The sequence below is a fragment of the Salvia miltiorrhiza genome, chromosome 7, assembly GCF_028751815.1.
Source record: "Salvia miltiorrhiza cultivar Shanhuang (shh) chromosome 7, IMPLAD_Smil_shh, whole genome shotgun sequence".
Lineage (NCBI taxonomy): Eukaryota > Viridiplantae > Streptophyta > Magnoliopsida > Lamiales > Lamiaceae > Salvia > Salvia miltiorrhiza.
In genome coordinates, this window is record NC_080393.1 from 44,359,323 (window position 1) to 44,487,437 (window position 128,115).

General features: G+C 39.8%; 7 protein-coding genes, 2 long non-coding RNA genes and 2 other non-coding genes across 12 annotated transcripts; 7 read left to right on the forward strand and 4 right to left on the reverse strand.

Moving 5' to 3' along the window:
- Positions 1-3,593: 3,593 nt before the first annotated feature.
- Positions 3,594-9,978, reverse strand: LOC130994262 (uncharacterized). The gene is made up of 5 exons (XM_057919303.1): positions 9,618-9,978; positions 9,020-9,480; positions 8,131-8,473; positions 3,967-4,315; positions 3,594-3,726 (listed from the first exon to the last, which is right to left on the reverse strand). The coding sequence occupies exons 1-5, from the start codon at positions 9,976-9,978 to the stop codon at positions 3,594-3,596; spliced, it is 1,647 nt and encodes a 548-aa protein (XP_057775286.1).
- Positions 9,979-10,492: 514 nt separating this feature from the next.
- On the forward strand, positions 10,493-10,598 carry LOC130996346 (small nucleolar RNA R71). Its single transcript, XR_009092529.1, has one exon. It is a non-coding gene; the product is annotated as a small nucleolar RNA R71 (small nucleolar RNA).
- Positions 10,599-19,284: 8,686 nt separating this feature from the next.
- Positions 19,285-19,749, forward strand: LOC130994263 (uncharacterized). Its single transcript, XM_057919304.1, has one exon. It carries the CDS (start codon positions 19,285-19,287, stop codon positions 19,747-19,749), a length of 465 nt encoding a protein of 154 aa, XP_057775287.1.
- A 22,850-nt stretch (positions 19,750-42,599) lies between these two features.
- LOC130996271 (protein TORNADO 2-like) lies at positions 42,600-50,829 on the forward strand. Its single transcript, XM_057921782.1, has 2 exons — positions 42,600-43,296; positions 50,256-50,829. Exons 1-2 carry the CDS (start codon positions 42,799-42,801, stop codon positions 50,571-50,573), a joined length of 816 nt encoding a protein of 271 aa, XP_057777765.1. The 5' UTR covers positions 42,600-42,798; the 3' UTR covers positions 50,574-50,829.
- Positions 50,830-61,356: 10,527 nt separating this feature from the next.
- Positions 61,357-62,565, reverse strand: LOC130994264 (uncharacterized). The gene has a single exon (XM_057919307.1). It carries the CDS (start codon positions 62,563-62,565, stop codon positions 61,357-61,359), a length of 1,209 nt encoding a protein of 402 aa, XP_057775290.1.
- Positions 62,566-70,495: 7,930 nt separating this feature from the next.
- On the forward strand, positions 70,496-70,601 carry LOC130996347 (small nucleolar RNA R71). The gene has a single exon (XR_009092530.1). It is a non-coding gene; the product is annotated as a small nucleolar RNA R71 (small nucleolar RNA).
- Positions 70,602-74,317: 3,716 nt separating this feature from the next.
- LOC130994265 (protein FAR1-RELATED SEQUENCE 5-like) lies at positions 74,318-77,023 on the reverse strand. Its single transcript, XM_057919308.1, has 4 exons — positions 77,011-77,023; positions 75,731-76,517; positions 75,346-75,564; positions 74,318-75,158 (listed from the first exon to the last, which is right to left on the reverse strand). Exons 1-4 carry the CDS (start codon positions 77,021-77,023, stop codon positions 74,318-74,320), a joined length of 1,860 nt encoding a protein of 619 aa, XP_057775291.1.
- Positions 77,024-90,356: 13,333 nt separating this feature from the next.
- Positions 90,357-94,987, reverse strand: LOC130996270 (uncharacterized). Of its 2 annotated transcripts, XM_057921780.1 has the most exons (10): positions 94,262-94,987; positions 93,074-93,144; positions 92,919-92,980; positions 92,308-92,587; positions 92,023-92,232; positions 91,837-91,929; positions 91,017-91,133; positions 90,814-90,939; positions 90,664-90,738; positions 90,357-90,583 (listed from the first exon to the last, which is right to left on the reverse strand). In XM_057921780.1, the coding sequence occupies exons 4-10, from the start codon at positions 92,572-92,574 to the stop codon at positions 90,578-90,580; spliced, it is 894 nt and encodes a 297-aa protein (XP_057777763.1). In that variant the 5' UTR covers positions 92,575-92,587; positions 92,919-92,980; positions 93,074-93,144; positions 94,262-94,987; the 3' UTR covers positions 90,357-90,577. The 2 variants fall into 2 exon arrangements, with proteins under 2 accessions (XP_057777763.1, XP_057777764.1); XM_057921781.1 differs by lacking the exons at positions 92,919-92,980; positions 93,074-93,144; positions 94,262-94,987 and adding an exon at positions 92,701-92,729.
- A 9,872-nt stretch (positions 94,988-104,859) lies between these two features.
- Positions 104,860-106,657, forward strand: LOC130996268 (uncharacterized). The gene is made up of 3 exons (XM_057921778.1): positions 104,860-105,988; positions 106,065-106,139; positions 106,231-106,657. The coding sequence occupies exons 1-3, from the start codon at positions 104,867-104,869 to the stop codon at positions 106,645-106,647; spliced, it is 1,614 nt and encodes a 537-aa protein (XP_057777761.1). The 5' UTR covers positions 104,860-104,866; the 3' UTR covers positions 106,648-106,657.
- A 1,864-nt stretch (positions 106,658-108,521) lies between these two features.
- Positions 108,522-111,503, forward strand: LOC130996280 (uncharacterized). The gene is made up of 3 exons (XR_009092476.1): positions 108,522-108,732; positions 110,701-110,764; positions 111,272-111,503. It is a non-coding gene; the product is annotated as an uncharacterized LOC130996280 (long non-coding RNA).
- Positions 111,504-119,494: 7,991 nt separating this feature from the next.
- On the forward strand, positions 119,495-122,548 carry LOC130996281 (uncharacterized). The gene is made up of 3 exons (XR_009092477.1): positions 119,495-119,777; positions 121,746-121,809; positions 122,317-122,548. It is a non-coding gene; the product is annotated as an uncharacterized LOC130996281 (long non-coding RNA).
- The last annotated feature ends 5,567 nt before the right edge of the window (positions 122,549-128,115 follow it).

The following is a 128,115-nucleotide window of genomic DNA, read 5'->3' on the forward strand; positions in this document are numbered from 1 at the left end:
AGATGCTCTAACCAGAGAAAATGCTCGACACAGACCCAGTTCTTTCCATAATATGAATAGTGAAGATTGTTCAAGACCACACCAAGAAAGGATGTCTACAGATCAAGGTCTTCGATCCATCAATACAAAAGGTACAATGGTTGTTGAACTCTCCTAAGGTTAGGTCCAATCGACCAATCATTTTTATTTTTTTTAGGGTTAAGGTGCAGATAAGCCCCTGAAGTGTGAGCCCTTAGAGCGATTTGCTCCCTTTACTAACTGTGTGTGCAACTTACCCCCTAAACTACCAAAATCGCACATTTAACCCCTTCTTGACTGACCTTTTAGGCCATTTGAATGCATCAAAAGTGTCAATTATATAATTTATTTCTATACAAAATATCATTTGATTTTGTAAAATATAATTTATAAAATGTCATTTGCACAACATTAAAAATATTATTTTATGTCATTAAAAGTTCAATTTTTAATATAACATTTGATTTTATAAAAAGTATTATTTACGAAATATTATTTCTATATAATAAATATATAATTTGTTATTAGTAAATATTCCTTCCATTCACGAAAGAACTTCATAGGAGAGAGTGACACGAGTTTTAAGAAAAAGATTGCTGAGTGACTCAACCTAGAACACCTCTAGTTTGACTTGCAATAGAACAAGGACATCCTAGTGATGGTAAGTTGACTCAGTGTCATCTCTCAAGGAAAGTCTTTAAGGGCTTCTAATTGTATTTATTCATTTTAATTTTAATAGAAAATAATAATCAATAACAAAAAACTTTCAGTAAATTTAATTATTGTTATACAATACTCATTGAACTTAATATTATACTTCTACTCATTAAGTTGTATAATTATACTCCTATTAAATTGCGATTTTATTAAAAGGAAAAGAAAAACCTAAAACCCTTGAAAGCACACGAAATGCAGACTAAGGGCCGAGCCTCATTAAAACCTTTCCATGGAAAACCCAATGGGAAAAACCAGGAGAGGAAAAAGAGTACCCGTCTAAGACAAACCAACAGGGCCAGAAGAGCGGAAAGGAAAGTTTCTGGAACTCCGGCCTAACCATCATCCCAAAACGATCCCGGCTCCAGCTGGCCAAAACCAAAACAAAAAGAAAGAAACCCAGAAAGACGATGGCCGGTAAGACGCCGTCGCCAAAGTCAAACAAAAAGAAAAAGGAAAGAAACAACAACTCGAGGAACGTATTCATCAAACAAACCCAACAAGCAACAAAGAAACAGGACGTGGGTCGGTAAGACGCCGTCGCCCACATCCCAAACCAAACCCAGTAAAAACAGTAAAGAAAGCAGTAAAAAGATTGATTATTAAACTAAAACTTGGAATTAAAAACTTAATTAAAAACCGAACTTAAAATTAAACTAGGCGAATTAAACTATTAAACCCTAGGCAAGATTTTAAAGAACTTAAATTAAACCTACTTAAGAAATTAAATACTTGTAAATTTAAAGACTTCTAATCTAGGCATAAACTAAAGTGCATAATTTAAATTGCATAATTAAAAAGGAAGCATAAAGATGAATGAAAAACGTAAACATGATTAAACAAAAATAACTTGAATTGAAATACGAAATACCGTAAATGTCTTGAACGTGTAATTGTGTCACTCAATCACAATCCAAGAAACTAAACTAAAAACTAAATTGAAATCTACTTAGAACAATAAAAACTCGAAACTATGAAAGCAATTAAATTCCTAAGCTTCAGATGCCAACAGATCTCTAAAATGGCGTCTCAAACTAGGGCAAGAGATTGATTATTTACAATGAAAAGTATGGCCCTATTTATAGACTTCAAATCCTTCTGGATCACCATGGAAATTGCCATGCAAAGTAGAACTCTAAAGGCAATAGAATCGTGCAAAAGAAGGTAAGTCCAGCTGTGACGCGCGCCCCAAAAATAATCTCCTCCCTGGCCGAATTCGGGGTTCTCGCCAGCGGAATGGGTCGCCAGCGGGATGGTTTCCGCTCCGGCTTTCGCCAGAGGGATGGTGATTTCTCTGGCTTCTCGATTCCGCTGTAATGGACTTCTATCTCATCTGCTCAGACTCTTGACTCCTCTGGTGATGACTTGGCTACACTGGCTTCTTGATTTCGCTGACTCAAGAGAAATGGTGATTTCTCTGACTCCAGAGAAATGGTGATTTCTCTGGCGTTTGATTCCTCTGGCATAGCGATTCCTCTGACACTTATGTTTCCAGTAGCGAAGTGATTTCTCTGGCGATTCCTCGCTCGCTTCGATTCCTCGCTCGCTTCGATTCCTCTGGCATTTCCGCGCTCGCCTCGATTCCTCTGGCATTTCCGCGCTCGCCTCGATTCCTCTGGCGTTTTTCTCATTTTGCTGCTTTGGCTCTCTGCTCTGGCTTTCTCATTTCTCTGGCTTGAGCGGATTTCGCTGGCGACTTCTGGAGCGCACTCCTCTGCTCTGAAGCGGGCTTCTCTACTCTGGCACGTGCCTTCATAGAGAAGTTCAGCTCTGTATAACAAAGTGTGCCTAAAAACACCATTCTTACCCCCAAAATCTCCAAAATCGCACTCTTCCATCTATAAGACCTAAATCTCCTGAAAAGCATAAAACAAACCATAAACGCACCAATTTCCAGAAGATTTAACTTAAAATATGCGCATGTAAACCCCCAAAATTTGAACAATTAGGCATAAATCAACCCCCCCCCCACACTTAGCCTTTTGCTTGTCCTCAAGCAAAATCCATATGAATCCTAGGAAGAGATTGATTTCAACAATGCTAATTTCCATCCAACATTCTCAAAGTCAATTCAAAATTTTACAATCAATACACATCTCTCGATCATGCAAGTAACTCAAAGTTTTAGAAGCAACAAAACAGTAATGTAGGCAATTCGATCAGACCCAATTCTCCGCTAGAAGTGAATTCCCTAATGTGATCACCTTTATAATCAATATCACCATTTTTTTTTCACACTTTGTGTGATTGAGATTTTCGACAGTTGAGCCATAATTCGTGAAATAAAAATCATTTGGATGTAATCCAAAGTCTTTTCACGTGGTTTCCCATGCTCATAGTTAGACTAGAGGAGCAGAGACTCAGAGCTATCACATTTTTCAGAACAGGCCAGATGTTTCAGAGCTGGCAATTTTGAAGTTGGCAATTCGTCCAACATTTTCACAAATAAGATACGATCGTAGGTAATCACAATGACAACACTCCTTCTAGCATCAACCGGACAAATCACGTTTTACTAACTTACAATCATGTTGCAACAAAACTCAAATTCTTTGCACAAACAAGAAACACATATCAACAGTAAAACAATAATAACCACCATTCATTCACAAACCCGAAATTCGCATCGAAAACCATCTACTCTTCCACAAATTCATAAAAATTAGCAAGATTTGAGAAGCATAGACAGACTAATCTCGCCCAATTGAAAGCATAAACACAATAAAACACCCCCCACACTTAAAGCATGCAACGTCCTCAGGGCACAAAAAGAAAAAAGAAGAGTTAAGAAAAATGTCCCTGATTATCAGCATTGAGAAACTGAAGCATCGTGCGAGGTGGTGAAGAGGGGAATTCACGGTCTACGGCAGAGTGGAGAGTGCCACGCTGAATCGGTCAGTGCAGACAGAGCAGCGCGGAGAAGTGCAGCGGTGGCAAAGTGCAGCGGGGAGAAGTGCAGCGGGGAGAAGTGCAGCGGTGGCAAAGTGCAGCGCTCTGAAAACAAGACATGCTCACCAAGCATCAAAGTATCCGCAAAGCAACCGAAACCTAGGAAAAACATGAAACAAACAACGGAAAACAAAGAAAGAACAAGAAAAATGAAAACAAGAAAAACACAAACAAACCAACGGTGGGTTGCCTCCCACCCAGCGCTAGAGTTAGAGTCTCCAGCCAGACTTCAGATCTGACCCTCAGTGAGGATCGTGCAGAGTGTGAGACTCCACCACCATGGACGAGCTCTGGTGCTCGTAATATGGCTTCACTCGGTGGCCGTTCACTCTGAAGCTCTCATTCGTGTTTTCATTGAATAGCTCAATGGCACCATGCTCAAACACTTCCTTAAGTAAAAACGGACCACTCCATCGAGATTTCAGCTTACCCGGGAACAACTTCAGTCGAGAATTGAACAAGAGTACCTTCATCCCGGGGCAAAGCTTCTTATGGCAGATGCGGCGGTCATGTAGTCGCTTCACTTTGTCCTTGTAGATCCTCGCATTCTCGTACGCCTCGTTGCGTAGCTCATCTAACTCCTCCATTTGCAATGTGCGCTGCTTCACGGCAGAGTTCAAGTCATAGTTGGCAGCTTTGATTGCCCAATAAGCTTTGTGCTCAATCTCCACCGGCAGATGGCAGGCCTTGCCATAGACGAGACGGTACGGACTCATCCCAAGTACGCCCTTGAAGGCAGTTCTGTATGCCCAGAGAGCATCATTCAACTTTACGGACCAATCCTTGCACGAAGGCTGCACCGTTTTCTCCAAAATTCCCTTGATCTGCCGATTGCTCGTCTCGACTTGTCCAGAGGTCTGTGGGTGGTATGGTGTTGCAACCTTGTGCGTGATCCCATTCTTCTTCATGAGCTTTGCAAACAACTTGTTGCAGAAGTGTTTGCCTCCATCGCTAATGATAGCTCTAGGAAATCTGAATCTAGAAAGAATGTTCTCTTGCACAAACTTAAGCACCACATTAGCATCACATTTCCGCGTGGGAATAGCCTCGACCCATTTGGACACGTAATCGACAGCAAGTAAAATATATTGAAACCCATGCAAAGTAGGAAATGGCCCCATGAAATCAATGCCCCATACATAAAAAATTTTGACAATTAAAATGCTTTGGAGAGGCGTCTCATTCCTGCGGCCGATATTCCCTACTCTCTGGCACCGATCACATGCAAGAGTGAAAGTGTGTGCATCTTTGAAAATGTGAAGAATTTTATGTGCTGTTTTCTGCCCCCCAAAGTGTCCACCACAATGATCTTCATGGCACATTTTTAACACTTGTTGTTGATCCTCTGCCGGCACACACCGTCGGATGACATCGTCCTTTCCAAGCTTGAAGAGGTAAGGAATCTCCCAATAATAATGCCTGCACTGAGCTAAAAATCTCTTTCTCTCCTGCGACGTCAGCTCCGTCCGTAGAATACCACAAGCTAAGTAATTGACAATATCTGCATACCAGGGCTCGGTGCTCGCAGGGCTGCACTGAGCAGCGCTGAGTTCGGCAAGGCTGCCAGAGGGGAGCTGTTGCTCTGGAGTCGGTAGAGCTGGCCAGAGGGGAGCTGGCTGCTCTGGAGTCAGCAGAGCAGAGCTCGGCAGCTCTGCACTTGTCAAGGGTGAATGCATATGCATGCTCAAAAGGAAAAGATTCAGGGATGCAATTAAGACTCGAGTCCATCAGATTATTGACTCAACTAGAAACACCTCTAAGTTGACTTGCAATAGAACAAGGACATTCTAGTGATGGTAAGTTGACCCAGTGTCATCTCTCAAGGAAAGTCTTTAAGGGCTTTTAGTAGTATCGCAGGAAAAACAATAAAGAAAGCAGTAAAGAGATTGATTATTAAACTAAAACTTAGAATTAAAAACTTAAGTAAAAACCGAACTTAAAATTAAACTAGGCGAATTAAACTATTAAACCCTAGGCAAGATTTTAAAGAACTTAAATTAAACCTAACTTAAGAAATTAAATACTTATAAATTAAAAACCAACTAATCTAGGCGTGAAACTAAAGTGCATAATTTAAATTGCATAATTAAAAAGAAAGCATAAACATGAATGAAAAACGTAAACATGATTAAACAAAATAAATTGAATTGAAATACGAAATACCGTAAACGTCTTGAACATGTAATTGTGTCACGCAATCACAATCCAAGAATTAAAACTAAACAAAACTAAATTGAAACTAACTAGAACAATGAAAACTCGAAACTATGAAAGCACTAAGAAAGCAAGTAAATCCTAAGCTTCGGATGCCAACAGATCTCCAAGATGGCGTCTAAAACTAGGGCAAAGTATTGATTATTACAATGAAAAGTATGGCCCTATTTATAGACTTCAAATTCTTAAGGATCACCACGGAAGTTGCCATGCAAAGAAGAATTCTAAAGGCAATAGAATCGTGCAAAATAAGGCAACTTCCAGCTGGATGCACGCTTCTGGAAAACACTCCTACTCTCGCCAACTTCGCAGCTCTCGCTAGAGGAATGGATGATTTCCCTGACCTCGCCAGAGAAATGGTTTGACAGAGGAACGGTGAATTCTCTGCTATCGCCAGAGTAACGGCGATTTCTCTGGCTTCTCTGACTATTGAGCGCTGGACTTTACTTCTCTGATGCTAACGCTTCTCGGCAGAGGAATAGGTGATTCCTCTGCTCTGGCTTCTCGATTCCTCTGACTAGCGACTTCTCTGACTGGTGATTCCTCTGGCGATTCGATTCCTCTGATTTCTCTGCTCCTCTGGCGATTGGTTCCACTGCTCTGGCTGGTGATTTCGCTGCTCTGGAGATTGGTTTCTCTGACGCGGGTCTTCGGCTGACTTCTCTGGTCTGGCTACAGAGTTATGCTAAAAACACCCTCTTTAGCCCCGAAATCTCCAAAATTATATTCTTCCATCTAAAAACCTAATCCTCCTGCGAAGCATCAAACAAGCCATAAAACGCACCAATTTCCAGAAGATTCTCTTAAAATAAAGCTTATATAAACCCCAAAATTTAGCACAATTAAGCATAAATCAATTATTATCCAAACGGGAAAGGTGGTCAGCTACGTGATTCTCACTCCCTTTCCTATCCCTGATCTCTACATCAAACTCTTGTAACAGTAAGACCCAACGGATTAGACGAGCTTTAGCTTGAGGTTTGGTCATCAAATATCGCAGTGCAGCATGGTCACTATGGACAATAACCTTAGACCCAATGATGTATGCTCGAAATTTATCTAAGGCAAAGACCACAGCAAACATCTCTTTTTCAGTAGTGGTGTAATTTACTTGTGCACTGTTCAGAGTTAAACTAGCATAGTAAATCACACGTAACATCCTATCCACACGCTGACCTAGCACCGCTCCTACGGCAGAGTTAGACGCATCACACATGATCTCAAAGGGCAATGACCAATCAGGCGCAATCACAACCGGGGCAGAGCTCAACTTAAGTTTCAATGTTTCAAAGGCATGCATGCAAGAGTCATCGAAATTAAAAGGAACATCCTGAGCTAGCAGTTTGCATAGAGGTTGGCTAATTTTAGAGAAATCTTTAATGAAACGCCGGTAAAAACCGGCGTGACCTAAGAAACTCCTAATTCCCTTGACATCAATAGGGGGCGGCAACTTTTGGATTACCTCCACCTTAGCTCTGTCGACCTCTAGTCCATGCTTAGACACCACATGACCCAAGACAATACCGCGAGTAACCATAAAATGACTCTTTTCCCAACTCAAGGTTAGGCCACTTTCAATACACCTTTGCAACACTACATCAATCTTAGTCAAACAATCATGAAAAGACTGCCCAAAAACCGAAAAATCATCCATAAAAACCTCCACGAATTTACCAATCATATCAGAGAATATGGACATCATGCATCGTTGAAACGTCCCGGGTGCATTACACAATCCGAATGGCTTCCTCTTCCATGCAAATGTCCCAAAAGGCGTGGTGAAGGCAGTCTTGACTTGATCTTCCGGTGCGATTGCGATTTGGTAGTATCCTGACAAACCATTGAGAAAACAATATAAATCATGCCCTGCCAAACGATCTAACATTTGATCAACAAAAGGAAGAGGAAAATGATCCTTTTTGGTGACGGCATTCAGTTTCCTGTAGTCAACGCACATCCTCCATCCCGTGGTAGGACGTGTCGGCACCAACTCCATCTTGTTATTGCGCACAACCGTCATTCCTCCTTTCTTTGGCACGACATGCACGGGGCTCACCCACTCACTATCGGCGATAGAATAGATAATCCCTTCGGCAAGTAGCTTAAGGATTTCCTTGCGCACAACCTCCATCAGCGTAGGGTTCAAGCGTCGCTGGGCATCTCGCTTGGGTGCAGCTCCTTCCTCTAGGTTGATCCTGTGCATGCATGTGGCTGGGCTAATGCCACGTATGTCACCTAGGCTCCATCCCAGCGCTGCTTTGTTTTTCTTCAACACCTCGAGCAGCGCCGCTTCTTGCTCGAGAGTCAGAGTAGACGAGATGAAGACTGGCTTCTCATCTCCGTCTTCTAAAAAGGCGTACTTGAGATTGGTTGGGAGTTCCTTCAATTCGAGTGCTGGTTTCTTTGCCTCCATCTGTTCATCTATCAGCCGCTCTGAACAACACTCATCCTCTAAGCTGGGCAGTGCAAGTTTGGGCAATGCAGGGTTATTGGGCAGAGCAGCGCTGAACTCTTCAACTTCCCGAGCTAGTTCTTCCATGTCTGCTGATCCAGCGCAAACTTTCGCGCATTCCTGCTCCTGTAAAAATACCTTCTCAACCAAGCCATTAATAGCATCTATATATGAGCATTCATTCATAAGGTTAACCGAAGACATAGCCCGATTTTCATGCACTGAGAAAGACACCGACTCCCCCAACATTGTCATTTTAATAGTTCCATGTTTGACATCAATCAATGTGTTAGTGGTCGCCATAAATGGTCTTCCTAATAGTAGAGTGTGATCCTTAGCATTCTCATGCACATCTCCAATCTTAAGTACGACAAAATCAACGGGTACAATCAAACCCCCGATTCTAACTAAAATGTCCTCTACTATACCACGGGGGTACCTAACGGACCTATCAGCAAGTTGGAGGCACATGCGAGTAGATTTTAAATTACCTAACTCTAGTTGTTGGAAAATAGAGTAAGGCATCAAATTAATCCCCGCCCCCAGATCTAACATACCTGTGGCTTCCTTACCATTTCCCAAAGCAATAATAATCACAAAGCTACCTGGATCTCGCTGCTTTGGTGGTAAGGATTGCTGCATGATGGCGTTCGCTACTTCCGAGACCAACACCTTCTCATTGTCGCTAAATCTTCTCTTGTTAGATGCCAAATCCTTGAAGAATTTTACATATGCAGGCACATTTCTGATCACATCAAGAAGAGGCAAATTCACATTTACCTTGGCCAACATATTGTAGAATTCCTCAAACTGTTGGTCCTGCTTCTCGTTTCTCAGTCTGTTTGGAAAAGGAACCGGTGGTCGATAGGGTGTAGTAGCTTTGTGGAGCTTGACCTCCTTCGCCTTCTCTCCTTCCTGTTGCTGGTCTACCTTCTCTCCATCAGTCGGGCTGGTCAGAGCGGAACTCTGGTCTGGGCTGGGCCAAGCTCGGCAACTCTGGCGAAGTGATTCCTCTGCTCTGGAGATTGACTTCGCTGGCCTGGCTTGGTTCCGCTGGCCTGGCTTTTGATTTCCCTGGCCTGGCTTTGTTCCGCTGCTCTGGTGAAGGTAGAGTTTGGCTGCTCTGCTCTGGTCTGTGCAGGAACATCAACTTTGTTATCCACCATCTTACCACTGCGGAGAACAGTTACAGCTAGAGCTTGATGTGGCTGAGCAGGTTGGCCATGAAATTTCCCGGGCTGCTGTTATTGTTGGATTTGATTTAAAGTACCGGAAAGTTGCCCGACAGTTGGTTTAAGCCTTTTTATGGTAGATGCCTGAGACTCTATATTCTGTTTCGTCATCTCCATATTTTGCTTACTAATCTCCATGAAGGCTTGCAAGGTATCCTCGAGAAATGTTTTCTGTGGTGGAATGGGCTGTGCACTCTGCTGCGGAGCTGATTGTTGGTGTTGGTATAGCGGTCTATATGGTTGAGAGGAGCCTTGCTGCGGTGGGAAGTAAGGTGGTTGTTGTTGGTAGCCTACTTGGGGTGGTCGACAGTATTGATTCCCCCCAAAGTTTTGATTTCCCCATCCAGCGTTCGGCTGATTTCTCCATCCTCCAATAACATTTTGTTGGCCTTGATTCATGTTCTGCCCATAAGGTCTGCTTGGCCCTTGATTGTAGCCTTGAAATCCTTGTGCCGCATAGACCTCAGCTTGTCCTTCCGGAGTAAACTCTCCCATTCTATGGCACTCATTGGCTCCATGGCTGAAACCTCCACATATGCCACGAGGCTCAACGTACTGCAGGGCTAGATTTGGCGTGGCTGACATCGGCAGAACTGGATTTGGCTGAGCTGGCATCGGCGGCGTTGTCATCGGCAGAGCTGAATTTTCCTTCTTGTCCATCGTAAGATGCTGCACTTGTCTCACAACATCGGCTACTTGCTTCTGCAGCTCAAACTGGTTTGTCACGGCACTAGCTTCCACTCTCCGTCCACGGACTGACTTTTGTTGGGAGCTCTCGGCCAAAGTCTTGAAAATCTCTTTTAGCTCTGTTGTCGTCTTCCGAGCTATGTTACCTCCTGCCGTGCTATCCACCATAAATTGGGCAGTTTGCACTAACCCATCGTAGAAGAACTGCATCAACATAACATTGGTGAACTGATGTTGAGGGCATTGACGGATGAGTTCTTCATATCTCTCCCATGCTTCATGCAATGGCTCGTCCACTCCTTGTGTGAACTCCATTATCCTCGTTCTCAGTTCCTGCGTTTTGTGGCTTGGGTAGTATTTCAGCATAAATTTTTCACAAGCATTTCCCCATGTAGTGATAGAGTTGGGCGGCAGAGATAGCATCCACGTCCTCGCCCGGTCTTTAAGTGCATAGGGGAAGCACTTGAGCTTGAGTTGGTCCTCCGTGAGGCTAAGCAGTGGTATGGTTTGCACTTGGGTGCAAAAATCCCGAATGAATTGCAGAGCGTCCTCGCTTGGCATCCCATGAAACACCGGCAGTAAACTTGAGTCATTGGGTTTGAGATTGTAGTTTCTCACAGCAGTGGGGAGCACGATTGCCGACGTGTTGGTATCTCCAATCACTGGCCTGGTAAAGTCTCCCATGTACTCCATGTTTTGGGTCATCTCCTTCTTTTCTTCGTTTAAATTATGCTCAGGGTTGAAATTGGCAGAGCTGGCCTCTTCCTCCTTAGCTTGTTTTGCCGTTTCTGTCGTGTGCTCTGTATCGGCAGAGCTGGCGTCCTCCTTCATTGGCTGCTCTGAAGGCTCAGAGTCAGAGCTGGCTGGCGAATCTAGTTCCTCCTCTCCTGCGCTCTGCTCTGGTAGTTCAGAATCAGAGTAGGACTTGGCAGAGCTGGCTTCTTCCTCTTCTACAGTCTGCTCTGGAACTTCAGGTTCAGAGTCAGAGAAGAAATCTTCAGTTCTGTCACGTGTTTCTCCATCAGAGCTGGAGTTTGAACCGTCTGCTCTGTCGTCCCCGATCACTCCCTTGCAACTATTCTTCCTGAAAATCCCTTCGCTCGTACTATGCAAAGGAGACACCAATTTGCCTTTAAGACTACGGCGTCCCTGCATGCACAACACTGAACAAACGGATTAAACGCACCGAGTGGAAGAAACGTAAAAACAAAAATGAGAAACGCTGAAAATTAAATAAAGCAAGTAAAAACGACAAAACTAAAACGCCTAAAACTTTCCCCGGCAACGGCGCCAAAATTTGACTCAACCTAGAACACCTCTAGTTTGACTTGCAATAGAACAAGGACATCCTAGTGATAGTAAGTTGACCCAGTGTCATCTCTCAAGGAAAGTCTTTAAGGGCTTCTAATTGTATCGCAGGAAAAACAGTAAAGAAAGTAGTAAAAAGATTGATTATTAAACTAAAACTTGGAATTAAAAACTTAATTAAAAACCGAACTTAAAATTAAACTAGGCGAATTAAACTATTAAACCCTAGACAAGATTTTAAAGAACTTAAATTAAATAATTGTAAATTTAAAGACTTCTAATCTAGGCATAAACTAAAGTGCATAATTTAAATTGCATAATTAAAAAGGAAGAATAAACATGAATGAAAAACGTAAACATGATTAAACGAAAATAACTTGAATTGAAATACGAAATACCGTAAATGTCTTGAACGTGTAATTGTGTCACTCAATCACAATCCAATAAACTAAACTAAAAACTAAATTGAAATCTAACTTAGAACAATAAAAACTCGAAACTATGAAAGCAATTAAATTCCTAAGCTTCGGATGCCAACAAATCTCTAAAATGGCGTCTAAAATTAGGGCAAGGGATTGATTATTTACAATGAAAAGTATGGCCCTATTTATAGACTTCAAATCCTTCTGGATCACCATGGAAATTGCCATGCAAAGTAGAACTCTAAAGGCAATAGAATCGTGCAAAAGAAGGTAAGTCCAGCTGTGACGCTCGCCCCGGAAATAATCTCCTCCCTGGCCGAATTCGGGGTTCTCGCCAGCGGAATGGCTTCCGCTCTGGCTATCGCCAGCGGAATGGGTCGCCAGCGGGATGGTTTCCGCTCCGGCTTTCGCCAGAGGGATGGTGATTTCTCTGGCTTCTCGATTCCGCTGTAATGGACTTCTATCTCCTCTGCTCTGACTCTTGACTTCTCTGGTGATGACTTGGCTACACTGGCTTCTTGATTTCGCTGACTCCAGAGAAATGGTGATTTCTCTGACTCCAGAGAAATGGTGATTTCTCTGGCGTTTGATTCCTCTGGCATAGCGATTCCTCTGACACTTATGTTTCCAGTAGCGAAGTGATTTCTCTGGCGATTCCTCGCTCGCTTCGATTCCTCTGGCGATTCCTCGGTCGCTTCGATTCCTCTGGCATTTCCGTGCTTGCCTCGATTCCTCTGGCATTTCCACGCTCGCCTCGATTCCTCTGGCTTGAGCAGATTTCGCTGGCGACTTCTGGAGCGCACTCCTCTGCTCTGAAGCGGGCTTCTCTACTCTGGCACAGGCCTTCATAGAGAAGTTCAGCTCTGCATAACAAAGTGTGCCTAAAAATACCATTCTTACCCCCAAAATCTCCAAAATCGCACTCTTCCATCTATAAGACCTAAATCTCCTGAAAAGCATAAAACAAACCATAAACGCACCAATTTCCAGAAGATTTAACTTAAAATATGCGCATGTAAACCCCCAAAATTAGAACAATTAGGCATAAATCACTGAGTGTATTGAGAATGATGAAAAAATGTTTTAACTAGTATTGAGAGTCGTGAAAAGGTGAAAAGTAAAGATACTGAGATACTCCCTCCGTCCACAAAGAGTGTGTGGTAGAGTGGAGTGCATGAGTTTTAATAAAAAAGTTGGAAGATGTGATTTTAGTGTTAAAGGGTAGTATTGAGCCCACCAAATCGTAAGAGTAAAGGGTGAATATTTTATATATTGAATGTGAATGTGGTTTAAAGTATAAATAATGTTTCTAAAAAAGAAGAACACACAATCTTTGTGGACGAACGAAAATAGTAATAAACACACAATCTTTGTGGACAGAGCTAGGGAGTATTTATAAGTGGTGGGTATAGTCCAAAAATAGGTAAGAAGTTCTTTTTGTGGATGTCCCAAAAATGAAAAGTAGAAAGTTGTTTCGTGGGCGGAGGGAATATATTATTTAAGTTGATCGAAAAAAAAGAGAAAAATCTATATATACATTCGCAGCCTTGTCAAACAGTTATCCTCTTCGAGAACCAAAGATTCATCCAATCCCAGCTTAGAGGGAGACGGGAAATTCGAGCAGCGAAAGCTTGTTTGGAAGTAGTTGTGATGGATTTTCTGATCAGAAACAAGAAAAATCCCCTCCGCCACCTCAACCACACAAGAAGCAAGTGCGGAGGTGGTTGCATACCAGCAGACCTTACCAAGAAAGGCTGCTAAATATGGCTGAAGCGCGGCGAGAAATCGTGACTGCCCTTAAGTTTCATAGAGCAGCTATGAAACAAGCCAGTGAAAGACAGCAGCAGCAAATGGAGATAAGGTCTGGAACTCAGCTGTTTAAGTCTGCATCTCGTCAATTTTCTTTACAACAAGCAGACAAATTGTTCAAGTGGCAAATTTGTTATGAACACGATGTACTGTCTAACGAACCATTTCAATAGTTCGTTGGGTCCCATATACCAGCTGCATACTGATACTAAACATCCAGATATTCCATCTGATACAAGTGCATGAGTATAAAAATCGTCATACACGTTATTCTTTTATTCTCATTTAAGCAGTAAACTATCTCAATAAACAACGGTTTCTATAATAACTGGAAACCAAAACCTCAAAGATATAACATTCAAAGTTATAAATCCACAAGAATCTTGAAACACTACGACTGGTAATAAAAAAATTACAAGTTTGGAGCGAATTTAGTTGGGCAATTTCTGGAATCATGATGCCCCTTAGTTTGACACTTTCTACATAGCCGCAATGGTTTCTGTGCAAGTATCATGGCCTTTTCTTGATCGGATTTCCTACGTCCACCAACGCTACTACCTTTCGTCTTGGATATGTTGGGTGGGAGGACAGAGGGTGATTCTGTTGGTGCAGAACCATAGAATTCCAAGAACGTCCTTTTCTTTGAGTTGGCAGCGGGCTCTTTCGTCCCAACCTCAGCAAACTTATCTCTGACGGAGATGAGACTGGAATACAAGCTGTTCACTCAACTCTTGGTTGCCTTTGACGAATGATATGCAGTCACTAAGCACCTTGTAGAAACGAAAATCGCCTTTGGTTGACTCATGAGAGGTTCTGTTCGTATCCTCAGTTCGTGACTCCTCCGGACATAGAATACTAAACTTGCACCACCTTTTCACAATGTATTTGTCCGGGATCTTATCAATTTTCAGATTCCGGAATACAAAAAACATATGCTTGCAAATGGTACCTCTGCGAATGAACAGGTTGCAGGAACATGAAATGTGTTCTTGGGAATGGATATGTCGAACTGTTAAGTTGCCATCAATATTATCATCAACCACATAAATGGTGTCACCTCCTTCCTCATACATCTTGCGCATTCCACACCCTCTGATTGAGTGATCTATCTCGTCTTGCACTTCTTTGAACACAGCATTGGTAAAAATAGATGCGGAGTGCTCTTCAATCGGTAGATTGGACATCATCTTTGGGACGCGAGTCTCATCAGATAGGGTCATTTTCTGGTAGGTATGTCGCTGAGAATCAAGTGCACTGCAATAGTTGGTATAAAGTAATACGAGGTCACAATTCTTGTTGAGAAATCTCTTTAAATAGCTATTCTCACTCTCTGATAACGAAGTGGTACGAAATAACCCGCTCATTGGTATATCTCTAAAATATGCTGGAATCCAAAATCTGCGATCTTCAAACATATCCGAAAACCATTTGTTCGAACCACCTATGGCGTGTTTCTTTCCAGGAAGATGCAACTGCTTTCTTGACAGCAGGGTCTTGGTCTGTTATCAAGACCCGAGGAGCACGTCCCATGATCTCAACGAATTTATCAAACACCCAGGCATAGGACTCAGTGTCTTCATTAGATATTATAGCTGCGCCAAACGAAATGCACCTTCCATGGTTATCTCTCCCTGTGAAGGGGGTGAAAATCATTTTGTACCTGCATACATGATGAGACGAGGTTAAAATTGCTATGTGCGCACATACAAACCCAATTTCAAAAGTTCTTCAAAATCAAACATGTTCATTATTACGAACATATAATCATGAAACTAGGAACATGAAAACTTAACTTATTGAACGTGATACACAGTAGGAATAGTTACATGTTGGTGTTGTAAGTGGCGTCAAAGGATACAGCCTCTCCAAATAATTTGTAATTTTTAACAGCTACTGCATCTAGTCCAAATCAGTCGACGCAGTTGATTTTCCTCATCTACATCATGGAAAAATTTAAATCCAGTTCCGAGATCTTGTTTGTTGGTAAACGCCTCCAACAACATATGTGCATCAGACCCTAAGGAGTACACCTTCAGATCTCTAACATAATTCTTAAAATCCATGCTAGTGCACCCCATATCCTCGTAATTGCCTACAATCTCCCTGAACAGCCGAAAACTTCGCATGGGGCCTATGTTTGCCTTGATACCGGAAACAATGATCATTTCATGAATGTCATCAATCTTCCTATTGCAAGCCATAAGATGACGTGCAGGTGCAGGGACCATTGAATGTGTGTGGCCTTCGCTGAATTCACGAATCCTGTAGAAGCCACCTGTTGAAATTTGAAAAATTGCCTTAGCCCTACAATCAGCCTTGCATGATGTCGTCTTTCTTTTCTTTGCCTTTGAACCCTTTCCACATATGATTGGTTGATAGGCTCTGTCCCAGACTCCTTGTCTATTACAAACAACATATCTGGTCTTGACGGTGCCATCATCGGCATAGATAACAGTGCTCATACGAGGCTGGAATCCACTTGCTTTTGCATAATCCTTGTAGAACTTGACACCTTTTGCTAATGTGTCAAATGTCTGACCAGTGAATGGCTTCATCGAATCATGGCATGATGGAAGACACAGCTCACGTTCTTCAGACTCATCAAAGATGTTTCCTGTGATAAATAAGATGTTCAACGTGGGTTCACTGGACGTTCAGCTGATGTTCAAAACAAAAAAAAAAATCTATATAGCATATTCAAGTTCACGGAAACACAATTCATAGTAAAAATTAAAAAATACATAGAATAGTTTAACTATGAAATAGAAACCCACAACTAATCACAATATGAAATAATAATGTAACTATTGGTATTAAATATAAATAGTGTTTGTATCATGATATTCATGTTGCATGTTCAACAAAAAACACATCATACTCCTAAATATACTAATGCAAATAGATTATTCGTGTAACCTAACTATCCAATAAGTTCACTGATTATAACAAATACATATAACACCCCGATTATGAGATTTTCAGAAATTCATAATCGAAATTTTCTTCGAACTATGCATCTATAATAAAAGGGAATAGATAATACACTAACTAAGTTGAAAAAATATACAACATATGCTATAAGAATAAAAGGTTGAATTTTTGATGAACCTGTGCTACCCATGGTTGCGTTTTCCCAGAAATGTTTTGGTTAAGTTGAAATACTCTAAAAGATGAAATGCCTAATACTCTAAAAAAACGTAAGGAGTGTAATAACTACTGCATTGAAAAAAAGGACATGATTACCAATAATTAAGGAATGGCTGAATAAGTTACAAAACTAGATTTACAAGAATATCCTTTTGGTATATAATCAATCTTAAAAAACGGCAAGTATGTGAATTAATTGATTTATGCTTAATTGTTCTATTTTTTAGGGGTTTGCATATGCATGTTTTAAGATAATCTTCTGGAAATTGGTGCGTTTTATGGTGTATTTTATGCTTTGCAGGAGATTTAGATTTTATAGATGAAGAGTGCAAATTTTGGATTATATGGGCTAAAAATTACGTTTTTGAGCATACTCTGCCGCGTCAGAGAAGCGAAGCCCCCCCCCCCCCCCGCGCGCAGAGCAGATGAATCAACGGTCAGACCAGAGGAATGAAAGTCTCGCAAGAGAAATCAACATATCAGAGCAGAGGAATCACTAGTCAGAGCAGAGAAGCCGCATATCCAGATCCAGAGAAGTCATTCGCCAGAGCAGCGAAATCACAAGTCAGAGGGGAGAAAAGTCATCGCAGAGAAATCAAAGCCAGAGGAATCAAAGCCCAGAGCAGAGAAATCAAGAAGCCAGAGGAACCGAGAGTCAGAGCAGACAAGTGCGCTAGAGCGGAAGCCGTTTCTCTGGCGAGAGCCGCGAATTCGGCCAGAATGGAGATGACTTGCAGCGCGCGACACAGCTGGAGAGTTGCCTTATTTTGCACGATTCTATTGCCTTTAGAGTTCTACTTTGCATGGCAACTTTCATGGTGATCCATAGGGATTCGAAGTCTATAAATAGGGCCATACTTTTCATTGTAAAAATAATCCCTTGCCCTAGTTTTAGACGCCATCTTTGAGATCTGTTGGCATCCGAAGCTTAGGAATTTAATTGATTTCATAGTGTCGATTTTTAATTAGGTTTCAATTTAGTTTTGTTTAGCTTTTATTCTTGGATTGTGATTGCGTGACACAATTACACGTTCAAGACGTTTACGGTATTTCGTATTTAAATTCAATTTATTTCTGTTTAATCATGTTTATGCTTTTCGTTTATGTTTATGCTTTCTTTTTAATCATGCAATTTAAATTATGCACCTTAGTTTTACGCCTAGATTAGAAGTCTTTAAATTTACAAGTATTTAATTTCATAAGTAGGTTTAATTTTAGTTATTTAAAATCTTGCCTAGGGTTTAATAGTTTAATTCGCCTAGTTTAATTTTAAGTTCGGTTTTTACTTAAGTTTTTAATTCTAAGTTTTAGTTTAATAATCAATCTCTTTACTGCTTTCTTTACTGTTTTTCCTGCGATACAATTAGAAGCCCTTTAAGACTTTCCTTGAGAGATGACACTGGGTCAACTTACCATCACTAGGATGTCCTTGTTCTATTGCAAGTCAACTTAGAGGTGTTTCTAGTTGAGTCATTAATCTTGAGCGTTAGATCATTAAGAACGGACGAATGTGATTCTTTCTCTATTCTCTCAATATTTACCTTTCTCCATAGAACCTTTCTCCAGAAGAAGAAGTTGGCCAAAGACAGCAGGGAATACATTTGGGACGAACCGTATATGTGGAAACAATGCGGGGACCAAGTGTTACGGAGATGTATCCCACAAGAAGAGCAAGGAAGCATCCTACAATTCTGTCATTCAAAGGAGTGTGGGGGACATTTTGGGCATAAGAGGACTGCAGCCAAAGTTTTGGAATGTGGATTTTATTGGCCGACAATTTTTAAGGACAGCTACACGATCTGCAAGAACTGCCCACAATACCAATGAGAAGGGAACATAACCAGGAGGAATGAAATGCCCATGGTGCCCATTATGCCCGTGGAGATATTTGACAATTGGGGGATGGACTTCATGGGACCCCTTCCCAGTTCGAGAGGAAACTTGTACATCCTACTTTTGGTGGATTATGTCTCCAAGTGGGTGGAGGCAAAAGCATCCCCAACAAATGACTCAAAGGTAGTGGTGAATTTTTTGAAGACTAACATTTTTTTGCAGGTTTGGTGTGCCCAGAGCAATCATCAGCGACCAAGGATCTCACTTCTGCAATTTTTTGGTCGAGAACCTGTTCAAAAAATATGGTGTCCAACATCGGGTCTCAACAGCCTACCACCCACAAGCCAATGGACAGGCCGAACTCTCAAATCGCATCATCAAAACGATTTTGTGAAAGACCGTTGGCCCTACAGGGAAGGACTGGAGTCTTAAGTTGGAAGATGCCTTATGGGCATATCGAACTGCATACAAAACTCCATTCGGGATGTCACCATATCGAATGGTGTATGGCAAGAGGTGCCATCTACCGGTGGAATTGGAGCACAAGGCCTTCTGGGTAGTGAATAAAGTGAATTATGACTGGGATAAGGCAGGTCAAGCAAGGAAACTAGAGATCCAAGAGCTCAAAGAAATCAGAAGAGAGGCATACGACAATGCTGTTCTCTACAAGGAAAGGATGAAGAAAAGCCACGACGCCTTGATCACAAACAAGCAATTCAGCTTTGGGCAAAAGGTTCTCCTGTACCAAACACGGTTCAAATTTGCGCAAGGCAAGCTGAGTACCAAATGGACCGGCCCATTTGAAGTGCAAACCCAATTCCCGAACGGGGCCGTCGAGATAAAGAATCCAAAGTCTGGAGGAGTGTTCAAGGTGAATGGACAAAGGTTGAAAGCCTATTATAGGCATAAACCCGATGCTGGGGAAGAACTGGATCTCAACCCAGCCACAAACATCCTGGGTTGATTGAAAGGTATCACGTCATGCTCGGAATGATAAATAGAGCACTGGCCAGGAGGTAACCTGGTGTTTCCATTTTGTTTATTTCTTTTAGTTTGTTTCATTTTTCTTTTTGTTTGCCTAGGAACTAGGTTATGCCCACAGCAGTGGGCGAGTTTGAGTTTCCCGCCTTCGCGGGGATTTGAATTTGTCTTTGCAGAGATAGGAAAAGCAGTTATAGGCACAAGCAGTCAAATGGAGGAGTATTAATCCCAGGGCAGAAAGGGGCTCTCAGGCAAAACGCGGCTGAAACCGCCTGACGCACGTCACATCAAGTGACAGTTGTCAGCCCTATCCCCCAAAACCCTAAAAACCTCTACCCACGACGTCACTACCCTAACCATCCAACTTCCCATAATCACCACCCTACTTTCTCGGCCCTTAGCATACAAAACCACCACCCAACCACCATGGTCTCCACCAAACCCAAAAACAAACTCCGAGGCATACCCCAAGGTACAGAGATCGATCTCACCGGAGAAAGCCCCACACCGTCGAAATCCAAAGCTTCGAAAAATACCCCACGTCGGAAACCACTCCCGATGGAAACCACACCAACCCCTTCATCCAAAACCCTGCCGCAAGTCGAGAGCCTCTCGCTGGTGGATGAAAATATCATCGAGCAACTCACGACGGAGATAGACGTCCCCACACTCGGCGACCAGCATGCAGATGAGGGAGAAGGCAAGGCCACACCGGAAGTGGCGAAGAAAGGCGAGGAAGATCCATCTAAGAAGAAGCAGACCCCCACAGCTCCAAAGAGGAAGAAGCTGGCGGCCGAGAAATCGGCCACGCCGGCCGAAGGATCATCCAATGAGAGAAATGAACCCTCGGGTTCAGTGATGCAGGAGGAGCAGGGAGAGTCCGGCGAAGAGCAAGAGGAAACTCTGGCGAAAAGAATGAGGAAACTGATGGCCCCGACCCCGATCCGGATGATCAAGGGAGAGCCGACGTCAGCACCAAGGAGCAGGAAGAAAACAGCGAAAGGAATAGCTGTGCCCAAGATCCCGGATATGGACGCACTGGAGCCTTTGGGCATAGTGGAAAAAGTGAAGGAGTACTTCGAAAACATTGGCTGGAAGGCATTTCTAAAGTGGCCAGGGCACGCACATGAGGAGGTGGTCAGGGAAGTGTTTGACTCGATGCAAGTGGAGATCAACCCAACCTGCGGGCCTCTGGGCATGAGCTTCTCCATGAAGGGAGAAACCAGGGATATGTCCGTGAATGAGCTCAACCTCAATCTGGGAATGGTGAAGCTGAAGGACCTACAGAAGAATGAGTACAAGGACGCAAAGAGAGGAATTCCCACCTTCACTGCACAGGAGTGGGATGTCATGTGGGCAGAGATTGGCGACGGAGGACAGTTCAGGACCCAAAAGGTCAAGTGGCATAGGATTTGCGACTCAGCCCTGAGGGTTTGCCACCGCATCCTCTCGTACTCCCTCTTTGGCAAAACTGACAGTGGGAATGCTATGTCCAAAAAGGATCTCTACATCCTTTGGGCAATGCATAGCGAGGTGAAGCTCAACTTTGGAGCTTTTCTGATCGAGCACATCAACTCCATCATCAGCAAGCCTAATCAGAGGCTCTCCTGCATCCAGTTCACCACCGCATTTGCCCAGGTGAATGAGATTGAAATCGAGGAGGGGAACACCAAGATTGAGGCAGAGAAGCTGAACATCGAAGCCCTGATCCGCATGAAGGATATCAGGATGGACCGTGCTGTGCCCAAATTCACCAACCCAGACGAGAGGGAAATTTCGGCGGCCAAAGGCCAAAGCCCTGCTGTGGGCAAAGGAAAAGAGAAGGTGGAGGAGTCAGAGTCAGAGGAAGAGGGAAGTCAGCTGGACAGGATTGAGTCCATGATCGTGGAGACCCAGGTTGCACTGACAGCAACCCAAAAGGCCCTGCTGGCCTTCTTCAAGCACCAAGGGTTCAGGTACCCACCTGCACCTGCCCCTTGAATTTCACCCTCCTTAGGTTGTTAGTTTTTTGTTTTGTTTTGTTATGTTGTGTTTTTGTGAGTTTGTTCTGTTTGTTTGTCGAGTCTGTCTGGCCAAAGCTGCGGGAAGGGTAACCTTCTGCCTGCATCGGTGTTTTGCCCAAAAGGCAACACACTTGGTGCAGGCACCCAAAGCAATGGCCATTTTTTCTATATCTTTTGTTGTTTGCCTTTTCTCGTTTTGTTTTGTTTGTGTTTGTTGTTTTCCTTGACCCCCTCCACACACCTACTTTGCTCAAAGCAAAGTGTGTGTGGGGGGGGGGCAAGGCCTTTTATTGTTGTTGCACTGGGTAATCTTTGTTCTCGCACCCTTTGCCTTAAGGCAAAGTGTGTGAGTGGGAGGGAAGACCCAGTCTCTTTTTAATGTTTTAGAGTCTTATGTCAAGCATGTTGTATGATCAAGGTTACTCCAGTTTTGATGATTTAAGAGTTCGATTTTATAAGTAGGAATCTACGAACTTTGTGTCGTATGTAGTTGAGGACGATGGATGGGGATTTGGGCATACCATGTGAGGATTTGAGCTTTTATAATTGCTGTTGTATGCCCATAACAGTTCTTTCTTTCATTGTGTGAATATTGACATCCTGATTTAGGGTGATGCTAGAACTTGCCTTGATTCTTAGTCGAACCCTGTGTACATAGTCTAGGTGTGTTAAATGATTTAGGCAATTCTTTCTTTAGCCCACAAAGCCAAACTGACGAACCCTACATCTATCACTTGCAGCCCCTTTGAGCTTAATAATTCAATCGAATTCACTTATATTTTGCCCAGAATTGAGCCATCCCGGTCAGACTGAACTTAAGGGCGAAAGAAGGGAAGATAGTGTAGTGGATCTTATGGGCAGGATTGATACAGATTGCAAAAATGGGAAATTTTATCCCACCATAGAAAAAAGTCCATGAATAAAAAGAAAGAAAAAGAGAAAGAAAAAGAAAAAAAAAAGGAAGAATAAGGGAAGAATGTGCTTAGGCCCGCAAGAATAGGCAAGAGTTTTAAAAATCTGGGAAGTCATATGCCCAGAATGAAGTTCAGAATGACCTTAGCCTCGAACCAAAAAATTCTCACCTTATGCCTAAAGCCACATTACAACCAATGAAAGACCTAATGAGATGCACCTAGGGCTTTGACTAAAGGGGAAGACAATAGAAAATAGGCAAGCATATGGTCATAACCTAATCAAGATGTCCAGAGTGAAAACACGAGCCAAAACACTTGAGAGAAAGAGTGAAAGGGGAGGAACATCCTTATGCCCAGAACCCGATCTTGACTCAACTGATGGTACTTTTGTTTGTTTGATCATACTACTGGTTGCTTTTCTTAATCTTCATTTTGCTGTTGGACTGAGAAAGTATAGCATGCTATGTGTTTTCATTTTTCTTATGTTTTGAGTGCCTGTTTCGTCCGTGTTTGTACTTGGGCAAAATCATGCATGCACGCTTGAGGACAATCGTGTTTAAAGTGTGTGCGTGTGATGAGCCCAAGTTTGTGCTCTATTTTTGTGTATGTTTTAGGTCTAGATTGAGTCTTTTTCCTTTTGTTTGTGTTGTTTGGTCGCCTGGGAGGGCATAGTTCAGTGGCAGGACCAGCTTGTGGGCAAGAGGTGCTCCAGGGGTCGAAAGTGTTGTCACCTCTCATGAAAGAGGTATGCGCCGGAAGCAAGGGGAATGGAGGCAAAAATCGTCCCTTATGCCCATAAGTACCGCACAAGAGCTGGCAGGCAAGAGGAGGAAGGCAAGGGAAGAAGACAGAGGCACAACAGGCGGGCGAGGGAGGACCGCAAGTGGAAGTTCGATATGGGCCGAAGGCGGCAGCTATCCAAAAGAGACCGATGAGGCCAAACCACCGCCTTATCCAAAAGGAAACAAATCTTCATGAAGATTAGGTCTGAAAGGGATAAGCATCTCCATGCTTGCATGGATCCGGCCGCAAGATCATGGGCTGGGCCTTACGTTGCCCTAATCACTCCTATAAATATCCGAAGAGCTTCTAAAGCCAAGGGTGCTGAAAAACCATCCTGTTGTGCAGTATTTTGTGAAGTGGAAGCTAGCCCGGGCTGTGGGCATAATCTGTTACTTTTTCGTATATGTTTTGCACGGCACTTTTGGCCGTAGGTACTTATATTTCCCTTTAAGCAATTTCAATTTCAGCTATGTTTTCTTTTATATCTTTTGATTGTGTTATTTACTTTATGTTTGGCTAAGTTTTATATTCTGATTTGGGCAAGATGATCTAAGCATGAACACTTAACTCGAGAGGTCTAATTTGGGCATAACAACTGTATGAGCATATTCCCGATACACTAGGTTTGATTCCAAAAAGGTTGTAACAACTTGGTTAATTAACTGATCACTAGTTAACTAGGGAGTTCTGGTCACATGTAATACTTTGGACACAAGGCGAAACGCCATCGACCTCCAAAATAGTACAACGAGTGTTGGAGCCGTGACTGCTGTGAAATATCGGCGTAAGAGTTAAGTGGGTCTATCTAAATCCTAAAGCATTCTCGGCAAAGCACAACTAGCGATAGGCCATCGCAGAGAGCGTGGATGTTGCCCGGGGTACTTGATTTCCATTAGTTGACCCTTCTAAGGGATCATACACTGAAAGGATAGATTAGGCAAGGGGTTTTTGCGTGCGTGACGAGTGACAATAGGGGCGCAACAATTCTTATGCCTATAACCACTGGTATGCGAGTATAGTGATTAATCATTGCACCAATGATCGAGTGTCCAGTTCATGTTTAGTGATTCAAACCCAAGTCAGAATTGTTTGTTATTTGATTTATCTACTTTTGTTATTTCAGTTTAGGTTGGAAACCCCGTTCTGCCCATAAGCACGTTGTGATCAGAACACTGCAGAATACAAACCCTTTTTAGTGATACCCTTGCAGGAGGAGTTACTGCTCAGTTCCCTGTGGATTCGACTCTGGACTTACCACTAGCTAGTCTAGTTGTGGGCACATGATATTTTATTTGCACAAAGCTCAAACGACAGCTTCGTCAGCAGCGCTGCACTCGGCAGGGCTGGGCTGGGCAGCGCTGTTACCTTCTTTTGCTCTAGTACCGTAGTCAGTTTCGGCATCCACGTCAGCTCTGGTACCCTGGTCTGCTCCGGAATCCATGTTTGTTCCGGTATCCAAGTCTGCTCTTCGAAAGCAGTGATAGCTAAAGCTTGGTGAGCTTGCAGAGGTTGACCATGAAATTTTCCAGGCTGCTGCTGCTGCAATTGGTTCAAGGTGCCCGACAGTTTCCCTACGGTGGTCTCAAGTCTTTTTATGGTGGATGCTTGAGACTCCATATTCTGCTTAGTCACCTCTATATTTTGCTTGCTAATCGTTATGAAAGCTTGCAAAGTATCTTCAAGTGATGACTTCTGGGGCTTAGCGTGTTGCTGCGAAGGCTGAAAATTCTCTTGCTATTGATACCTCGGTGGATATTGTTGGAGAAAATTTTGTTGCGGTGGGCAGGGCTGCTGACCTCTCCATCCATTATTGACGTTCTGCCCTTGATTATAATTATGCGGTCTGCTCTGCCCTTGATTATAGCTCTATCCTTGATTATGGCTTTGCCCTTGATTGTAGTTTTGCACGAAGCCAGATCTGCTCTGCATTTGATTATAGCTCTGAAATCCTTGTGCAGCATAGACTTCAGCTTCACCCTTCGGAGTAAATTCGCCCATTCTGTGGCACTCATTGACTGCATGGCTGAAATCTCCACATATTCCACAAGGCTCGCCATTCTGCACCAGGACGGGAGGAGTTTTCATCTTGCCCATCTTAAGATGCTGCACTTGTCTCACAAGATCGGCTACTTGCTTCTGCAGCTCATACTGTTGCGTCATAGAGCTGGCCTCAACTCTCTTCCCACGGACTGATTTCTGTTGTGAGCTCTCGGCTAAGGTCTTGAATATCTCTTTCAGCTCTGCTGCAATCTTCCGAGCTATGTTACCTTCTGCAGTGCTGTCCACCATGAATTGGGCAGTTTCCACTAACCCATCGTAGAAAAATTGCATTAACATCACGTTGGGAAATTGATGTTGTGGACATTGACGAAGGAGTTCTTGATATCTATCCCACGCTTTGTGTAAGGGCTCGTCCGATCCTTGGGTGAACTCCATGATTTGCGTTCTGAGCTCCTGTGTCTTGTGGCTGGGATAGTACTTGAGCATAAACTTTTCACAAGCTTTTCCCCAAGTAGTGATGGAGTTGGGCGGCAGAGATAGCATCCACATCCTTGCTCTATCCTTAAGGGCATAAGGAAAGCACTTAAGTTTGAGTTGATCCTCCGTAAGAGTCAGCAATGGAATTGTTTGAACTTGCGTGCCAAAATCCCGGATGAATTGCAGGGCGTCCTCACTCAGCATCCCGTGGAACAACGGCAGTAAACATGAGTAATTCGGCTTAAGATTGTAATTTTTTACTACAGTGGGAAGCACAATAGCCGATGTGTTGGTATCTCTGATGACGGGCCTGGTGAAATTTCCCATGTACTCCATGTTTTGCGCCATATCTTCTTTGGCGTGCAGGGCTGGCTGTTCTTCCTTGTCGGCAGTGTTGGACTCGTCAGCACTGTACTCTTCTTCTTTCTCTTCTTGTGCTGAATTCAGCTCTGTACGGTTGAGGTCAGAGCAGAGCTCGTCAGCTCTGTCACTTTCCCTTTCGTCCGAACTTGAATCAGAGCTCTCCTCTCCTTTCTTTTTGAAAACCTTTGTGCTCGTGTTATCCAACGGAGATACCAACGGTCCTTTCAAACTACGGAGTCCTTGCATGTACAACACTAAACACACGGATTAAACGCACCGGAGGAGAGAAAGGTAACAAAAATGAGAAAAACAGAAATTTAAATAAAGCAAGTAAAAAGCAACACAATTAAAACGCCTAAAAGCTTCCCCGGCAACGGCGCCAAAATTTGACTCAACTAGAAACACCTCTAGTTTGACTTGCAATAGAACAAGGACATCCTAGTGATGATAAGTTGACCCAGTGTCATCTCTCAAGGAAGATCTTTAAGGGCTTCTAATTGTATCGTGGAAAAACAGTAAAGATTTTGATTTAAAAACTTAAACTTTGTAAATTAAAATCAATGTGGAAAATAAACTAAAACTTGTAAATTAATCTACGCAAGATTTAAACAACTTAAAATAAATCTAACTTAAGAATTAAAGACTTGTGAATTAAAAACCAACTAATCTAGACGTGAAACTAAAGTGCATAACCTAAATTGCATAATTAAAAAGAAAGCATAAACATGGACGAAAAACATAAACATGATTAAATAAAATAAATAGAATTGAATTACGAAAAACCAAAACGTCACGAGGATGGAATCTGTCACGTGATTACACCTTCGACAAAAACTAAAGAACGAATTTAAAAAGAAACTAGAACTAAAACTCGAAATCTTGAAGAATTATGAAAGCAATAAAATTCCTAAGTCTCGGATGCCACAGATATCCAAGATGGCGTCTAAAACTAGGGCAAAAGGTTCGTTTTTACAATAAAAACTAAACCCTATTTATAGACCTCAAATTTCCCTAGATCACCATGGAAGTTTCCTTACAAAGTAGAACTCTAAAGGCAATAAAATCATGCAAGATAAGGCAACTCTCCAGCTGGATGCGCGCTCTGGAAAACACTCCTACTCTTGCCGAATTCGAAGCTCTGCCGCGGCAAGGCAGAGCTAAAAGTCAGCTCTGAAAAATCGCGGAGCTGAAAAGTCAGCTCTGCGAACATTGACTCCTTCAAACTTTAGCTCTGCGCTATCAAATTACTTTGGCGATCGTGGCAGAGCTGAAAGTCAGCTCTGGCGGTCATGGCAGAGCTGGAAGTCAGCTCTGGAAATTTAGCTCTGGCGAGAGTAACTCTGCTCTAGAAGGCGAACTCTGATGTTTATGCTCGGGAAAGGTAGTCAGCTCTGGCGAGATGGGCAGAGCTTAAAAGTCAGCTCTGGCGAGATGGGCAAAGCTGAAAAGTCAGCTCTGGCGAGATGGGCAGAGCTTAAAAGTCAACTCTGGCGAGATGGGCAGAGCTGAAAAGTCTGCTCTGGCGAGATGGGCAGAGCTGAAAAGTCAGCTCTGACGAGTTGACTCTACTCTTCCGGGTTTACTCTGGTGCGTATTTTAGCCCTGCTCTGTAACACTTGTTCTGCTCTGGAGATGTCAGCTCTGGAAATTTCGACTCTGCTCTGGAGATGTCGGCTTTGCTCTACTACAGAGCTATCTTCGCAGCTCTGCTCTGTCGAGCGTCTCTGCTCTACTCTGCAGCGCGGGCTTCCAACTCTCTGGCGCGGGCTTTTAGCTCTAGCGCGGGCCTTCAGCTCTGGCTAGCTCTGACGACAGAGCTATGATCGCAGCTCAGCTCTGGCGACAGAGCTATGCTTGCAGCTCAGCTCTGGCGACAGAGCTATGCTAAAAATGCCATTCTTAGCCCAAAAATCTCCAAAATTGCATTTTTCCATCTATAAAACCTAAATCTCCTGCAAAGCATAAAACAACACATAAAACGCACCAATTTCCAGAAGATTATCTTAAGATTAAGCTCATACAAACCCCAAAAATTTAGCACAATTAAGCATAAATCACATACGCTAACAGAGCAAACAGCTAAAGCAAAGACAACTTTGGTTGTCAAAGCAAGAACATACGCTAACAGAGCAAACAGCTAAAGCAAAGACAGCTCTGGTTGTCAGAGCAAGAACATACGCTAACAGAGCAAACAGCTAAAGCGAAGACAGCTCTGGTTGTCAGAGCATCAGAGCAAGAACATACGCTAACAGAGCAAACAGCTAAAGAGAAGACAGCTCTGGTTGTCAGAGTAAGAGCATACGCTAACAGAGCAAACAGCTAAAGCAAAGACAACTCTAGTTGTCAGAGCATCAGAGCAAGAGCATACGCCTATGATGCACGGATTCGTCAAAAATTAGCATGTACGGTGAATCGGATTCTTTTAGGGTGCGATTCTCTTGGATTCTCGTCGGATTCGCACCCGATTCGCCACGTGGCGTATCTTTTAAAACAATTTATAAAAATAAACCGGATTCGCAAATTCCATAGGCGAAATTCACGTATCTCGTGTACGAAAGGCCTACACAAGGTTATTTTCATAATTTTATTTTCAGTTATGTCTTATATATTGGACTAATAATATTTGAATCGTTATATTGGTGCTCAATTAACTTATACAATTGAAAATGCTTAACTTTTGGGTAAAATAAAATGTAAATTACATATAATTAATTTAAGAAAATTTAAATTGTATATATTTTATAAACATTATATATCATAAAATTTTAATAATTAGATGTATCCTTGCCGAATCACACCCTTTAATTTTTAAAAACCTGTATCCCTGTACTCGTATCGTATCGCCCCCGCATCCGCACCTCCGTACCTATGCAACATATGCATATGCGAACAGAGCAAACAGCTAAAGCAAAAACAGCTCTGGTTGTCAGAGCAAGAGCATACGCTTACAGACCAAACAGCTAAAGCAAAGATAACTTTGGTTGTCAGAGCATCAGAGCCAGAGCAAACGCTAAAACCCATAGCAGAAAGTTATGTAAACACCACTGGTTGCGAGAGCATAAGAAACAGAGCAGAATGTTAAACAAAGCACTCAGGGTACACATCACAAATGATCAAAACAAGGGATATTCATAGCCCGATAACAGCAACAGAATCGTGCTTGACTTCTAAAGTACACGCACGATACCAGGGAGAGAGTAGCTATTAGCTTCAAGAGCAGAGCTAACGGATGATCAGACTTTGGATGGTCTCGTCTGACCATACCAAGTGGGGAGTAGCTGATGAGGGGTGAAATATGCGAGGTCCTAAGATCAGGACACATGGCTTTGCTTGGAATACCAAAGTGGAATACCAAAGATGAGCAGTAGGGAGCAAAAAAGCTGTGAGAAATAGGCAGAGGGAAAAGTCCAGAGCAGAGCGACGAAGAAGAAGTCTGCTCTAAGAAAGAAGGTCCAGAGCTACCTGACAGAGCAAAGCTACCAGAGACAATATGCCAGAGCAGAGCTACCAGAGACAACCTGCCAGAGACAACATGCCAGAGCAAAGCTACCAGAGACAGCCTGCCAGAGCCAGAGCTACCAGAGATAACATGCCAGAGCAGATCTACTAGAGACAACATGCCAGAGCAGAGCTACCAGAGACAACCTGCCAGAGACAGCCTGTCAGAGCTAGAGCTACCAGAGATAACCTGCCAGAGCCAGAGTTACCAGAGACAGCCTGCCAGAGTGCAGTGCTACCAGCTCTGCCAGAGTGCAGCGCAGTCGAGGACAGCCCAGCCGGGAGCCAGCTTTGCCACCGAGTTGGGCTTCATTCCTCTGTTTTATGGGCTTTAGGGTTAGGTCCAATTAGTCATCTATAAATAGGACTCCCATTGTTAGATTGAAGGACTCTCTCTCATTCATGAGCAATGTACAATATAATCACCCACAAAGATAGTGAAATCTCGAGCAACTCCGTGGATGTAGATCATTTAGTGATCGAACCACGTATATTTGGTGTCGTTCATCGCTCTTATCTATTTTCTAGCATAGGAATTATTTCTAGTATCATCAAAGGTGTTCTTCTAGAAGTAGGCGTATCTTGATTAGTGCTTCCCTCATCCATGCTAGTTTTTCTCGACGAGTCAGAAGATAGAACTCGTTGAGCATGGTAGTGTTGATAGCCTTGATAGTAATTAGATTGATATCCGTATGGAGCTCCTAGAAAATTCATTGGATGTAGAGGATAATGTTAGGGATGAAAATTGGAATTTTGATAATCGATGTTAGAATTTTGTGGCCGAAAATTTGAATTTGGAGGATCAAAGTTAGGAGATTCAGGATGATAGGAAAGCATTTGAGGAGCAGAGTTTGATCCATAATACTCATAATTGGACCAATTTGAAAAATCATTATTCATTTTCACAAATTTTTGGGTTAGAAGAAGAAAAAAAAATTAAAAAGATAGATGAAGAAGAAAGTATGAAAAATTGTAGAAACAAATGTAGTACAACTGATTTCTTATATAGATTTTTTTTTACCTCCAATATAAAATTCCAATTTTTTTTATAAAACTTAAGGAAAAATTATTGTTGTTGGAAAAATAGAAAAAAATAAAACAAATTTAAATATTAAATTAACAAAAGAAAAAGCAAAATAAAAGGTAGATAAACAATACAAAATGAAATTGACACACTTTCCAATCACATTCACAGAATGCATATTCGCATCCTCTTTTTCCTTGGTTTACCACCTTTTTTTACCACCACACAATGGGTTAGTGTGAAGATGCATCTCCTTTACAACTTTGCATTGGAGATGCTCTTACCTAGTTGATTTTTTTAAAAAAAAAACAACCAATCACTTTCACTCAATTTTCACATCTCCTCTCTCCTTTGTTTACCACCTTTTTACCACCCCTGTGAAACTGCATCTCATTTGCAATTTTGACTATACGAGTTTTAAAATATATGTAAGTGGAAAAAAAGGTCTTATATTGATTGCAATGTTTAATAAATTATTATTACTATATATAGAGTATGTATGTTTTTACGAAACCAAAAAGAAAAAAAATACATATTTTTATAAATTGAAGGGAGAATTATATAGAAGCACAAGATCATCCTAGGATTTCCTCCTAAACTAATTTCCTTAATCCTTGTTTTCAATTACAGAAACCATCCCACTCAACAGTGAACCACCAACACACACAATTACTCATATTTCATCTTTACGTGTACACAATGAGTATAGGAACTGAATTTCAGATGTAGAAATGTATTTCAAGAGCACATAGATAATCATATACAACTCTAATTAAAATCTGCCCTAACCCTAACCCCTATGTGTCTGTTGTTGACCGAGACTGGGGGCTGAACCCCGGCTGTGTGTCACAGGGCGAAGGAGGCGGTACCCGCAGCTCCATCGGTGGCGCGGAGTCTGTTGTGCCCTGTTCTGGGGGATAAACGAACAGACGAGACAGATGAGAGAGAGGAAGACGCGGCCGAGCCGCAGGGCTCACCGTCAGGCGGCGGCGACAGAGAGGGGAGATAAGTAGAGCTGTCAAACCTTGCGGGCCGGCCCGGCCCAAGCCAGCGGGCCTAGGCAATTTTTTGGGCCGGGTCGGGCCAGCCCAAAATTTCAGCGGGCCTTGAACATTGAAGCCCAGCCCGGCCCTATACGGGCCGCCGGGCGGGTCGGGCCAAAACGGGCCAAAAATTAATAAATTAATATATATATATTCCAAAAATTAATAAATTAAATCAAATTTAAAGAAAAAAAATTGAAGACAAATTCGATGAAACAAAAAGGGCCTTAAACAATCTACTTCTAAATTACGTAATTGACTAGAATTAAATGTAAACAAATATGACTAAAACTAAATGTAAACAATATGAATACAAGTAAAAAACAAAAACTAATTGCAAAAACAACAAAAATTGAAAACGATTTATTCACAAATTAATTAATACAGTAATCAAATCAACTGGAATCAAATAACAACCACCTAAAATAAATAAATCTTTCAAGTAAAAATAATTTAATATTGATTGTTGATTGCTAATTTAAATTGAGTTGGGTCCATTGGAATTTGGGAGGAGATATAAATTTTCGAAATTTTCACCTTCTATATTGACGGGCCGATTTAGGCCCGAAAGTCCGGCGGGCTTTTTGGCCCGCGGGCCGGGTGACCCAGCGGGCCGCATGGGCCGGGCCAAGGAGGCCCGGTTGTTTTTGGGCCTTGAAAATCCTAGCCCAACCCGGCCAAAACTACGGGCGGGCCGGGCCATTTTCGGCCCATTTTGACAGCCCTAGAGATAAGAGAGGGTGCGTGCGTGTGCGACTGTATGTGTGTTTTAATTAGGGCTAGGTGAAATATAAGATGGGCATGGGCCCTTTGAATTAAATAAGTTGGGCCCGTAAATTTATTTAACTTTTGCCCTTGATTTTAATAGCTTATTGGACATCAGCTTTAGAATTAGTTTTACTTATTTACATTTTAATCCTTATCTAATTAATTTAAATATTAGTTTTTAAATGTTGAGCGTTTTAACTTATTTATTTAAATTGGGCATATCTATTTAGTGGTTTTGCCTCTTATTATTAAAAGTGATTGAGCCCTTATTTATTTAAGTTGATTGGGCTTCATTATTTAAATTATTTGGGCTTTGATTTATTTAATTTGGGCTTAAATTTTTGACATATTAAATTAAAGGCAATTCTATTCATGCAATTCTATTCATAGCCCCTGTTTTATTCAGTATAGCTAGGGATGTCAATCGGGCCAGTTCACTGAATTTTCGGGCTAGCCCTATCGGGTTCCGGGTTAATCGGGTGCGGGCTAATAGGGCTGGAAATTTTTTCGGGTGGTAAATCTTCAACTCTAACCCTAAGCGTTTGGGTTTTGAACTAGCCCATCGGGCTAACCAGGTTATAGGCGTAAAAATAAAATTATCATTTGTATTTTATTATTCTTAATGATCTAATGTATAATGTATAAAATATACATAGATATTAAAGATATAAATTATATATCTTTAATATATAAAGAGGCGTGGTCGCGCGGTTGCCCGGTGGGAATGGATGCGCCGGAGGGGAGGGAGGCGCGGCGGCATGGCTAGAGGTGGTAGATCGGTCGGCGGTAAAGGAAGAATGGCTGAAGTGAGGGTGGACGCGCGCTAGTGACTAGTGAGGCTGAAAAAAATTCGGTTTCAGGCCAAACCTTAAACGCCTAAACTCTTAAGTATTTTAAAATTCAATTAAAAAAAAAACAGTAGCATAACGGGCAGGCCCGCCAGCCCGACGGGCTAACCGCTTCAACCCGCTAGCTCGAACGGGCTAGCCCGACTAGCCCGATTTATAATCGGGTTGCGATTTTTCAACCCTAACCCTCTAATTTTGTCGGGTTACTCGGGTCGGCCCACGGGTTTCAGGCTGGATTGACATCCCTAAATATAGCCTCTATTTAAAATGATAATAATAAATAATTATGAATTTACTATTTTATCTCATAGCCTCCAAATTAAATAACCTACAACCATAATCCCAAATAATAAACTCCCTTTGTCCAACTAAAAGTAGCATGTATTCCATTTTAGACCGTGCCACTGTAAGTGATATGTTTCCATAAATGAAAAAATTTAACCCTTAAAAAAGTGTAGGCCCTACCACTTTTAACCAATTTACACATTCTTTTTAATTCTCGTGCCGAATAACTAAACAAGAAGAACCAGCAAAATCCAAGCAACACCTTTCAAGGCAACGATCAAAGACAAAGCATGCCAATTGCTCGACAAAAGGCTCAAGAGACAACAAGATGAAACAATCTCCTGCAACAACCAAGAGAATCAAAAGCTAAAATCAAACAACGACATCTAAAGCCTCTGATCTGGCTTGCAACAAACAACTCAACGAACAAGGGCATCATTCCCCATTTTATGTTGAAATAGAATTTTATTAAAAACACCTAAATAAAACTCATTGCAAGCACATGGCGCAGGCTAATGAGCTGAGCCTCGTTAAAAACCCTTCCGGAGAAAACTCATTGGGGAAAACCTCGGTAAGGGAAAAGAGTATTCGTCTATTACAAAAAATGCAAAGAGAAACAAAACTAAACGAGACAACAAAAGAGGCCTCAAGAAAGAAAACAAACCTCTCCAACCCAACAAACGCTTCCAACCCAAACGTGTCCAGTGCAGCCGGATCACCACTAGTTGACCATTCGCACAAAGAACGGTTTAGAGGCGTCCTCCGCGGCTTAGGGAACAATCTTTGGGATGGCATGGTCCCACCAAGCTTCATGATAAACGCGCGAGGCAAGGTGATCCGCAAATTGGTTTCCCTTACGGTAAATGTGGGAAACGTGGATCCTAGTGGCGAGCAGCTTGCCGATTTTATACTCATCCTCAAATAATAATACTTTATTATGTTATAGTTGTGTCTTGTTAGGTGTGAGTGCCGAGTAGGGGAGCTGTTTTAGATTTTGTTTAGTGCGCGAAGAGGGGCTGATGTCGACGGCGGGGAAAGGGGCCGCTGTTGTTCGACCAGAATGGAAATGGATGAGGTGTAGTGGAGGTGGTCGTTGCACCGAATCTCCGATCCTTCGCTGGATTTAGATGATGGAGGTAGTGATCTGGTTGAGGGGTTTCCATTGTGTGAGTGCGCTTGTTCTGTAGACAAGAAGGGCAAGAGGTGACAGGCGAGAAAAGATAGGGGTACAGACGGTCGTGGTTGGGGCCAGGGACGGAGCCAGGGGGGCTAGAGCCCCCTCCCAAATTTTGAGTTTTTTTTTATATAAATATATGTTTATACCTATTATAAAATCATTTTGTTTTATAAAAGAATATTTGGTTATTATATTCTCTCATATATACTTAATTTAAGGATAATTTTGTTATTTAAAACTATATAATCTATGAAATATTGTTTGTTATTATTACTATTATACTTGTCTTTTAATAAAAAAAATGCCTAATATGTATGAAATGCTAAAAAAAATTATAATGTATTGAAACTAATTTGTAATATATAGAAAATATATAATCTATGAACATGTTGTTTGTTATTATTATTATTATGATTGCCTTTTAATAAAAAATGTCTTAAATATACGGAATCTCCAAAAAATGTTTTGTGATATATTGAAACTATATAATCTATGAAAATATTGTTCGTTATTATTAGTATCTCGTATTTTAATAAAAAAAATACCTTAAATATACAGAATGCCCAAAAAAAAATCTCGGGGGCTACCACCCCCGAACCCCCGTACAAGTTCAGCCCCCCCGAACTTAATTCCTGGCTCCGTCCCTGGTTGGGGCAGTGGCAACGTCACCAAAAATTGAGGGAGAGGGCGAAGTTTTGGGGATTTGGTGTGTCGTCATGTGTGGGTGTGAAAAACCAAGAGAGTGCGAGGGGCGAGGGTGGTACGAGGGTTCTGGAAACAGTTGCTTCTGTCGGAAAGAAGGCATGGATTGAAAAACCAAGGGAGTGTGAGGGCGATAGTGGTTGTGTGTGTACGTGTGCGTGCATGTGCGTGTTTTATGTAAAAGGAGAATAAAAATTACATTAGGGCTATGAATTATAAATTTAATATAGGGGCTATAAGTTAACGGATAAAATAGTAAGTTTATAATTGTTTATTATTATTATTTTAGATAAGAGCTATAAAGAGTAAAATGAAGGCTATGAATAGAATCACCCTAAATTAAATCTTAGCCTTTAAAATATTGGGCTCTTGTTTTAATTAAAAATGGGCCTTGAGCCTTTGGTTTCTTTTTAAAAGATTGATGGACTTTGAATTATTTAAAATATTTGGGTTTTTGTATTTCTTTTAATTGCTGGGGCTTATTTTAAATTTGCCTATTGGACTTTAAACCTTTAGATTAATTTTAAAATGTTGGGATTGAGTTCATTTAATTAAATTGAGTCCATTTCATTAATTTAAATATTTGAACTTTTAAAATAAAATAATTCAAGCTAGACCCTTATTATATTATTTAAATAATTTTTTTTATGGATTTAGGGGGCGTTTACTTTGGTGGATTAGCTTTGATAGATAAAAATAGATCCTGGATGGATTAAAATTTTGGGATATCCCAATGCCCTTGATTATTTCTATCATTTAAGCTACTTTCGCTTGATTCATATTCCATTGTAAGGATGAAATTGAAGTAATCCTACTCTCTAGGATAAAATAGTCAATCATATATTATACCAATCATGCAAACTAAATGTCCCCTCATAATTGTCTTAAGGAATGATTAACTGTACAATGAAATGATAAATGAACTTAAAATTTAAATTGAGATAGTAAATTGCTAAGCACGTGTGATTATAAAGGATGGATTTATTAAATGATGTGAAATGTATTGAGTATAAGAAAAGATTGGTTTATGTGAGCTAATTATTTAAGTTCTATTATATGGTTTGTCGATAGAGTTATGATTAGACGAAAGTGTGTTCATATAGATGTTTGAATAAATGGTTTCAAATTTATATGATAATTACGTGATAAATGTTTAGATTTTGACTGATGAAATGAAGCGAGCTTAATATAGATGCTAAAACCTTAAAAGAGAACCTTTTGTCATTTAGAGACCGATCTTCATTTCTTCCGCGACTCACTTCTCGAACTTATCGACTCTTCATCGAATCATCAATAGAAGTCTAGGCGGAAAGTGAAAGCTAAAGAAAGAGGTAACTCTATGCCCGTGATGGAAACAGAATAAGGTAGGCTTTCTAATCCTAATATGCGCGTCTTGCAAACTCTATTATGTAGGTTAAAAATATAAAATTATTTCAAATCAAAATTATTATTTTGGAAAAAAAAAGTATGACATAATTTGTTGACTTGACATGTTTTAACTGAGTGATGATGAAGTATATGTTACCCTCTATTATGAGATGACGATCGGCCTTGGACTATGTGAGTTGACAAGCTACTATTTAGGGTATGTGCACATTATGGTGATCGTGAGCTGTTGTGATGCATCGGCTGGTCACACGATTGAGAAGGAGGCCTCATTCTCTTCGCCCATGATGATATTATTTAGATGGTATGATTATGATGACGATGGGTAGATGTGGTACATACACATTATTGTTGTTGACTTATGATATGTGAAATGATGATATTACTATGAATCTATGATGATGAATGCAGAAAGTTTGTTTATGATAAATATAGCTGTTAGGTCCAGAGGGTATCGAATAGGTGTATGGGGGGGAGAATACACCTATGGGCTATTTTTCTCCTCTAAAACAGAGGGATCTCAAGAAAGAGATCAAAACGAAACTTTACAAGCAAACTAAGACACCTGTTAACAGAAAGGAGTTCTGACCAAACATGGTTAACGACTGATACTAAAAAACTCTTCAGTAAGGAGTTATTAGTTAAGTTACTAGAACTTAACTGATGCACATAAAGCTTCAGTCGAGTTTGCTAAAACAGAGATGATATCACTCTTCCTGACTATCAGATGATAGATCAGTCAGACTGATATCATACGCAGCGAAAATAACTTTGTTTCGTAATAGCCTCGGTTGAGCACGTTGTTAGTCTTAGGTTTCTTTTTGCAGTTAATCAGAATTCAGTTTATCAAATGAAAGAACACAAGTAAGAATGTAAAACTGAAAGGTGTAAATAACACAGAGACATTTACGTGGTTCGGAAAATACTTCCTACATCCACGGTCGGTTGATCAGACCAACAATCCACTCCGCAAGTGCTTAACTGGTGCACTGCAAACTGAACCGTGTGCTTGCTGGGTGCACACAACCGTACCACTGAAGATTCCACTCTTTAGTACCAACACATCACTCGCGTTAGATTTCTCACTCCTAGCACGACCTTGCACTAGGATCTCACGGAGTTAGAGTACCTTCCTGAACTCCTTTACCACTCAAACACTCGATTTTATCTCTCGAAAGGAGGTTTGAAAACTTGCCAACTATACTTCAAAGAACAAGTTCTTTGGAGCTAGTTTGACCTAGGCTTCTGGGTAAACAGAGGTTTGCCTAAGGTCTAAGAGAATGTGTGTAATCAGTAGTGACTGATTTTTGGCTTTGAAATTCTCTTCTTCGATTCAAGCTTTGGGGAGGTTAAGCTTTTGGCTGAGAAACTATTTTGGCAGAGTTTCAGCTTATGTCGTTGAATCGGTAAAGATTGAAGTGATCCTCGAGCGCTATTTATAGGAGAGGTCTTGAATAGATCCGTTGGCGGAGAACGTCTTCAAGATTTCTTTCGTTGGAGAGCTTTTCGAATTTGGGCTGAGGCTTCAATCTTCGAGGTTCCTTGTTTGGTGGGAACGACAATGTTGAAGAGCAGGAGATGTGACGTCTCTGATAAAGTAGCCACCAAATAGGAATGACCTCTGTAGAGAGGGATGATCCTGAGATCTCTGCATTTAATGCGGCTGTACTTTTGGAGTACGTGGCTTCCTTTGAACGTTGGAAGTTCAGTCTGAGGAAGAATGTGTAACTGATACTTGACTTAAGTATCAGTCCGCTGAGTCCACGCGGCACGCATTAAGTAATCAGTTCCGAACTGATTCTTCAACTGATACTTCAGTTGGTATCTTCAGTCTTCAGTCTTCAGTCCTTCGTCCTTCAGTCTTCAGTCTTCAGAACCGCAAGCTAAACCATAAACGAACTCTAACACTTGAGTTCAAACAGTTCTAGTCTATTACAATTAAGACCTATGGATTTTGGTATCATCAAAACAAGGATTAGGATATTCCACAAACAAAAAGACTGAACTCAGAGCACAAGTTCTAAAACAGGGTGAATACTATTGCCCCTTAACAATAAGTTAGTTAAACATTCTGTCAACATAAAGAAGACTCAGACTCACACTCAGAATCCACAGTCTGTGTCAAATCGACGGGTTCAGTACGCTTCTCATCATAGGAATAATTCATTTGTTCCTATTTGTCATCATTGTGGTCGTCGTGGGCACATCAAACCTCGTTGTAGATTTTATCTCAATGATAGAAGGAAGATGCCGAATGCAAGAACTTATCAATCTAATAAAGTTCTTATTACTCGAGGAAGTGGCAAAATGGGCATTGGTTATTCTCGAGATAAGGTTAGTCAACCTCATATCCAGTCCCAGTTTCACAGATCATCTTATAAATGGGAGAAGAAGAGGAGAAAATTTAAGAAGAAGTGGGTACAGAAGTCGGTACCTCCTGTAACTGCTAGAACTAATGGAGAAAGCATATCTCAACGTATAGTTGCTGCTGCCCCTAAAGAAGATGTTACAGCAACTGTTCCAGTCACTCCCTTAGTCATTCATAAGTCACTTGATCCCTCCTTAAAGGTATTCTTTCAAAGCATGTTCTTTAAGATGTTCTTTCATAAGAATACATCTATCTCCTGTTAGAGACCTGTTTCGCATCTCCATGTCTTTTGCAACAAAGTGGAGAGAAGTTTGGAGTAAGGGGGAGTGTGGTTTGGTAGCTGCTGTTGTAGTTACTGCTGGTGTTACTGCTGTAGGAATGGTACATGTGTTGATACTGTCATTTTTAAAGTACTAGTTAGAGGGTGATGATAAGGACGATCCTGTTATGATGAGGATGCCGAGACTGACCCTTCGTCATTTATTGAGACAAAAAGGGGGAGAAGTTACTTGATGTTTAGTTATCTTGGTTGTTGTTGCTGTTGCTGCTTTGTTACCCCTTTTTAAATTGAGGGGGGGTTTATTAAGCGAGGGGGAGCTTTGCGTATATTGCTGTTCGTTCAAGTGTTGAAGCAATAATATGTGTTTTGTCTATATAAATGCCAAAGGGGGAGAATGTTAGAGATTATATATAGTTGTCATTTATATAGATTTGCTCGTTGATACCAAACGTGATACCAGAAGTGATACCAAGTCTGCTGACGAATTTTCTTTGGATAAGCTCATATTTTGACGATTTTATTTCCTATTTTTGGGTGATTTCGGAGGAAATCTTTGTGCATCTTTTAGATTGGCTTGCAAGTCTTTATAGAGGAGTCCTTATCATTGAAGGAAACTTGGGATTTCTCACATATAAATACTGTCTCTCTCTTGGAGCTAGGGTTCGCTGGTTTTGACATTCAATCAAGCAGTTGGTGTGTGGAGCGTGATTTGCAGCAAGAAAACATCATTGGTTTGGTCGTATGTTCTATTTCTTGTTACTTTGCTATTCATGTTAGTTTGAGCAAAGTAAGTTTCTCGTTCGCGAGTTTCCAGATCGATGCTTCGTTGTTCGTTCGCAAGTTTCCAGATCGAGTTCTACTTGTGAGTGGGATTTGTTTATTTGCTTTTCCATGTGGGTTTGAATAATACACTCTCATTGTTCATGTTATTGTCATTGTTCTTTGAGTTGTTTGAGTTGTAAGGGAGTAAGTGTTCGCCGGGGTTCACACTTAGAGAGTTAGTGTTATCTAACTTTCAACGTTTTACTAGTGTTGAGGTTTTGGGAAATTATAGAGGCATAGAAGGTTGAGTCGTTGTAAGTCCTGCTGTAATTTAATCTGTCATAGTGGATCGTTTTCCCTGGGCGAGGCCCCCCAGACGTAGGTGTTCTATCACCGAACTGGGTTACCATATCGTGTGTTCAAGCTTATTTCTCTATTTGTTATCTGCTGTGATTTGGTATCTCATTTGGTACCATATTGGGTTGCTGCGAGATTTTATGTGTATTTGGATAGGTGGCTGGTATTACATATATATATATACATATATATAATAAAATTTAAAATGAATATAATTATCATAGACTAAAAATATATTGTGCATATTAGTTTTTATTTATCATATATATAATTATATATTTTAATTTCAAAAAATATGTTTAGCTCACAATAGTGGCAATGTTGAACTTTGTGTGTATATATATATATGTTGATGGTGTATATAAAATTTCATATTTATTTGTGTTGAACTCTCTTTTTCGTATTTCCTCATCAATTTTTTTAACATGGTATATTTTAGGTGCATTTATTTATATAAATTAAGTAACATTCTAAATAATAATATGGAAAAATTGATCCAAATACATAATATTCAAATTAAAATGGATTACTGATATTTTTCCGACACCTACTATTTTAAATATATATATATATATATATATAATTATTGGCGCATAAATACACGAACTTTGGGTCCATTTTGGTATATCCTACGAACTTTGAAAGTTGTTAAAAAAACACGAACTTTAACTCATTTTATTTTTTTTTCCACGAACTTTGAGAATTGTCAAAAACTACCCGAACTTTGGCTCAATTTATTTTTTTCCACGGAATATACTTAGAAAAATGGTCCAAATAATTCTTTTATAATTAATAATAAATACCGCTTCATTTGAGATTAGGCTTTGAAAAGTTTCTCAACCACATGGTCATTAGATGAATATTTCACGTCATTAATTGAATCGGAAAATGCTAATTAGAATTATACAATTGGGCGGTAGGTTTTAATACACTCATTATCTCTCGTTATCTTTTAACTAGCTTAATTAATTAGTTAGTGATAGATGAAAATTATTTATGGGTGACATGATTTTTTTTAATTAAACTATATTTCATTAAAATATATCTCAAATGAAGCGGTATTTATTGTTAATTATAAAAGAATTATTTGGATAATTTTTTATAACAATATATTTTATTTTGTGGGAAAAAATAAATTGGGTCAAAGTTCGTGTATTTTTGACAATTCTCAAAGTTTGTGGAAAAAACAAAATGAGTTCGTGTAATTTTTGAAAACTTTCAAAGTTCGTGGAAAAAATCAAAATGGGTCCAAAGTTCGTGTATTTAGGCGCCAATAACCCATATATATACATATGATTATATATAATGTAGTAATAATAAATTGTATCATCTATATAATACAAAAATAAAACTAATAAATATGGTTCCATAAAGTGAACAGAGAAACCCTTAATATAGTGTGAAGATATTTAATTATTAGAAATAATATTTGAAATTAAGAGTACAAAAGTTGAAATTTAGAAAATTAAGAATATAATTTTATGGGGTTGAACATATAATAGAGAATCATGCGTTATTGATTTATTTTAGCTTCAACAAAAGTAGGCGGATTTGAGCCCAAAACTTCTCATAAATGAGAGTTTTAGAGTGTCTCAACTTTGCCAACTGTGTTCGCAGGCCTCATGTATTGCTATTATATATTTATAGATAGATAGATTTTCATTATCATTATGACGAATCCAATGCCATATCCCTTGCACATAAATTAGAAACATTAAAAAGAAAAAGAAAAAAAAACAACGTGATGAGAGCATAAATTTGCATTGGATCGGAGCGACGAATTTCTTCCCATCTCCTTTCACTTTACCTTTCTTTAATTTACATCCTGTCGCCCGTTGAAAAAGTTGAAACAAAGTGACAAACAATACTGACCGAATTCCCTCATTACAGAACCCCATAATCAAAACCTTTTATCACCTTTCACACTAAAGAAACAATCCCCATCTCCACATTCCACTCTCCCAAAAAAAACCTTTCTCCCCCCCAAAAAAAGATGGCCTTAAGCAACAATGTGATCGGAGCCATCAACTTCGTGGCCATGCTGCTCTCGATCCCGGTGATCGGCGCCGGCATATGGCTGGCAACGGAGGCCGACAACTCCTGCGTCAAGATCCTGCAGTGGCCCGTCATCATCCTCGGCGTCCTCATCCTGCTGGTGGCGCTGGCCGGCTTCGTGGGCGGCTTCTGGAGGATTCCGTGGCTGCTCATAGCATACCTTGTGCTCATGCTTCTCCTCATTGTGCTTCTCGCTTGCTTGGTTGTATTCATCTACATGGTCACCAGCAGGGGCGGGGGCCACCCCGTGCCCAGCCGGGCTTACTTGGAGTACGATCTCGACGGCTTCTCCGGCTGGCTGCGGCGGCGCGTGCGCAGCACCTACAAGTGGGATAGGATCAGGAGCTGCCTTAGCTCCACCAGTATGTGCGCGGAGTTGAATCAGAGCTATCGCGCCGCGCAGGATTTCTTCAATGCTCCTATCACTCCTTTGCAGGTAATGTCGATTACTGTTTTGAGTCTTTGCTACTAACTTTGGCAGATTTGTTTAGAGAAAGATAATGGTTGTTTCTGGGTTGATAAATTGCATATTGCTTGAGCGAAAATACTGTGCATGCTTGGACGTGGTCGGACTAAGCTTTTTTTCCCCCGTAATTTACGTCCTCTTTTATTCCAAATTTATTGTTAAAAAATAAAGGATAAAAAAAGTGGAATTTTTTAATTACATTTTAATGATCACCATCATCATATTTTATATTCTCTAGAGTTGAAAAAAGAAATAGCCCACCTTCCTTTCAAAATTTTGGATGAAAAAATATTATTCTCCATATCCACCAAAAAATGCCCTTTCCATATAGCACGAGTTTTAATAAATTAATTGAGTATTGTAAGTGGAATATGAAGATCTCATTTTTATTATAATTTTATTTAATTTGATTGTGTAACTAATGGGTCCATTAATGATAATATAGATAAATAAGGGAAAATAATCTCATTTTTATTATAATTTTATTTAATTTGATTGAGTAATTAATGGGTCCATACCATTAATGATAATATAGATAAATAAGAGAAAATATTGAGCGTTATAATTAATGCGTGATAGGAATAAAGGTCTCATTTTTATAATAATTTTAAATTAATTAATTTGTGGCGAGTCTAGTAAAGACAATATTGATAAATAAGGAATACTATTAATGGTTATAATTAGTCGAGTGTATTGACTATAAAAGAAAATATAAAATAAATATATTTTTTTGTGGACGAAACAAAATAACAAAATAAGTGTTGATTCTTATCACGCACCGATATCCCATGAAAATATTATCATAAATTGGAGTAAAAATGATGAAAAATCAATTGCTCGAAACAAAATTTCATCCTATTCCATGAAACATTATCCACCTGATAAAATACTTAGAAATATAGAAAAATTATAAGAAAATATGGTTTTCACTATTTTCTAGCGAACTCACACTAAATGTTAAAAGCCAATAGAAGGATACGCTGGCTGAATTAAAATTTAATGTATCTCACTAAATATCCCATTTTGTCTCGCACATAAAATTTTGGGACATTGAATCTCATTTATGGCTCGCCCCTCTATGTTTTTCTTAGACTTTTCCTTTTTTATTTTTTATTATTTTTTTGGTTGCATGTTCGACGGATTTTTTGCACTTAAAATTATATTTCTCTATTTTCTTAAAATGTAAATAAAATCCACTTAAGATCAGCCTCTTGGAAATGGGATAAGGTTCAGTGTCCCAATATTTTATGTGTGTCACTATGTCCCACTCATATATATATAAATATTATTTTACAAATATTTTTTATAAAAATAAAATTTATTATAATATTATGAATTATACTTAAATTTTTATTTCAAAAAATTAATGTTTTTGAAAAGTACTACTCCCTCCATCCGCGATATCATTTCCACATTTGTCATTTCGGTCCGTACGCGATATCGTTTCCACTTCTATTTATAGAAGTATAGTTCATAAACTTTCACTCACAACCATAGTGGGACCCAAACTTCACTCACTACAATATCCACTAGTATCCACTATTTTTCTTCAAACTCGTGCCATCCACAATGTGAAAACGATATCGCGGACGGAGGGAGTATGACTTTTAATTTATCAACTTATTATTAGCTAATAGACGTAAAATTAAATGATAAAAAATAATTATATACCCTAATTAAATGAAATAAACCCTAGTTAATAATAAAAAAGACATAAAGTAAAGCTTATAAAATTTAAATTCGAGAGAAAAAATATATAAAAAACAAATAAAATTGAAAATTAAACATAAAGTGTGGTATATTGAAGTTTAATCCCTCGAAAATGGAATGAGATAGATGTGAACGAGTAAATCCATTTCTAAAACATAAATGTTTTTGCTTTAATTTCTTTTGGTTCCAGTTAATTAATATTTCAGATAATGAATTTTTTTTAATAATAAATTTTCTCTACTAAACCCAAGCGATACCCATTTTTTTTTTCAAAAATTTGTTACACTCAAAGAAAGGAAAAACACATTCACACTCTAACCTTTTAGGTGACTCTGACCCCGACCTATTGATTGGAGGTGAAGCGTCTTACCAACAGACTGCGCTTCATCGTCAGCGATACCTATCTTATAATAATCAAGAAAGTAACTTTATTAGATTTAATGAAAAATGGCTATCACATTACTTGGCAGCGTGTAGAGTTTATCAACACCTTGTTTGGTGGAGCTGTAAAAACTATTCTTAGATTGATTACTACACAAAGCATGATTCTACAGACCAAGCACACAATAACTTTCCTTTAAGCTTCAGCAATCTTCTTTCAAAAGGCATTGGCCCGCAAATGCGAATACTATTCACATACAGCGCACAAATTATATATACAAGGGGTAGGGATGTCAATCGGGTCAACTCACCGGGTTTTAGGCCAGTCCTATCGGGTTACGGGTTAATCGGGTGCGGGCTAATCGAGCTGAGAATTTTTTCAGGTTATAAATCTCCAACCCTAACCCTAAACGTTCGGGTTTCGGGCTAGCCCATCGGGCTAATCGGCTTAAAGGCGTAAACATAAAATAATTATTTGTATTTTGTTATTTTTAATGATCTAATGTATAATGTATAAAATATACATAGAAATCAAAGATATAAATTATATAGCAAACATTAAACGCAAAAATATGAGATATTGTAAAAAACATCAAGATTACATAACATATAAAAAAAGTTGGTAATAATAAAATGTTCAATTTTGTTAAAGAAAAAATAATAAAATATCCAACAATAGTTTGAACTCATAGAACCAAAGCATCTCAAAAATAAAGAAAAGTGAAATGATGAGACTTTATAATATTTTATCATTTTTTTTATTTTTATATCTAAATATTCTAAGTTAAGTACTCAGATTTCGGGCTAGCCCATCGGGCTAGTCGGGTAAACCCTATCGGGTGCTGGGCTATTCGGTTAAGGGCTAATTGGGTTGTAACTTTTATCACTAGAAAAAAACGTACGATTACCGACGATATTTTGTCGTCGGTAATAAGGCACGGCCGCCGGTGATAAAGGCTACCGGCGGCGTTACCGGCGGCAAATCGCCGTCGCTAACCGACTCGTCGGTAATGCCATTACCGACGGCGATCGGCCGCCGCCGGCAATTAACGGTGGCGAAGCCGCCGACAATTTCCGCCGTTGAACGGTGGAGAGTTGCCGAAAAATTAGCGACGGCAAATGCCGTCGGTAATTAGCGGCGGCGAGATCACCGTCGGTAATTTCCACCGAACGGTGGTGGCGCACTCGCCGAACTTGGCCGATGTATTACCGATGGCAAAATGCCCTCGCTAATTACCGACGGAAAAATGCCGTCGGTAATTGTTTTTAATTTATTTTATTTATTTTATTTTATTTATTTTATTGTATATCCCCAATTTATTTTCGTATTTATACAGTATTGCATAATTTAGACGAACTTCCCAGTCGGTCACCCATCTTAGTTGTGCTCTAAGTCAAGCACGCTTAACCTTGAAGTTCTTTTCGAGTGGTCACCAGTACAGAACACTCGTATTATTGATATATCTAGTACCTATTAATTCATTTAAAGTCTACTTCAATATACAATATCATATATATTCATAACCTTAGAATATGTCGAGATGATATCCAAAAAATGTTGTTAATTACGGATTTGGCTCGTTTCCGTCCTTATTTTTATGTCGGAAAAATATTTATTTATTAATTTAATTTTTTTTTATCAATCTAGTAACAATCTTGAATTCTTACTATGAATATTATCTTAGATTAATGATGACTGATGAGTGAATCACTAATCAAATTAACATTCTTAAGTTATAATTATAAGTTTCTTACTAAGAATCTTGAATGCATAGTAATAAAATTAGATTAGTGATGATTGATGAGTGAATCACTAATCAAATTAACATTCTTAAGTTATAATTATAAGATTCTTACTAAGAATCTTGAATTCTTAGTAATAACATTAGATTAGTGATGAGTGATGAGTAAATCAATAAATCAAATTAACATTATTAAGTTATTATTATAAGTTTCTTACTAAGAATCGTGAATTCTTAAGTAATATCTTACATTAGTGATGAGTGATGAGTGAATCACTAATCAAATTAATATTATTAAGTTATAATTATAAGATTCTTACTAAGAATCTTGAATTCTTAAGTAATATATATCTTACATTAGTGATGAGTGATGAGTGAATCACTAATCAAATTAACATTATTAAGTTATAATTATAAGATTCTTACTAAGAATCTTGAATTCTTAAGTAATATCCTACATTAGTGATGAGTGATGAGTGAATCACTAATCAAATTAACATTATTAAGTTATAATTATAAGATTCTTACTAAGAATCTTGAATTCTTAAGTAATATCTTACATTAGTGATGAGTGATGAGTGAATCACTAATCAAATTAATATTATTAAGTTATAATTATAAGTTTCTCACTAACAATCTTGAATGCTTAGCAATAATATTAGATTAGTGATGATTGATGAGTGAATCACTAATCAAATTAACATTCTTAAGTTATAATTATAAGATTCTTACTAAGAATCATGAATTTTTAAGTAATATCTTACATTAGTGATGAGTGATGAGTGAATCACTAATCAAATTAACATTATTAAGTTATAATTATAAGATTCTTACTAAGAATCTTGAATTCTTAAGTAATATCTTACATTAGTGATGAGTGAATCACTAATCAAATTAACATTATTAAGTTATAATTATAAGTTTCTCACTAACAATCTTGAATGCTTATAGCAATAATATTAGATTAGTGATGATTGATGAGTGAATCACTAATCAAATTAACATTCTTATGTTATAATTATAAGATTCTTACTAAGAATCATGAATTCTTAAGTAATATCTTACATTAGTGATGAGTAGGAATATCAATCGGGCCAGCCCACCGGGTTTTCGGGCTAGCCCTATCGAGTTTCGGGTTAGTCGGGTGCGGGCTAATCGGGTTGGAGATTTTTTCGGGTTGTAAATCTTCAACCCTAACCCTAAACTTTCGGGTTTCGGGCTAGCCCATCGGGCCAATCAGGTTAAAGGCGTAAAAATAAAATTATCATTTGTATTTTATTATTCTTAATGATCTAGTGTATAATGTATAAAATATACATAGATATTAAAGATATAAATTATATAGCAAAGCATGAAATGCAAAAATATAAGATATTCAAGATTACATGAACAAAATTATATTAAAATGAGATAGTAAAATTTAACATGCATCAATGCACTAGAATCAATCTGGATTATTACTGAATAATTAGTGGATTTGCCATGCACGTCTCATTGACAAAAAAAAAAACTGGTATCACTTTAAAATGAGATACTAATAATCAGTTTCTACAAAAAATTCGTAATTAATTTCACTTTTTTTAATGAGATTGCACACACACACACATATACATTCTAACTAATTAATTTCACTTTTTTTAATAAGGCTACATATATATATTTAAGTAAATACCATAGATCTAAACATAGCAGAAGTTGTAACTGGATGCATCAGTCACAATTCCGTCAGCCCACCGGGCCAGCCCATCGAGTTTTCGGGCTAGCCCTATCGGGTTCCGGGTTAGTCGAGTGCGGGCTAATCGGGCTGGAGGTTTTTTCGGGTTGTAATTTTTCAACCCTAACCCTCTAATTTTATCGGGTTATTCGGGTCGGCCCACGGGCTTCGGGCTGCATTGACATCCCTAGTGATGAGTGATGAGTGAATCACTAATCAAATTAACATTATTAAGTTATAATTATAAGTTTCTTACTAATAATCTTGAATGCTTAATAATAATATTAGATTAGTGATGATTGATGAGTGGATCACTAATCTAATTAACATTCTAAAGTTATAATTATAAGATTCTTACTAGGAATCTTGAATTCTTAGTAATAATCTTAGATTAGTAATAATCAATGTTTAAATTTTCACTTGTATTTCAATATATATTTAATTTTAATGTTTTTGTATTATTATCTTTGACCAATTTATTAGATGATAAATGAAAAAAAATAAAAATAATAATAAAAAAAATTACCGACGGCAAACGCCGGTAATTAGAATTTGCCGTCGGTAATTAGCGGCGGAAACATGTCATCGGTAATTTTGGCCGGACGGCGGTAGTGCTATCGCCGAATGTCACCGGCGGTGGTGATTAGCGACGGCCGCTTGCCAGTAAATAGCGACGGCAACGCCGTCGGTAATAAATAATATATATTTAAATTAACATATATTTAAATTAGCGGCGGCACAACCGCCGCTAATTAGCGGCAGTTATTTTGCCGTCGGTAATGCGCCGGTAATAGGCAAAAGGCGGGTCACCGTTTTTGCCGCCGCCGTGCCGTCGGTAATTGCCGGCGGCGGCTTCGCCGTCGCTAATTTTCGCTGCTATTTTCGCGTTTTTTTGTAGTGTATCGGGTTGAAAATATTCAACCCTAACCCTCTCGGATGGCGGGTTAATCGAGTCAGCCCACTGGTTTCGGGATAGATTGACATCCCTAACTAGGGGGCGTAAATTTCGGAGGGTTAGCCTTAATAAATAAAATTAATAATTTTAATTTATTGTTTACTTTGATAAATTGAAACTTTAAGATATTTCAAAACCCTTGATTAATTTTATCATTTAAGCTAATTTTGCTTGATTGAAAAAATCCTACTCTTGAAGACAAAATTACTCAATCATGCAAAGTAGACGTCCCTTTAAAAAATGTTTACTTTGTGTGACTGATTAAATCTGACATAGGTCAAAAAAATCGATTAAGTACTTAATTTTGATATCCCTAAATAAAATTGTAAGCGTGACTATTTTTTTTTAATCTTAATAATAATTTTTATTTTTTACAATAATAAAATCAATATTTTGTTAGTTCACTATATCTTGATTGGTGATACAGTCGGGATGCTGCAAGCCACCGACGGAATGTGGGTACACGTTTGTGAACCCGACATACTGGATCAGTCCCATAAACAACGCGGCCGACATGGACTGCCTGCAGTGGAGCAACGACCAAACGCAGCTCTGCTATTCCTGCGATTCATGCAAAGCCGGATTGCTGGCAAATCTCAAGAAAGAGTGGATGAAAGCAGACGTCGTTTTGATCATTACTCTCGTCGCTTTGATTGCGGTTTACATATTTGGATGTTGCGCTTTTAGGAATGCTAAAACTGAAGAGCTGTTTAAAAAGTACAAGCAAGGTAATGCATACACTTGAAGCAAGAACACTGAAGAGTGGTGTTTTAATTTTCCCGATTTGCAAGTTAATTAATTAAACTAATGTATAAGTTAGAGATGATGTGCTTTGAATTATTTTTTATGAGGTGCATGCTACTTTGATTTGTTTGCGAGGGACATTTTGATTTAGCTAGTTTGTTATTTAGTGGTCCTTGATTACTTTTATTAGAAGAATGTTTAATGTATTATGCATTGTTAGATATTAATTAGAGGCTATTTTTGAGATGGTGGTAAAATTGTAAGATTAATAGTTTTTCTTATATGTTATTTTATTAAATTTTAGCTAATTTTAGAATTTTCGGCCAGGATGTCCCTGAACCCATTATTCAGGTAGTTTTCGTAGAATTAACAGCCCTACCAAGTAGGTATTAGAAATCTAAAGTGATTTCCTGATATTAGTTCAATAAAAAAATACAAGACAAAGTTTTCAGACACATATATTTGTAGAACAACTTGCTCTGATACTATACGCTAGTCCCGGAGCGAGTATATCCTAGTGTATGGAGGAGAATACACTCGTTAGCAACTTTTCGTTGTTTGCTTGTTTTTCGGAGTATTGAACAACTTGCTGATAATGTGTCAGCAAGTGAAAGATATATCCACTGACGATATCAACCTTATTGATGCATCAAGCAAGTAAGCTAATAACAATTGGACTAACACGAGTTTTTTGTTCAATATATCATGCAGAATTTGATGGACTATGAGACTCGCATTTATGAAAATATTTTAAGTAATCATCACATCTAGGGATGTCAGCGGATGGGTATTACTCGGACAAAAAATCGGAACCGTTCAGTACCCGTTGAGTTATAAAGCAATGGTTCTAGTTCTGGTTCTAGACCCGATTTGCTTAGACCCAGATCCTAATCGATCCAGACCCAATTCGACCCATTTATTTCGGGTCCGACCCGACCCATAAACCTTTTTTTTTTCGAGTCCATTTTCTTTTATTTTGTTTATATAATTTCGAGCCCGATCCGACCCGTACAAATGCATTTCATTTTTACAAATTCCGGTATTTTTGCACATCTATGACTTGAGTCAAGTAGATGTGATTTTGATAAACAATTTGTGATGCATGAGTTCAGCTGGTTGAAAGGTTTGTCAGATAAGGCAAGATAGAGCCTAAGTACAGATTGTTTAAACACAGTCAGTTTTCTTTTACTAAAATCTTGTTGGCTTGACTAGAGTAAGTCTAGTAAAGACAATATAAGAAAACTTAAGTACATAACACAAACACTTTTATGTGATTTGGAGTAACTCCTTCTACATCAACGATCCTGATTCTCAAGGTAATCCCTTAACCCTGACTTAAGAATTTCCGCGGTTGCAATCCTGTCACTTAGCAATTTATACGGTTCCAGTCTTGTGCTAAGCAATTTCCATGGTTGCAATCCCGTTTGCAATTTACGCGGTTGCAATACCATTATTGGTAATTTTTGCAGTTGTGATTCTATTATTTCGCCTACTTTCAGACTTCTCACTCGATGCTTACTCGTCGACTTCTCATTACTTCTTCACATTGTCTTTAAAACTTGGTGAAAGGTTACAGAGGGGTTTTAATCCAACTAAGTGAGCACACTATTATAGTGAAGAACAATTTCTAAAGATCAATGTGTTCAATGCTAAACTTAGGATGTTTATATTGAAAAAGCCTAGTTAGGAAATACAAATGTATTCACAAGTTATGAACTTGGAATTTTCAATGAAGAACTAATTCATATTTATGATAGTTTCTAGCTTTTAATGTTGTATCCTAACAAATACACAATAACATCATGTTTACCACCACCACCAACACGCATTTGGTTCTTCCGATGTATATATAGACCGAAGAGTGAATCTAGCCATGTGACAGAGCTTTCTTCAAATTTTGATATGTTATTCTCTTTGAATTCATGCCGTTGTAGCAAGGAATGACTGAGATGATAGACCTGCACATATGTACTGATGTTGACGTCCATCAGTCATCCTTATACTTTCTTCTGAAAAATGAGATTCACATTTAATGCATATTTAAAGGCATTTAATGTTCGGAACTCTTTAGGAGCTGACTTTGCTTTGACCTATTGATCAAAAGGCTAGCGTGACATGAATGAATTTGAGCACAGGTCAGCATGTTTCCTTCAGCTAGTTTGCTACGTTAAACTAATGCTTCCATCAACTTATCATTGAGTACAACAAAGTCCTCGTGCTCTATGGTTGGGGCACAAACCCCGATCAGCTCAGCCGCATTGTTGACCCTTTAGGTTGGGATATTTCCCATCAGCCTGAGACTCCAATTGGGTCAAGCAACCTTTGACTTCTTTAGTAAACTTTATCAGCTTAGAATACATGTGATATTTCATAAACTATGTATTGGTCATCTGAAAGGTTCCATCATTGATTTTTGCAATTCCATCAAAACATAAAATTTTACCAACAATATCTAAACTTCAATTCAAGTTCATATCCAAAACTATTGTTATCTTTGAATAAGAAACAAATGTAATTGGAATCATCACTGGAAATGAGAAGATTGAGCAAAATCAAGATAGATCTTGAAAACATGCTCAATCTACTCAATCAAGCTCAGGATGTGAATGATATCTGAAGGAGAAGCTTCAACAAACTGAGGCCAGCCATGCTAATGAAATCAAAGAGCTCATGGAAGAAAATTCAGAACTCAAGTACTAGATCGAGTTGTACTAGAAGATCAACAACGATAAGAAAAAAAAAAGTCAGAAGAAGCATGTCAACAAATATTGCAACATCTATCACGAAGTAGAGATTGCCAAATCTTAACTCAGAGATGCTCTAACCAGAGAAAATGCTCGACACAGACCCAGTTCTTTCCATAATATGAATAGTGAAGATTGTTCAAGACCACACCAAGAAAGGATGTCTACAGATCAAGGTCTTCGATCCATCAATACAAAAGGTACAATGGTTGTTGAACTCTCCTAAGGTTAGGTCCAATCGACCAATCATTTTTATTTTTTTTAGGGTTAAGGTGCAGATAAGCCCCTGAAGTGTGAGCCCTTAGAGCGATTTGCTCCCTTTACTAACTGTGTGTGCAACTTACCCCCTAAACTACCAAAAATCGCACATTTAACCCCTTCTTGACTGACCTTTTAGGCCATTTGAATGCATCAAAAGTGTCAATTATATAATTTATTTCTATACAAAATATATCATTTGATTTTGTAAAATATAATTTATAAAATATCATTTGCACAACATTAAAAATATTATTTTATGTCATTAAAAGTTCAATTTTTAATATAACATTTGATTTTATAAAAAGTATTATTTACGAAATATTATTTCTATATAATAAATATATAATTTGTTATTAGTAAATATTCCTTCCATTCACGAAAGAACTTCATAGGAGAGAGTGACACGAGTTTTAAGAAAAAGATTGCTGAGTGACTCAACCTAGAACACCTCTAGTTTGACTTGCAATAGAACAAGGACATCCTAGTGATGGTAAGTTGACTCAGTGTCATCTCTCAAGGAAAGTCTTTAAGGGCTTCTAATTGTATTTATTCATTTTAATTTTAATAGAAAATAATAATCAATAACAAAAAACTTTCAGTAAATTTAATTATTGTTATACAATACTCATTGAACTTAATATTATACTTCTACTCATTAAGTTGTATAATTATACTCCTATTAAATTGCGATTTTATTAAAAGGAAAAGAAAAACCTAAAACCCTTGAAAGCACACGAAATGCAGACTAAGGGCCGAGCCTCATTAAAACCTTTCCATGGAAAACCCAATGGGAAAAACCAGGAGAGGAAAAAGAGTACCCGTCTAAGACAAACCAACAGGGCCAGAAGAGCGGAAAGGAAAGTTTCTGGAACTCCGGCCTAACCATCATCCCAAAACGATCCCGGCTCCAGCTGGCCAAAACCAAAACAAAAAGAAAGAAACCCAGAAAGACGATGGCCGGTAAGACGCCGTCGCCAAAGTCAAACAAAAAGAAAAAGGAAAGAAACAACAACTCGAGGAACGTATTCATCAAACAAACCCAACAAGCAACAAAGAAACAGGACGTGGGTCGGTAAGACGCCGTCGCCCACATCCCAAACCAAACCCAGTAAAAACAGTAAAGAAAGCAGTAAAAAGATTGATTATTAAACTAAAACTTGGAATTAAAAACTTAATTAAAAACCGAACTTAAAATTAAACTAGGCGAATTAAACTATTAAACCCTAGGCAAGATTTTAAAGAACTTAAATTAAACCTACTTAAGAAATTAAATACTTGTAAATTTAAAGACTTCTAATCTAGGCATAAACTAAAGTGCATAATTTAAATTGCATAATTAAAAAGGAAGCATAAACATGAATGAAAAACGTAAACATGATTAAACGAAAATAACTTGAATTGAAATACGAAATACCGTAAATGTCTTGAACGTGTAATTGTGTCACTCAATCACAATCCAAGAAACTAAACTAAAAACTAAATTGAAATCTACTTAGAACAATAAAACTCGAAACTATGAAAGCAATTAAATTCCTAAGCTTCAGATGCCAACAGATCTCTAAAATGGCGTCTCAAACTAGGGCAAGAGATTGATTATTTACAATGAAAAGTATGGCCCTATTTATAGACTTCAAATCCTTCTGGATCACCATGGAAATTGTCATGCAAAGTAGAACTCTAAAGGCAATAGAATCGTGCAAAAGAAGGTAAGTCCAGCTGTGACGCGCGCCCCAAAAATAATCTCCTCCCTGGCCGAATTCGGGGTTCTCGCCAGCGGAATGGGTCGCCAGCGGGATGGTTTCCGCTCCGGCTTTCGCCAGAGGGATGGTGATTTCTCTGGCTTCTCGATTCCGCTGTAATGGACTTCTATCTCATCTGCTCAGACTCTTGACTCCTCTGGTGATGACTTGGCTACACTGGCTTCTTGATTTCGCTGACTCAAGAGAAATGGTGATTTCTCTGACTCCAGAGAAATGGTGATTTCTCTGGCGTTTGATACCTCTGGCATAGCGATTCCTCTGACACTTATGTTTCCAGTAGCGAAGTGATTTCTCTGGCGATTCCTCGCTCGCTTCGATTCCTCGCTCGCTTCGATTCCTCTGGCATTTCCGCGCTCGCCTCGATTCCTCTGGCATTTCCGCGCTCGCCTCGATTCCTCTGGCGTTTTTCTCATTTTGCTGCTTTGGCTCTATGCTCTGGCTTTCTCATTTCTCTGGCTTGAGCGGATTTCGCTGGCGACTTCTGGAGCGCACTCCTCTGCTCTGAAGCGGGCTTCTCTACTCTGGCACGTGCCTTCATAGAGAAGTTCAGCTCTGTATAACAAAGTGTGCCTAAAAACACCATTCTTACCCCCAAAATCTCCAAAATCGCACTCTTCCATCTATAAGACCTAAATCTCCTGAAAAGCATAAAACAAACCATAAACGCACCAATTTCCAGAAGATTTAACTTAAAATATGCGCATGTAAACCCCCAAAATTTGAACAATTAGGCATAAATCAACCCCCCCCACACTTAGCCTTTTGCTTGTCCTCAAGCAAAATCCATATGAATCCTAGGAAGAGATTGATTTCAACAATGCTAATTTCCATCCAACATTCTCAAAGTCAATTCAAAATTTTACAATCAATACACATCTCTCGATCATGCAAGTAACTCAAAGTTTAAGAAGCAACAAAACAGTAATGTAGGCAATTCGATCAGACCCAATTCTCCGCTAGAAGTGAATTCCCTAATGTGATCACCTTTATAATCAATATCACCATTTTTTTTTCACACTTTGTGTGATTGAGATTTTCGACAGTTGAGCCATAATTCGTGAAATAAAAATCATTTGGATGTAATCCAAAGTCTTTTCACGTGGTTTCCCATGCTCATAGTTAGACTAGAGGAGCAGAGACTCAGAGCTATCACATTTTTCAGAACAGGCCAGATGTTTCAGAGCTGGCAATTTTGAAGTTGGCAATTCGTCCAACATTTTCACAAATAAGATACGATCGTAGGTAATCACAATGACAACACTCCTTCTAGCATCAACCGGACAAATCACATTTTACTAACTTACAATCATGTTGCAACAAAACTCAAATTCTTTGCACAAACAAGAAACACATATCAACAGTAAAACAATAATAACCACCATTCATTCACAAACCCGAAATTCGCATCGAAAACCATCTACTCTTCCACAAATTCATAAAAATTAGCAAGATTTGAGAAGCATAGACAGACTAATCTCGCCCAATTGAAAGCATAAACACAATAAAACACCCCCCACACTTAAAGAAATGCAACGTCCTCAGGGCACAAAAAGAAAAAAGAAGAGTTAAGAAAAATGTCCCTGATTATCAGCATTGAGAAACTGAAGCATCGTGCGAGGTGGTGAAGAGGGGAATTCACGGTCTATGGCAGAGTGGAGAGTGCCACACTGAATCGGTCAGTGCTGACAGAGCAGCGCGGAGAAGTGCAGCGGTGGCAAAGTGCAGCGGGGAGAAGTGCAGCGGTGGCAAAGTGCAGCGCTCTGAAAACAAGACATGCTCACCAAGCATCAAAGTATCCGCAAAGCAACCGAAACCTAGGAAAAACATGAAACAAACAACGGAAAACAAAGAAAGAACAAGAAAAACGAAAACAAGAAAAACACAAACAAACCAACGGTGGGTTGCCTCCCACCCAGCGCTAGAGTTAGAGTCTCCAGCCAGACTTCAGATCTGACCCTCAGTGAGGATCGTGCAGAGTGTGAGACTCCACCACCATGGATGAGCTCTGGTGCTCGTAATATGGCTTCACTCGGTGGCCGTTCACTCTGAAGCTCTCATTCGTGTTTTCATTGAATAGCTCAACGGCACCATGCTCAAACACTTCCTTAAGTAAAAACGGACCACTCCATCGAGATTTCAGCTTACCCGGGAACAACTTCAGTCGAGAATTGAACAAGAGTACCTTCATCCCGGGGCAAAGCTTCTTATGGCAGATGCGGCGGTCATGTAGTCGCTTCACTTTGTCCTTGTAGATCCTCGCATTCTCGTACGCCTCGTTGCGTAGCTCATCTAACTCCTCCATTTGCAATGTGCGCTGCTTCACGGCAGAGTTCAAGTCATAGTTGGCAGCTTTGATTGCCCAATAAGCTTTGTGCTCAATCTCCACCGGCAGATGGCAGGCCTTGCCATAGACGAGACGGTACGGACTCATCCCAAGTACGCCCTTGAAGGCAGTTCTGTACGCCCAGAGAGCATCATTCAACTTTACGGACCAATCCTTGCACGAAGGCTGCACCGTTTTCTCCAAAATTCCCTTGATCTGCCGATTGTTCGTCTCGACTTGTCCAGAGGTCTGTGGGTGGTATGGTGTTGCAACCTTGTGCGTGATCCCATTCTTCTTCATGAGCTTTGCAAACAACTTGTTGCAGAAGTGTTTGCCTCCATCGCTAATGATAGCTCTAGGAAATCTGAATCTAGAAAGAATGTTCTCTTGCACAAACTTAAGCACCACATTAGCATCACATTTCCGCGTGGGAATAGCCTCGACCCATTTGGACACGTAATCGACAGCAAGTAAAATATATTGAAACCCATGCGAAGTAGGAAATGGCCCCATGAAATCAATGCCCCATACATCAAAAATTTCGACAATTAAAATGCTTTGGAGAGGCGTCTCATTCCTGCGGCCGATATTCCCTACTCTCTGGCACCGATCACATGCAAGAGTGAAAGTGTGTGCATCTTTGAAAATGTGAAGAATTTTATGTGCTGTTTTCTGCCCCCCAAAGTGTCCACCACAATGATCTTCATGGCACATTTTTAACACTTGTTGTTGATCCTCTGCCGGCACACACCGTCGAATGACATCGTCCTTTCCAAGCTTGAAGTGGTAAGGAATCTCCCAATAATAATGCCTGCACTGAGCTAAAAATCTCTTTCTCTCCTGCGACGTCAGCTCCGTCCATAGAATACCACAAGCTAAGTAATTGACAATATCTGCATACCAGGGCTCGGTGCTCGCAGGGCTGCACTGAGCAGCGCTGAGTTCGGCAAGGCTGGCAGAGGTGATCTTGGTGGAACTGGCCAGAGGGGAGCTGTTGCTCTGGAGTCGGTAGAGCTGGCCAGAGGGGAGCTGGCTGCTCTGGAGTCAGCAGAGCAGAGCTCGGCAGCTCTGCACTTGTCAAGGGTGAATGCATATGCATGCTCAAAAGGAAAAGATTCAGGGATGCAATTAAGACTCGAGTCCATCAGATTATTGACTCAACTAGAAACACCTCTAAGTTGACTTGCAATAGAACAAGGACATTCTAGTGATGGTAAGTTGACCCAGTGTCATCTCTCAAGGAAAGTCTTTAAGGGCTTTTAGTAGTATCGCAGGAAAAACAATAAAGAAAGCAGTAAAGAGATTGATTATTAAACTAAAACTTAGAATTAAAAACTTAAGTAAAAACCGAACTTAAAATTAAACTAGGCGAATTAAACTATTAAACCCTAGGCAAGATTTTAAAGAACTTAAATTAAACCTAACTTAAGAAATTAAATACTTATAAATTAAAAACCAACTAATCTAGGCGTGAAACTAAAGTGCATAATTTAAATTGCATAATTAAAAAGAAAGCATAAACATGAATGAAAAACGTAAACATGATTAAACAAAATAAATTGAATTGAAATACGAAATACCGTAAACGTCTTGAACATGTAATTGTGTCACGCAATCACAATCCAAGAATTAAAACTAAACAAAACTTAATTGAAACTAACTAGAACAATGAAAACTCGAAACTATGAAAGCACTAAGAAAGCAAGTAAATCCTAAGCTTCGGATGCCAACAGATCTCCAAGATGGCGTCTAAAACTAGGGCAAAGTATTGATTATTACAATGAAAAGTATGTCCCTATTTATAGACTTCAAATTCTTAAGGATCACCACGGAAGTTTCCATGCAAAGAAGAATTCTAAAGGCAATAGAATCGTGCAAAATAAGGCAACTTCCAGCTGGATGCACGCTTCTGGAAAACACTCCTACTCTCGCCAACTTCGCAGCTCTCGCTAGAGGAATGGATGATTTCCCTGACCTCGCCAGAGAAATGGTTTGACAGAGGAACGGTGAATTCTCTGCTATCGCCAGAGTAACGGCGATTTCTCTGGCTTCTCTGACTATTGAGTGCTGGACTTTACTTCTCTGATGCTAACGCTTCTCGGCAGAGGAATAGGTGATTCCTCTGCTCTGGCTTCTCGATTCCTCTGACTAGCGACTTCTCTGACTGGTGATTCCTCTGGCGATTCGATTCCTCTGATTTCTCTGCTCCTCTGGCGATTGGTTCCACTGCTCTGGCTGGTGATTTCGCTGCTCTGGAGATTGGTTTCTCTGACGCGGGTCTTCGGCTGACTTCTCTGGTCTGGCTACAGAGTTATGCTAAAAACACCCTCTTTAGCCTCGAAATCTCCAAAATTATATTCTTCCATCTAAAAACCTAATCCTCCTGCGAAGCATCAAACAAGCCATAAAACGCACCAATTTCCAGAAGATTCTCTTAAAATAAAGCTTATATAAACCCCAAAATTTAGCACAATTAAGCATAAATCAACCCCCCCACACTTAGCCTTTTGCTTGTCCTTAAGCAAAATCCATATGAATCATAGGACGAGATTGATTTCAACAATGCTAATTTCCAATCCGAACATTCACAAGTCAATTCCAGATTTTACAATCAACACACATTTTCTCGACCATGCAAGTAATTCAAAGTTTAAGAAGCAACAAAAGAGTAATGCAAGTAATTCGATCAGACCCAATTCTCCGCTAGAAGTGAATTCCCTAATCTGATCGCCTTTATAATCAATATCACCATTTTTTACTCTTTGTGTGCTTAGGATTTTTGACAGTTGAGCCATAATTCATGAAATAAAAACCATTTGGATGTAATCCAAAGTCTTTTCACGTGGTTTCCCATGCTCATAGTTGAACTAGAGGAGCAGAGACTCAGGGCTATCACATTTTTCAAAACAGGCCAGATGTTTCAGAGCTGGCAATTTTGAAGTTGGCAATTCGTCCAACATTTTTCACATTTCACAGATACGATACGATCGTAGGCAATCACAATGACAACACTCCTTCTAGCATCTATCGGACAAATCACGTTTTACTAACTTACAATCATGTTGCAACAAAACTCATAATTCATTGCACAAACAAGAAACATATATCAAGAGTAAAACAAGAATAACCACCATTCATTCACAAACCCGAAATTCGCATCGAAAACCATCTACTCTTCCACAAATTCATGAAAATTAGCAAGATTCGAGACCAAAAACTAAGCATAGAAAGACTAATCTCGCCCAATTGAAAATATAAGCACAACAAAACACCCCCCCACACTTAAAGCATGCCATGTCCTCAGGGCACAAAAAGAAAAAAGAAGAGTTGAGAATACGTCCCTGATTATCGGCATTGAGACACTGAAGCATCGTGCGAGGTGGTGAGATGGGGATTCGCTGGCTGTGGCAGAGCGGAGTGTTGCAGCGGGGAGAAGGGCAGTGGTGGTGAAGTGCAGTGCGGAAAGGTGCAGCGGTGGTGGCAGCAGCGCTGGTGGCTGTATGAGAATTTCAGCGCTGAAAATAAGACATGCTCACCAAGCATCATAGTATCCGCAAAGCAACCAAAACTTAGGAAAGACACGAAACACCCAACTAAAAACAAAGAAAAAAAACAAAAACTAAAAACAAACCAACGGTGGGTTGCCTCCCACCAAGCGCTAGACTTAAAGTCTCCAGCCCGACTTCAGTTTGATCTTTAGTGAGGATCGTGCAGAGTGTGAGACTCCACCACCATCGGAGTACTCCGCCCATAGTAGGATTTCATGCGATGTCTGTCTCCTCTGAAATTCTCCTTAGAATGGGCTGCGCCAGGGTCAAACACGTCCTTTGGCAACACGCCTTCTTTATTCAGGGACAACGCTACCGATCTGAACCTCGGCTTTTCCTTTTTCTCTTCTAAGAACATGTATTTGAGATTGGCTGGGAGTTCCTTCAGTTCCAGCGCTGGCCTCGTGGTTCTCATCTGTTCATCAATGGGTAGCTCTGTATGGCAGTGCAGCACTGAGCTCAGCAGAGCTGGACTGGACATGGCTGAGCTTGGCATAACTGGCTGGGCAGAGCGGGGCAGCACAGAGCTCGGCATAGCTGAGCTGAAGGGTGCAGCGCTGGGCAGTGGAGAGCTGAAGGTTGCAGAGCTGAAGGGGGCAGCGCTGGGCAGTGGAGAGCTGAACTCTTTAGCTTCCCGAGCTAGCTCTTCCATGTCTGTCGATCCAGCACAGACTTCCACACACTCCTGCTCCTGTATAAATACCTTCTCAACCAAGCCATCAATAGGATCTATAAAGGAGCATTCGTTGATAAAATTTGCAGAAGGCATAGCACGACTATCATGCACAGAGAAAGACACTGACTCCCCTAACACAGTCATTTTAATATTTCCATCCTTAACATCAATTAAGGTGTTAGTGGTTGCCATAAACGGTCTTCCTAACAGTAGTGTGTGCTCTACACCATTTTCATGCACCTCCCCAATGTCGAGAACCACAAAATCTACGGGAATAATCAAGCCCCCAACATTCACTAAAACATCCTCTATGATCCCACGGGGGTATCTAACGGACCTATCGGCGAGTTGTAGACACATGCGGGTGGGTTTCAAATCACCTAACTCTAATTGTTTGAAAATAGAGTAAGGCATAAGGTTAATTCCAGCACCCAAATCTAACATTCCCGTAGCTTCCTTACCATTTCCTAAAGCAATTTTAATCACGAAGCTACCTGGGTCGCGTTGCTTTCGTGGCAGAGGCTGCTGTATGATCGAGTTCGCAATTTCTGAGACCAGAACCTTCTCATTGTCCTCGAACTTCCACTTGTTGGAGACTAACTCCTTGAAAAACTTCACATACGCTGGGACTTTTCTGATCACATCCAGGAGGGGCAGATTCACGTTCACCTTGGCAAGCATGTTGTAGAAGTCGGCGAACTGTTTATCCATCTTTTCATTCCGCAATCTGCCCGGAAAAGGAATTGGTGGCCGATAAGGTGTAGTGGATTTGTGTAGTTTGGCCTCTTTTCCTTCCTCCATCACTCCGTCTTTTGGCTGATCTTCCTTCTCTCCTTCCTTTTTCTTCTGCTCTGGTCATTTTTCTTCATAAGGGCTCGTCAGAGTGGAACTTGGCAGAACTGAACCTTGTGCGGTGGAATTCTGCAGAACTGACTTCTCCAGAGGTAACTTCGGCATCTCTGGACTCGACAGAGCTGGCTTCGCCAGAGGTGACTTCGGCATCTCTGGAATCGGCAGGACTGGCTTCGCCAGAGGTGATTTCGGAAGCTCTGACTTTGGCATGGCTAAACTCGTCAGAGCTGGTGATCGTGACAGAGTGAACGACTTTGTTAGAATTGGCGGTCGGATCAGTTCTGGCCTGCGAGTCGGCTCTGGTACCTCCACTTGATTGTCTACCAATTTACCACTACGGAGAACAGTGATAGCTTGAGCCTGATGAGTTTGCAAGGGATGACCATGGAATTTTTCGGGCTGCTGTTGCTGCTGCAATTGGTTCAAGGTGCCCGACAGTTGCCCTACGGTGGTCTCAAGTCTTTTTATGGTGGATGCTTGAGACTCCATATTCTGTTTAGTCATCTCTGGACTCAACAGAGCTGGCTTCGCCAGAGGTGACTTCGGCATCTCTGGAATCGGCAGGACTGGCTTCGCCAGAGGTGATTTCGGAAGCTCTGACTTTGGCATGGCTAAACTCGTCAGAGCTGGTGATCGTGACAGAGTGAACGGCTTTGTTAGAATTGGCGGTCGGATCAGCTCTGGCCTGCGAGTCGGCTCTGGTACCTCCACTTGATTGTCTACCAATTTACCACTACGGAGAACAGTGATAGCTTGAGCCTGATGAGTTTGCAAGGGTTGACCATGGAATTTTCCGGGCTGCTGTTGCTGCTGCAATTGGTTCATGGTGCCCGACAGTTGCCCTACGGTGGTCTCAAGTCTTTTTATGGTGGATGCTTGAGACTCCATATTCTGTTTAGTCATCTCCATATTCTGCTTGCTAATCTCCATAAAAGCTTGCAACGTATCTTCAAGTGATGACTTCTGGGGCTGAGCATGTTGCTGCGAAGGCTGAAAATTCCCTTGCTGTTGATACCTCGGTGGATATTGTTGGGGAAAATTTTGTTGCGGTGGGCAGGGCTGCTGACCTCTCCATCCATTATTGACGTTCTGCCCTTGATTATACTTCTGCAGTCTGCTCTGCCCTTGGTTATAGCTCTGTCCTTGATTATAGCCTTGCCCTTGATTGTAGTGTTGCACGAATCCAGGTCTGCTCTGCATTTGATTATAGCTCTGAAATCCTTGTGCCGCATAGACCTCAGCTTGTCCTTCCGGAGTAAATTCTCCCATTCGATGACACTCATGGGCTCCATGGCTGACATCTCCACAAATACCACACGGCTCTACGTACTGCATGGCTGGATTCGGCGAGGTTGAACTCTGAACTGGAGAATTTTCCATCTTGCCCATCTTGAGATGCTCCACTTGTCTCACAAGATCGGCTACTTGCTTCTGCAGCTCAAACTGATTTGTCACCGCGCTGGCATCAACTCTTCTTCCACGGACAGATTTCTGTTGGGAGCTTTCGGCCAATGTCTTGAAGATCTCTTTCAGGTCTACCGCTGTCTTCCGAGCTATGTTTCCTCCTGCTGTGCTATCCACCATAAATTGAGCAGTTTCTACTAACCCATCGTAGAAAAACTGCATCAACATCACATTAGTGAATTGATGTTGAGGACATTGGCGGAGGAGTTCTTCATATCTCTCCCAAGCTTCGTGTAAAGGCTCGTCCGCTCCTTGGGTGAACTCCATTATTTTTGTTCTCAGCTCCTGTGTCTTGTGACTTGGGTAGTATTTCAGCATGAACTTTTCACAAGCATCTCCCCACGTAGTGATAGAGTTGGGCGGCAGAGATAGCATCCACGTCCTCGCCCGGTCTTTAAGTGCATAAGGGAAGCACTTGAGCTTGAGTTGATCCTCCGTGAGAGTAAGTAGAGGGATTGTTTGCACTTGTGTGCAAAAATCCCGGATGAATTGCAGCGCATCCTCGCTTGGCATCCCGTGGAACACCGGCAGCAGATTCGAATCATTAGGTTTGAGATTGTAGTTTCTCACAGCAGCGGGGAGCACGATTGCTGACGTGTTGGTATCTCCAATTACCGGCCTGGTGAAGTCTCCCATATATTCCGTGTTCTTGGCCATCTCCTTCTTTTCCTTGTTTAAATTCTGCTTGGTGCAAAAATTGGCGGAGCTGGCCTCCTCCTCTTTAGTGTGTTTTGCCGTGGCTGTCGTGTGCTCTGTATCGGCAGAGCTCGCGTCCTCTCTCGTTGACTTCTCTGAAGGCTCCGAGTCAGAGCTGGCTGGCGAATCTAGTTCCTCCTCTCCTGCGCTCTGCTCGGGTAGTTCAGAATCAGAGTAGGACTTGGCAGAGCTGGCTTCTTCCTCTTCTACAGTCTGCTCTGGAACTTCAGGTTCAGAGTCAGAGAAGAAATCTTCAGTTTTATCACGTGTTTCTCCGTCAGAACTGGAGTTTGAACCATCTGCTCTGTCGTTCCCGATCACTCCCTTGCAGCTATTCTTCCTGAAAATCCCTTCGCTCGTACTATGCAAAGGAGACACCAATTTGCCTTTAAGACTACGGCGTCCCTGCATGCACAACACTGAACAAACGGATTAAACGCACCGAGTGGAAGAAACTTAAAAACAGAAATTAAATAAAGCAAGTAAAAACGACACAACTAAAACGCCTAAAACTATCCCCGGCAACGGCGCCAAAATTTGACTCAACTAGAAACACCTCTAAGTTGACTTGCAATAGAACAAGGACATTCTAGTGATGGTAAGTTGACCCAGTGTCATCTCTCAAGGAAAGTCTTTAAGGGCTTTTAGTAGTATCGCAGGAAAAACAATAAAGAAAGCAGTAAAGAGATTGATTATTAAACTAAAACTTAGAATTAAAAACTTAAGTAAAAACCGAACTTAAAATTAAACTATTAAACCCTAGGCAAGATTTTAAAGAACTTAAATTAAACCTAACTTAAGAAATTAAATACTTATAAATTAAAAACCAACTAATCTAGGCGTGAAACTAAAGTGCATAATTTAAATTGCATAATTAAAAAGAAAGCATAAACATGAATGAAAAACGTAAACATGATTAAACAAAATAAATTGAATTGAAATACGAAATACCGTAAACGTCTTGAACATGTAATTGTGTCACGCAATCACAATCCAAGAATTAAAACTAAACAAAACTAAATTGAAACTAACTAGAACAATAAAAACTCGAAACTATGAAAGCACTAAGAAAGCAAGTAAATCCTAAGCTTCGGATGCCAACAGATCTCCAAGATGGCGTCTAAAACTAGGGCAAAGTATTGATTATTACAATGAAAAGTATGGCCCTATTTATAGACTTCAAATTCTTAAGGATCACCACGGAAGTTGCCATGCAAAGAAGAATTCTAAAGGCAATAGAATCGTGCAAAATAAGGCAACTTCCAGCTGGATGCACGCTTCTGGAAAACACTCCTACTCTCGCCAACTTCGCAGCTCTCGCTAGAGGAATGGATGATTTCCCTGACCTCGCCAGAGAAATGGTTTGACAGAGGAACGGTGAATTCTCTGCTATCGCCAGAGTAACGACGATTTCTCTGGCTTCTCTGACTATTGAGCGCTGGACTTTACTTCTCTGATGCTAACGCTTCTCGGCAGAGGAATAGGTGATTCCTCTGCTCTGGCTTCTCGATTCCTCTGACTAGCGACTTCTCTGACTGGTGATTCATCTGGCGATTCGATTCCTCTGATTTCTCTGCTCCTCTGGCGATTGGTTCCACTGCTCTGGCTGGTGATTTCGCTGCTCTGGAGATTGGTTTCTCTGACGCGGGTCTTCGGCTGACTTCTCTGGTCTGGCTACAGAGTTATGCTAAAAACACCCTCTTTAGCCCCGAAATCTCCAAAATTATATTCTTCCATCTAAAAACCTAATCCTCCTGCGAAGCATCAAACAAGCCATAAAACGCACCAATTTCCAGAAGATTCTCTTAAAATAAAGCTTATATAAACCCCAAAATTTAGCACAATTAAGCATAAATCAATTATTATCCAAACGGGAAAGGTGGTCAGCTACGTGATTCTTACTCCCTTTCCTATCCCTGATCTCTACATCAAACTCTTGTAACAGTAAGACCCAACGGATTAGACAAGCTTTAGCTTGAGGTTTGGTCATCAAATATCGCAGTGCAGCATGGTCACTATGGACAATAACCTTAGACCCAATGATGTATGCTCGAAATTTATCTAAGGCAAAGACCACAGCAAACATCTCTTTTTCAGTAGTGGTGTAATTTACTTGTGCACTGTTCAGAGTTAAACTAGCATAGTAAATCACACGTAACATCCTATCCACACGCTGACCTAGCACCGCTCCTACGGCAGAGTTAGACGCATCACACATGATCTCAAAGGGCAATGACCAATCAGGCGCAATCACAACCTGGGCAGAGCTCAACTTAAGTTTTAATGTTTCAAAGGCATGCATGCAAGAGTCATCGAAATTAAAAGGAACATCCTGAGCTAGCAGTTTGCATAGAGGTTGGCTAATTTTAGAGAAATCTTTAATGAAACGCCGGTAAAAACCGGCGTGACCTAAGAAACTCCTAATTCCCTTGACATCAATAGGGGGCGGCAACTTTTGGATTACCTCCACCTTAGCTCTGTCGACCTCTAGTCCATGCTTAGACACCACATGACCCAAGACAATACCGCGAGTAACCATAAAATGACTCTTTTCCCAACTCAAGGTTAGGCCACTTTCAATACACCTTTGCAACACTACATCAATCTTAGTCAAACAATCATGAAAAGACTGCCCAAAAACCGAAAAATCATCCATAAAAACCTCCACGAATTTACCAATCATATTAGAGAATATGGACATCATGCATCGTTGAAACGTCCCGGGTGCATTACACAATCCGAATGGCTTCCTCTTCCATGCAAATGTCCCAAAAGGCGTGGTGAAGGCAGTCTTGACTTGATCTTCCGGTGCGATTGCGATTTGGTAGTATCCTGACAAACCATTGAGAAAACAATAAAAATCATGCCCTGCCAAACGATCTAACATTTGATCAACAAAAGGAAGAGGAAAATGATCCTTTTTGGTGACGGCATTCAGTTTCCTGTAGTCAACGCACATCCTCCATCCCGTGGTAGGACGTGTCGGCACCAACTCCATCTTGTCATTGCGCACAACCGTCATTCCTCCTTTCTTTGGCACGACATGCACGGGGCTCACCCACTCACTATCGGCGATAGAATAGATAATCCCTTCGGCAAGTAGCTTAAGGATTTCCTTGCGCACAACCTCCATCAGCGTAGGGTTCAAGCGTCGCTGGGCATCTCGCTTGGGTGCAGCTCCTTCCTCTAGGTTGATCCTGTGCATGCATGTGGCTGGGCTAATGCCACGTATGTCACCTAGGCTCCATCCCAGCGCTGCTTTGTTTTTCTTCAACACCTCGAGCAGCGCCGCTTCTTGCTCTAGAGTCAGAGTAGACGAGATGAAGACTGGCTTCTCATCTCCGTCTTCTAAAAAGGCGTACTTGAGATTGGTTGGGAGTTCCTTCAATTCGAGTGCTGGTTTCTTTGCCTCCATCTGTTCATCTATCAGCCGCTCTGAACAACACTAATCCTCTAAGCTGGGCAGTGCAAGTTTGGGCAATGCAGGGTTATTGGGCAGAGCAGCGCTGAACTCTTCAACTTCCCGAGCTAGTTCTTCCATGTCTGCTGATCCAGCGCAAACTTTCGCGCATTCCTGCTCCTGTAAAAATACCTTCTCAACCAAGCCATTAATAGCATCTATATATGAGCATTCATTCATAAGGTTAACCGAAGACATAGCCCGATTTTCATGCACTGAGAAAGACACCGACTCCCCCAACATTGTCATTTTAATAGTTCCATGTTTGACATCAATCAATGTGTTAGTGGTCGCCATAAATGGTCTTCCTAATAGTAGAGTGTGATCCTTAGCATTATCATGCACATCTCCAATCTCAAGTACGACAAAATCAACGGGTACAATCAAACCCCCGATTCTAACTAAAATGTCCTCTACTATACCACGGGGGTACCTAACGGACCTATCAGCAAGTTGGAGGCACATGCGAGTAGATTTTAAATTACCTAACTCTAGTTGTTGGAAAATAGAGTAAGGCATCAAATTAATCCCCGCCCCCAGATCTAACATACCTGTGGCTTCCTTACCATTTCCCAAAGCAATAATAATCACAAAGCTACCTGGATCTCGCTGCTTTGGTGGTAAGGATTGCTGCATGATGGCGTTCGCTACTTCCGAGACCAACACCTTCTCATTGTCGCTAAATCTTCTCTTGTTAGATGCCAAATCCTTGAAGAATTTTACATATGCAGGCACATTTCTGATCACATCAAGAAGAGGCAAATTCACATTTACCTTGGCCAACATATTGTAGAATTCCTCAAACTGTTGGTCCTGCTTCTCGTTTCTCAGTCTGTTTGGAAAAGGAACCGGTGGTCGATAGGGTGTAGTAGCTTTGTAGAGCTTGACCTCCTTCGCCTTCTCTCCTTCCTGTTGCTGGTCTACCTTCTCTCCATCAGTCGGGCTGGTCAGAGCGGAACTCTGGTCTGGGCTGGGCCAAGCTCGGCAACTCTGGCGAAGTGATTCCTCTGCTCTGGAGATTGACTTCGCTGGCCTGGCTTGGTTCCGCTGGCCTGGCTTTTGATTTCCCTGGCCTGGCTTTGTTCCGCTGCTCTGGTGAAGGTAGAGCTTGGCTGCTCTGCTCTGGTCTGTGCAGGAACATCAACTTTGTTATCCACCATCTTACCACTGCGGAGAACAGTTACAGCTAGAGCTTGATGCGGCTAAGCAGGTTGGCCATGAAATTTCCCGGGCTGCTGTTATTGTTGGATTTGATTTAAAGTACCGGAAAGTTGCCCGACAGTTGTTTTAAGCCTTTTTATGGTAGATGCCTGAGACTCTATATTCTGCTTCGTCATCTCCATATTTTGCTTACTAATCTCCATGAAGGCTTGCAAGGTATCCTCGAGAAATGTTTTCTGTGGTGGAATGGGCTGTGCACTCTGCTGCGGAGCTGATTGTTGGTGTTGGTATAGCGGTCTATATGGTTGAGAGGAGCCTTGCTGCGGTGGGAAGTAAGGTGGTTGTTGTTGGTAGCCTACTTGGGGTGGTCGACGGTATTGATTCCCCCCAAAGTTTTGATTTCCCCATCCAGCGTTCGGCTGATTTCTCCATCCTCCAATAATATTTTGTTGGCCTTGATTCATGTTCTGCCCATAAGGTCTGCTTGGCCCTTGATTGTAGCCTTGAAATCCTTGTGCCGCATAGACCTCAGCTTGTCCTTCCGGAGTAAACTCTCCCATTCTATGGCACTCATTGGCTCCATGGCTGAAACCTCCACATATGCCACAAGGCTCAACGTACTGCAGGGCTAGATTTGGCGTGGCTGACATCGGCAGAACTGGATTTGGCTGAGCTGGCATCGGCGGCGTTGTCATCGGCAGAGCTGAATTTTCCTTCTTGTCCATCGTAAGACGCTGCACTTGTCTCACAACATCGGCTACTTGCTTCTGCAGCTCAAACTGGTTTGTCACGGCACTAGCTTCCACTCTCCGTCCACGGACTGACTTTTGTTGGGAGCTCTCGGCCAAAGTCTTGAAAATCTCTTTTAGCTCTGTTGCCGTCTTCCGAGCTATGTTACCTCCTGCCGTGCTATCCACCATAAATTGGGCAGTTTGCACTAACCCATCGTAGAAGAACTGCATCAACATAACATTGGTGAACTGATGTTGAGGGCATTGACGGATGAGTTCTTCATATCTCTCCCATGCTTCATGCAATGGCTCGTCCACTCCTTGTGTGAACTCCATTATCCTCGTTCTCAGTTCCTGCGTTTTGTGGCTTGGGTAGTATTTCAGCATAAATTTTTCACAAGCATTTCCCCATGTAGTGATAGAGTTGGGCGGCAGAGATAGCATCCACGTCCTCGCCCGGTCTTTAAGTGCATAGGGGAAGCACTTGAGCTTGAGTTGGTCCTCCGTGAGGCTAAGCAGTGGTATGGTTTGCACTTGGGTGCAAAAATCCCGAATGAGTTGCAGAGCGTCCTCGCTTGGCATCCCATGAAACACCGGCAGTAAACTTGAGTCATTGGGTTTGAGATTGTAGTTTCTCACAGTAGTGGGGAGCACGATTGCCGACGTGTTGGTATCTCCAATCACTGGCCTGGTAAAGTCTCCCATGTACTCCATGTTTTGGGTCATCTCCTTCTTTTCTTCGTTTAAATTCTGCTCAGGGTTGAAATTGGCAGAGCTGGCCTCTTCCTCCTTAGCTTGTTTTGCCGTTTCTGTCGTGTGCTCTGTATCGGCAGAGCTGGCGTCCTCCTTCGTTGGCTGCTCTGAAGGCTCAGAGTCAGAGCTGGCTGGCGAATCTAGTTCCTTCTCTCCTGCGCTCTGCTCTGGTAGTTCAGAATCAGAGTAGGACTTGGCAGAGCTGGCTTCTTCCTCTTCTACAGTCTGCTCTGGAACTTCAGGTTCAGAGTCAGAGAAGAAATCTTCAGTTCTGTCACGTGTTTCTCCATCAGAGCTGGAGTTTGAACCGTCTGCTCTGTCGTCCCCGATCACTCCCTTGCAGCTATTCTTCCTGAAAATCCTTTCGCTCGTACTATGCAAAGGAGACACCAATTTGCCTTTAAGACTACGGCGTCCCTGCATGCACAACACTGAACAAACGGATTAAACGCACCGAGTGGAAGAAACGTAAAAACAAAAATGAGAAACGCTGAAAATTAAATAAAGCAAGTAAAAACGACAAAACTAAAACGCCTAAAACTTTCCCCGGCAACGGCGCCAAAATTTGACTCAACCTAGAACACCTCTAGTTTGACTTGCAATAGAACAAGGACATCCTAGTGATGGTAAGTTGACCCAGTGTCATCTCTCAAGGAAAGTCTTTAAGGGCTTCTAATTGTATCGCAGGAAAAACAGTAAAGAAAGTAGTAAAAAGATTGATTATTAAACTAAAACTTGGAATTAAAAACTTAATTAAAAACCGAACTTAAAATTAAACTAGGCGAATTAAACTATTAAACCCTAGACAAGATTTTAAAGAACTTAAATTAAATACTTGTAAATTTAAAGACTTCTAATCTAGGCATAAACTAAAGTGCATAATTTAAATTGCATAATTAAAAAGGAAGAATAAACATGAATGAAAAACGTAAACATGATTAAACGAAAATAACTTGAATTGAAATACGAAATACCGTAAATGTCTTGAACGTGTAATTGTGTCACTCAATCACAATCCAATAAACTAAACTAAAAACTAAATTGAAATCTAACTTAGAACAATAAAAACTCGAAACTATGAAAGCAATTAAATTCCTAAGCTTCGGATGCCAACAAATCTCTAAAATGGCGTCTAAAACTAGGGCAAGGGATTGATTATTTACAATGAAAAGTATGGCCCTATTTATAGACTTCAAATCCTTCTGGATCACCATGGAAATTGCCATGCAAAGTAGAACTCTAAAGGCAATAGAATCGTGCAAAAGAAGGTAAGTCCAGTTGTGACGCGCGCCCCGGAAATAATCTCCTCCCTGGCCGAATTCGGGGTTCTCGCCAGCGGAATGGCTTCCGCTCTGGCTATCGCCAGCGGAATGGGTCGCCAGCGGGATGGTTTCCGCTCCGGCTTTTGCCAGAGGGATGGTGATTTCTCTGGCTTCTCGATTCCGCTGTAATGGACTTCTATCTCCTCTGCTCTGACTCTTGACTTCTCTGGTGATGACTTGGCTACACTGGCTTCTTGATTTCGCTGACTCCAGAGAAATGGTGATTTCTCTGACTCCAGAGAAATGGTGATTTCTCTGGCGTTTGATTCCTCTGGCATAGCGATTCCTCTGACACTTATGTTTCCAGTAGCGAAGTGATTTCTCTGGCAATTCCTCGCTCGCTTCGATTCCTCTGGCGATTCCTCGCTCGCTTCGATTCCTCTGGCATTTCCGTGCTCGCCTCGATTCCTCTGGCATTTCCACGCTCGCCTCGATTCCTCTGGCTTGAGCAGATTTCGCTGGCGACTTCTGGAGCGCACTCCTCTACTCTGAAGCGGGCTTCTCTACTCTGGCACAGGCCTTCATAGAGAAGTTCAGCTCTGCATAACAAAGTGTGCCTAAAAATACCATTCTTACCCCCAAAATCTCCAAAATCGCACTCTTCCATCTATAAGACCTAAATCTCCTGAAAAGCATAAAACAAACCATAAACGCACCAATTTCCAGAAGATTTAACTTAAAATATGCGCATGTAAACCCCCAAAATTAGAACAATTAGGCATAAATCACTGAGTGTATTGAGAATGATGAAAAAATGTTTTAACTAGTATTGAGAGTCGTGAAAAGGTGAAAAGTAAAGATACTGAGATACTCCCTCCGTCCACAAAGAGTGTGTGGTAGAGTGGAGTGCATGAGTTTTAATAAAAAAGTTGGAAGATGTGATTTTAGTGTTAAAGGGTAGTATTGAGCCCACCAAATCGTAAGAGTAAAGGGTGAATATTTTATATATTGAATGTGAATGTGGTTTAAAGTATAAATAATGTTTCTAAAAAAGAAGAACACACAATCTTTGTGGACGAACGAAAATAGTAATAAACACACAATCTTTGTGGACAGAGCTAGGGAGTATTTATAAGTGGTGGGTATAGTCCAAAAATAGGTAAGAAGTTTTTTTTGTGGATGTCCCAAAAATGAATAGTAGAAAGTTGTTTCGTGGGCGGAGGGAATATATTATTTAAGTTGATCGAAAAAAAAGAGAAAAATCTATATATACATTCGCAGCCTTGTCAAACAATTATCCTCTTCGAGAACCAAAGATTCATCCAATCCCAGCTTAGAGGGAGACGGGAATTCGAGCAGCGAAAGCTTGTTTGGAAGTAGTTGTGATGGATTTTCTGATCAGAAACAAGAAAAATCCCCTCCGCCACCTCAACCACACAAGAAGCAAGTGCGGAGGTGGTTGCATGGAGTAAAGAGGTTTCGTACTTGGGACCTTTGAAGAGTGGAACATTATTGGTGATGCTCCCACCACTGCACCAATACACAGTGCGGAGGTGGTTGCATACCAGCAGACCTTACCAAGAAAGGCTGCTAAATATGGCTGAAGCGCGGCGAGAAATCGTGACTGCCCTTAAGTTTCATAGAGCAGCTATGAAACAAGCCAGTGAAAGACAGCAGCAGCAAATGGAGATAAGGTCTGGAACTCAGCTGTTTAAGTCTGCATCTCGTCAATTTTCTTTACAACAAGCAGACAAATTGTTCAAGTGGCAAATTTGTTATGAACACGATGTACTGTCTAACGAACTATTTCAATAGTTCGTTGGGTCCCATATACCAGCTGCATACTGATACTAAACATCCAGATATTCCATCTGATACAAGTGCATGAGTATAAAAATCGTCATACACGTTATTCTTTTATTCTCATTTAAGCAGTAAACTATCTCAATAAACAACGGTTTCTATAATAACTGGAAACCAAAACCTCAAAGATATAACATTCAAAGTTGTAAATCCACAAGAATCTTGAAACACTACGACTGGTAATAAAAAAATTACAAGTTTGGAGCGAATTTAGTTGGGCAATTTCTGGAATCATGATGCCCCTTAGTTTGACACTTTCTACATAGCCGCAATGGTTTCTGTGCAAGTATCATGGCCTTTTCTTGATCGGATTTCCTACGTCCACCAACGCCACTACCTTTCATCTTGGATATGTTGGGTGGGAGGACAGAGGGTGATTCTGTTGGTGCAGAACCATAGAATTCCAAGAACGTCCTTTTCTTTGAGTTGGCAGCGGACTCTTTCGTCCCAACCTCAGCAAACTTATCTCTGACGGAGATGAGACTGGAATACAGCTGTTCACTCAACTCTTGGTTGCCTTTGACGAATGATATGCAGTCACTAAGCACCTTGTAGAAACGAAAATCGCCTTTGGTTGACTCATGAGAGGTTCTGTTCGTATCCTCAGTTCGTGACTCCTCCGGACATAGAATACTAAACTTGCACCACCTTTTCACAATGTATTTGTCCGGGATCTTATCAATTTTCAGATTCCGGAATACAAAAAACATATGCTTGCAAATGGTACCTCTGCGAATGAACAGGTTGCAGGAACATGAAATGTGTTCTTGGGAATGGATATGTCGAACTGTTAAGTTGCCATCAATATTATCATCAACCACATAAATGGTGTCACCTCCTTCCTCATACATCTTGCGCATTCCACACCCTCTGATTGAGTGATCTATCTCGTCTTGCACTTCTTTGAACACAGCATTGGTAAAAATAGATGCGGAGTGCTCTTCAATCGGTAGATTGGACATCATCTTTGGGACGCGAGTCTCATCAGATAGGGTCATTTTCTGGTAGGTATGTCGCTGAGAATCAAGTGCACTGCAATAGTTGGTATAAAGTAATACGAGGTCACAATTCTTGTTGAGAAATCTCTTTAAATAGCTATTCTCACTCTCTGATAACGAAGTGGTACGAAATAACCCGCTCATTGGTATATCTCTAAAATATGCTGGAATCCAAAATCTGCGATCTTCAAACATATCCGAAAACCATTTGTTCGAACCACCTATGGCGTGTTTCTTTCCAGGAAGATGCAACTGCTTTCTTGACAGCAGGGTCTTGGTCTGTTATCAAGACCCCAGGAGCACGTCCCATGATCTCAACGAATTTATCAAACACCCAGGCATAGGACTCAGTGTCTTCATTAGATATTATAGCTGCGCCAAACGAAATGCACCTTCCATGGTTATCTCTCCCTGTGAAGGGGGTGAAAATCATTTTGTACCTGCATACATGATGAGACGAAGTTAAAATTGCTATGTGCGCACATACAAACAGGCCTACAAAAGTTCTTCAAAATCAAACATGTTCATTATTACGAACATATAATCATGAAACTAGGAACATGAAAACTTAACTTATTGAATGTGATACACAGTAGGAATAGTTACCTGTTGGTGTTGTAAGTGGCGTCAAAGGATACAGCCTCTCCAAATAATTTGTAATTTTTAACAGCTACTGCATCTATCCAGATCAGTCGACGCAGTTGATTTTCCTCGTCTACATCATGGAAAAATTTAAATCCAGTTCCGAGATCTTGTTTGTTGGTAAACGCCTCCAACAACATATGTGCATCAGACCCTAAGGAGTACACCTTCAGATCTCTAACATAATTCTTAAAATCCATGCTAGTGCACCCCATATCCTCGTAATTGCCTACAATCTCCCTGAACAGCCGAAAAGTTCGCATGGGGCCTATGTTTGCCTTGATACCGGAAATAATGATCATTTCATGAATGTCATCAATCTTCCTATTGCAAGCCATAAGATGACGTGCAGGTGCAGGGACCATTGAATGTGTGTGGCCTTCGCTGAATTCACGAATCCTGTAGAAGCCACCTGTTGAAATTTGAAAAATTGCCTTAGCCCTACAATCAGCCTTGCATGATGTCGTCTTTCTTTTCTTTGTCTTTGAACCCTTTCCACATATGATTGGTTGATAGGCTCTGTCCCAGACTCCTTGTCTATTACAAACAACATATCTGGTCTTGACGGTGCCATCATCGGCATAGATAACAGTGCTCATACGAGGCTGGAATCCACTTGCTTTTGCATAATCCTTGTAGAACTTGACACCTTTTGCTAATGTGTCAAATGTCTGACCAGTGAATGGCTTCATCGAATCATGGCATGATGGAAGACACAGCTCACGTTCTTCAGACTCATCAAAGATGTTTCCTGTGATAAATAAGATGTTCAACGTGGGTTCACTGGACGTTCAGCTGATGTTCAAAACAAAAAAAAAATCTATATAGCATATTCAAGTTCACGGAAACACAATTCATAGTAAAAATTAAAAAATACATAGAATAGTTTAACTATGAAATAGAAACCCACAACTAATCACAATATGAAATAATAATGTAACTATTGATATTAAATATAAATAGTGTTTGTATCATGAATATTCATGTTGCATGTTCAACAAAAACACATCATACTCCTAAATATACTAATGCAAATAGATTATTCGTGTAACCTAACTATCCAATAAGTTCACTGAATATAACAAATACATATAACACCCTGATTATGAGATTTTCAGAAATTTATAATCAAAATTTTCTTCGAACTATGCATCTATAATAAAATGGAATAGATAATACACTAACTAAGTTGAAAAAATATACGACATATGCTATAAGAATAAAAGGTTGAATTTTTGATGAACCTGTGCTACCCATGGTTGCGTTTTCCAGAAATGTTTTGGTTAAGTTGAAATACTCTAAAAGATGAAATGCCTAATACTCTAAAAAACGTAAGGAGTGTAATAACTACTGCATTGAAAAAAAGGACATGATTACCAATAATTAAGGAATGGCTGAATAAGTTACAAAACTAGATTTACAAGAATATCCTTTTGGTATATAATCAATCTTAAAAAACGGCAAGTATGTGAATTAATTGATTTATGCTTAATTGTTCTATTTTTTAGGGGTTTGCATATGCATGTTTTAAGATAATCTTCTGGAAATTGGTGCGTTTTATGGTGTATTTTATGCTTTGCAGGAGATTTAGATTTTATAGATGAAGAGTGCAAATTTTGGATTATATGGGCTAAAAATTACGTTTTTGAGCATACTCTGCCGCGTCAGAGAAGCGAAGCCCCCCCCCCCCCCCCCCCCCCCGCGCGCAGAGCAGATGAATCAACGGTCAGACCAGAGGAATGAAAGTCTCGCAAGAGAAATCAACATATCAGAGCAGAGGAATCACTAGTCAGAGCAGAGAAGCCGCATATCCAGATCCAGAGAAGTCATTCGCCAGAGCAGCGAAATCACAAGTCAGAGGGGAGAAAAGTCATCGCAGAGAAATCAAAGCCAGAGGAATCAAAGCCCAGAGCAGAGGAATCAAAGCCCAGAGCAGAGAAATCAAGAAGCCAGAGGAACCGAGAGTCAGAGCAGACAAGTGCGCTAGAGCGGAAGCCGTTTCTCTGGCGAGAGCCGCGAATTCGGCCAGAATGGAGATGACTTGCAGCGCGCGACACAGCTGGAGAGTTGCCTTATTTTGCACGATTCTATTGCCTTTAGAGTTCTACTTTGCATGGCAACTTTCATGGTGATCCATAGGGATTCGAAGTCTATAAATAGGGTCATACTTTTTATTGTAAAAATAATCCCTTGCCCTAGTTTTAGACGCCATCTTTGAGATCTGTTGGCATCCGAAGCTTAGGAATTTAATTGATTTCATAGTGTCGATTTTTAATTAGGTTTCAATTTAGTTTTGTTTAGCTTTTATTCTTGGATTGTGATTGCGTGACACAATTACACGTTCAAGACGTTTACGGTATTTCGTATTTAAATTCAATTTATTTCTGTTTAATCATGTTTATGCTTTTCGTTTATGTTTATGCTTTCTTTTTAATCATGCAATTTAAATTATGCACCTTAGTTTTACGCCTAGATTAGAAGTCTTTAAATTTACAAGTATTTAATTTCATAAGTAGGTTTAATTTAAGTTATTTAAAATCTTGCCTAGGGTTTAATAGTTTAATTCGCCTAGTTTAATTTTAAGTTCGGTTTTTACTTAAGTTTTTAATTCTAAGTTTTAGTTTAATAATCGATCTCTTTACTGCTTTCTTTACTGTTTTTCCTGCGATACAATTAGAAGCCCTTTAAGACTTTCCTTGAGAGATGACACTGGGTCAACTTACCATCACTAGGATGTCCTTGTTCTATTGCAAGTCAACTTAGAGGTGTTTCTAGTTTAGTCATTAATCTTGAGCGTTAGATCATTAAGAACGGACGAATGTGATTCTTTCTCTATTCTCTCAATATTTACCTTTCTCCATAGAACCTTTCTCTCTCTCTCTCTCTCTCTCTCTCTCTCTCTCTCTATATATATATATATATATATATATATATATATATTATAAAAGAGGAGGTTTTTTTACCTCTAATTTTTCTCTCTCCTCTCATTTTTTTCATCCAAATTTTCTTTTTTCTTTTTTCTATTTTAATTTTATTCAAAAAAATCGTTAACTTCGATTCATAAAAAAATATTCAATATGAATGATTACAAGATGATCTTTAATTTGATGTAAAAATTATAATATTGAAAATTAATCGTTTAAGTGTCTAAATTAATTTTTGTTAAGTCTCATTTATCTCTAATATTAAACATCATACTACTATTTTTTCATTTTGTTTTGTTTGTTGGTGAAAAAATAAGTAAATGCCATTTTTTTTCCTTTCAAAAAAAGTTTACACGGTTGCTTGATTATAATTATTTTCAATTTAAGTATTTTCAAATTATAAAAATAAATAAACATATCATAGCATGTGCATCGCACGGGAGGGCATACTAGTAAATATAAAAATGAGACAAATCGACTTTGAGTGCGAGTTCGAATAGGGTTGACCCGTCTGCACACGGGCCTTCAGGATTAACCACCTACCACTAGGCCAGCACACACACATAATTGGCCTATTTAAATTTTTTTGATAAATTATACAAGTAAATAAAGAAATTTAAAGATCGTATAATGGCGGACTCGAACCCAGAACACACCACTTACCTCTAGGCTAACACACGCACAGTAATTTGCCTATTTTTTTTTATAAATTACATAAATAAATAAATAAATTTTAAAGACTGTGCAACAAATGACTTGAACCCAGGACCTGAGGCCTTGGACATGAACTTTCTACAACTAGGCCAACACACACACATAAAGCTTATTTCAAACAGTTAAGTGGCCCATTTCATAGAAGGTGTTGGCTAAGCTTATTTTAAAGAGTTTATAAGCTTTTCAAGCTTATGACATGTTTGAAGAGCTTATATGATGTAGTTTCTTAAGAGTTTATAAGTTATCAAAGTGTTTGAATAATTTAAATTATAAGCTAGAGAGAGAAATTTTAGTGAGAGATAAAATTTTTAGTTAAAAAGAGAAAATCGAAGAGAGATGAAATTAAAATAATACTCCATCCGTCCCACCAAAAATGGTGCGTATTCCTTTATGGGTTGTCCCACCGAAAGTGGTGCATTTCCTTTTTTGGTAATAATTTTACACTATGTTGGGAACCTTGTGGAATATCCTAACCCTTGTTTTGATGATACTAAAATTCATAGGACTTATTTGTAATAGACTAGAATCGTTTTGAACTCAAGTGTTAGAGTTCGTTTCTAGTTTAGTTGCGGTGTTGAAGACTAAAGACTGAAGACTGCAGATACCAACTGAAGTATCAGTTGAAGAATCAGTTGAAGACTGATTATTTAATGCGCTCAATGGACTGATACTAAAGTCAAGTATCAGTTGAACATTCCTCCTAGGACTGATCTTCCAACGTTCAAAGGAATCCACGTACGCACAAGTACAGCCGCATTAAATGCAGAGATCTCAATAACTTATCTCTGCAGAGGTCATTCCTATCTGGTGGTTACTTTTCAGAGATGTCACATGTCCTGTCCATCAAAGAGAGCCGTTTTCACACAGACAAGGAACCTCGAAGATTGAAGCCTCAGCCCAAATTCGAATTGCTCTCCAACGGAAGAAATCTTGAGGACGATTTACGCCAACGGATCTATTCAAGAGTTCTCCTACAAATAGCGCTCGAGGATCACTTCAATCTTCACCGATTCAACGACATAAGCTGAAGCTCTGCCAAAATCGCTACTCAGCCTAAAGCTTAACCTCCCCAAAGCTTGAATCGAAGAAGAGAATTCCAAAGTCAAAATCAGTCACTGCTGATTACATACATTCTCTTAGACCCTAGGCATATATCTGTGTACCCAGAAGCCAAAGGTCAAACTTGCTTCAAAGAACTTGTTCTTTGTAAGTATAGTTGGCACTCGTTTAAACCTCTCCCCCATAAGAGTGTTTGAGTGATTCGGAGTTCAGGAAGGTACTCTGAACTCTGAGTGAAAAGTCTGAGCACGAGGTGTGCTTAGCAGGGAAATCCTACGCGAGGTGTGTGGGTGTTGAAGAGGGGTTATCTTCAGTTTACGGTTGTGTGCACCAGGCAAGCACACAGGTACGGTTTGCAGTGCACCAGGCAAGCACTTGCGGAGTGGATTGTTGGTCTGATCAACCAGCTGTGGATGTAGGAAAGGGTTTTTCCGAACCACGTAAAAGTCTATGTGTTATTTACAGCTTTCAGTTTTACATTCATACTTGTGCTATTTCAATTGATAAAACTGAACACTGACTAACAGCAAAGAGAAACCTTAATCCAACAACTTGCTCCACCGAGGCTATTGCGAAACTAAGTTTAATTTCCGCTGCGTATGATATCAATCTGACTGAACTACCCTCTGATAGTAAGGAAGAGCGATATCATCTCTATCTTAGCAAACACGACTGAAGCCCTTACTTGGATCAGTTAAGTTCCAGTAGCTTAACTGATAACTCTTTACTGAAGAGCTTTCAGTATCAGTCGTCAACCCTGTTGGTCAAAACTGATTTCAGTAAAACATGAGTCTTTGTTTGCATGTAAAGTTTCGTTTTAATCTCTGACTGAGATCCCTCTGATTGAGGTCAGTAGATAGTCATAAAAATAGCCTATAGGTGTATTCCCCCCCCCCCCATACACCTATTCGAGACCCCCCGGACCTAACAATTGGTATCAGAGCAGGTTGTTCGCAAGAACTATCTGCATCTGACTAGGTTCTATTTGAACTAGATCCTTTTCCTTAAAGGTCTCGAAAAAGTTTTTTTTTTTTTTTGTGCTTGCAATTTTCTCTATATGTCGTTATCTGTTCTTTCTTTTTTGATGGAGACTAACCACAGCAGATTATCTTCTCTACCTATGTTTAGTATTGAAAAATACGACATATGGATGTTTCGGCTTGAAAGCTTCCTCACCGCCCAACATTGCCGAATGTGGGAAGTCATCACCAGCGGACCGATCACCATCACCGAAACCATCAAAAGGGTTCCTGCTGATCTCCGACAGGATCCTTACGATGAGGTCCAGCCCAAGTCAAAGGCAGACTTCACCACAGAAGAAAGGAAGTAAGATGAGTTAGACAACCTCGCCAAAAGCATCATCTCCGGCACCGTTCCTAACAAGCATGTCATGAAGATCATCAAGTGCGGAACAGCAAAGGAGATGTGGGACATTCTGGAAAGAATGTGCGTAGGTTCTGAGGAAATCAAGGAGAATAAGCTATCCATAGCTTGCCAGAAGTTCGACTCCTTCCTCATGCTCAAGAATGAATCTGTCGAGGAAATGGAACAAAGATTCAATCTTATCTTGAATGAAGTTCAATCCATTTCCAAAGACAAATACACTAACCGAGAAATCAACCTGAAGATTCTTCGAGCACTGCCACGTAGAGAATGGCAGATCTACTCAGTCGCTCATCAGCATAAGCCAGGATTCAGTCAGCTCCCGAAAAACAAGCTTTTCTCCGACCTCATGGCAAATGAGTTCGACCTTCTGAGAAATCTTGGTAACAAGAAGGCTGGAGGATCAGACGAAGATGGTCCATCAACCTCAAGAGGAGTTGCACTGAAGGCCTCAACCAGAGAAGGCAAGAAGCAAATCAAGGAGCCAACGGAACTCAACCTAGAGGACTTCTTCAGTCAATATGCTTTGTTGACTGAAAGATTTAACAAGATGGAGTCCAAGTTCCGGAAGTACAGAAGGTTCCACAAGCAACACTACAAAGGAAAAGAAAGAGAAGGGAACTCCAGACATTCCACAGATCGAAGCGGAGAAAGGAAGGCAGCCGCTTACGACATCAAAGACTTGGAATGCTTTGGATGTAGAAAGAAAGGGCACTTTCGACATGAATGCCCTGATCTGACTCCAGCTGAGCGCAGGGAACTGAAAGCTAAGAAAGATCGTAGCTTTTCGAAGAAGAAAGCGATGGTTGCTGACGATGCTGACTCTTCCAAAGACACATCAGAATCATCCGACTTCGACAGTTCCAGCTCAGATGATGAGAGCCGAGCCCTGATGGCCAATCACTACAAGAAAAACGCTAATAGACAACGGACGAAAACCGTTGTCTATTAGAAAAACGCGTGTTGTAAATGAAGGTATTGTCTATTGGTGGGCGGTCATAGACAACGGTCACGTGTCCGTTGTCTATGCGCTAATAGACATGAAAATTCAAATCAATCTACTAATAGTGACAGACTAAAACCCATTTCCCACTTACTTTCAAGATCTAGTTAATCAATTTGAACCTTTTTTCATCTCTCGGCGCGTTCTTCCGAACTGAAGGAGAATAGCCTTATCTGGGGAATCAGATTCCTGCTTAAACACACACATTGATTCATTTAATTAATTAAAAACGTGTAAATGAGGGTTTAAAAGATGAAAAATGTATGATGAAGTAGTGGAACGAGCATCCTCTTTATCGACCAATCTGCAGTCGCACCAAAAAACCAGTCATCAAAAACCGTGCATATATCCAAAAACAAACAAGTCATGATCCAACACAAGACAAAGCATAAGTTACAGGCTTGAATTTGAAATTGTAATATGGTATTAGTAAAAACCAAGTTGTAATGGTAAGAAAGTGAAGATTGAAAATGGAAAAGCAGCAAAGCTTCCAAAAATGCGAAAGAAAAAAGTATTGGAACACATACAACAATGTATAAAATTCTTGAGAATCTCATAACGGATTGTAGCTTTGCATTTCACACCATCCATGAACACACATAACATGCATCAAGAGAAAAGAAGCCGCCAAATCCCTCTTTTAATTCTCTCAATTCTCAAACACGGTAATCAGTCACATGAACTTTAAATCTCAATTTATCTCAAATGCCTCAGTAACAAGAGAACTGCCAAACTCAAAATAGAACACCATTAAGTGATTATATTCCATCTTTTAACAACAGCCACTCTTACTATCATGAAATAATCAAATTAAACAATTCCGTTGTTATGAAATTAAATAACGAGATCTACAAAAAACAATATTTACCTTGAGGAAAAATGTAGTGTCATATTTTAAAGCTCCACCTGCATTCAAGGAGGTAAGATTTGCTTTAGTGTTCCACTTTCTTCAAAATTCAGCCTGCATTCTGTATGATAATGATATACAATTAATTTCAGTTCATACTCTCTGATTTCGACAACAGTACAACAACCACCAATACAAAACAACCAAGGTATTCATGCTATCTCAGTTAGTCCAAATTCCAATTACATGCTTCTCTTTTTATCGGCATAGACACAGCCTTAGTAATGCTTGATTCATTGAATAACATGTTCATTTCAATGGGATAAATGCATAATTAGTTTACTCCCATCACAACCAACAACCTATAAGCTCCCACTCTAGTCAAATGCATTGAGAATTTGTATATCAGTAGCAAAATCCCCACGGCTTATAAACGGAATTAGGAAAACCACAGCCCATGGTATTAAACTTTCACCTCATAACCTTTTGAATCAAGATACAATAGTGGAATGATATGGAACTTAGCTTTAGAAATGGGCAACTGCCCTGCTCTGTGAACCGAGAGATCCCAAACAGACGGCGCACATCGGCAGCCGAGCTCTGCTGCTCACCGGACTTCGAGAACAGCGACAACAGTACGATGCGAATCCGTCGACTCCGAAAGCAAAGCCAGAATGGCGGCTGAACTGCATCGGCAAGAGGAGAGTCAGGGCTCGACTCCCTGCCCACCTTGGTGTTTGAATCGGACTGGAACCACGCCGGGAATCGAAGCCGCGGCGGCAGGATTTTGATGGCTAGGGCTCAACCTAGCGATGCCGATTCAGGAGAAAATCTGGAGCTTCTTCTTCTCGATTGGAAGCTGAGGATGTGAATGGAGGAAGGAACGAGGCGGAGGAAGGCTTGAATGGCCGTCATCCTCGCCGAAGTCGAGGTCGAAGTCGGATTGACGGGCGGCGGTGGAGTCGGAGTCGGAGTCGAGGTCCATGAAGGCGAAGGTGAAGTGGAATGATTCAACAGTGACGAGGAGCAGGCGGCGAGGCAAGGGAATAAGGCGGGAATCGACGGCGAGGGGATGAAATCGGTGCCCGAAATAGATTCCAGTAGGTGGCGAGAGATTTTGCCACTCACTGGATGTCGATCTCTTCCACTGGGTAGAGTGGGCGATGGTGGATGGGGCTGGTCGGCGGTGGGTGGCGTGGGGCGACGGTGGCTGGGGTGGCCGCCGGTGGGTGGCTTGGGGAGAATGGTGGCTGGGGCGAAAATTTTGAAAGTGAAGGAGCGAAAAAGGAGGAATTAGATTAGGGCTAGAAATCAAAAAAAATTATAAAAATAAAACAAATTACACAACCTCAAATATAACGTTGTCTAATATGACAATAGACAACGGTTTTCAGGGCAACGTTGTCTATTTAGGACGGTCATAGACAACGTTCTCGAAAACCGTTGTCTATTAGAGAATAGACAAATAGACAACGGTTTTCAAGACCGTTGTCTATGACCGTCCTAAATAGACAACGTTTCCCTGAACACCGTTGTCTATTGTCATAATAGACAACGGTTTTCAGACCCGTTGTCTATGACCGCCAAAAATAGACAACAGCTTTTGAAAAACCGTTGTCTATAGTCATGTTAGACAACAGGTTTTGAAGCATGTTGTCTATATTATGTTGTCTATGAGCTGAATTCTTGTAGTGAATGAATCAGAAAGCGTGGCTGACAACAGCTACGACAATGGAATGAATGGCTCAGAGGTAAACTCTCACTCAAAAACTCCTTATACTGATAACTTCCTGATGCTTTCAGGCGACCATTCAGAATCTGGAGATAGCTCATCCGATGAAACTGACAAGTTTGATCAGCTCTTGACTGATCACTGTCAACTGAGGAAAATGTTCGAAGATCTCCTCAAGCAGAATCAGAAAATGGACAAGGAGATCAATGATGAACGAGCTAAGAATCAGACAATCATCTACTTTCCGGATGAAACGTGTCTTGATCAGCTAATCATGGAGAACAGTCGACTGGAAGAAGAGCTCAAAATCTCCAACTCAGAATGTGAAAGAGCATCTCATGAAATCAAGAGGCTCAATCACAAACTGGAAGAAACAGTCAAGAACTGCATGATGCAGTCTCCCATGATGAGCAGCTTTCCATCGAAAGGCCTGGTCAACAGCATCGGAGGAAAGGTTGCAGCTGCCAAAGGAAAGGATATCATGATCATCTCAAAGGACGATCCTTCTAAAATCACAACCTCAGAAGAATCAAGAGATCATGATATGGATGAAGTTCGCAAGCGCAGACTGATGGCTAGATCAAATGTTCCACCTCCACGAAGCTACAGACGAGCTAAGGAGGCCCCCAACCAGATCATTCTACTGAAAAGGCTGGAAAGCAGATTTCAGTCAAAAATCCGGGAAGGAACATCAGGAGTCAAGAATAATCTTCCTCACCAATCCAGGGGGAAGAAAAGCCACATCAGTCAGAAACTGACATCCACAGTTCAGTTTTAGAAGGAACAACATCCATGGAGACAATGCAATGCTGAGTCCAGACGAACCAAGAGCCATCCTCGACAACAAGCTACTGGACATCAGTCACGTCTCCAAAAGTCTGCAAAGACTCGAGTATCTCAGGGAAGATACTTCGCCGAGCAAAGAAGACCTCAACCACTCATCAGACAGAACTGCTACAAGAGTGAGGCCTTCAAAAGGATTTCTCAACAGAAGAATGCTCATGTACCACCTGAAGCGCCAACGACATCGATCAGACATTCAACAAAGCGCAAGAGATCAGCCAGACCAATTCTGAAGCAGATATGGGTTCCAAAGGGAACTCGAGCTAACATCGAAGGACCCAAAGCTTGATTGGGTGCCTGAAGCAACTCTTCCTTGCAGGTCAATGTCAGGAAACATAAAAAGAAGGAAGAGGCCAAAGCTTCAATCAGAACGTGGTATCTGGACAGTGGCTGTTCAAAGCACATGACGGGCTACAAAGAATATCTATCTCAGTATGTTGAGAAAGCTGGATCCAAAGTTGCATTCGGAGACAACTCAAGTGGAGAAACAAAAGGCTACGGTGTGCTCAACATGGGTAACGCCAGTATCAGTAATGTTAGCTTTGTTTCTGGTCTTAAACATAATCTGTTGTCTGTGAGTCAATTTTGTGACAGTGGTTTCACAGTGAAGATCAAGAAGGATGAATTCACTGTTAGAAACAATCAGAAGAAGGTGGTTCTGAAAGGATTCAGACAAGGAAGTCTCTACGTCGTTTCTTGGGAAGACAGCCCACCAGAAACGTGCCTCATCAGCAAGAGCAGCTCGGAGCTCAATTGGCTATGGCACAAGAGACTCAACCATCTAAACTTCAAGACGATCAACAAACTTGCTAAGCATCAGCTGGTAGAAGGTCTTCCTTCTATTGTATTCCAGAAGAAGCAAGAATGTGAAGCATGCCTCAGGGGAAAGCAAACGTGGATGTCATTCAAGTCAAAGTCAGGACACTCCTCTGAAAGAATTCTGCATCTACTTCACATGGATCTGTTTGGCCCGATCACTCCAAGAAGCTACAACGGTAGGAAGTATACCTTAGTAGTCGTTGATGATTATTCACGATATACTTGGGTTATATTCCTCTTCAAGAAGAAAGAGACACTGGAGGAACTGCCAAAGCTGCTGAGAAGACTGAGCGTTGAAAAGGAAGTCAACATCATCAGCATCAGATCAGATCGTGGGACTGAGTTCCTCAATACTGTCATTCGTAAGTATTGTGATGAACAAGAAATCAGTCATCAAACTTCTGCAGCAAGAACTCCACAGCAGAACGGAGTTGCAGAAAGAAGAAACCGGTCTCTAAAGGAAGCAGCAAGGACGATGCTAGCCGAGTCAAAACTCCCCTTGAAGTTTTGGGCCGAAGCAGTCAACAATGCATGCTGCACGCAGAATCGCTCCTTCCTCACTCAGAGACATGGAAGAACTCCGTACGAGTTATGGAAGAACAGAAAGCCATCGATTGCCTACTTTCATGCTTTCGGTTCTAAGTGTTTCATACACAACAATGATAAGAAGAGGTTAAACACTTTCGATAGCAAGGCTGATCCAGGAGTTTTCCTTGGATACTCTGGAACAGAACGTTCAAGCAAAGCCTATCGAGTGTTTAATACTCAAACTCTTTGTGTTGAAGAAATACCTCATGTGATCTTTGATGAGTCTACAGATGGTTTCAGGGAACAAGATGCTGAAAAGTATGTTCAGATCGCTGAAGGTTCCAAAGCTGAAATCCACAACATCGAGCCCTCTACTATCTTGGTGTGGGGACCTGGCAAAGATGAAGATACTGAAATGCTTCAGTATCAGAAGATCAACCAAAGGTCTAAAGTTCAGACTAGAGCCAATGCAGATGGCATCAGTCAAGGGGGAACTCCAGTTGCTGAAGATCGAGTTGAACGCGCAGAAGCCGCTCCAGCTCAACTCTCCCATGCTCCAGAAGGTGCTCAACACCCCAGAGCAATTCTGACCGAAGAAGCCCCACCTTCCCCAGAAGAAATCAAGAAGTATCGAAGATGGTTTGAACTCCACTCAAAGGAGAACATCATTGGAGAACCATCAGATGGCGTCAAGACTCGGAGATCAATGTGCAACCTCGTCTTCGACATCAATCAGAACTGCATCAATGAAGATAAGAATTTCAGCTGTTTCTTATCAACTACAGAGCCCAAGGATATTGAAGAAGCTCTGAAGTCCACTGAGTGGGTCATCGCAATGCTAGAGGAACTCAATGAATTCAACCGGAATTCAGTTTGGGAGCTTGTGGATCGACCAGACGATGCAAAGGTGATTGGCTTGAAATGGATTTTCAAGAACAAGGAAGACGAAGAAGGAAACGTTGTGAGAAACAAAGCAAGGCTAGTGGCTAAAGGATACAGTCAAGAAGAAGGAATCGACTACGACGAGACGTTCGCCCCAGTTGCCAGATTGGAAGCAGTCAGACTCTTCTTAGCTTTCGCAGCTCACAAAGGTTTTAAGGTACACCAAATGGATGTCAAGTGCGCATTTCTCAATGGAGTGCTCACAAATGAAGTCTATGTAGAACAGCCTCCAGGGTTTGAGGTTGCTGGACCAGAAAAGGTGTACAAGCTGAAGAAAGCGCTCTATGGGTTAAAGCAAGCACCAAGAGCGTGGTATGATACTCTCTCGGAGTATCTGATTGAACAAGGCTTCAAAAAGGGATCTGTGGACAGAACTCTGTTCACTCTCAAAGAAGGAGAAGATCTCTTGCTTGTTCAAATTTATGTCGATGACATAATTTTCGGATCCAAATCCGAACACATGTGTAAGAAGTTTGCTGACATCATGACCAACAAGTTTCAAATGTCCATGATGGGAGAAATGAATTTCTTTCTCGGATTGCAAGTCAAGCAGACCAACGAAGGAATACTGATCAGCCAGTCCAAGTATGCCAAGGAGCTGATAGCTAAGTTCGGTATTCAGCACATGAAGTCAGTCAAGATCCCGATGAACACAAACTGGAAAGTTGATCCAGATTTAGAAGGAAAATATGTTTCTTCGAAGAAGTACAGAGAAATCATTGGATCTTTGCTGTATTTGACTGCGAGCAGACCAGACATCGCATTTGCAGTCGGGGTATGTGCAAGATATCAATCAGATCCTAAAGAAGCTCATTTGGATGCAGCTAAGCGGATTCTGAGATATCTCAAAGGCACGCCCATTTTAGGATTGTGGTATCCAGCAGACGACGACATCAAGCTCATCGGATATTCAGATTCAGACTTCGGTGGATGCAAGCTTGATCGCAAATCAACCTCCGGAACATGTCAATTCCTAGGCAACAAGCTCATCTCTTGGTTTTCAAAGAAGCAGACTTCAGTCGCCACCTCTACAACTGAAGCTGAATATATTGCTACCGGAAGCTGCTGCTCACAAATCCTGTGGTTAGTCCATCAACTAAAGGAATATGGGATCAACGAAAAGGAAGTTCCTATTTATTGCGACAGCTCCAGTGCTATTGCAATCTCCCAGAATCCAGTTCATCACACCAGACACTACTACAAAAACTCTCATACATGACGGCTAAAAACCGTCATGTATACCATTTACAAACTGTCAAATATAGTGGTGTAGTGTATAGTACCTAGTATACATGACGGTTATAAACCGTCATCTATAATAATCATTTATGACGGTTTTAGAAGTATTGTTGACGGTTTACGACTGTCAAGTAATATGTTATTCTTGACAGCTACGAAACTTTTCTTGACGGTTTATAACCGTCATGGATATCACAATTTATGACGTTGTAGATCATTATATTTGACACTTTACAACCGTCATCTATGCTTGTATTGTTGACGTTTTTATAATAAAATATGACACTTCTGAACCGTCGTTGAAATGGTTATACATGACGTTTTGTTGTACTTGACGCTTATGAACCGTCGTGTATGATAGATTTGATGACATTATTTTGTAATACTTGACACTCTATAAACGTCATATAAAGTTACTTTAGATGACGATTATTTCAACCGTCATCTATTTTCTAACAGAATTTTAAAATATTTTTTTATTTTTTATTATTTTTTTCCTGTTTTAATTTTATAAATATCAATAAATAATATATAATATTAAATTTACACATCCAAAATGTCAATTTCAACATTCATAATTATAAACTGTCCAAAATCCTCAAACACAATCCATTACAACATCTCCAACATTCAAAAAACAATAATATATCCTCCAATTCACTAATTATCTAATATAGTATGTTCCAAAATTACATCCAACACCAACAAAATTATAATATGTCCAAAAGGCAATTAAGAAACCATATCAACTCAGCCTTGAAGTTCTCCATATCACATGTCATATCTACAAAGCAAATACATTTTTTATAAGAACAAAAGCCATTGTCGTATTAATTAAAATTTTATGGATTAAATTAGACTTACCTCATTAATGATAGAACCTGCCCAATCCTCACGAACCTCGTTGATCTCACTTTCAGAATATTCGCATTTTTTAAACTGCCAACAAACCAAATGTATAACATAGAACCCACATCACAATAAATGGTAGATTAATATTAAATTAATTGTTACCAGCGATGCCACGCTAATGGAATCAACATCTTCACATGCTTTCACAATCTCTTTCATAAACCGCATCACATAAAACCCATCTACCTTAGTCGAATCTCCTTGCTCCTTTTCACGTAGACGTTCATCCTGTCATATTGAAATCTCAAAATTATATAAGTAAAATCTTATAGCGTATTCAAATGTCACATTCACTAATAACATACAATTTTTTCAACAACTTTCTTCAAGTCTTCATTCTCTACGCTCCCATCTTTTTTCAATCTAGCTTTCTTCCACATTATAGCTCTATCAATGTTCTCATCACCAAGTAACTCATCCTTCTACAAATACAAATATGACAAATGGCAGAAAATTAGTCGGGGCAGGCCTTGTGGTAGATAAACAGAATCTCAGCTTCACATAATATATATATAGCATCCAAAGAAATGGGGTTCTTCTTCAAGCCATTTGTATGCATATACATGAATGCATAATTACCCCTCAAAATTACTAGCCAAGGAAGGGATTGGTGAATCACATATTTCATTTTCACAGCAGCAAAAGATGATGTCAATAATTCATAACATAATTAGCATTTGCTAGAAAGTAATGTAAGATATCATTGATGCAGGAACAGAGAAATACACAGTTTAGACAGCTTTCACACTTTTTTCTTCTCTTGTAAGAAACAAATGGTATGAACATGAACACAAGAAAAATAAATAGTTAAGAGAGGACATGATGTAGCAAGAACAAGAAGATTAGACAGCAGCAGCCTTGTGGTAGATAAACATAATCTCAACTTATTACCTATTATGTGGCAGATAAACAGTTTATATATTAAGACAAGATACAACAGCTTAATCCCTTAATTCCAGATCTGGATAGTCAAAATTCAAACCAACAGAAATTATAATTAAACATTTGCAAGGCAATCGTACTGCATAAGCCTCAACAGCTTGTCCACATAGATATAAAATGACACATAATTAATCTATATCTTAAGGCACTGGAATAACTTGCATAAATATGTCAACAGTTTACCATTTCTTCAGCCAGGGCGGCATATCCTTTACGAGACAGTCGATGCGGGTATATATTCTTCTGTCTTCTTTCCTTTTGCTCATCACTTAGATTCTACAAGAAATTTCAGAATTGATGCATATAAGTCATGTTAAACTTTAATACAAAACTTACATATCAAACCACTAATGCTACATATTTATTTACCTTGAAATCATTGGAAATACAATATATTACAAATTGATTCCATTCTCTTTCTGAAATACCACTTCCTTGTGGTGGTTCATACAACTTCACGTGATCTTTTTCATTCGGCAGAATATATTCTTTACGAAGAGCATGTTTCCAATTACGCCATTTCACACTGGCTGATTTCATGCAACCAACCTTCCATGCCTGAGGAACTTCATAAGATGACTACAAAAATAGATTAAAATTAAAAAAATTAGCCACACAATTTAGTTACATCTAATTATTTATATCAACACTTACTGTCACTGATTCCCAAATAACCTCTTTCACATCATCTGGCACTTGTTTCCAAGTCTTAATATTTATCTTAACATGCTCCCGAGTAAGTAGCCCAATATAGCTCTGCATTTCAGCTGCAACTTTGCCCACTGGTTGTCCATATTTATTGAACTCGACTACATGCTTGATTCCTTTGGCCCTTCTCTGAGCAACACCATTTAAACAAATTTTTCCTCTCTTTGACTTAGAAGATGCAACAGTGGAGTTCCTGCTGCTAATTGAAGCCATCCAATCTACAAATCTGAAAATAAATCAAGTGACAAGTAAGTACTCAATACAAGGTTTAATATAATAAAAGTATACACCAACAATAATAATTGAAACCATTTGACAATTATAAACAGGCCATCATACCAACATTCAAAATATCATTGTTCACTCAAGCCAAACCAACGAATCCTAGCATTCTATCTCCCAAATTCAACCTCAACACATTAATTAAACATATACAATCACCAAAAATCACTCAAAATCACAAAAAGTATTTGCGACTCAGCACATTTATTAAAAGTAGATGAAGAATATACATAATTGGAAGTAGGAACTTAATACTTTAATGATTCATCACTTACCAACCCCTAGGTGTGTATTAACACTGGCATAGCGAGCAGTGCCAATGAGATTCTTGTTTTCCCTGAATAAGATTTTAAGAGGTACAGTCAACAACTTAGCAGAGGCAACAATTAAACTGGCACACTGAACCACCAAAATACAAAAGCAAATATACCTGTAGGGAATGTGCCTATGAGTCTGGAGATCCCTATATTTCTTAGCAAGACCAAAGTCTATTATGTAAACCTGCAAATGAAAACCAGTGTCATTGAAGAACAATCTAAATCCAAATATTTTATTAACAAAGTCGTTGCATTGAAAACCAAATTATTGTATGATTTAAGCATATAGCAATGTGTTTTCATTTTTACTTTTGTAAAATAACTAATTTAATGTTGGACATTTACAATAGTATTAAATATAAACCACAGCTTAATATCTATTAACCCCATCCCAACTCAAAAATATGATATAAGAGTGTATACTGCCACTGAGTAGAGATGCCAAAAAAAGGTATCTAGGCAGAAAGGTGGTTCATCCATGGCTGCCATGGCAATGCCCACCAGGTATGTGGTTTCGGGAGGCATTTTTAAGTCAGTTGATTTGGCAGAGAATGCCAATCCAGTTTGGTCTGGGTAGTGATCCAAAAGGGGCTGCTCTGCAGCCACCACAGGCGGAGCAGTCAGTGGAGATATATGAATAGTGGCAGCAGAGACAAGGAGGAGCAGTAGTTACAGATTTTCCTTTGTCCTGTTCTTTTGGTACTGCAAATAGGTATTATATTGTGGCAAGAGCTGCCAACAAGGTACATCCCCCAACATCCACTCACCAAAATCCCATCATAAAATAGAATTGGTCAATCGAATTGAAAAGGACAAATAGAAAGCTGGTCAATGAAATTGATAAATTGGAACTTGTGTTACTCACACGTTCACGTAGCCAACTAATTATTTGGTGTCAATGGTGGTAATGATTTCTAATTTCAACAGAATTTTTCCTAAGCAAACTTTAAAATAATTCGATAGAGCAGTTTAGGTGTGATCTAAGAAAGCTGTGGACAATGTATAACCAAATCAACACATTAATTAAACCAACGAATCCTAGCATTGTATCTCTCAAATTCAATTAAACAACATTGACCTAAAATGAATCCAAGCCAAACCAACGAATCCTAGCATTCTATCTCCCAAATTCAACCTCAACACATTAATTAAACATATACAATCACCAAAAATCACTCAAAATCTCAAAAAGTATTTGCGACTCAGCACATTTATTAAAAGTAGATGAAGAATATACAATCAAAATTGTTCTACTGCTCTTAATAATCATGTTCTATTTAATTCAGATTCTATGATATTACCTCCGATTGAGTTGCAGTTAATTAAAGGTGTTGCTTGAGGCAGCAAAGAAGATGAATCCTTTCGAAAAGGGCGTGCCGGCGATGCTGAAGACGACGTCGACGTCGGAGTCCACGAGGCTGCGATGGCGACTGATTTTTACTCAGATGAGGCAGCGGTGAATTGCTTCAACTGGGATGGTCGGGCGAGGGTTCCGAACGAATTGAAAATTGAATATAGCAGTGAGATGTCGCCGGAGTCCACGAGGCCTGCCGGCGACGGTGAAGACGGCGTCTGCCCGCGCTTTTTTCTGAGATGGCGCGGAACAGGGTTTCGAATGAAGTTCGCGCAGATGGGTGAATGTCGCGCCTGATATTGATATGAATACTTTATATTTGTTTAAATTTGTTTATTATAGTAAGTATATATTTAATAGAGTACATTTTATTTCGAAATAGTGTAGTGGCGCAACTGGTTAAGTTATAGCCTTCAAAATACATGGGCAAGAGTTCGATTCCTGCCTCTTGCAAATTGGCTATTTTTTTGGGTATTTTTTAAAGTTGTTTCATGCATTAAAAAAAATATTTTTCAGCTTTTAAATAAAAAAGCTGACGTCTTTTTCCAAAAAAAATGTACTTTATTTAGTTGTTATCCAAAACATTGGCATTTAAAAAAAAAAAATGGGGTTATATTTTGGCTAATTTGAAAGTTCAGATGAAAATTGCAACTTTTATCAAAGTTCGTGTATTTTTTGGCTATAATCCCTAAAAAATGACAATCTAAACTTTTTAATAAAGATATTGCCAATTTTTAAATTGGGTATATTTTTATGGTTGTTTCAAATTGCATTAAAAAAAATATTTTCAGCCTTTAAATAAAAAAATTGGCGTCTTTTTCAAAAAGAATTGTATTTTATTTAGTTTTTATCCAAAAAATTGCCATTTAAAAAAAATGACAATCTAAAATTGGCAATTTTTTAATAAAAATTCGATTTTTTTTTTCTATAAACTCACATATATGACACTTGTTTAAACATACTTGACGATTCATACCAAATGTCAAGAATACTAATATTAATGACAGTTTGTTTACTAATATACATGACAGTTTGAATGAGTGTCATATATAGCATATAAATTAACGCACATATATGACGGTTTATAGTGAATGTCATGTATACTATGAATAAACGACGCTCATACATGACGCTTATCCTAAAAGTGTCGTCAGACCGTCATGTATTCAATACATGACATAACATACATGACGATTTTTTTTAAAAACGTCATATATATGAAAATGGCGCTCATACATGACGCTTTTTCAAAAAAGCGTCATCTATGCAGTGTCATATATACTCAATTTTGTAGTAGTGAGAGTAAAGCATATTGAAATTCGACATCACTTCATTCGTGATCATGTCGAAAAGAAGAATGTCTCTGTGGAATGGATTCCCACTGCTATTCAGAGAGCGGACCTGCTGACCAAGGCTCTTCCAGAAGAGAGGTTCAATGATCTTTGTGCAAAGATCGGCCTCATCAACCCTGAAGAGTGATGCTGTGTTTGAAGATTTTCTCAAACAGTCATGATGACTGGTGGTCAACCAACTGCTGCGTCTATGATCACCGACGTGGAAAGCAATGAAGTCCGAATGCTCATCTGAAGAAGAAGTCATCCTGTTGAATCAACCAGGATCACGTGGTATCAACTGACTACTATGATCAGTTGATCAGTAAGTATTTTAAATGCTTACCTTTCAAAATCAGTTATTTCAGTTATGAGCTTTAAGTCTTTAGTTCAAAATCTTTTCTCTAACTGATCAGTTTCTTAAAAAAAAAAAAAAAAAACTTTAACTGATTGATGGATTTGTTGGAAAATGGAATATCCGAGAAGGACGAGATTTTTTTAAAGTGAAAATCTGTTTTGATTGAACTTGTCCTGATCTTTTTGCCAAAAATCCTTCCAACCTTTTTGCCTCTGCAATAAAATTTCTTGAAAAGCTCATTGACATGACAGTATGTAATGATGCCTTTCAACTTTTTAGAAAACACAGTCCCTCGCAGTGACGGCGGACGCGAATTTTCTCTTCAATTGCATTTTAGGCACAGTTTTCGAAAAACCTTTCATCTTCTACATGGTTCACTTTTTGTCTATTCATACCATATTGTCTTCACGATTTTTCTGCATCAACTAACAACTCTCCACAGCCTTCACTGTGAGAAAAAGTTTCAATTGTTTCAAAAGTTGCAGAGAAAATTTGTTCCGACTAAAGGAGAAATCTATGACTGCAAAGTCATGGAGTGGAAGAATGACGCTCACATACCTGGTCTTCACCGGACCCTTCCACTGGATCTCAACGTCTCTCCGGCGTCAAAGTTTGCTCTACCCTCACTTGTATCCAACGAAGCGAGCGTCTTCCATTCTCATGCCTGGCGCCAAGAAGCTTTACCGCTTCTGGAGGAGATATTTCTTATCGCATATATCGTACTCCTCCCTGGCATGCAACAAACAACGAGACCACTCTTGTTGTTGGCCAGCATCTTCAGCCGCACCAGGTCTATTCTTCACAGGCCCTGGGTCGGCGAATCGACGGTGTTAGTCTTCTCAGCTGCCACCGCTTCGATTCTTCCTTCTCACACCCTTCCCTCTTCTCTCTTTCTTTCCAATTCACCAACCTGATCCTTCTCCTCATAAGGCAGCCCTCTCCTTCTTCCAAGGCAGTCTTCTTCTATCTTCCGCCTTCTACGTTTTCTTGTCCTCCTCCACTTCTCCGTCTTCCTTCTCTTCTCACCCCATCACTGGCGTCCTCCTCTTCTGTTTATCCGGACTCACCCTGTTCTCAAATCTTCTCACGAACTTTTGAAACTAGGAGTTGGGTATCGTCTGATCATAGCCTCCATCGTCATCTCTCTTTTTGATGTTGCCAAAAAGGGGAAAAGTTGGGAAATTCAGAAGTCAGAGAGAAACTTTTTCTTGAGGTTGCTCCTGTCCTCTAACTCTTGACTGATGATGGAACAGCAAAGGATCACCAGAAGACAGAAGGATGACGTTTCAGATAAGACCTCAATTCAACGGAACACAAGTGAGAGTGGAACAAGCTTAGGAACATGAAGACACGAAGACAGAAGATGAAGATCAAGAAGTTCAAGGCGCAGCCAAGCAGACTGCTGGAGTCCATGGGTTTTCCATGATGTTTTTGTTTTTCTTTTTACTCCAATGTAAGTCTTGCTCTGTACCTCGACTGATGGCTTATCAGTCTTTATTAATGAAATGAACTTCTTTTTTATCTCAACCTGAAGACAATGACTCTTTGTCCAGACTCTGATTATGGTTTTTCTGTCTTCTTTTTAGTTCTGTTTTCAGAACTATTTTCGTTCTTGCTCTAAGTACAAGTTGTTTAGGTTCTATTGTTAAGGGGGAACTGATTTCACCCCTTGTTTAGAACTTGTACTGAGAGTTCAGTCTTTTTGTTGTCTAGAACTGCTGTGTGGTTTTGGCATCATCAAAAAGGGGGAAATTGTTGGGAACCTTGTGGAATATCCTAACCCTTGTTTTGATGATACCAAAATTCATAGGACTTATTTGTAATAGACTAGAATCGTTTTGAACTCAAGTGTTAGAGTTCGTTTCTAGTTTAGTTGCGGTGTCGAAGACTGAAGAGTGAAGAACAACGACTGAAGACTGAAGACTGCATATACCAACTGAAGTATCAGTTGAAGACTGATTATTTAATGCGCGCAATGGACTGATACTAAAGTTAAGTATCAGTTGAACATTCCTCCTAGGACTGATCTTCCAACGTTCAGAGGAATCCACGTACGCACAAGTACAGCCGCATTAAATGCAGAGATCTCAATATCTTATCTCTGCAGAGGTCATTCCTATCTGGTGGTTACTTTTCAGAGATGTCACATCTCATGTCCATCAAAGAGAGCCGTTTCCACACAGACAAGGAACCTCGAAGATTGAAGCCTCAACCCAAATTCGAATTGCTCTCCAACGGAAGAAATCTTGAGGACGATTTACGCCAACGGATCTATTCAAGAGTTCTCCTACAAATAGTGCTCGAGGATCACTTCAATCTTCACCGATTCAACGACATAAGCTGAAGCTCTGCCGAAATTGCTACTCAGCCTAAAGCTTAAACGCCCAAAGCTTGAATCGAAGAAGAGAATTCCAAAGCCAAAATCAGTCACTGCTGATTACATACATTCTCTTAGACCCTAGGCATATATCTGTTTACCCAGAAGCCAAAGGTCAAACTTGCTTCAAAGAACTTGTTCTTTGTAAGTGTAGTTGGCACTCGTTTAAACCTCTCCCCCATAAGAGTGTTTGAGTGATTCGGAGTTCAGGAAGGTACTCTGAACTCTGAGTGAAAAGTCTGAGCACGAGGTGTGCTTAGCAGGGAAATCCTACGCGAGGTGTGTGGGTGCTGAAGAGGGGTTATCTTCAGTTTACGGTTGTGTGCACCAGGCAAGCACACGGGTACGGTTTGCAGTGCACCAGGCAAGCACTTGCGGAGTGGATTGTTGGTCTGATCAACCAGCCGTGGATGTAGGAAAGGGTTTTTCCGAACCACGTAAAAGTCTCTGTGTTATTTACAGCTTTCAGTTTTACATTCATACTTGTGCTATTTCAATTGATAAAACTGAACACTGACTAACAGCAAAGAGAAACCTTAATCCAACAACTTGCTCCACCGAGGCTATTGCGAAACTAAGTTTAATTTCCGCTGCGTATGATATCAATCTGACTGAACTATCCTCTGATAGTAAGGAAGAGCAATATCATCTCTATCTTAGCAAACACGACTGAAGCCCTTACATGGATCAGTTAAGTTCCAGGAACTTAACTGATAACTCTTTACTGAAGAGCTTTCAGTATCAGTCGTCAACCCTGTTGGTCAAAACTGATTTCAGTAAAACAGGAGTCTTTGTTTGCATGTAAAGTTTCGTTTTAATCTCTGACTGAGATCCCTCTGATTGAGGTCAGTAGATAGTCATAAAAATAGCCTATAGGTGTATTCCCCCCCCCCCCCCATACACCTATTCGAGACCCCCCGGACCTAACACACTATAAACTTATTCTCCTTAAATTCTGTGTCCAAAAGAAATGCACCACTTTAACCGGGATGGAGGGAATATATGATGAATATAAGTTTAAAATAAAAAATTACAATTGAATTATTTTAGTAAAATGAGTATTATTTATAAGATATAAGAATATAAGTTGAAATCCATAAAATTATTTTTTGTAGAATTTATAAACTCTTAATATATATATATATATATATATATATATATATATATATATAGGAATAGGATCATGTAGTATCCAAGCTTATGGTAGTACCATAGGACCAATTCTTGATCACACATTTATGACATGTGGCGCATCACGATGGTGACACGTGGCAAGGCATTCCAAGGCAAAATCTGGAGAGGGGTAAAATTGAAATATAATTTTCGGAATTAAAAATTAAAAAATATATATTTTTTTTTTAGATTTTCACAAAATAGATATATTTTAGATGCATAAAGTCTCACACGAAGATGCATAAAGTTTTCACATGAAATGCATAACTTTGAACAGAAAAATGCATTTGATTTTTACAGTTTTGGTATTTTCAACACCCCACCCCACACCACCCCCCAACCCTCCCCATTACCACCCCCCCAAAAATAGGCATGTTTCACATGCATATAAAATCAAACAAAATTGCATAAAGTTTTCACATAAAAATGAATTAAATTATACAAAAAATGCATTTCATTTTAATAAATCTGGTATTTTCGCCACCCCACCCCTGCCCCACCCCCACCCCCCCTCCCCACCCCCCAAAAAAAAGCTTATTTGTAGTTAATGTTTTATGCATTTTCATGTAATAATATATGCATTTTATTGTTCTTGATTATGCATTCTTCTTTTTTATATACACATGTTTTATAATATTTTATTTTAGGGTATAGGGTTTAGGGTTTAGTGTTTAGGTTTTTAGTCTTTAAGATTTAGTGTTTAGGGTTTAGTGTTTAGGGTTTAGTTTTTAGGGTTTAGTGTGTAGTGTTTTAGTGTATAGGTTTTAGCGTTTAGTATTTATTTTTGGGTTTGAGTTTTAATATTCAGGGTTTAATGATGTTTAGATTTTAGTGTTTTAGTATTTAGGGTTTAGTTTTTAGGTTTTAGTGTTTAGTATTTATTTTAGGGTTTTTGTTTTAGTGTTTAGGGTTTAATGATGTTTAGAGTTTAGTGTTTTAGTATTTAGGGTTTAGTTTTTAGGTTTTAGTGTGTAGTGTTTTAGTGTTTAGTATTTATTTTAGGGTTTGAGTTTTAGTATTTAGGGTTTAATGATGTTTAGATTTTAGTGTTTTAGTATTTAGGGTTTAGTTTTTAGGTTTCAGTGTGTAGTGTTTTAGTGTATATAGGTTTTAGTGTTTAGTAGGAGTATTTATTTTAGGGTTTTTGTTTTAGTGCTTAGGGTTTAATGATGTTTAGAGTTTAGTGTTTTAGTATTTAGGGTTTAGTTTTTAGGTTTTAGTGTGTAGTGTTTTAGTGTTTAGTATTTATTTTAGGGTTTTGGTTTAGTGTTTAGAGTTTAATGTTGTTTAGAGTTTAGTGTTTAAGGGTTTTTTTTAAAAAAAAATGTATTTGCAAAAATAATTATTTGTAGTTGATGTTTTATGCATTTTCATGTAATAATATATGCATATCAGTGTATGAAATTATGCATCCCCAAAAATTTAAAAAAATTGAAAATTGAATTTTTTTTTTTTTGGCGGGGTGGGTGGGGATGGGTCAGTGGTCAGAAAATCAGTTTTTCAAAAAAAAATTGGAGTGGGTGGGTGGGGTGGGGGTGGGGTTGGGTCAGTGGTCAGAAAATCAATTTTTGAAAAAATTAAAAAAAAAAATTGGGGCGGGGTGGGTGGGGTGTAGGGGGTGGAGGTGGGGGGTTCAGGGGTGTGGGGGGTGGGGTGGAGTTGGGGTGGGGTGAAATCTTATGCATTTTTATATGAAACTGTATGTATCTTAGTTTGAACCTTTATGCATCTAAAATATGAATATTTTGATAATATAAAAAATATATATATTTTTAATATACGAAAATATTTTTCGATTTTACTCTTATCCAAATTTTTGTCTTGAATTGCCTTGGAAGCTTCTTGCCACGTGTCACAATCTCAATGCACCTCTTATCCAAATCTTGTGGTCAAAATTTGGTCTTACGGTACTAACATAAGCTTGGATACTAGAAGAACCCAACCCTATATATATATATATATATATATAGGGTGTGGTTCTAGAGAGAACTACATTATTTGTGAGAACGAGAGAACCATCAAATCTAATGCATCCACTGTAAAAATTAATGCATTCGCTGTTAAAATTAATGCACTAAAAAAATTAAAAAAAATGCTCCCTTCAGGATTCGAACCCAGGTGTAAACACAAATTTTATATGTATTCAATTTAATGAAATACAAAAATGTGTACAAATCCAAAATATGTGGATTGAAATGAATTTGTTGCGGGTTGCGATTCTCTACTTTAATCCTCTGATTCTCCTCTTCAAGCTTCTTCAAATCCTTGGAGGGAAATATAATTTCTTGATCTCCTTGAACTCGAATGTTGACTTGAATTTGATTTGATAATGTCAATCCAGAGGGCTTCCACCTTATTTCTAAATCAAACGTTGACTTGGATGAATTTGATGAAGAACTCTTTGATCTTTTTTGCAGAATGCCTTGATTGTTGGAGATGATTTCGTCGTAGAGAATTACTCCTTCAATGCTTGAGCTCTCAAATGATTTATGTTCCCTTTGACTCCACAAATGACCCATATTTATAGGTGAAGAATGGAGTGGGCTGTGGGCTTTGGCCTGTCATATTGGGCTTTTAGGGCTGAGGTGACGCGATTTAATTGGTTCCTCAATTTTTGTATTTATCTACATAAAATATTTAATATTTTATGTAGATATTCCACATGTCAATTTCTGATTGGTCAACAAATCCACATAATCAAATATTAATTATATATTTATTTAATCTTGGAATTATATTTAATTTAATTCTAAAATATAAAATAAAATATATAATTTCATATTTAATTTGTAATTTCCACATGGCATGATTTAATAGGCTATAAATTTAATTGCCTACAAATTGTCCCATCGAGACTTGTTCATGGACATCTTGTCTTTGGAAATGGACGAGTCTCGAACTTATTTAATAGTTTAAACTCATATTAAGGAGTTCTTGAATTTGAATTTGAATTTGTCTTTATAGAGTGCACTTCATAAATAACTTGTAGAAACTCTTTAAATTTTCGCATATCACACGCCAAACGAGAAGTAATTTTGCTTGTCTGATCATTAGATAATTATTAACATTATCTAATGGTGATACAAAATAACTTTCGTAATTGCTTTAAAATGATTATGCTATGCATAATCACCACACAAATTGAAGGAATATGTGGGTTTATGAATTACTTTGATAATAGGCCCATTAAACTTGGCCCAAGTCGTGTTTTGGAAAATTTGGTGACCTCTGCGCATCAGATACAGTTCTTCTCGTAGGATTAGAATTCTTGCTTCATTATTTTTCTCTCCAACCAGTTACACGCTAATTTTTTTTATTTAACCAAGAACTCCAGTTTGGATCCGTCTCTTGTGGATTAACATGATCCTACTAGAATTATAATATCTCATATTTATCAGCAGTGTGAATGGACCTACGCAGCAATGATCATCTTGTGATTCTCGTCTGTATTTTTAATTACAAACGAAGTAAACTTATGGATATCTGCAATCTTTCCAATGGAAGTATATATCTTCGTGGCTTATCCTCCAAACAATTACACAAGAACAGACTTCTATCAACGATAGGAGACTAGCACTATATATAGAGTGCTAAAGTTCATATTTTTTCTACAAACTCAAGCTTGAATCGCAGAAATCAACTTCTTCTCCCTATTTTCTTTCGTTGATAGCATTGGTATTAAGTTTCTGGTAAGCTCCCTTTTCCATGGCTATGAGATATTGATTCTGTTATTCTGCATACAAGATGTTCGACAGATTGTTTGAGAGGCAATTCTTTTCTTCAAGCTTTTGTCTTTTCATTTTTTTTTAGACTTTTAGCCCAGCTGATCGTTCCTGTTTTGCAGAATAGATTTGTTCAGAATAAGGGCTTGAGATTGATCATCATACTCCATATTTGCTTGAAATCGGTTTTCTGCATTCTGTCTGCCATGTGTTTGATAAATTGTCCGAAAGACAATTTTTTTACCGAGCTGTATTTTTCAGTTTTATAGAGATTAGAAACGCTCCATCTTCAATCTTTTTCTTTTGGTAGTAGTAATTGATGAAATTTGTCAACACTCAATTTCTCATATATGCCTTTATTTTTTTCGCTTTTTTTTTTTTTTTTGTAGGAGTTGGAGACTTTGCACGCATCAATCTTGGAATTTTTGCTTGACGTCTTTGGAAACTTTGAACCATCAATCAAGGAGTTTTGCTTGGAGCTTTTGGAGACTTTGCACCCATCAATCAAGGAGTTTTGCTTGGAGCTTTTGGAGACTTTGCACCCATCAATTTTGGAGTTTTGCTTGGCGCTTTTGGAGCTTTGCACCCATCAATCAAGGAGTTTTGCTTGGAGCTTTAGAGCTTTTGCACCCATCAATCAAGGAGCTTTTTTTTTTGGAGCTTTGGAGTTTTTGCACCCATCAATCAAGGAGCTTTGCTTGGAGCTTTGGAGCTTTTGCACCCATCAATCGAGGAGCTTTGCTTGGAGTATTTGGAGCTTTGCACTCATCAATCTAGGAGTTTTGCTTGGAGCTTCATCATGGTTTACTTCACGGATGTTCGTGTCTCCAATCAAGATTATTTGGTGGTTTTGGACAACAAGGAGCAATCAACTGGCAAAGGAACGCGACTCAAAGTGCACAAACCATTGATTGGTCATTATGCTAGGAGATGGCCCAAATTTACAAATCCTTTATACAAAGCTATGTGGACTCGGGAGGTTAGGCTGACCAAAACAACTGTGGCTTGGACTTTGGAGGCAGCTCATCATCAACCGACTTACAAGGTGACTCCCTTGTTGACTTTGGGTCGACGGCTTGCCGAAGGGAATGCCAAGTGGAGGGATGACATGCAATTTTTTGGAGAGTTTCGCTATAGCAAAGGATATTGGGAGTGGAGTGAAGATGTCCTTAGCCAATTTGCAAGCGAGCTTCGAACGGCCGGGATTTACGACCCTGTGTATGCTTCCCTCTTCACCTATGATCGCAACACCGAAGTGATGAAGGCGTTTTGTGAAGCTTGGTGTCCGACAACCAACACATTGTTAACGTCGAGCGGCGAGCTGTCCATTTCTTTGTGGGATCTGTAATTTTTGTCCGGCCTTCCCGCCATTGGCCGGCTTTATGACGAGGTAGTACCTTGCACGAAGGAGCTTCTTGGTTCCACTCAAGATGGGGATCGATTTGTTCCTATAAGCTGCAAGCATCTTCTCCACGCCTACCATGCTATCGGGAATGACAATGGGAAGGCTCCAAGATGCTCGGTCACAATTGAGGAGTGGATCAAGTTTTGGTCCAAGAAGAAGTCAAGATATCAACCACCCCCACCACGCATGGAGAAGAAGTCGGTGCGGTCTAAAGCCACGCACAATCCTACCGGCGAGTTTCGAGCTCACGAACCATGGTCGTCCGTCGAGAAGGGTTTATTTTTGAAGCTTAAGATTGACGAGAGTTATTGGGACGAGACTTACTTGGCGGCGTATCTTGCTTGTTGGCTTTGCTCTTTCGTTCTTCCCGAAGGTGACGCCACATTGATTCGGCCGAGCACATTTAAAATGGCGTGCATCATGGCGACTCAACAAAAGGTGGCTCTCACCGTTCCAGTTTTGGCTAGCATCTTTCGAGGTTTAAACAAAATTTCGGATTCCGTGGAGCCTTTTCGACTTCGAGCAGCTTTTCCCGCCCATTTTGTCTACGCATGGATGGCTTATTACTTCAAGACCCATTTTCCACTTGAACGAGACTCTTGCACTCCCAAGATGGTTCAATACTCGGGAGATGGAGGTGCGAGATTTTATGACAATGTGAAAGCTCGCAAGCAAATTCACAAAGGAGATCAAGTTGCATGGAGTTTCACGATGTACAGTTGGGACAAAGACATCTCATTCATTGATGATGAGAACGCAAAGGAGTCCGAGTTTTGCTACTTCATGGCTGTCCGTTCCAATTATCTAACTCGGAGGTTAGAAGATGGTTTTGTCGTTGAGCCTTATAGTCCACATCGCTTTAGTCGCCAATTTGGGTTCTACCAAGTAAGACCGGGTGTTCTTTCTCCCAATTTCCGAAAGGCTTCTTTGGAAGATGGTCTTAAGTATTGGGATGCAACAGTGCTGCGTAAGTCTGCGTCCAAAGCTCTTCTCACTTGCGTGCCTTCGACCGTGAAAAAGCTTTCGAGTGCGGATTACAAAGATTGGTGGAGTCAAGTGTATAAACGCTCATTTGAAGAAAACGTGATACAAGCTCCGCCAAAAACAAATGGTGTTTCGAAGGATCGAGACAAGGCCGACCAACTTGCCCCTCCCAAGGAAAAACGTAAAGTGGATGCGGCTCCCTTGGGTGGCGTCAATAGTAGCAGCCATGAGCGTCATTGGAAAAGGAAACGTGTCGAGCCCGTGGAATTTGTTGATGAACATTCTCAAGGTGATCATCATGATTCGAGCGCCACTGTGACAAAGGTATTTATTAACCATTTATTTCTCCATATGTTAGCAATCCATCTTCTTCATTTTTGACACATTTAATTTTTTTTAGACGCATGACGAGGTTCTTGAGGTCGAAGCGGAAGTCCAAGGCGATCATCACAATCCTTATTTTGTTGTGGATGAGGTATTTATCCATCATTTCCTTGCTTACATGTTGACATTCATTTTTTGTTGTTCCCTCTTTGGATTGACATATACATATTTTGTTCTTCCAGGCACGTGAAGAGGCTTTTGATGTTGATGCCGAGGAAAGTTCACAGGACAACTTTAAGTCTATTGAGGGTGATCATTTGAATGCAATTCCTGTTCTCAATGAGAAAGCAAGTGCTACACCCACGACTAAAGTTGGAGCCAAGGTTGGAGCTAAGATTGGAGCTATCTCTGAATTCAACAGCGCGAGTATTTTTGATACACAAATCAGATTATGTCTCAAAAATATTTGGGGTGTTCTCCGTGACAAGATAGTAAGGACGCCAGCACAACATCTATCATCTATCGAGGAGGAGGTACGAGTTGGCATTTCTCGTATGAAGGGGTTGTCACAAGACTTTGATCTTTCTCATCTTGAAGCTAGTATCGACACACTTTTTATCCGAGCTTGTCACAGCCCGCTACCCTTAATGACGGTTTAGCTGGGATTATGACTTGGGATGAGAATTAATGAGTGGGAACTTTTCATAAAACTGAAATTAACAGTTAAGTAATTGTCCATTTCCGTTCCCACTCATTAATTCTCATCCCAAGTCATAATCCCGGCTAAACCGTCATTAAGGGTAGCGGGCTGTGACATTGATCATATATGATCCTAGCATTTTATCTATGAGTGATATTTCCATATACTTTAATGTTAAGTGATTGTCCATTTCCGTTCCCACTCATTAATTCTCATCCCAAGTCATAATCCCGGCTAAACCGTCATTAAGGGTAGCGGGCTGTGACAGAGCTGCTACATATGACAAGGCAAGGTCGGCATCTCATGAGTTTGGGGCGAGTTCGGGGCAACAATTTCGCAACAACAAGACTCGCCTTCATGATGCTCGGGTTAAAGAAAATGAAGAGATTGCTCAAGTCAAAGATATTAAGAAGGAGCTTGCCGAGCTAGAGGAGCGGAAAGATGCGTTGACCAAGTCTTTGAGGGATCATAGTGAAGTGCTTCAAACAACTCGAGACGAGATCACGGGACTTAATGGAGTGATTGAAAAGTACAAGAATTCCCCTCTTATTGATGATGAGATAGTGAAGAAAGAGAAGGATTCAGAGCGTCTCTTGATGGTTGCTCAAAAATCATTGGAAGATCAAGACCCATTTGCTTAGCTTTGTTTGATTTATCGCTACTCCTTTTTTTTTTGCACTTTCATTTGGTTGTTTCGTCGTAGTAAACACTTATGCAATAAAGTATTTGCCACATTTGCTTTCTTTATGATCTTCTCAAAGTTTATGCATATTTCTTCTTGTATCATTTCATTGATCCAAATAATTAATCATAATCATTGAATCTAAGCTTGTAGCACCCCGTACTTTTCCTCATGTTGTGAGATAGTGTCTTAACACTAATAAGAGTACCGAGATGTCGAATTACGAGACTATTTTTTTTTTTTGAGCAGATAAGACGGATTGTCTTTTAAATAGAGATACGAGTGAATAAACCGATGATGGAATTAGAGTGATGAGATTTGAGAAATGAGTTGAGATAGAGATGCTGATTGATTTTAAGCTGAGATTTTATTTTATTTCCAACTACCGGGAATAGAGTTACCGGATACTGATTTATTAGAGATTGACTGTCCTATTAAGAAAAATAGGAATACTGAGTTGGAAATAGAGTCGAGGAAGAAAGAGTGAGAATCTTCGATAAATAGAGTCGGTCAGAGAGACGTCTAGCTTATTTGAGCCTGCCGACTATTTTGATGTGATGTTATGTGAATTTACATGACTGAATGATTATGTGATTTTCGTGATGTGTGTCACTGTGACCGAGTTATTATGATTTTTATTTGAGACCTTAGCACTTGGAATTTTTATTAAGTTTACAAAGCAAGTGCAGTTTATTTTTATCGAGAAATTGAATGATGCCGGTTTATGAAAATTTTTCCGAGCATAATATTTTTTTTAAATTATTTTTCTTCCTACGAAGAGGAATATTATATATATGTGAGTGCACTAATATGAGTGCTATAATTATTATTTTGGTCACATGAATAATTATGATGTGGTATTTTATTAATGAGTGACTCTTCCATAATCTTTGTGATTTTATTTGATCACCTTTCTCACACTTTATTTTAATTTCCCATACCATATGTTATATGCCTAAATTTTGCTAAGTATAGAATTGAGAGAGTAGAGATTTAGAGAGTAGAGATTAAGAGAGTGTAGAGATTTAGAGAGAGAGAGATCAAGGCATTAATGCCAAATATTCTCTAAGATTCACAAATCTTTCCAAAGATTAGCCAAATCCTTCTATATCTTGCAAATGATTTTCCTCTCTCTTCTCCACCCCATTTTCGATCTCTCTCCCTCTCCCTCATCTCTCACTTCACTTCCACCATTTTTCCTCCATTGATGAAACCTTCGAAGCTTCACCCAAGTATGCCAAACACATAAATCACTACTTAAATCCTCCATAAACACATCCTATTAACTTGAATTCAAGAGAATCCTTGAAGGAAGGCTTCAAGACTAGAGAGAGAAAGTTTGAGTTTTGGTGAAGAACTTGAGTAAGTAATCTCTATGTTTATAGATTAGACTTGTATGATGATATATATGAGTATACTTGAAGGATTGGAGCAAGAAATCACCCCCTCCCTTTTTCTTCATAATTTTCGAAAATTTGGGTGTTCTACCCTTCAAAAATTTTTCTTTTTCTTTCCTTGAATTGAGGTGAGAAAAATGATCTATGTGATGTTTGGTAATGATTTGTGTGTGTTTTGAAAAGCTATGCTTTGTGATGTAAAAATTTGGTTGAGTTAGTTTACCCCAATTTGGATTTTTTTTGAGTTGATGATCAAGGTGATGAATTGATGATGAATATGAGTCCATGAGATGTATATGATGATGATTGATGGATTAAATTGAGTATATGATGTCAAATGATGATTTTGATATGAGTTAGTTTACAAAAATTTGGGTTATGTGTATATATATGCCCTTATATGTAAATTGATGGTATAATTATGTGAGTTTATATGACTAAAATTGATAGATATATGATGAGATTAAAGATCCATGTGAGTTTATAAAATTTCTTAGAGTTTAGTTTAATAAAAATTGGGACTTTCTTGTATATATGTCTATTAAGTGTTTTGGCTTAAAATATATGTTTTTGAGCATGATATTAGTGTTTTATTATGTATGATTAAGTCTATTGTTAACTAAGTAAAAATTTGACTTGAGATGGTTTATGAGAATTTTTGAGTTTTCATATTTTTAAGAAGTCGATGATTGATAAAATGTGGTCTATTTTGATCTATGACCATTATGTGAAAGATGTCATGCTTTTGTTGAGAATTTTATGTTGATATATGAGTTTTTCACTAGAGTTAGTTTACATGATAAAAAGGGAAATATATGTGTAAAATGAGTTACATGATGTATGGAGTCAATAATGAATGATTGAGTGTTTTTGAGCATGAGATTGAAAAGAGAATTTGATTGATACGTTGTTGAAACGTTTCCCTTGAGATTCGAGTTAAGATGTAAAAGAGGAGAGTTAATTTGAGTATGATGAGTATTTTAATGTTTTTAAATGTTTTTGAGTGTTATATGTGTTTAAATTGAGCTTTGATTGGTTTTCCTTGAAGGAATGTTGAATTGAGCATTTAAGAGTTTGAGATGAGTTTTTGATGATTTTTTTCGTAGGCTACTGACCTACTGTGATCGACGGTTTTTCGATGTCAAAAAGCTTTGAAAATTTTACAGAATGTCCCTACAGGAGTCTTGAGCACCTCTGTAAAATTTCAAGTCATTTGGACTTGATTTACTATTTTTATAAAATGCAAAACCAAATCTGCACATTTCTGCCGAGAATTTCAGAGAACAGGGGACAAAGTCATTCATTTCAGTGACTTCCTGTGTGATCTAGCTTTCCAAATTTTTATGGTATCAACCTTACTGTATGGGCTAGATATCCACCAAATTTGAGCGCAGTTTGACAACGTTTACTATTTTTGAAAAATCAAACTTTTCGATTGCTCAAAACTGCCGAATATGGTAGACCGTGGTAAAAACGCCATATCTCCCAAACCACTTGGAGTTTCTGACTCTACTTTTTTTTAAATGAAACTAGACTCAAATACCTTTCTTTTGGTATGAGTCTGGAGTCCAGGGGATGTCGGAGTCAGAACGTGTTAAAGTTTGAAGTCGAGTCTGTGTAAAAACAGAACATGTCTTGATGATGTTTGATGGTATTTTCTTATGTGCCTTATGTGATTGTGTTGCCTAAGTGTTTGAATGAGATTAGACGAGTCTTATATGAGAGATGAACCGAGACTTAGAACCATGATTTTCTTGAAACCTATCCTTGGACTTAAGGATTTGAAATGAGTGAAGAGTTTATGTAGAGTTGGTTAAGGAGATAGAATATAATATAGAGCATGAGTTGAGGCATGAGTTTTTTTTGTCGTTGAGTTTCTAATCGGGATTCATTTTATGACATGAACCTTCGATGATGACGATGATCCCTGAAGACACGAGCAGAGCAAGGAAGTAAGTAACTCCACTTTGACGGGAGTTTTTGAGTAAGGTCTTCAGGTGGGCAATATTTTGAGTATATGTTTATCATATGAGCTTTCTAAAATGATGTAATGATGTTAAGAACTTATCAAATGTTTTGAGATAAATGATGTTTGAGAACTGTTTGACTTGCCAATTTTCGATGTTGAGCTTGTGTGTTACCCTCTACTGATGAGACGAATTCGGTCCTGCCACAAGCGGGATTTTGTGCACAGAGGTGACTGTGAGCCGTCTTCGGGTCGGCCGGTCACGGTACTAGAGAGGGAGGCCTACTTCTCAGTACCTTTGATGATGAGTAGTGGATGTGGTACATACATGATGAATGTTTAAACTGCGCAGTTACTTATTTATGATGTTGATTATGAAAACTGCATGCACAGATTCATTGATACTAACTTATTTCTGTGTATTGCTGAGTTGTGGCAAGCTTCAAACTTATAGCTCTAAGAGCGCCTTTCTTGTTTTTCGGCGTTTGCCCACTGAGTATTATATACTCACGCCCTGCATGTATTTCTAAATGTGCAGGCTAAGCGAGGAGTGAGATTGGTCTGGTGCTGGTGGGGGATCGTTAGATGACGTATTTGCTTTATCGTATTTCCTTTTTATCGATAAAGTCTCGATGTGAAGTTACCTTGTATATGAATCAAGTAATATACTCACGGTTATGTGTCTCCATACATGTAACTGGTTCACCTTTTGCTGCGATACTCTGCATATTATGTTTCCTTATGAAAAATAAGCTATACCTGTTTTGTTTTTGTTCGTGAAATTCCTGATAATTAAAAAGTTATAACGACGTTGACGATTTTACCCTTGGGTTCAATTAATAATATTTTCCTTAGCATGTTTTGATGTGAGCTTCCGCTTGATGTTCGACCTATTCTTCTTATCTTTTATTCTTTAAAAATAGTCGTATCGATACTCGTACCCCACTATCACTAGTGTCGGGATTTCGGGCTGCGACAGGGTGGTATCAGAGCAGGTCATCTGCTCTGAGTCTATTGCTTGACTGAGTTGAACCTTTGATTACGGGTATCTTTTTAACTTGAGTACTAGTCTAATTTGAATTCTTAGGCTAGTTTGAGAGAGTCAGTTTGAAACGAAACCCCAGCACCCCATCTCCTCCGGCTTAACGAGGTAAGAGGTTGATGTTGTTTCTTATTGCTTTTCTGTTAAAAGCTGAGTTTGGGTTACTAATGAGTTATGAATTGTTTTGATGATGGAATTATTTGAGATGATGGAATCTGATATGAGGCAGTTGATGTGGAATATGAGGAGGAATGTTGAGCCTAGTATAGCCGATGCCCCACCGTACCAAACGAGGACGAGTATGTTGTTGATTGAGATGTACCAAGTAAGTTTCGTCATCCATTTTCTAATGGATATGATGTTTTATATTACAGGATGCCGAGTCATATCGAGACAGCGATGGTTCAGGGAGTATATCCCGGACGAGGATGACACCTTGGGTGAACTTCTGGCCCACTATCACCGACGATGGAGGAGGGCTATTCCCTATGGGATCGATGGCGCGGAGGCCATTACGCTTTTGATTCCACTACTGCCACTTTTGTGGCGAGACTGGGCGACATCTTTAGTGCCCCAGTACGTAGATACTACCTGGTTGGAGGGCATCAGGTACGGAGACCTTAGTGGCTTCATCGCGACGCTGAGCCACCGTTATTTTGCTCATGGCGATCCGCCTTCACCGCCGTATGGAGAGCTTGAGGGACCAGCCCAGGGAAGGGAGCTAGTTGTTGTGCCTCCACCTCTCGAGGAGCCGATTCTGATGGCACCTCTACCCCCAGCTGATCCGATTTCAGTTTCTCTCGAGTCTGATGATCCAGAGCCGATGGTTTTCGAGCCGTACTCACCTGGGATTGAGCGTGATCCGTTTGCGTTTGTATCACTTATTCCTTCTCCCAGTGCTGATTTCCCGCCTTGGGAGTTGACACCGGCGACGACACCGTTGCCATTGCCACCTGTTGAGTTGACACAGCCGATTGATTCTACTGAGTCTGAGACGCAGCATGTTCCTTCCGATCCATATCCGAGGGTTGCCCCGTTGCCTGAGCTTGGCACTTTGGCCTTCCAGACGTACATGCACCCGATTCTATATTCACCGTACCGAGACGCTCAGGAGGGAGGATCTCGGCCGGCACGCTCCGATAGTGATAAGGAGGACCCCGAGGAGGAGACTCCCGAGATGACGGTCGGCTATGGTTGGACCCAGCCACTGCAGCGTCAGACTACTGCCGATGGAGTTGATACGTGGATACCTATTCCTGAGACACCTGTCTATACTCCGATAGTGGATGAGTCAGATTATGACAGCCCGTATTGATTGAGGCGACGAGCTGGATCTCGAGAGATGATGCCTAGTGATTACGTATGTCTTGTAGACGCGTATATATGTTTAGGTGCATAGTTGTTATATATATATATAGGTAGAGAAGCATAGTATAGTGTGTATGTGTGTATAGCCTAGATCTATATATGCTTAGTATGTATGATGCTTGTATAGCCAGAGCATCATTTTGGAGTTAGGACTTTTGTGCATAAGACTTCACTTTTGTAAAAGACCTCGATAGAGAGGCAATTTTCCATATATAGATATATACAAGAGATGTTTATGATTAGTGAGTTTCACTATCTTTAGCAGAGCTTTGAGAATGATGATGATGCTGATGCATGATGAAAAATGAGAAATAGAGATTGATGAGAATTTCGAACGATGATAGACGAGAAATAGACTGGATGAGAGTTTTGAGAACTTTGAGATCACAAATGAGATATAGAAGTGAAATGAGAAACGAGGATTTGTATTTTGTAAAGACGAACGGTTAGTTTAGAGATCGATAGTTATATAACTCTTTTTCCTTTTGTAGTATACCTCCGAAAAGAAGAGGGAACCAAGCATAAACCGAGAAGAAGATGAAGAAGATGAAGAAAAGGAACAGAGAAACCAACCGTTGAGATAATACGACGAGAGTTAGAGTTTTCATCGCGATTTAGGGACACGACCTTAATAGGACGAACGTGTTATGGAGACTTCATGGGATGCATAGATACTATTGACCAATAGTACTTTGAAATAGAGGTACTTTCACCGGGACCGCGCGTTTCATCGCTAGAGTAGTCATGAGAGTAGACTTATTGAGTCCCTATCCCGCTTGGTCGTATTTAAATTTTTTTTCTGCATCCATTTGAACTCCAACAGGAAATGAACTATTTCCTATTGAGAAAATTTTTCCAGATCCACTGTGTTTGAGCCTGAGCCGTTTGTGTTGGAAATCCTTACCCCTCTGCTTTAACAGTGGACAATTTATTCATTCATTTTCCACTTAGTGGATTGCTTTTACTCCCAGTATTGATTTACCCCAATCATATTATATCTCAGTTTAATTCTAGATTGTGTTCTAGCTTTTGAACTTGCCTTGATTGTAACTTCTTCATTATCCTTGAAATAGCACTGGCTATTATGGAATCATTCCATTACTTGAGCTCGTCTTGTTCAAAATCAAGCATTTTTATTCATCACATCCTATTACCCTACCACATCCGACAAGAATTAGGAATGTCTAGGTAACTAGGATGGTATAACAATAAGAGTGTTTGGAAGAAACACGATATATGGGAGCAGCCATAGAATATAATTATTACGGGACGAGCATAACTTTTCGATTATGGATTCTCTTATGTTAGCCAAGTATGCAACAAGCTAACAAATTCGAGGACGAGAAGAAGTGTTGCTAAGCCAGAATAGGCAATAGCAGGTTCAAGAAGATCGAGATGATGGGTTAGAGCAGACAATGTTTTCCACGATAGTAAACTGGGATGACGACTAGTATAGATGTAGCATCGTCGTAATAATAGGGGATGTTTTATTTTCGTTACGCCCCGCAATTAGTAAGAGTTCTCGAAAGAGAAAATTTTCTTATATGTCTATATGACGATGACCAGAGAGTCTCTATGCTTGAGTAGAGTTTTGAGCTGATGTTGCATAGATAGACATGAAATATGTCTTTGACGATGAGTTATGAGAATTGAGAAAATAGTATGATGTTGAGTAAGAGTCTTATGATTCGTGAGTTATGAGAATTAGTTCTAAGGTTGATATATGTTCCCTTAGACTTTTACCGAGAAAGAGAAACCGATCAAAGAAAGAAATAGAGTTGATGATATGAGATAAGGTAATAAAACCGTAGCTGAATACGAACGTCAGTTTTGCGACTTGGATCGGTGTGCCACATATCGAGAAGAGATGAATGAGAAGATGTTAGTTTTGTTTCGATCAGGTTTGAGACAAGAGGTATGAGACGATGTAACGAGTCAGAATGCGGTTATGTGTACTGAAGCATTAAATAGAGCGTTTGATATAGAACTGGCCATACAGCCAAAGAACGTGATTTAAGCTTCAGCACCCAAACGAGTTAGAGCACCCAGACGTGCAATCCATCCTTTTCTGGATGCAAGCAAGAAGAAAAGAGAAAATAGGACGACCGAAGTCAAGATTCCCAAGGAGCCGTGACGGAGTCAAAATACGCCACCGCGACATCAGAACTGAGATGAACAGCCTTATAATTGGCCCAGCTGCCCCAGCAGCAGTTTTTTTCAAGGACCGCGAGGGTTATCGCCTTGTCAAAGAGCAATAAATTACATCTGAGAGAATGCAAGATGAGACAGAATAGCTGTTACACCTGCGGAAGGGTCGGGCACTACTCGAAACAGTGTTCGAATCGCCAGCAAAGTGGAAGCGGATGACGACCGAGTCAGTTTCGGCCGCAACTCAAGACGATGAAAGGAATCCTACCGCCACCTCTACCACAGCGATAACAACCAGCCTATCGACCACAACGATCAAAAAGACAACTACCAGCCCCGCAGGCAAATCAACCGCATCATCAGAGACTGTTCGCGCTTGAGTAGAAAGCACCGGACAAGAATCGAGGAATCGTGACAGGTAGGCAAGTCGAAGGGTATGCCTGTAGTAGTTTGTTCGACACTGAACGTAGAGACTGTTCCACAACCTCTAAAGAGTAGCCATACCCATAGACATAATTATTACGGTTTTATCCGTATGCCCTAACTTAGAATTTAAGTTACAATCGATTAAGCTCGAGATTAGAAATCTGAGACTGATGCATATGTGGTACTTGGATATAAATGTGAGGAATGGACTGGTTAGAAGAAAATAGTGCGAAGATACAATGCACGGAGAAACGAATATATTTTCAGCCATTTGGCCGAGAACCAATTTCCTTCATTGGTATTGAGAGAAAATGGAAGAAGACGCCGATCATCTCGGCACTACAAGCAAGAAATCTCTTGCGAAGAAAAGATACAACCGCGTACGTTGTATATCTGAACCAGAGAGACGAATCTAAGATAAACGTGGATGATGTGTCAGTTGTACGAGAGCATAAAGACGTTTTTCCCGAGACTCTACCGGGATTACCCTAGGCCGAAAGCTTGAGTTTACGATCGATTTAGAGCCTAGCGCTGTACCCACGTCGAGAGCAACGTATAGAATGACCCCGCTGAGTTGCAAGAGTTGAAGCTGCAACTACAAGAACTTCTAGATATGGGTTTCATTCGACCCAGTGTTTCCTCATGGGGAGCACCAGTTCTTTTTGTTAAAAGAAGAATGGAGACTTGAGGCTGTGTATCGATTATCGAGAGCTGAATAAAGTGACGTTAAAGAGTAAGTATCCGTTACCCTGGATCGATGATCTGTTCGATCGACTACAAGGAGCGAGCACTTTTTCAAAAATTAACTTGAGAACGGGATACCATCAGCTAAAGATACGATCGGAAGATATTTCCGAAGACGGCATCGCGTATGCATTATGGCATTACTATAAACTCAAAGATGTTTGGAATATATGTCTTTCAGTTTGACGAACGCCCCGACAGTGTTCATGGATCACATGAACCGCGTTTTTCGCGAGTACCTAGACAAGTTCGTGTTAGTCTTCATAGACGATATCCTGATTTACTCGAAGAGTAAACGAGAACACGAAGAGCATTTGAGAATCGTGTTGGAAAAATTACGAGCTGAAAAGCTTTAAGCGAGGTTAGCAAATGAAAGTTCTGGCCTGAAGAAGTCAATTTTCTCGGCCATATTGTTTCTGCGAGAGGAATTAAAGTGGACCCAGCGAAAGTCCAAGCGGTACAGGAGCAGAGATTGCCAACCACACCGCACGAGATTCGCAGTTTTCTGAGATTAACAGGGTATTATCGACGTTTTATTGAGGGCTTTTCAGAAATCGCTAAGCCATTGACGCACCTGCTAAAGAAAGAAGTCAAGTCCGTCAGACGGACGAATGTAAGCGAAGTTTTCAAGAGCTGAAAAAGAGGCTCACAATAGCCCAGTGTTAGCTATTCCAAAAGCGGATCAAGAGTATATAGTTTATACTGATGCATCGAGAAATGATCCAAGATGTGCACTGATGCAAGAGTGAAGAGTTATAGCGTATGCTTCGCAACAGCTGAGACCACACGAGATGAGTTATCCGACGCATGATTTAGAATTAGCAGCCGTAGTGCATGCTTTGAAGATCTGGAGACACCATTCCTACGGAGTACGGTGTGAGATGTACACCGATCATGAGAGTCTCAAATATTTCTTTGAGCAAAAAGATTTGAACATACGACGAAGAAGATGGCTAGAGTTGATGAAGGACTACGATTGTGGAATAAATTATCACCCTGGGAAGGCTAACGTAGTAATTGACGCGTTGAGCAGAAAGAATCAGGGAGAGTTAGAATTTCTCCTTACTCGAGAAGAGAACCTAATCGAGGAATTCGAGAAGATGAATTTGGAGGTAGTAATACCACCACAAACGACAGAAATAATAATTTCTGCGCTGAACGTTACCCCTGACCTACGATCGAGACTGGTCACAGCCTAGAGAGTGGATGAGAAGATGGAAAGTTTGCGAATAAAGATTCGAACCGAAAAAGTAGAGAATTATGAAGAGATGTCAGATAATGCCTTTTTGTTTAAAAGAGAGTGTGTATACCCGATAAAGAAGAGTTGAGGAATGAGATTATGAGCGAAGCTCATGACACCCCTTACACCACACATGCGGGCAGTATAAAGATATGCCAAGACTGAAACGACGCTTTGATAGGAGAATAAGAAGCGAGAAAGGGCATCTTTCGTAGAAGGATGTTTAACGTGTTAACACGTGAAGGCGCCACTTTGGCAACCTTATACAATTATACCTATTAGAGACTTCCACAATAGAAGTGAGACCACTTAGCCATGAATTATGGCATCGATTAGCAAAATCGAGAAAAGAAAACTCAACAATTGAGTAATTGTGAATAGATTCTGTTGATGATAGAAACGATGATTATGTGAGTTTTTCCCTATCTCGGGGAGCATGTTATTTTCGAGTTAACAAGAACTCAAACCGAGATATATAGGACCTTATGATATGTATTAGAGTAAATAGGCCATGTAGCCTATAAACTAGCGTTGCCTCTGAGCTTCGCGAACGTCCATGACGTTTTCCATGTTTCTCAATTGAGAAAGTTCGTGTTTGATCCAAAACACGTCATCTATCAAGAAGAAGTGTCCCTGGAACCAGTTTTGAGTTACGAAGAGATAGACCTGATGCTATGCTGGACTGGAAGATTCAATAATTGAGGGACAAATCGATTCCTTTGATGAAAATCCAATGGAGATATTATAGTCAAGAAGAATCAACATGGGAAGTTGAAGAGAAAATGAAAGAGAAGTACCCAGAGCTTTTTCCCGAAGAAGAATAACTCAAATTTCGGGACGAAATTTTTTTTAAGGGGGGTAGGATGTAGCACCCCGTACTTTTCCTCATGTTGTGAGATAGTGTCTTAACACTAATAAGAGTACCGAGATGTCGAATTACGAGACTATTTTTTTTTTGAGCAGATAAGACGGATTGTCTTTTAAATAGAGATACGAGTGAATAAACCGATGATGGAATTAGAGTGATGAGATTTGAGAAATGAGTTGAGATAGAGATGCTGATTGATTTTAAGCTGAGATTTTATTTTATTTCCAACTACCGGGAATAGAGTTACCGGATACTGATTTATTAGAGATTGACTGTCCTATTAAGAAAAATAGGAATACTGAGTTGGAAATAGAGTCGAGGAAGAAAGAGTGAGAATCTTCGATAAATAGAGTCGGTCAGAGAGACGTCTAGCTTATTTGAGCCTGCCGACTATTTTGATGTGATGTTATGTGAATTTACATGACTGAATGATTATGTGATTTTCGTGATGTGTGTCACTGTGACCGAGTTATTATGATTTTTATTTGAGACCTTAGCACTTGGAATTTTTATTAAGTTTACAAAGCAAGTGCAGTTTATTTTTATCGAGAAATTGAATGATGCCGGTTTATGAAAATTTTTCCGAGCATAATATTTTTTTTAAATTATTTTTCTTCCTACGAAGAGGAATATTATATATATGTGAGTGCACTAATATGAGTGCTATAATTATTATTTTGGTCACATGAATAATTATGATGTGGTATTTTATTAATGAGTGACTCTTCCATAATCTTTGTGATTTTATTTGATCACCTTTCTCACACTTTATTTTAATTTCCCATACCATATGTTATATGCCTAAATTTTGCTAAGTATAGAATTGAGAGAGTAGAGATTTAGAGAGTAGAGATTAAGAGAGTGTAGAGATTTAGAGAGAGAGAGATCAAGGCATTAATGCCAAATATTCTCTAAGATTCACAAATCTTTCCAAAGATTAGCCAAATCCTTCTATATCTTGCAAAGGATTTTCCTCTCTCTTCTCCACCCCATTTTCGATCTCTCTCCCTCTCCCTCATCTCTCACTTCACTTCCACCATTTTTCCTCCATTGATGAAACCTTCGAAGCTTCACCCAAGTATGCCAAACACATAAATCACTACTTAAATCCTCCATAAACACATCCTATTAACTTGAATTCAAGAGAATCCTTGAAGGAAGGCTTCAAGACTAGAGAGAGAAAGTTTGAGTTTTGGTGAAGAACTTGAGTAAGTAATCTCTATGTTTATAGATTAGACTTGTATGATGATATATATGAGTATACTTGAAGGATTGGAGCAAGAAATCACCCCCTCCCTTTTTCTTCATAATTTTCGAAAATTTGGGTGTTCTACCCTTCAAAAATTTTTCTTTTTCTTTCCTTGAATTGAGGTGAGAAAAATGATCTATGTGATGTTTGGTAATGATTTGTGTGTGTTTTGAAAAGCTATGCTTTGTGATGTAAAAATTTGGTTGAGTTAGTTTACCCCAATTTGGATTTTTTTTGAGTTGATGATCAAGGTGATGAATTGATGATGAATATGAGTCCATGAGATGTATATGATGATGATTGATGGATTAAATTGAGTATATGATGTCAAATGATGATTTTGATATGAGTTAGTTTACAAAAATTTGGGTTATGTGTATATATATGCCCTTATATGTAAATTGATGGTATAATTATGTGAGTTTATATGACTAAAATTGATAGATATATGATGAGATTAAAGATCCATGTGAGTTTATAAAATTTCTTAGAGTTTAGTTTAATAAAAATTGGGACTTTCTTGTATATATGTCTATTAAGTGTTTTGGCTTAAAATATATGTTTTTGAGCATGATATTAGTGTTTTATTATGTATGATTAAGTCTATTGTTAACTAAGTAAAAATTTGACTTGAGATGGTTTATGAGAATTTTTGAGTTTTCATATTTTTAAGAAGTCGATGATTGATAAAATGTGGTCTATTTTGATCTATGACCATTATGTGAAAGATGTCATGCTTTTGTTGAGAATTTTATGTTGATATATGAGTTTTTCACTAGAGTTAGTTTACATGATAAAAAGGGAAATATATGTGTAAAATGAGTTACATGATGTATGGAGTCAATAATGAATGATTGAGTGTTTTTGAGCATGAGATTGAAAAGAGAATTTGATTGATACGTTGTTGAAACGTTTCCCTTGAGATTCGAGTTAAGATGTAAAAGAGGAGAGTTAATTTGAGTATGATGAGTATTTTAATGTTTTTAAATGTTTTTGAGTGTTATATGTGTTTAAATTGAGCTTTGATTGGTTTTCCTTGAAGGAATGTTGAATTGAGCATTTAAGAGTTTGAGATGAGTTTTTGATGATTTTTTTCGTAGGCTACTGACCTACTGTGATCGACGGTTTTTCGATGTCAAAAAGCTTTGAAAATTTTACAGAATGTCCCTACAGGAGTCTTGAGCACCTCTGTAAAATTTCAAGTCATTTGGACTTGATTTACTATTTTTATAAAATGCAAAACCAAATCTGCACATTTCTGCCGAGAATTTCAGAGAACAGGGGACAAAGTCATTCATTTCAGTGACTTCCTGTGTGATCTAGCTTTCCAAATTTTTATGGTATCAACCTTACTGTATGGGCTAGATATCCACCAAATTTGAGCGCAGTTTGACAACGTTTACTATTTTTGAAAAATCAAACTTTTCGATTGCTCAAAACTGCCGAATATGGTAGACCGTGGTAAAAACGCCATATCTCCCAAACCACTTGGAGTTTCTGACTCTACTTTTTTTTAAATGAAACTAGACTCAAATACCTTTCTTTTGGTATGAGTCTGGAGTCCAGGGGATGTCGGAGTCAGAACGTGTTAAAGTTTGAAGTCGAGTCTGTGTAAAAACAGAACATGTCTTGATGATGTTTGATGGTATTTTCTTATGTGCCTTATGTGATTGTGTTGCCTAAGTGTTTGAATGAGATTAGACGAGTCTTATATGAGAGATGAACCGAGACTTAGAACCATGATTTTCTTGAAACCTATCCTTGGACTTAAGGATTTGAAATGAGTGAAGAGTTTATGTAGAGTTGGTTAAGGAGATAGAATATAATATAGAGCATGAGTTGAGGCATGAGTTTTTTTTGTCGTTGAGTTTCTAATCGGGATTCATTTTATGACATGAACCTTCGATGATGACGATGATCCCTGAAGACACGAGCAGAGCAAGGAAGTAAGTAACTCCACTTTGACGGGAGTTTTTGAGTAAGGTCTTCAGGTGGGCAATATTTTGAGTATATGTTTATCATATGAGCTTTCTAAAATGATGTAATGATGTTAAGAACTTATCAAATGTTTTGAGATAAATGATGTTTGAGAACTGTTTGACTTGCCAATTTTCGATGTTGAGCTTGTGTGTTACCCTCTACTGATGAGACGAATTCGGTCCTGCCACAAGCGGGATTTTGTGCACAGAGGTGACTGTGAGCCGTCTTCGGGTCGGCCGGTCACGGTACTAGAGAGGGAGGCCTACTTCTCAGTACCTTTGATGATGAGTAGTGGATGTGGTACATACATGATGAATGTTTAAACTGCGCAGTTACTTATTTATGATGTTGATTATGAAAACTGCATGCACAGATTCATTGATACTAACTTATTTCTGTGTATTGCTGAGTTGTGGCAAGCTTCAAACTTATAGCTCTAAGAGCGCCTTTCTTGTTTTTCGGCGTTTGCCCACTGAGTATTATATACTCACGCCCTGCATGTATTTCTAAATGTGCAGGCTAAGCGAGGAGTGAGATTGGTCTGGTGCTGGTGGGGGATCGTTAGATGACGTATTTGCTTTATCGTATTTCCTTTTTATCGATAAAGTCTCGATGTGAAGTTACCTTGTATATGAATCAAGTAATATACTCACGGTTATGTGTCTCCATACATGTAACTGGTTCACCTTTTGCTGCGATACTCTGCATATTATGTTTCCTTATGAAAAATAAGCTATACCTGTTTTGTTTTTGTTCGTGAAATTCCTGATAATTAAAAAGTTATAACGACGTTGACGATTTTACCCTTGGGTTCAATTAATAATATTTTCCTTAGCATGTTTTGATGTGAGCTTCCGCTTGATGTTCGACCTATTCTTCTTATCTTTTATTCTTTAAAAATAGTCGTATCGATACTCGTACCCCACTATCACTAGTGTCGGGATTTCGGGCTGCGACAAAGCTTGAATGATAACAATCCACTTAAAAAGACAACTCCAAATCATGACTGAACTTAGAAATATCTAAGCTGCCTACGTACCCTTATGAAAGGGATCAAGTCAAAACGTAGTTCAAAGATAAACTTGAATTTTGATTGGAGGGGGGGGCGTACACAGTTTATACTCTTGCAGGCCAGGAGTGACTATTTATTTTACCACTATATAGACAAAGTGGGGCATATAATAGTTTAACCACATAATTTACCTTTTGGTGGGAGAAGTTTAGCAGTTTAACCACATACACTTTCTTTGGTGGGTGTCGTGCATAGTTTATACTCATATGGGCCAGGAGTAACATGCAGTTTAGGCTCGTGCGTCATGGAGCTGTCTTCTTTTTTTTGTGTTTTTCAGGGATAGTAGCGCTTTAAGAACTTCCCATTTATGGGTCCAACTCTCACATTGTCTTCCGAAACAGCTTATATGCCCCATTGGTGTAGATTTCTTTGACGACATATGGGCCATCCCATCTTGATACAAACTTGTTTCCAACACGATGAGTCGTGATAATTGGTCTTCTCACTGCAAGCACCAAGTCTCCAACTTGGAAAGAGCGCGGTCGTACCTTCTTGTTGAAAGCCTTTGACAATCGAGCTTGATAGCACTCCAATCTTTGTTGAGCTTCTAATCTCTTCTCATCCAATGCTTCTATCTCTTCCAAGCGCAGACGAGCATTTTCTTCTTCAGTCAAGCCTTCTTGTATAACAATTCTTAGTGATGGGATTTTCTGCTCGAGGGGAATGACGGCTTCCACGCCATACACCAACGAATATGGAGTTGCTTGCGTTGGAGTCCTGTGAATTGTTCTGTATGCCCATAGTGCTTCTCCAATCCGTTCGTGCCAATCACGCTTCGTCTTTGCAACCACTTTCTTCAACAAATTGCACAAAGTTTTATTGAAAGCTTCAGCTAATCCATTGGCAGCGACATTGTACATCGACGACTTCCGTGGCTTGAACCCAAATTTTTCACAAAGTTTATTTATCAACGTGCTGCTGAAAGGTGTTCCATTATCAGTAATGATATATCGGGGAACTCCATAGCGATAGATGATGTGGGTCTTGATGAAATCAACAACAGTTTCTTTCTTTACTTCTTTTAGGGGTAGTGCTTCAGCCCACTTAGAGAAGTAATCAGTCGCGGCCAAAATGTATAAGTGTCCCCCTGATGATTTCGTCAACGGGCCAACAACATCCATGCCCCAAGCATCAAATGGCCAAGACGCGACTGTGGGATGTAGTGGCTCAGGCGGCTGATGAATAAGGTTTGCATGGAATTGACAAGCTTGACATCTCTGTGCAAAATCCAAGCAATCCTTTACCATAGTTGGCCAATAGTAACCCATTCTTTTGATTCGAAAGTGTAGCTTAGGTCCCGATTGGTGAGCGCCACAGACACCAAAATGCGCTTCTTCCATAGCTTTGACAGCTTCTTCATTGCTTAAGCACCTTAGGAAGACTCCATCAAATGATCTCCTATAAAGTGTTCCTTTAAAGAATATGAAACGAGTGGCGCGTCGCCGAATATCAACTTTTCTACGTGGATCACTTGGCAACTTGTCATATTTCAGGTAATCTACCAACAATTGGCGCCAATCTTCTTCTTCTTCTATCTCGAAGACTTCAACATCGTTGGTTTCATTCTCTTCACAATCCTCATCTTCGAAGACAGGTGGTATGACCCAACTTTCGCAAACTGGTATAGCAACTTCTCCTCCAACCATGGCTATTGTAGAGGCAAGTTTCGCCAATGCGTCAGCTTGTTTATTCTCACTTCTCGGGACATGCTTAAGTTCGACGTCCCCCAATTGTCCAATGAGTTTTTGGGCATATTTGACATATGGGAGCAGATCCGGTTTCTTGACTTCATATAATCCAAGGATTTGATTCACTACCAATTTGGAGTCTCCATAAACCTTCAAGTGTAGATGCTTTGCATCCATTGCCATTTCCAAACCAAGGATGAGCGCTTGATATTCTGCTACATTGTTTGAACAATTTTCGATCAAGGTGAAAGAATATGGCAACACTTGCCTTTCTGGTGACACGAACACTACTCCTGCACCAGCTCCATCCTGATGAGATGCTCCATCAAAGTACATTGTCCAAGGTGGGGAGATTTCAATAGTAAATGCGTCTTCGTCTGGGAGATCATCAGTTAATTCCCATTCTGCGGGGATTGGATGATCTGCCAAAAAGTTAGCCAAAACTTGCCCCTTTACCGCTTTCTGAGGGACATAGACAATTTCAAATTGTTGTAGCTGGAGATACCATCTTGCAAGTCTATCGGAGAAGACTGGTCTCGACATGACATACTTCAACGGGTTTGCCTTGGAGATGAGCCGCACCGTATGAGCTTGGAAGTAATGCTTAAGTTTTTGGATGGAGAATATCAAAGCCAAGCATAACTTCTCAATTGGCGAATAGTTCAACTCATTTGGTGTCATCGTCCTACTTAAGTAGTACAGAGCATTTTCTTTCCCACTTTCATTGTCTTGTGCGAGTAGTGCACCCATGGAGCGTTCTTGAGCAGCGATATACAGGATTAGAGGACGTCCTGCTACAGGTGCGGCCAAAACAGGAGGCTTCATTAAGTACGCTTTGATGCTATTGAAAGCAGTGCTGCATGACTCATTCCACTCAAAAGGTATGCCCTTCTTCATGATTCGACTGAATGGTTGACATCGCCCGGCTAGATTTGAGATGAACCTTCGCAAGTACGCCAACTTTCCTTGAAGACTTTTCAAGTCATGGATGTTTCGTGGTTCAGGCATTTTCAATATCGCGTCGATCTTTGCTTGCTCAATCTCTATGCCTTGGTGGTGGACGATGAAACCAAGAAATTTTCCAGACTTCACTCCAAATGCGCACTTTAAGGGATTCATTTTTAGTTGATACTTCCTCAATCGCTCAAAGACCATTCTCAGATCCTGCAAATGGTCGCTTCGTCTTCTAGACTTCACTACCACATCATCCACATAACACTCAATATTTTTGTGAAGAATATCATCAAAGATCTTCTGCATGGCTCTTTGGTATGTGGCACCGGTATTTTTTAGTCCAAACGACATAACTTTGTAGCAATAAATTCCTTTGGGAGTGCAGAATGCCGTTAATTCTTCATCTTCTGGTGACATGCGAATTTGATTATAGCCCGATGATCCATCCATAAAAGACAATGCCTCATGTCCTGTGGTTGCATCAATCATTAATTCAGCAATCGGTAGTGGAAAATCATCTTTAGGACATGCTTTATTCAAATCCCTAAAGTCGACACACACTATAATCTGTCCATTCTTCTTTCGTACTGGTACAATGCTAGAGATCCACGTTGGGTACTTGACTTCTCTGATAAATCCGGCAGTAATGAGCTTGTTCACTTTGGCTTCAATCGACGGAACCAACTCGGGTCGAAATCGTCGTTGAGTCTGCTTGACGGGACGTGAATCCTTTTTGACAGCCAAATGATGCACATCTATCTTTGGATTTAATCCTGGCATTTCCTTGTATGACCATGCAAATATGTCTTTAAACTCCTTAAGTAATTCGACATATGCACCTTCCTCATCCTTTGTCAATAATGCACTAATGAAGGTGGGTCGTGGCTCATCAATGATACCCAAGTTAATCTCTTTTAGCTCATCAATGGTGGACTTAACGCCTTCTTCAAACTGCTGAGGAGCCATCTCAGCGTCTTCTTCTTCCATGTTCACCTCTTCACTTAGGGTGATATGATTTGACGAGACAACTTCACTTCTTTGCTCGGGGTCTTCAAAGGTTATGCATGTCTTTATCGTTCCATCCCTTTGTTTCACATGACTTATTCCCTTCACGTCACTTGATCTAATTACGCCATCCCTGATTGATTTGTCTTGAATCATGAGAGAAGCAATGTTGGTAATGTAATAGGATGATGCCACACTTTCCCTATCTTCATCATCCTCAATAGTCCTTATTTTAGAAGAGTCCACACTCTCTCTATCTTCATCATCCTCAAGAGTTCTTGTTTTGGAAGAGTCCACACTCTCTCTATCTTCGTCATCTTCGACTGTCTTTGTAAAGATGACAGTTTTCATCTTGGCTTTCAATTCTCTTCCACAAGAGACTGACAACGTGGTGCATCTTTTCATACGAGAAGGAACACGACTTCTCAATTTTTGGGTCATTTGCAACTCATCATTCTTTGTTGATACAACCTGCTTCATCTTCTTGTCTTTCCCTAGCCTTTTGAAGACCGATGTTCGCGGAATCTCCTCATAGCGAAGCCTCTTGAAGGCAGATACTCGTTGACTCTTTCTCTTATTAGGAAGATTTTCTGTTGACAACACTTCCCCCTCGAAAATATGGTTTGTAGTCGCCCTTTTGATGGCAATACGAACAGGGTTTTGGGGAATGAATCCCAATCCCATCTTGGCATTTTGACCTACACGACCATCATTCTTCAATTTTCTTTGGCTAGTGTCACCACCATACTCCTTCTTACTTATGGGTTTTGTAGGAGATTCTGGCGTGGAACCTTTTCGTGGGTCATATCCAGCTTTAACAAGGAGCCCATATGCTTTTGGACCGAAACACTTAGTGACTTCACGGTCAGAGAGTTCTCCATGCTCAATTGCAGCACTTTGCTTTGGTCGAACAAATCCTTCAAGCGGTGGAGGCATTGGCTTTCCAATATCAATCTTGGTCAAAGGCATGGTGAGTCCTTCCAAAGATTTGGTGATGGATAGTTCTGGCTTGTTCTCATGACCATCTTTTGATTCTTTCACATTCTCAATTTGGACGTCATTCACGACTTTTGCCTTTTTGACATAATATTTTGCATCGGCCAAGTATGATTCAGCTTCTGTAAAGGGCTTATGATCTCCAATTATTTTCTTTACCACGCCGTCTCGACAATACTTGAAACATTGATGCAGTGTTGAAGGGATTACACCATTTTCGTGCAACCATGGTCGACCAAGGAGCATGTTGTAAGATGTCTTGGCATCAATTACTTGGAACAGTGTGGTTGAGTTCATATCTTCAATCAATAAGTCTAACCTTATGCAGCCAAGGGCTCTTTGTCCTTCGTGGTTGAATCCTTGGATCATCAACTGACTACTTGAAAGCTCACCCACTTGAATTCCCAACTCATTAAGTGTTCTTAAGGGCAAGATATTGACCGCAGACCCTCCATCGATGAGTATCATGTTCACCTTTTGCTCATGAGTGTAACAACTTACAAATAATGGCCTATTGTGAGGTTCGGCACCAAGTTCCAAATCTTCATCGGAGAATGTTATCGCGAAGACATTCTCTTCAACAACATTTGATTCAACTCTAT

What these genes read in the sequence shown, in the direction of transcription:
- LOC130996271 (XM_057921782.1), top strand. Translation starts at nt 42,799, where the DNA reads ATGGCCTTAAGCAACAATGTGATCGGAGCCATCAACTTCGTGGCCATG. An exon ending in CTCCTATCACTCCTTTGCAG is followed by an intron (nt 43,297 to 50,255) that starts GTAATGTCGATT and finishes TTGGTGATACAG; the next exon opens with TCGGGATGCTGCAAGCCACC.
- LOC130994263 (XM_057919304.1), top strand. Translation starts at nt 19,285, where the DNA reads ATGGTGTATGGCAAGAGGTGCCATCTACCGGTGGAATTGGAGCACAAG.
- LOC130994262 (XM_057919303.1), bottom strand. Translation starts at nt 9,978, where the DNA reads ATGAATCAAGGCCAACAAAATGTTATTGGAGGATGGAGAAATCAGCCG. An exon ending in AACTGTCGGGCAACTTTCCG is followed by an intron (nt 9,481 to 9,617) that starts GTACTTTAAATC and finishes GTTCCTGCACAG; the next exon opens with ACCAGAGCAGAGCAGCCAAA. An exon ending in TATTACGAGCACCAGAGCTC is followed by an intron (nt 3,727 to 3,966) that starts GTCCATGGTGGT and finishes TCTTGTTTTCAG; the next exon opens with AGCGCTGCACTTTGCCACCG.
- LOC130994264 (XM_057919307.1), bottom strand. Translation starts at nt 62,565, where the DNA reads ATGCTTGCCAAGGTGAACGTGAATCTGCCCCTCCTGGATGTGATCAGA.
- LOC130996268 (XM_057921778.1), top strand. Translation starts at nt 104,867, where the DNA reads ATGGAGAAGAAGTCGGTGCGGTCTAAAGCCACGCACAATCCTACCGGC. An exon ending in CGAGCGCCACTGTGACAAAG is followed by an intron (nt 105,989 to 106,064) that starts GTATTTATTAAC and finishes AATTTTTTTTAG; the next exon opens with ACGCATGACGAGGTTCTTGA. An exon ending in CTTATTTTGTTGTGGATGAG is followed by an intron (nt 106,140 to 106,230) that starts GTATTTATCCAT and finishes TTGTTCTTCCAG; the next exon opens with GCACGTGAAGAGGCTTTTGA.
- LOC130994265 (XM_057919308.1), bottom strand. An exon ending in GCCACTTACAACACCAACAG is followed by an intron (nt 75,565 to 75,730) that starts GTAACTATTCCT and finishes TCATGTATGCAG; the next exon opens with GTACAAAATGATTTTCACCC. An exon ending in TGGAAAGAAACACGCCATAG is followed by an intron (nt 75,159 to 75,345) that starts GTGGTTCGAACA and finishes CAACTATTGCAG; the next exon opens with TGCACTTGATTCTCAGCGAC.
- LOC130996270 (XM_057921780.1), bottom strand. Translation starts at nt 92,574, where the DNA reads ATGGCTTCAATTAGCAGCAGGAACTCCACTGTTGCATCTTCTAAGTCA. An exon ending in AGAAAGTTGTTGAAAAAATT is followed by an intron (nt 90,940 to 91,016) that starts GTATGTTATTAG and finishes TCAATATGACAG; the next exon opens with GATGAACGTCTACGTGAAAA. An exon ending in CCATTAGCGTGGCATCGCTG is followed by an intron (nt 90,739 to 90,813) that starts GTAACAATTAAT and finishes GTTTGTTGGCAG; the next exon opens with TTTAAAAAATGCGAATATTC.